This window comes from Solea senegalensis, linkage group LG17, assembly GCF_019176455.1.
Source record: "Solea senegalensis isolate Sse05_10M linkage group LG17, IFAPA_SoseM_1, whole genome shotgun sequence".
Taxonomy (NCBI): domain Eukaryota; kingdom Metazoa; phylum Chordata; class Actinopteri; order Pleuronectiformes; family Soleidae; genus Solea; species Solea senegalensis.
The window spans coordinates 13,733,616-13,863,972 of NC_058037.1; the positions used below are offsets into that span (position 1 = coordinate 13,733,616).

The 130,357-nt window shown below is 42.0% G+C and overlaps 2 protein-coding genes across 3 annotated transcripts; one reads left to right on the forward strand and one right to left on the reverse strand.

Annotated features, from left to right (window-relative positions):
* Positions 1-11,999: 11,999 nt before the first annotated feature.
* Positions 12,000-58,121, forward strand: tmem121ab (transmembrane protein 121Ab). The gene is made up of 2 exons (XM_044048597.1): positions 12,000-12,288; positions 55,854-58,121. Exon 2 carries the CDS (start codon positions 56,730-56,732, stop codon positions 57,672-57,674), a length of 945 nt encoding a protein of 314 aa, XP_043904532.1. The 5' UTR covers positions 12,000-12,288; positions 55,854-56,729; the 3' UTR covers positions 57,675-58,121.
* Positions 58,122-71,881: 13,760 nt separating this feature from the next.
* slc24a4b (solute carrier family 24 member 4b) lies at positions 71,882-114,080 on the reverse strand. Of its 2 annotated transcripts, none has more exons than XM_044049356.1 (17): positions 113,267-114,080; positions 103,922-104,029; positions 91,077-91,153; positions 87,875-87,949; positions 87,694-87,778; positions 87,471-87,574; positions 86,740-86,814; positions 86,626-86,651; positions 86,278-86,331; positions 82,891-82,982; positions 80,062-80,231; positions 79,758-79,893; positions 78,952-79,118; positions 78,022-78,136; positions 76,730-76,842; positions 76,565-76,630; positions 71,882-75,377 (listed from the first exon to the last, which is right to left on the reverse strand). In XM_044049356.1, exons 1-17 carry the CDS (start codon positions 113,427-113,429, stop codon positions 75,222-75,224), a joined length of 1,782 nt encoding a protein of 593 aa, XP_043905291.1. In that variant the 5' UTR covers positions 113,430-114,080; the 3' UTR covers positions 71,882-75,221. The 2 variants fall into 2 exon arrangements, with proteins under 2 accessions (XP_043905291.1, XP_043905290.1); XM_044049355.1 differs by having other exon boundaries at positions 79,758-79,899.
* Positions 114,081-130,357: the final 16,277 nt, after the last annotated feature.

The following is a 130,357-nucleotide window of genomic DNA, read 5'->3' on the forward strand; positions in this document are numbered from 1 at the left end:
GTGGATCCCAAAGTAAAATATTTACCTTTCTCCTCTATATTTTACTGTAGCTGACCGGCGATAACAAGATAGAACCATCGATTGTTAGAAGCCACCTGCTGCATCTCGTGTTGTTTCTGACACTGTGCTTCAGTGCCAGTGGGTCACTCATCACCAGATAGCTTTTCCAATTTTTTCATGATAGCACAACAACTTCCTGACTTGGTGTACTCATGTCAAAACTAAACAAACAGGTGGAAGAAGACTGAATTATGACCTCTTTTGTTCGTGCCCTCTTGGCGAGCCTTCAATGTCATCTTCTGATTGGATGGAGCTAAACAGCTGATCGCACTAATCAGAGTCAGCCATAAAAAAAGCCATCAGCAGGGCTCGAGTCGATGCATTCAAGGGGCCAACAATGCCACAGACACTGACCCAACGAATGCAGGCGATGCAGACGCGCTCAGGCTCTGACAGGAGTGACATTCACCCTGTTCTGAGTTGACGTACCAGCAAAATAGTCTTGGAGCCATAATTTGAATGCTGAAATCCTGCATTGTGTCATTTTTAAATGCCCAGCGGAACCACAGCAGCGACAACAATGGCCCATCTGACGAAGGGGGTCTCCATGATGAAGATGTACCAAGCCTAAAAGATCATAAAGAAGGCAGCCGAAAAGAAGCCCCAGTCAGGCGACACCTGCGGAATATGTAAAAAGACTCTCGTGTGAGAATTGGGATTTTTCAGCCACACAAATCAACCCTCAGGCCTGGTTTGAACTTCATGTATACTATATCTACGAGAGAAGAGTGCCAAGCATGTGAAACAGAAGCCACAAAAAAACCTTGTCAGTTGCATTGTATAACAACAAGTAGTACTTTGCTTCTAAATACTGTGTGGGGCAATTTTGGTGGCTCTTTAGTTGCTGGTTTGAGGATGAAAAGTTCATAAAAAGTGCTGAAAAGACACTGATATGGAACTTGACTGGAATTTCTAACAACAAAGTTAAAAAAAAGAAAGAGACTAATTACAAATTAAACACCCTTCAAGATTGAATCCCACTCAAACACAAAATGTCATCTTTGCACCGCCCTGTTGAGCCTTTGTGTCGTCGTGTTGTTGTGCATCTTTAAAAGGTTTAAGGGGTTCGGCTCCGCACTCGGGTGCCCCCACAGCGTTCGCGGCAAAGATCACATTAATTACATCCAGACCAAATTCATTAATCAGCCTTTACCTTCAGGCAAACACGCAATTTCAGACTGTCAATCTGGAGAAAACGGCATCAATCCGAGAGAGTTTGGAGAGCCTGGTAGAAAAGCTAATTAGTATTAGCCGTGGTGAGGAAAGGAAAGTGTTTGAATCCTGTTTCACATCATTTCATCACTGCACAGATAGATTATGGTCTGTGCAGACAGCGACAATCATATCAGACCTCTGCGGACCTTCTGCTTAGCGTAGCCTGAACTGGATGCACCATCACACCGATGGAGACTGTTTGATTGGGGTTCTGGGGCTTTGTGCGGAGTTCCAGTCAATATCGTGAGGGCTATCAAACAAAACCTCCTGCAGCATTGTTGTATAAAATAGGATTCTTGATGCACCATTATTCCCTTTCAAGCCTTTATTACAGCAGCCCGACTGTTGTTATAAATAATGGGAAATATGTGTCCTTGAGATGTTCTCATCGCTTGTCCGTAGAAATCGAAGCCACACAGAAGGAAAGCAGCACTATCACCGGCGGATTTTGAGGTGTAAAAGAATCTAATAAAGAGACTTCTCTCCTGACAATACTGTGTCCGTGTATGCGTCTCTGTAAGGTGCTTTCAGCTTCTCTATAAAAACAAAAATTATATTAACCAAAAACTGGGATCTGTGCAGCCAAATTAGTTGAACATTCGGTAGTTTGCAGCATTCAGAGAGCAAATATCAAGTGTGATACAGTTGCTTACTTATTTCTAGAGATAAATGTGTTATTCGATCATCGGATGGTGGATCTGAGACACATGTCTCATTCCCCTAAACAGAGGACGTTAGGATGGACAAAAAAATAATAAAACTGACAAAAAAATTCAACGCCAAAGTCACTTTCATCAAAGAAAATAAAAGCTCTACACCTACTTACTGTGTTTCGGTCAAGTTTTATGAGTAAAAGACTTTGGGAGGAAAAACAACAAATAAACTGGTCAAATTTAATCCAACTCTGTAAAAGTGTATGAATAAACCTCAGATAATGAACCTCAGTGAAGAAGATATTATTCCTACATATTCTGGATATTTTACTCTGAAGAATGAATGTATTCAAATATCAAATATGTATAAGAAAGACCCAGAACTAGCCTGGGATTTTCAAAAATGATATTTGAATGTTTTTACTTTTTTAATAACAGCATCAGACGAGAGTAGCAGCATGGTGGACACCTTTGTTTTGACCCGGTTTATTCAGGCATCCTTTCGTTTTGAAAAGCTCCTGCAACCTCTCATTTATGACTACACTTTATACACCAAACCTCCGTCTTTTGTGATGGCGTGGCCACAAAAAAGATTAGAGTCCGGCCCCCTCTCCTTTCATCTACCCTCCTCCCAGTCAGACTCATCTCTCCTTTACACCTTTTCAATCAAGCGTCGTCATCCATCAGCATCCCTTCAATCAGCTCCTGCCCTCTCACCTCAGCAACTTGTTAGCCAACATGCTGATCCGAGGTAGAGTAATGAGGCACAAACGGACAATCGGTCACTATAGTGATCGAGCTGTGGGAGGTTTCTAACAGCATGTCCTCCCGACTGACCCGTGACCAGCGTGTTATAATCTCTGAAAGCTTTCGGCTCACCTGGCAGAGCAATACTGTTTCTCTTTCTCTCACCCTGTTACTAATCCTTCCTCCGCTTTCCCCGTGTACCTCCACTGGCTCTAATCTCACGTCCCACCCTGCCTCTCGCTCGCTCTCGTCCTTCATGTCCATGCGGTTCATCCCTCGCAATTCAATTTCATTTGCCGTATTAGCGCGGGAGGAGAAAACGCTCATCTTGTCAAAAGGAAAACGTATGGTTCGACACAAATGGGAAAAAGCACAAAGCGCAAACCATAAATACAAATAAGGATTAAAGTTGGTAAGCCGTCAAAGTTTGGAGACAAATTATTCATATTCATGGAGCCATATGTGGCGCTGGAGTGGCATATTTGTCCCTTAGCTGTGAAAACAATGCTATTGTTTTCAACTTAATCAGATTCTCAATCAATATGCAAATGATTGCAACAGAGGAAATTCTGCCAAAAAACTCAACATGCTGATCTAAGTCTAGTTTAATCTTGTAACAGCCCCCACAGAGTGCCAGAAAGGTTTTTTGTTTTTTTTTAAATGTATGTCACCTTCTCACTGTGCACACACTCACACCCAGACGACTGCACACAATAGGCTTCAAAGCCCTGAAGCTGGCGTCCAAATGCCAAAGTCCTGCCTAATAAATACAAACACAAATGCATTAACAAGCAGATAATGACATGCAGCCCACACGTTCTGAGACAAGCGCGCCACACCGTGCCTGCTCACATCGGCGTTTCACTTTGACTGTGCGTGCACTTTTCTCTCTGGCTATTTATCATCCTCTGCACGCTCTTTAATCGCGGCCGCATCACCGCCACCTGTGCACACCCGGGTCGCTGCTGCCGCCGCCGCCGTACGTGCTGCACGCGAGGACGCCCTTGTCCCTCCCAGCGCCACCTGGGTCAAAAATGCCTGTCGCGGGGGTGGGGCGAGGAAAAAGGGGAGAGACTTTACGGGTAGGAGCTTTGAAATGGTAAGAAGCTCGGTTTACAGTGCAGTCCAGATGGAAGTGAAGGCAGACGGAGATGTGCAAGGCCGCGGCGTGGAGGGCAGGTGTGGGTGGTGTTTTTTTTTGGCAAGCTGCACCTCTTCACCTTACCTACAGCACCGACACTTTCACCTGGAATGGATTTATTCCCTTTCTGTTTGTCTTCTTCCTCTAATCTCACCTTCTCTACTCGTTTTCCTTTGATAGTGGATGAAAAATATGAAACAATTTTCACGTGGAAAGCAAAACACAATGCCTACATCATCATGTATGAAAGTGTACTTATGCGCATTATATACCGTATATATATGTATCTGTGAAAAACCAAGACGGAGCTCTGTGTATAGACTCCCTCTCTTGTATTGTACTTCTTCAATTTGTTACACTGCTCAATCTCCCCATGGGGATCATTAAAGTTTCAGCTTACTGTACCTTATTATGTTTCTTGAGTCACAGGGGTGTCTGCAGAAAATTCACTTCATAGTGTTTGGTGTACATTGATTTTTATTAAGATTAAAGCTAACGCAGACTTCAAAAGGCTTAAAAGAGGATTAGAGGTTTTTTTGTATTGATTTCCTTCTGTTTTGTTGTTGCTACTTTGTTCGTCTGCACCGATGTTGTAAACTAAATGACCTCATCATTGAAGTTGTGCATGTGTCATGAAAATGTGGAAAAAAAGAAAAAAAAAGAAACTGGGCTTACCTGGTCCAGACAGCTGGGTTGAGGCCGGCATCACTGACGTGGAAACTAAGGGGAAAATAAGAAACTTTAATATCAGCTCAAATCTAAAAAGTGAGAGAAAGCAAAATATGTGTGCCCAGAAAACATGAATAATGGATCGCAGAAGTAGAAATAATGCAGATAAGAACAATTAGCAGGTTCCCACTGAGCGCTGCATGAAAAGTGACAGACTTACACACACACACACACACACACACACACACACACACACACACACACACACACACACACACACTGCTGCTGAGGAGGATTTGTTTTTATGTGGACAGTACGGAGACGCAATAATAATGCGTGCTAAACACAGGCTCCGTCTTCTGATGTGTCTGACAGTAATGAGGGAGAGGCAGAGTGTTGGATTTGGATTTGAGAAGCCGAGCCTGCGAGCGGCAGACAGGCAAGCCGAGCATGTCAAATCACCCATATGTGGGACAGAATCATTATGTCACAACAGACTAATCTGGCAGCCACAGACCTCAATTGGTCTTTTGGCAAAACAAGGGGTCAGTGGCAGATGGGTTGAGGCTGCAACTGTGGAAGTGGAGTCTGGAGCTGCTGGCACCGCAGTGGCTGAAAATGCTAACCTTCATTTACACCCGTTTCTGTTTTGGCACCCCTTAGGGGGCACGGCCCAAGTTCTGAGCCCAAGTAAATTTAGGCCAAGCCAGAGGAGAGCGTGGCTCCAACGCCTACGAGTCACCGGAGGATCGCTCACAGCTGTTGCACGGTGCAAAGCGAGCGTTACAAATGCACATTTTGCTTGTGTGCAGTTGTTGGGCGCAAAGACAGAAAAGGCTGTTCTTTGTCCGTTAACAGTCAAAGCTGGCGTAATGTTCTCTGTATTTTGCCAATAAACTTAACGAGTCTTCAAGCACTTTGACAACTCTGGTGACAGAAAACAACAACATTTGCAGTCAATATGGTGTTTTTTTTGTCATTTGAAAACAAACATTATCTGTAAAAAAGTGAAAACTGTGATGAGGTTTTTGGGCCTACAATGACTTTAGCTCAAACGTAAAGTGCACATTTACAGCCTGAGAGACTCATTACTTCAAAAAAGAGCACAGTAAACATTCCATTTATTTCTGTTCCCTCTCATTTAGTTAGAGCTAAAATGCCTTTGTGTGCTAGTTTGACTCAATAAAGGAGCACTTTGGCTGTGAAATGAATGGATAACTGATATCAATATGTGTTATAATTTGGTTCTGCGTGACGGGGTTCAATTTTCTATCTTCGAGACGCGAAGAAAGGCGAAAAAAAGTGGAATCATGGTAGACAATCGATCTTAAAGTTCGAGAACTTTAAGGAAGAAGTTTGAGTTTAAAAATTTAAAACATTTAGGACTTTGGAAAAGCCCGATAACAGCAAGTTCATCCATCGATTAGTCCATGAAGAATTAAACAATGCAGCGCTGCTTTCGACAAAATCAGCTATAGTGATACTTGGAGACAGAATGGGTTCTTTTTGTGTTGCTTCCCTGAGGAAACACACATAGAAATGTCACTGACGGAATGTAAATCTCAGACTTTATTCATTTGTGAACACTGAACGGGCAACGGAAACAAGTCCTGAAAACATTATGCATCTGACAAAGAAGTGTTTCTAGTCACCTGACCGTCAACGTCCCCTCTCTTTTTGCTCTGTTTTTGGTCTCTACCGCACCCTGTGGGGGAAGAGTCGGCTCTTTAGTTGCTAAATGCTCCCGCTCTGTTCACAAGCTTGTCGCTAAACTGCAGTTTGATGCTGAGCAGGCAGAGGACAGCAGGCTTTTAGGGCTTTTTCCTGCGAAAACAGCTGCCTGCTGTGGCAGGAAATGACACTATATGAGAGCGGCGAGAGTGACACAAAGACAGTAAAGTTTCAGGCTGGACAGACGAGCACTGAACTGAGAGTCGTCACAAAGTCAGGGGAAGCTGCAGATCAAACCCTTCTCACGGTGCCACACTGCAATTTTGCACATGGTGATAAAAAAACGCTGATGGCGCTGTAGCTGCTTTAAGAGAAACATTTTGAATCAAGACTTTATCTTGAAGTGGAGCTTTGGAAGTGTTTGCACACATCTGCTGCTTCGTCTCACTTCTCTGGTGATGTAGATCTAATAACTGCCAACAAACACACTGACGAGGAGGAGGCACGGTGTTTGTCAACAGATCTGTCACAATAATCTGCTTTAACACTATTTGAATAAAAGAGTCGAGTATTAGGATCACAGAGAGCTCCAGATTATTGCCACCTCATCCTCTTTCCTGTTGAATTACACCAAGATTAGGCGACAAAAATGTGGAGAAGCCTGTTACCTACTTCAGGCAGTCGACTCGACCTGTGACATGCCTCACTCATCATATTACATATGAACCAACCCTTTCATTTGGCAGTCTATTTAAACTGCAACACTTTCCATCTCTCTCTCTCTCTCTCAGTCTGTCATTCCATCAGTAATGCGGCCAGTTTTTCAGCCCCACTGCTATCCCCGGGAATCAGCCTGAGGCTCACATAAAGCTCGAGAAGTCACGCGACTCAGTTTGTTTACACCGCCAGTGCAGGTTTCAAGCTGTGAATTTACAGAGGATCAATGAGGAAAGGGAAGGCTCTTTATTGTCATAATTCAACCGAAATTGCACAACAAAATTACGAGGCCGACTGAGACACAATGGACCAAGCTGACCCAACGTTCATGTTTTGATGGTGTAAGGAAGGAAACCCACACAGAAAGGTCTCAGAGAGGGAATTGAACCCATCACACAGTGCTAACCACTACAAGTACTAACCACTAAGCCACCGTGCCGCCTCATCAAGCAATATATTAGAGAACTTGAGACTAAATGCATCTGACCCTTGTCGAAATGACCATGCATTGCTCTTCCTTATGGAAACAACCAGGGGGCCACTGTTGGTTTAGTGGTTAGCACTCTTTGCCTTTGTTTTCTCCCACAGTCCAAAAACATGCAATATGGGGATTAGGTCAATTGGACACTCTAAATTGACCGTGAGTGTTGAGAGAGTGGATGGTTGTTTGTCTCTATGTGTCCCTGTCCATGGTGTGTCCCCGCCTATGTCAGCTGAGACCCTCATGTGGAGGGAATACGGATGGATGGATGGAAACAACCAACCATGGCATACATTATTCCACATATGAACAACTTTCCTTTTAAACTTCCCCCCCATTCCTCTCCAGAAAATACAAATCACGATAAAATCATGTAAAATAAACAGGATTTTAAAGCTTGTAAGTGTTGGACTGTGTACCTGATATGAAGCGATCACTACACAAGCAGGATCCGTTGCATCTTCCATGTTTGCTTCGAGCCTGGTAAATATCCAACATATGGATTCGAACAGCGCCACCGTTGCGTGACGTGAGATCCAGGAGCTCAAAGGGATGTTGGAGATATTTGCTCACCACTCCTCATATCTCGAGTAATATAATCTGCAGGGAGTGATGCGATCATGTCTTCTCGTGCTGCAAGAAACATTTTTAAATTGTGGCGATGAACAGTTAGGCTTTATGGGCGATATTATCATAAAACCCTTTGCTTAAAGATTTACTTTAACGTTACGGAACGCCATTGGGTGTAATGTGGATATGAGCATAATAACTCAGGCTGACTAATTGAGAGTAATGAAGGATCCGGAGTTATGTTCTCCAAATAGGACGTTTCACCGGGAAATGTTTTGCACACGCGGGAAAGTAAATATGAAGACGGATGTTTAAAGTTTAGGAATTTAGCACTGAAAGTCACTGCTTTGTTTTATTTCATTGAACGCTCGGTATAAAGAAAAGTAATCAGTCGCTTCAAATGGTTCTGTTTTTATCTGGCGTTGTAAATTTGGCTGCGGTCACACAGTAATTGTTGCACCTTGGCCCTTTATGATGAAAGCATGCATCACACAGGCAACTTCTCCTGGAGGACAATCATTCCCCACAACACAAGAGGAAAAAAACATATTGCGGAAGCTGGAGCTTTACTGGTCCAGAGGGAGGGGGGGGTGGGTTTCTCAATATTTAACACCTCTCATCCTACATTCACTTTGACTCAGACTGAGGAATAACCCCTCTGATCTCACCCCATCAAAGCTCACTCTCACAGTCACCTCATATCTCCTTCTATCCCTGAATTTAATCGCTACTGATTGGCTTATGAAAACCCTAATCATTGAAAATGACTATTAATGCGATGCTGGCTATGTGTGTGGGATCTGAATAAGTATAAAAAAAAGTGCAGGAGAGTTTTTTTTTTTCCTGTGCCTACTCCATCTGAAGTAGCTGTGTGGAGTCACCCCATATGGATGTGGTTTTGAAAGCTAATGAGACAGAGCAGGCTCCTCTCAGCCAAACTAAAAAAAAATACAAACTCACAACATTCCAGATATAAGCCTGCAGAGACACACACTACATCTGTCACAATTCAACAAAAATAGGACCCAAACGCAGGCCTGAGTCTTTAATGAAATTACCACAAGAAGAAGAAAAACACACACAGGGGGCAAAACACTCAAAAAGCAGATGAGAAAGCAGGTGAGGATAAAACAAACAGGAAGAATCCAAAAAATACCCGAGGAACAAGAGGAGCGGGAGCACGGCGAGCATGGAACAAAGCAGTGGAAAAGAACAAAAACAGGCAGACCGGGCAAGAGACTTGGGGGCACAGATTAAATACAGATTATTGGACGCAGGTGAAAGCCATCGAGGGCGGGGCCGACAATCACAGTGTGTGGGAAAACAGGACAGATACAGGCAGTGAACTAGGATTTAGGGCAACCGAATATCGGAAAATACACACAAAAATTTAAATAACAGTAAACCAAATTCACCAAAAACCCAAAGTCAAATCTCCATATCAACAGAAAGAGTCCAGGGCTTTGGAGGATAAGAACATTATCTTGCGTACAGACGTTGCCTGCTTCTTCGGCTGTGACTCTGCACTTTATTTCATCCTCCGACATACCATGCATAATATTCTGACTTAAAAATCTTAGACCTTTTTAAAGAAACTGAGGTTTTCACTCCTCCAGTCTTCACACACTTCACAAGTTCTCAAAAACACACGGGAAAACACAACGCTTTAGAGCCGCCAAAAGCATGTCGCGTAACCGTATTCACCGCATGTCCCTGCCAGACGGTCCCTGGTGTGTGTTTTTGCCCGTGTTTGCCTGCTGATCTTTGACCTGGTTTGTATTTTCGGGCTTTTTTGCCTTTGTTTGATTTGTTTGGACGGCTTTGCTGTGCCTGACTCTGCCTGCCCACTGGATTAAAGTCTGTTTCACACTGTGAACGGAGATCATAGGTATCTTAACCCCGGCAGGAGTTTTGTAGAAAATGTGCATTTCCAGAGACCGAGAACCACAAAGACCAACAAAAATCCAAAGGAAAAAGGTAATTTAAAAAATAAAATAAAAAAACACCTACGTACATGTGGACCGTAAAATGGCCTCAGTGGCCTTTTTGTCCTGGTTATATTACACTGCAGTGAGAACAAAGTATTTCTCTCATCCCATAGTCCAAACATACAGATTTTGTGCCAGTTTGGTGAGTTTGGTGGTTTCTCCGCAAACACCACCACATCTCAACAGCGAGGCTACAGGACATGGTTTCACATACATATTCATGGTCTCCTGAAGGTGATTCTCAAAACCACAGAGAGAGCCCTTGAATTTTTTATGGAGCACCACCATGAGGCCGACTTTTGTGGTTTTTAAAAGTCAAAGTGTGTAAAAACTTCGGCAAGATTTGAGATAAAATAGTTATACTTAACTAATAACTATATATATATATATATATATATATATATATATATATATATATATACACACATATACATATATATATATATATATATACATATATATATATATATACATATATATATCTATATATAGATATATATATCTATATATATGTATGGGGGGTTTTTTTATATCACCTTATTTTAGGAATTGATGTTTTCCATTACCACACATTTTTTTATATTCATATCAGAGTCCATGTTAGAAAAACTTAAGTTTTGATGCCAACTGAAGGCCAACACACATGGAAGTGATGGGTGAGGTGAAAGATATTCTACTGCAAAATGCAACTTAACTTCACCAGATTTTTTTTACCTTGAAGTAGAAGAATTTGGATTTTTTGTCCCAGTTTGAATCGCAATGACTTTGACGATGATTGGACTTCACGTCTTGTAAGTTTTCACTACAGTATCTCAACAACTACTAATGACTTTTCCACATGACCTTTGTGGGTTTTAAGTGGAATTCCCCCAATGTCTGAGTGATTTATCGCGACATTTTCATACAGACATTATTACACCCCTCTGCATAGCTCATATTACTTTAGTTTATCCTCTGACTTTGTCGTCATGTCAAAATTATTTGGTCAGGACCTTTGGTTATGAGTTTTTGACGTATATTGACATTAGCGTTTAAGTTATAACTAAAATAGTCATTTATTTTTCTTATACTTTCCCTGCATTTAACCCATCCTCTACTAGGCACCTTCTTAGAATTAGGAGCAGTACCCAGTAGCGGTATACTAGTCCTTTGACCTGGTTACAAGCCAAGTTCCCTATAAGCTTATCTTGCAATGGTGTTCAAATTATAGTATGTAATCTAATAACTTGTTGCTTTCTGCTTTTACTTGGGTGATATATTGCGTATATCTACTTATATTCTATAGCTTCTTTAACAATGGTATTTGAGCCCCTTCGACATCACTATTAAATTCTTATATTGCTTCCAAAAATGTGTTTTTTGGCGTTAGCTCTTTCCTTTAGAGACTAATCCCTCCATCAGTTCTGCTAATTGTTGTTTACCAGGCAATATTCTGCACAGGAAGCTGGAAAAAACAAAAAAACAAAAGACACTAAATACACTAAACGGTGGGGGGCAGGATGTGCCATGAAGCAGATGGCTGTTCCCGCTACATAAGTAAATTGGCCATAAATTCAATTCATTTTCCCAGTTGGTTTGGGTGTGTATGTGTGTGTGGGGAAGGGGGTTAGGAGAAGAGGAGATAGATAAATGTAACACTGTTTTTCATGTTACAGCTCGTTTATGCAGCAGGGACATCATTTTTTGGGGCAGATTCTCAATCAAATCTAATTAAATGTCTCTTTATCACATCACTGCCAATAAAGCTAATGCTGAATGACTTCTGTTAAACTACTGGCAGTCGAGTCCAATGCGGCCTATGTATGTGTGCAATGTATAGGAGGCGACTGGTTTCCCTCTTGTCACTCCACCCGTGTTTGAATTGAATAGTGATTGATGGAGCAAGGAGAATAAAAAGGGAGGGAGAGAGAGACAGAGAGAGGCAGAGCCAGAGAGGGGGGTGGTTAAGCCTACCCACGGGAAGAAGCAACTAGCGAAAAAGCCTAAGCAGTTACACTTGCCAAAACTGCTTCATTCAGCCAGCAGTCTGCACTACTCACGTTCCCTGTTACATTTGAATATTGGATTTGTTTTGGGGGGGATTTTTTTGTTCCCCAGATAAAGTCTCTCCATATCTCGTGCTGTGCTCGTGTGTGTTGTGTCGGACACGCGGCTAGGGATGGGAACGTAACTTCACGACGGCAGCAGCAGCAGCGGCATCAGCAGCGGCAGCAGCAGCAGCAGCGTACGGAGTCGAACCGGCGCTTTCTTTGCCTCCTCCTCGCAGCGGATTTTACAAAAAGAGTCCCCGGAGCCTGCGCTGGCATTCAGCACCCTGGACAGCGACTTCAGAACCCTGGACAGAGACTTCCGCAGCCTGGACAGCGACTGTATCGGGTAAGGCAGCGGAGTTCAACAGCAGCTCCCTGTGTCTTCATGTGTTAGCGGTAAAACAGCAGCGTCCACGATTAAAAAAGAATAAGAAATGTACTCTTCCACAGTGTGTTGAGCTCCTGCTCGGGTAGATGCACACGCCAGACATCACATACCGAAATTGAGTCTGGGTTCGTGTTGAAAATCCCGCAGCCCAGTTTCCAAGTTTTAATATTACACGATGGGGAATTATTCATCAATTCCGCCACTTTCTCGATGTCTAGTTTGCAACTCTTGTATGTAGAAGAAACAGTGATCTACTGTGGTGTGTGTCAGGCATAATGAGGCGGAAGGAATCCCGAAAATGGTTTTTATTATTATTACACTTGAGATTATCGTCATGACCGCTGCTGTGCATCGCTGTGGAGCGAGCGTCAGTTCACTCTTGTCAGTTTTATTTAAGGGAGCTGCTTATTCTGAAGAGTCAGCGCGCGTGCCCATGGCAGCAGCAGTGGCTCGTGCCTCAGGTCTGCGCAGAAATTCAGCCCAGCCATGTTCTCTCTCTCTCTCTCTCACACACACACACACACACACACACGAATACACACACACACACACACACACACACGTCTCTCTACAGTTGTGAGGACATTCATAGGCACAATGTTCCTAGCCCAGTAGCCTAACCTTAACCATGTCAACTACATGACTAACTCTAACCCAAACCTAATTGTAACCCTAAACACTAAAACTAAACCTTAATCCTCTAAAAAGCCCTTTGAAGCTGTGGTTTTCAGCCAAAATTTGTCAGACATGTATACATACAGACACACACACACCACACACACACACACACACACACACGCACACACACACACACACACACACACACACACACAGGCTCATGCAGCCATCCTTTTAAGGACTCTTATTGGCCTATATGTATATAGAAAAGCATTATCCCTAAACCTTAACCATAGCCAGTTACATAATACATAACCCCAACCACAACCCTAACCACAATTTAAAACTTGCAACCAGTTCCTCAGAAATTATGTTCTATCTCATTAGGACCAGGTTTTGGTCTCATGAAGACTACTGTGAGGATTCTCTATATAGTCCCTTCTTCCCCAACCTTATCCATTTAAATAACTAACTATTTTTTGTTGCCAGAACGTTACCTTTTGGTTGCAGGACCGTTTCCTGAAGGTTCCTCCCTAGGTTCTCCTGTGGTTAACACGTTAAGGGAACATTAGGCTCCTACCTAACCCTGAGGGAACATTCTCTCAAGGTTTTTGGTTTGGATGTAACTAACCTCAGGAGAATTTTAGGAACATGTTGTGTGTTAGTAGGCCTGGCTTAAACCTGCTTGTAACTCTAAACCTAAAGCCAAATCTTAACCCCTGCAAAGCCTGTTGAAGGACTGGTTAAAATGTTCCCACAATTCCAACATGTCCTCCCAGTGATGCCTCTAAACCACTAATTATCCTCACATCCACAGAGAGAAACAGAGGCAGGCAGAATATGCAGCCAGCAGTCAAGAATAATGGGCACAATACAGGCACTTCCCCCTTACATTAACTCCATTTATCATCATTGGCCTCATGGCCTAATGGGCTTGCCCTGGATGTGGCAACGCCCACGTCTTTGATCAAGTGAGACCAAAAGTTGATGTAATGGGTTTAACGACAATAAAACTCAAACTGCTTTAGAAGTGTCGAGTGAGATATGTCGAGCCCTCGTGCCATGACAGGATAATTAATACGATTTTATCAGCGGTGATTGATTGATTGATAGAGTGACAGAAAATGAAAGCAAAGTAGATTATTACCTTTTCAGTGTTAAGACACTTAAAATCTTGACTTGTATGACATTGTAAGCACACATTTACGTCTTTTTTGTTTTAATGCTTTATAGTAGGGGGTGGCTTGATGCCACTTTTTTGTTACTCAATATCAATAACAAGACGACAACTGTGAGTATCTTTGTCCAAACTTATATCTACCACTATCTATATAATCTAGTGGTAAAAAAACGTGCAATCTCCCCACCACCCGAGCGTAATCATGCCGTCTCATACACCTGTGGCTATATAGATTCACCTGTTGAACATATACGGCCAGTGACCTACATAACCTACAGCGCCCCCTAGTGTAGACCACCACCACTACTACTCACAAACAAAACAAAATGGCTCCCACAATCTTATTATAGTGATGTCACTCCGATACAGTTGTTTTTTATCTTTAAACTACCATACTGTATGTAAGATGATGCATCATCAGGCCATAACCAGTCCTTTCACAACAATAGATAGAATGTTCCCATTGTATAACAAATAGTGTGTTTAGTGAAGCATTTATGTAAAAAAAAAAAAAGGATCCAAAAAAACAAAATCTAAGAAAGTCATCATTAGCTATCTCCATACCGCATATTATTGATTTATTTATGTGTTTCCTCCACCCTTCTAATCCCAGCTGCACATTTTACCGATGCTGGGATTAAAGACGTGACCTTTCGGTTACTGCAGGAGTGTTTGAAATTGATGTGACCACCCAGCCTCCGTTTTCATCCCCCGTTCCATACTTCTACTGCAGCTCTTTTGTAAAAGAATGTAAAAGAAAAATAAGAGGTGACCCCCATGTTTTTCTCTTTTTTTTTTGCCTGCAGCACTCTAACAAGCTTCCATAGCCCTGAACAAACACTCACACTTAGACTTAGACATACACCCTGTTTGTGTGCAGACACAGTGGTGAACGTGTGAACGCCTTTCCCAGCCTTGATTTTAATGATCTTCATTAGGAATCTGATTACTCTGAATGTGTGATAACTGGGACCGGCGCTAAGTGTGCGACGCGTCGACTCAGACTGTGAGTGACGAGAATTTAGTAGGAGGAAGCGAGACGGGTGAATCACACACACACACGGCAGAGTCGCTGCCATAGGGGGCTCGCTCCGGTGTCCTTGAAAAGAAAGACAACACATATTGATGTGCCAGTTTTGCCTCTGGGTTATTAAACTGTGGGCACTTCTGTATAGAAACTGCTTCTCTCTATCATGGGGATGATGAACTAAATGCAAATTAATCTTTCATGCTCAATTTATTATCCAATAAACAGACCGTGAATTTGAATTTGAATAGCTGCTCTACAGAGGGCGGGCCACACAATTGTCTATAACCTCTTTAAATTGCCTTTGTCTCGTCTACAAATTAAACAGACAGGGTTGAAGGGCAGCCAAGACTCCGGACTCGGAGCGGACCAGTCCAACAGTCATTTGCCACCATTGACCATGAGCTTCAAGTCAGTTTTTGAAACCGGAAATTCACAGGCATTAGTTTAAACGAGGCTGCTATTTGGTCAATACTAGCAGTCAATCACTGGGGTGTCCACTGATGTGTGCTGTGCTTTTATTGTCTATTTCCTCTGAATGGGAACATCCATCCATCTTCTACTGCTTTATCTTATACACGAGGGTCGCGGGACAGATCGCCAGTCCATCACAGGGACACATAGAGACAAACCAACCATCCACTCTCACACCTGCGGTGAGTGTCCACTTTACCTGATCCCCGGAGAACCCGGAGAAAACCCACGCACACACGGGGAGAACATGCAAACCTGGGTCTTCTTGCTGCAAAAGGCAAGAGTGCTTACCACTACACCGTCCATGTGACCCCGAATGGGAACATCATTCACGAAATTGGCATCATGCACTATTAAAGAAGAGTTGAGAGTAGCGGTCGACACCATGACCTCCTCACAAAATGTTTATTGATGTGATAAATCTAGTAACGAGTAGGCTATTTTTCCATGTTTACATACAGTCTATATTTGCCACCTAGGCAAGGACCTGTACGTCAGTTCCTGCGTTTCGCTGAAAATGGAACAGTACACAACACAACCTCGGGGGTCAGCGGTTTAAAAAGCCCTGCCTGGCATCCCGGACACCGCAGGTTAATGACCTTTGATGTCTGCACTGCACTGATTGCAGAATGAGCCACCTTTGCTGCACTATTACATGCTCACTGCAGACAGGATCATGTCCCTGTAAGCCTAGAATTCCATTTATGGGACTCTTAAAAATTCAGCCCCCTGCTAGAAAAGCAATTAAATTCAATATTGCTATAAATAAATGACAGGCCGGTCTGAGAGCCAGGGAGCAGGCTGAGGCAGTGAACACCCACTCACCCTCATCACTCCACACAACCCCCACCTTTCCCAATCATCCTGGGCCTGCGTAAACCCCCTCCCCTCCCCCCACTCACCTCACCCCGCTGCATAGTGAATAGTGGTCAATTTGAATGATCAACTGAAGACAATCTGGGAGGCCGTGGCTGTCACAGAGAATATCAGGCAACAATGAGTTGCACCAATAAAAGAAGTGGGTCTGGAATACTCAATGCGATCATTCACTCGCCCGTGTTTCCATAATATGCTCCCTTTGGCACGGATAGCAACAGTAGAAATGAGAGTGCTCCATCTTCGCTGTGCTAGGGGAAGGTTGTGCCATGTTACGCTAAGCCGCCGCCGCCGCCGCGCTTCTCTTCTCTGCTACAGCGCGCCGTGCTTCAACTCTTTTGTCATTAGCTGAAACAAAAGCTGATGCTGCATCCGATGCAGTCAGCACTCGGCTCAGCTCATCGGTTCTCCACTCCAGGATCATTGTGCTTTGGAGGGCTATAATCTCACTGACATAATGGTGTCCAGTCCAATCAATAGCCAAATGGCGTGGTGAATCGATAGCTACCATACTGTACAATAACGCGGCCCGGGAGGAAGGGAGGGGGGAGGGACGGGGGCAGCCGCCATGTTTAACCTTTATACCTTTTTGAAAATATTCATTTCAATTATGGATCAAAAACGACAACCTTGTTAACGAGCCGTGTATTATGGATTGCTGTATGATCTATGCTAATGTAAGCACGGCCTCTTTTTTCCCTCTCTCACTAATCACCACATGCATGTACGCACACGTGCTCCATGAAGCTTTAAAGCCAAAACTAAGATAAACAGTCGTGATTAGTCACACAGCTTAATTTTTTCTGCCTTACAACTGCAATTTATTTTCTGTTTTGAGTGAGATTTTATTTCTCTCTCTCTCTCTCTCTTGCGCTCACATTATTTTGTGAAAATACCCCTTCTTGACTTCTTCACGTTTTCAAAAAAAAAACAGGCAAGAGTGTAGTGTTCACAGTGTCAGCCCCATTCAAATTAACGGTTTGTTGGTTTTCCCCCTCGAGGAGCCTGAAAATTCATGGTCTTCTTTTAAAAATGTCTTAATGAAGCTTTTATCTGTGTCTGGCTAAATGGACGTGTGGTCATTTCACTTGCAACAAGGCAACAGTAAAAAAAAAAAAGAAAAAAATATCTCTCCAATGTTTCATCCTCTTTAATAAAAGTCTTGAAATTATTCGGCTGTTTTAAACATTTCGTCTGCAGTCTTCAAGATAAAAGACATAATGGTTTTTGGCACGAGGACAAATTGGAACGGTAACTACAGCGTAAGGGTCAAAGCTAGAACTCAGCAGCTCCTGAATATCCTGAAATAGAAGCAAACTCCTCCTGAATGGAGGATTAAAAAAAGTTCTTGTTGTCTGTACGACACTTTAACACAGTAAAAAAGCTGCAGGTGATTAGATCCACCTGTAAAATGATATGGCACTTCCTCCGTTAAAGGGCAATTTAGTAATCTGCTCAGAATCTCATAAAAGCAGAGCTGCAATAACTGGTTTGGACATTTATGAGATAAAAAAGACCCCCCCCCAAAAAAAATTTCTGAGATTGCTGCTTCAGGAAGAAAACAAAATGCGCCGATGTGGATTTTGACCAAACGCTGCTATGACTGGAGAAGATGGGTTTGTGATACAGTATCATAAAACTCCCCGCATCATCTACACGCCGCTGATAGATTTTTCCCTCGCCTCCGTTGTGACCGAGGGTATTTTTTTTTCCCCCCACCGAAGCTAATTTGATTGCCGACAAGAAAAACAAGGCCTGTAACAGGGAGTCTGTGCAAGGTAAACACGCAGAGATATTTGGCATGTCATTAACACAAAATGTCAGCTGACTGCTACCACTGTCCGACACACACACACACACACAGCAGACCTATATTCCTATGTACACCAACATAGCAGAAGTCATCCACACCCTCCAACTCCACACATAAAGCTGTGCTCTAAACAGAGCGTGGCTGAGAGGGTACATAGCAGTGAAATATTGGAGCCATTGCAGCCCTCCAGGCATGCAGTTATCAGGGATACAGAACTGATGGGAAATCAATCAGCTCAAGTGGAGTGGCCAAGTGGAGAGGAGACGGAGTCTTGTCTTTTCCAGATGCAAGTCCTGATGTCTGCAGTTCCCTGTTCTAACTCAACCAAAACATACAAACATTTACTCCATCTCTCCATCCATCTATCTCTCCATCTATCTCTGCTCTTTGCACAGAGCAGACAGCGTGGTTATGGTCAGGAAGAGGAAATGATTTTTTTATGGTTCCTCCTCTGTCAGAAGCAAAGGTGAAAGAATAATGCAGTCTACCACCACGAAACCTCCCCGTGAAAAGGTCAGAGTGGATTTCGGGGCATACCAAGTGTTTGACTCTAAGAGCAGAAACGCTTTGTCAAATCATGTGTTCCAGTTACAAGTTAGCATTTTGCGCAAGACCCCAATCTTTGGCTAATTTAAAGCATTTTAATTTTTGTATTTTTTATGGCTACAGAGTTTTAGACGAGAACAATGGACCAGCATAGTTTCCATGCTGGTCTATGCTGGTTGGGTGCTGGTTTGGTGCTGGGATGATGCTAGCGGACCAGCATAGACCAACATAGACCAGCATGGACAAGCATTATGATGCTAGTGGACAAGCATAGACCAACATAGACCAGCATGGACAAGCATTATGATGCTGGTGGACCAGCATAGACCAGCACCAAAACCAAAACACAAACAAAATGCTGATATAATCAGGCCAGGATGATGTCACCACCAAGGCACAAGAAACAATGTCTGTAAATGAATTACATTTTTTTTTTTTAGTGGTATATTTAATCTGCAAAATGTTCATATTTAGTATCATCACATTTTATTTTTACAACATCAAGATGAGAGTTTTGTTTTTTTTCACACTGCCTTAGATAGAAAGGAAAGTTAGATAAGCAGCGAGTCTCGACAGTTAAAGCTGTAAAATATCCACAAAGTGTTGTGGGTATTTCCCCCCCCCCGCCAAGCTCAGTGAAGCACTAAGGGGAATGTGTTGTGTTTAATGAAACTTTCTTCATTACATTTTCATGCATTGAATGTGTTGGTTTTATGCCACTGTTCTTAAAAAGAAAAAAAAGAAATCCAGAGAGTAACCTCAGCGTCCTCGCTGGGAGCAACTGTCACCACGGTTATAATCTCCCTCTAGTGGCTGCAGCCGTCGAGGTCACACATCCAAAAACATGACATGCAGGATTACTTTTTCATTACCGCCATGAAGAAAGTCTTGTGTCAAGGTTGTTGAATGCTAATGAGTCCTCTATTGTTTTTACTATTGACATGAGCGGCAAACATTTATGTCAGGATTTGTGAGGTTGCTCCGACTTTTTAATGTTGGAAATCTGACCTGAGGGGGCGTTCCAGTTGAAACCTCCGACTAGGATCTCGGAAATCATATCGGCAGTCTTTTTCTCTTAACAGCATTGTGATTGGCCAATTTCTCCATGGAAACAGGTAGAGGAGGGCAGTTAGTTGGGAATAAGGAGTCAGCATTTCCAACTGTAGTGTCCCTGTTTTGGTCTTTAAGCTTCACCAACTTTTTTTTAGCTGATGTCAACAATTCATTTATTCATTTTTGTAAGATTTATATGAGATATTTGACTTTTTCCTTCAGTGTTTTTCTCATAGTAAATACATAAATAAACAGGGCAGGTACAAACTGATTTAAGCCACTTAGCAAAAGGCACAAGGCTAATAAAAATAAATAAATACTCAATTTATGATATCTTAAGTGTATTTTGGTGGCTTCATCTTGTCATCAAACAGCCTTAACCGTTCTGGAAACTGAAGTTTCTTTGACTTCGTAAACTCCCACACCAAATTCCACAGACAACAATTTTACACCCCAGTACACAGCAGCTGTTGATCCACTGCTGTCTCTAAGTTCAAATATATTACACTGTGACTTCAGTGTTTAAAATCAGTCATTCTGTGTGACACAAAAACTTAACGCAAAAGGCCGCAGTAGGCCAGCAGCTCCTGTGTCCCTGTGAGCTAAAAACGCTGATTTTCTCTATGGACTTTGTTGCAGAGATAAGCGGTGTACGATATTCCAAGTTTCCTGTTTAGAAAGTCCAAATTAAAGCGAGATAATGTGGTTGATATATTATGAAGACACTATAGACTTAAGCAGGAAGAGATCTTATTAGGTGATTCTTTTGTGAAGATGAAAAAAACATGTTATTTTATGTCTTGTACCCAAGCGAGCATCCATGTTTCTAGTGTTGGGGCTTACGCTGCTTTAAGGGAAGCAGACTAATCAGCTTTTACCATATGGAGACTTGTTGATTTACCTGAATGTCCTTTACATCTTCAGTCCAGTGTGAAGCGGGTGGTGCAGTGTGAAGGCAAACAGCACACTGCTCACTTACACCTCTGTGTCAACCTCATATCTAATTCATGCACTCTGTCGTTGCTCTGCAGAGCTGCACACATGTGTGCTATAAGTTGCTCCTACTGCAGGTTTGTCCAAAAAGGAAACCAAATAACACACACGCACACACGCACACACATGCACAAAAATAAGCAAAACCACAAGGTAATGTGCTGTAGCTGGAGGCTCTGCAGGACTTTAACTATCCATAAACATTAATATGCCATATTATCCCGACTGTGGCCGTTTCTTTTATAATGATTTAAGCAGCGACGTAAAGCTCTTGTCGTGCGGCGCTCTCAATGGCTCCATCTTGACGGGTATGCTTTTGTGTGTGTGTGTGTGTGTGTGTGGATGTGCACGCTCCATTTCGTCCGTGCTGAGGAAACGGCTTAGAACAAGTGTAACCTTGCTGGCTTAAATGCCGAGACTGTCAGCATAACAAGCCTCCACATGAATCTATCAGCGTTTGGCCGTGAATGCATATGTGCATATATACATTATACACACACACACACACACACACACACACACACAGTGGGGGCTCCTGTTTCTGGACTCTAATTGTATTAGACAGAAGATGAGCCACGGTGCGTGTTTTTGCTGCTGTTTACATGTGGCGGCTTCTCATTTCATCATTACCACTTGATTACAGTAAGCGTGTGTCTACACACCTGCCGATATACATTATGCTTGAATTAGTTACATGCCCTATAACATGAGCTTTTCTACCCCCGTTTTCCTGCCTGTGAATCTGTGACGAGCACGTGTTTGTGCGACATGTGCGTGTTTGGACACATGTCGAGGTTTCTGAGCCTGTGTGTGTGTGTGTGTGTGACAGCTATTCACAGCGAGCTGTCACGGGCTTGAGTGGCTCCTACCCTCCTCACAAAATGAGCGAAAGACACAAACAAACTAGGCATTAAACTGTTTGCGCAGCAAACAGCTTTTTATATTAACATTTCTGAGAGTGATGGAAATCAACTTCAGAGGGGGAAATGTTTCACGATAAGTCCCCAGTCATTTTTTCTGCCTCTGGAGCGACAAATGAAAGGGAAAAAGAATGTGCCTCAGTGAGAGAACAAACAAAACACATCACAGACGCTTCCACGAGGGGTTAATGAGGGGGGTCAATGGATTTCTCGATTAATGAGTATAAACAATTAATAGAAATAACTGTATTATACTCAAACCATTCCCAGTTCAATAAGGAAATCAGGGTTTTGTGAGAAACATAATCCACTGGGTTTTTAATTTCGATCAGGGACGTCAAACTCAATTACAGAGGGGGAAAGAGCCGAAAATGTAAATCTGTGTTCAAGTCGAGGGCCAGATGAGGTCAAATAACAAAAGCCTCCGAACAAATGATTTTTCCAATGTCCATTTCCTTGTGTCTCATCTGATTTCCTCCGCTGTATTTCAGTAGAATGGCACAAACAGTCCTGCAAGTCACATGTATCTTAGCCAATAATTTTATACTCAATTACTTTTACTAGGGTTAGTATATAAAGCTTAAAGGGCTGAGCCCCCCCCCCGGTTCCGTTTCTGTGTTTTCAAAGTCCACATTTAATTCACTGGCGAGGTAACTTGATAAGTGTGGTCAGTTAATCATGCGGGCCTTGTCTTTAACACCTGTGATTCAGATTAAGGAGAATGACTTAACCCATAAAGGAGAACCCGTTTAATCTAATAAATAGAAAAAATAAAACACCAGAATCATACCCACACATGGACCGCTAATATTAAATAACTGCTGCCACACACACACACACACACACACACACACACACACAGACACACGTGTTGTTCTGCTTTCTCTTGTCAGCACAAAACTAATGCACCCTTTCAATCGTGGCAGTGTACTTAAACTGTCGGTGCTCTGCTCACTTGTTTCTGCTACATTACTCACCTGAGTGCTATGCTGTCACTCGCTGCTGCTGCTGCCGCCGCCACTGCAGCATTTCAGAGGCCCCACCTGTCCGTAAAGGTGCATCCACCTGTGAGGCAGCGGCGGTCGCTGGTCTGTGGGGAAAAAAAAAAAGGCAGAGTTATTTGTACATAAATCACTGTGGAGCAACAAGTCAGAACCAAACACGTGAAATACTTTCCACTGGACTAGATTACAGATACACTGTATTTTGAATGGTGCTCATTAACCGGTCGAATTGTGGGAGGTCATACATGAATGCTAGGGTCAGATAACTGCACGTTGAGTATTGCTCAACCAGTAGAATATCTGAAAATGATCAACCGATGACAAACCACACACAGTGCGCACACACACACACAACACAGAGCGTTCAAGCAGAATTCAATAGTGGAGCCAGTAAAGAGGAGGGCGGTCAGGCAAGACAAAGGTTTCAAGTCAAAAAATACAACAAACAAGTGCAAACACTGGGGAGAACATGGGTAGAAAGTGCAGGAAAGCTAGCAGAACAAGATGATCTGGCAGGAATGGAATGAGAATGGTGGGATGTAGGCACAGAGCAATTTACTTTACTTTAAATCAGGTTGTTTAAATCTGCTCTTTTTTTAAAAAAACTTAGGGCTCTTTCCACTGCACTTTGCAGTTTTAGTCTCATTTGCATTCTAAATGTAATCATTTATGCTCATTGTTATGCTAATGTATTTGTGTTTTGGTTTGGATAGAGGGAGAGAACCATTGTATCATGAGAAGCAGGTGTAACTGGTGGGAGTGAAACCAGAAGAGGAAATGAAGCAGACAGACTTGCTTGCTTTATATATATGTACCGTATATAACTTTTTTATAATCAACCACGGCTGCTTTGCTAGGAGAGTCATTGTTTTTACACGTGGCAAAAAGGGAAAGAGGACAATCTAGTTAGTGTCACAAGATGAAACTGGGATAATCATCATAATGGTTTTAGCGAGTGGTAACAACAACAACACTGCCATTTTTTATTTCCTAAAAAAATGAAGACTCTCCATTTAATGTTGCACAGGTCATAAAAACAGTGAACTGTGATTGGCCTGTCCCTCAGCTACTAAAACAATACACACCAAAAAATATCTTGCAGTGTGACCTCAGCACAGCATCAGAATTTCAAATGTTCGGATCTGTTACATCACATAATGTCACAGTGACATTTGCTCTTCTTTTGTTTGTTAGCATATTAGTGATAGCTTTACAGGGTCATCTGTAAGCCGAGATGCTTTTAAAGACGATTATCTGCAGAACCAAACTGAAGTGAGATAAGTTATGTGTATCTGGGCGTGTGTGTGCGCAATCATGTGTCAACATTATAGGCCAAAAATATCGTCCTACAGTTAGAAAAAGTTGTATTTGTGGAACTGGTAATTGACAAACATCACCTGCAACCAAACACACTGGTGTCCACTCATATTTGCCAGACTTGATCATGTTTTCCCTCTAAATGGTAAAATAACTAACACATTTCTGCTATTGAAGAAAGCCACACACTAGAGACTAAGACCATAAACTCCCCAGGGAAATGTCGACTGACCTTATAAAGTAAGCAACAAGTAGAAGCTGATTCCATTCAAACGATGTCATATTTAAAACCAGCAATTGTCCCCCGGTCCATTTTTACACGCGCTCTATGGTCACCATCTGCATATACAGCTGTACGATGCTCAAACTGATTATGGCGCGGTCCAGAAAAATCTTACATACACATATTTGACAAATTTCCCCCAGCTGGAGGACATAAAGTCTATGATCATAAATGGCACAGACATATTGTGGTGAGAGTCTCCTGCTGGACCGCCACTTTTATTTACAGTATTTCTGAATGGACACAAAAAACGGCCAACGTGAAGGTTGTCCTTTTTAAAGTGCTGTCTGGGCTGAATACATTCAGTGGGTAATTATGGAGAGTCACCCGGGTTGCCCTCTAAGTATGCTTATTAGAGCACGTCACAACACTTCCTGTAGGAGAAACTGTTTGGACTACCTTGTTTTTCCAGAGCCGGTGACGCCGTGCAGATGTAGCCGAGTGTAATTACAGTGTGTGTGTGTGTGTGTTTTCTGGTAATTAAGTCGGGGGGGGCCCATGGAGTCAGCACCCGAGCTCGTCAAGGCTCCATGTGCAGTTCTTCAAAACAGAGGCTCTCATAATTGAATTACAACACACACACACACACACGGAGAGAGGAGAGTGAGCCAACAGACCGCCTTACACTCCCTCGCACAGCTCTCTGTATTCCCCTCTCGTTTGTCACTGGCCGTCCTTTGCCAGCCCTCCACAAATTCACCGGCTCGATGAGACGAGGGAGGCTGGCGACAGAGGCGGGGGAATTAACCCCCAGCCGTAAGGGGCCACCTGACCCCCCGGTCTTTAAGGCGTTTTTATTATCATATATCCGTGTGTTGTGTGTTTCAGCCCAGCGAGCACGGTAACTATTGTGTATATCAGCATCGATACAGATCAAGACTGATGGGGGGGGGTGGAATTCACACTCCGGACCTGGTGGACCGCTTAGTCCACGGAGGCTGCTGGTTGTTGCTGGGGGTATAAACATTGCTTCGTATGACAGTGACACTGGCTCTGAAAGCAGAAGCAGCTGCTGCTGTGTCACTGCCCCCTGGCAGGGGACTCTGGTGATACTCCACCTCCTCCTCCTCCTTCTTCTTCTCCCATCTCTCCTACGTCTGCAATTACTCCCATCCTCCGTCTGTCCTCACCTCACCTTCCTCTCTCTCTTCCTTCTTCCTTTATTTCTTTATATCCGTCTCAGTCGCACTTAGACACCAGCACCAACAGATAATGTAAGGACACACAAACAGTCTCACGTGTACTGTGTGTGTGTGGGCTTGAATACAAAAAGGCAGTTCCTCTTTATCTTTGCCTGCCATCTTTATGTGTGCGTGTGTGTGTATGAGTGGAGTCACAAGTATGAGTGAAAAGCCTCAGAAGAAAGTCGAGAATTTATCTTTGTTCAAGTGTGCGTTAGAGCTGGTGAACGTTGTTGTTGTTGTTGCTGCTGTTGTTGTTGTTGTTTTTGTCGTTGGCCCGTCGCTCAGCTCAGCTCAGCACTAACAGGCAATCTGCAAGCCCACTGCAATTAAAGCAGTAGTGCAGAACTTTTAAATGTAAACAAACGTCTGCCACATTCAAGTTGTCGCCAAACACACTTTCTGCGTTTCTCAGTGTTCGTGTCACATTGTGTGTGTCGTAGCCGGCGGAGACGAGGCCGAAAGACGCGCGCGGCCCCAGTGCAGCGCCAACGGTAATTGAAAATATGGCAAGTGCCCATGAAAATTCTCAGAAGTGGACTGCTACTGCTAAAAATAAACCTGAATATTCTGCAGGTTTTATATTTTAATCATGATCTTGAGTTTGGCTCCTCACCAACGTGATGTCCGTTATTGAAAAACGCAAGCTCTGCTTACACAACACAGAGCAAATGAAGCGCTCCTCCAAACAACTCGCCTGCGTTTGCCAAACTCAACACAGCTGCTGCTGCTGTTCACTGCATCACGCAGCTCCAATTTACCCGGATGAAGTCTGCACGAGTACTGCTACGTTAAAAGATAAATATACAACAATTAACTTTAAAAAAAAAAAAAAAAATCAATTTCAGGCAGGAAGGTAAGATCTGTCTCTGCATGTGTGTGAATGTGTGAGTGAGTTGGGGCGGGCGGGTGCCAGAGAAAGAAGTAGCAGAGTTGTGGTAATAGACGTTACACTCTGGAGCTTTTACCGGAAACCACGGGAAAGACATTGTTAAACAAAGATGAAGCAATTCAAGCCTTGCTTGTCGTTCAGTCCCTAATTGCTACGATCATCCCCACAGAGCATTTTCGACAGGTGTAAACAGCCTCTGCTGAAAAGACACTACTATGCCCCTGAGATGCGAGTGCCTGTTTGTTCCGACACTTATTAGAAGCCCGTATAGGCCATTTATGTGTGTTGTAACTGGATCTGGAGCTAAGGCAGTTGGCGGCTGCTTCATCCTTGTCCACACAGCACTCTGGCAGCGAGGACGCCGAGCTGCTGCTGCTGCCCACAGTTTTATGTCTGAGCCAGAGACGGTGGGGGTGGGGGACCGCAGCCATCACCACTACATCATCCAGCAAACACGCTCAGTGGCTGCAAAAAAACAAGGCTCAAGAAATTTAAATTCTCTTTTTCTTTTCCATCATCTCACATTCCCTAGATTTCTATCATTTCAGGCTATTTCATTCTTGAATATGTTTATACTGAATGAAACCCGACCAGCCTCCTCCCCGAAGCCCGAAGCCTTTGATCATTATTCTTGGCCTCAGCAGATCAATATCAACTATGCTCCCTGTCTATCTTTGCAGTAGTAAATACTGTTTTTTGTTTTTTTTCGACTTCAGAAAATTCTCAAGAGTTGTCTGATGATACCAGAAGCATGTGGGTTCCTCCAGTGAGCTTTTCATCTGAATGCTGTCATGCCAAATAAAGTCTCTTGTAGCTCCTTACATAGCTCCTAATCTGCCGCCAATTATTGAGCGGCGATGCTAATGAAATGCTCATATTCCCCAGTCGTGGCAGTCACTCACCGTGATGCAAGCTGATGGAAATCCAAAAGTACGGGGGCCGGAATTGGACGAGAGGGCCAAGTTTGCATCATGGCGGCGGGCGGACAGGCAGCATATTGTATTGGTCAAACGAGTGCTCGGCTGCCTGGCTGGCGCTCTGTTTACATCAGAGCCAGTCAGCAGGAGTCAGAGGGGTGAATCGGAGGTTGACTGGTGCCTTGCCTCACTGGCCTCAGTGAGCTGTACAAGGACTCTGTCAATAGCCGTGACAAGTTACAAGCGACGCTCACGCTGCCTCGACTTCACCCGGCAGTCAGTGGGCTGTGTTTACTGACACTCAGTGCACTAACAATTCCCACTGAGCCTGCATTGGTGTTTACAGTGTGTATCTGCAGAGTGATACACAGAAGGGGAAAAAAGACAGAAAAGTTTGATACATCCTAAAATGAGCAAACTAGAACGAAGGTAAAAACATGCTAAAAATGATAAAAGCATGCACCAAACGGGATTTTACTCAGTCGACCGAAGCCGAAAAAACAGACATGTCTGAGTTCCCCAGTTTTTGCTTCTCGGGTATTAAGTTTTTTTTGCTTTTCCCGTTTTTCAATTGTTGAATATTTTCCATTGATCAAAATAGGGCATATCTGAAGATACCACTTAAAACACAAAAGGGAGGGGAAAAAAAAGAAATAAATCTTTCCCATTCTGCATTTCAAAGACTCAAATCATGAGAAAATAATCATCCCATTACCAGGACACAGCTGATTTGTCTGTGAAAATGTGCTGTGCAATTAAACTGTCAAATTCCCCTCGGAACAATTTCACATTTTCCAACTATAATTTTCACTTAGTTAAAATTGAACACTAAAGTAAAGAAGTAATATCTGGGTTTTTTTTTGCTTTGTTCTCATGTGAGAGACACACATTTGTGTTTGGACAAAGCCCTGAACATGACAGCGGTTAGGGAAGCTGTTTACTTAGTGTCGATGTCCAAGTACCGTCAGCGCTCAGTTGGTGTGCTCGCTGACAATAACATGAGATACTACGTATGAGTTTCATGTAAGAAAACATGCAAAGCATCTTTGTGCAATCCCTGCTCCTTCTCAGTCACACTGGGTGTTCTATTGTGATATTTGGTCTCATGTTTCATTGTGGTTAAAACCATAGAGGTGTTAATTAAATGTTTCCACTATTGTTTGGCCGGTGGGCTGTGATACAAGTGATATAAACACCATTTTGACAATGTCAATGTGGAGAGATTGCTATTATCTTTTTCAAACTAGATTAGATTTTTACTTGTGTTTCCTGCATGTTTGCTTAAAAAAACAGACAAAATGAAGACATTTTCTTTCATTTTCTCTTCCTGTGGCCTTTGAGATTCCCCCCGTCTGCATTAAATCTACTTAACACACATACAACAGCTATGCTTTCCCTCGTTTTTGCGAGCAGCCTTGCGTGATTCATGACCACTGTCCGACAACAGCCCCGCACTTTGTCGCACTCGCAGCCCACGCCTCCGCAGATGTGGTTTCTGCCTGATCAATGTGTGTTCTTAGCAACTCCATCTCTCTCTAATTAAGACATTTCGCTGCGTTCACCTCTGGTGTTTCCACATAAAAGGTCGAGCCGACTGTTCTCCCACTTTGGTCTCAAAGTGTACACAAAGGCCCTTGTTCGTCACAGCGACAACGGTCCCGCCACAGTATTTCCACAGGAAGGGGAATGTCAGCGGCTGATGTCATTGCGGGGGGGGTGGGGTTTGTGGTGGCGTGCATTGTCGACCCCTGCCGATTCCAGCAGAGTCACTTACAAGCGTTATCACCTCATGTTTCATCTGCTCCTTCTGATGGGACAAATGATCACTATAAAATACAAGGAAACAAATTAACCACCGGTGTCAACGCTTTAATGCTTCCAATTAGTCACAACTTTTGGGGATGCACAGTATTGAGAGCGATAGCGCGTCACTTAAATATGTGTACATTTTTTGCCGCAGCCAAAACAAACATGTCCAAACTATTTCTTTATACTTCGCCGACAGGGGAACAGCAACATAGTATTGTAAAGAATGACAGCTTAACCCTTCTGTGACCATCCTGTGACCTATGTCAGCGGAGATTGGCACAGCACCCCGCGTGACCCTCATGTGGAAGATAGAGTGGTTCAAGACGGATGGACGCATGGACGGATGGATACCGTAAAGCAGGGAAATAGAGCTTTTGCGCCCGTATACTTGTCACTTGTCATTACGGTAGCTCTCAGGACTTCCACGGAACGACCATCCAATCACAGACAAGATTCACCAGTGTGTCACACGTGTGTGACATCAGCTTATTCCTTAACGGTTGAATAACTGCCAGATATCAGTTAACATCAGATCAGATAACAGTGAAAGTCGTCTTGAAAAAAAAGGAGCAGAAACACTCACTCATCGAACAATACTAGAGTCATAAAATCCATTTAAATTCAGGCATCCTCATGATCTTGATGGTAATAAGATAAATTGCAGTGGGAACGCCTCATATGGACATCCGGGGGGGAGGGGGGGCGGTTGAAGTTATGATTCATTTTATATCTCACTTTTTGGTAGTGATATAAAGCAGCAATAACTGTGCAGAAGTCACAATATAGACGTTTTTATTTTATTATTGTTCATAAAAACCAGCCAAGCGAACTTTGAACTGTGAAATTCAATCCAATTTTAAACATTTTGAGTACTTTTTTGCTCGGGTGCGTTCATAGTATAGAAAAAACATCATCAGATTGTGGTGCTGAATGCAAGAATATAAGACACTCTATAAGCCTCTGTATATACGCTTTAATTTAGTAATGGAAAAAAAGCAGCCCAAATGCTCTGTGTTCTAAAACCAGATATTAAAAATCAGGAATCACTACATTTACTCTGTCTGGCACAAATATCCCCAAGGAAAAGCTTATAAATATTTGTATTGTTTGAAAGGACAAGATAACAGTGACCACATAAAACATGTTATCTGGCAATAAGCATTCATTCATTCAGTCATCCCAATACAGCAGCAGATTAAAATGTGTGCCTTCCTGCTGAGGACATTAAAAACCAAGTGGAACTCTCTAATAACGTGATGATAAAGTACGTGGGATTCATCTTCTGGAGATAATGAATGTTGGTACACACTTTCATACGCAATCCATTTGAGTTATTACAATGAAACACACACAAAGAAAAGTCAACCTCACACTGGAAATGGACAATTTTTTTAAAAAAGCCGGGGGCTCATCAAACTCAGGGGAACTCGTCCCCTGAGACGCAGACAATAACAGTACATTTAGTCTTTGTAGAGATATTTCAAACTGGATCAGAGTGGTGATCTGAACAAACAATCTCACAAATCTCACAAACACGGTGAGGAACACACCGTTTTCTCCAGAGCCCAGAGCTTCTTGCAGGACTCGGGAAATTAGAGCGTCACATTCCATTTAAGTCCAAGAGAAAACGAGCCAAAATAAACATTTAAATAGATAAGTTTGCACCGGTGAGTTTAAAGAAAATAATCACACAAACCACTGTGACCTTGCAAACAAGACAGCAGGAAATAACCCTAAAGGCAAAACAGAATAAGCAGCCAAAATTAAATAACAACCACACTCGCAACAAGGGACATAAATAATAGAATATGCATACCAATAAGTAGCAGCAAGGCAAATGGAATAACTTTGCTAACTCTGCGGAACTAAATCTATTAAAAAATATCTTTCAGGTCCCTGACTGCATGTCATTGCATGAGTGGGTAATTTAAATGTTGTGCACTCTTAGTAGAATCACCACCTTTAGGTTGGAGCCTCAGCAAACCAGTTAACCCTTCATGGATCTCTGCCTCAGGTGCACCCATGGTAAACTGTCGTGGGAATAATACACAGCTCCTTATATGGACATCCTGGGGGGTGTGTTTATAGGTCACATATTCAGTCTTTTGATGTGTCAAAGTTATGACGGATTTTTTATCGCATTTTTAGTCGTGATATAAAAGTAGCAATAATTGCTCAGACGTCACAAAATAGACGTGTTCTTGTTCATAAAAACGTGAGTGTGACGTGTTTCTAGAGCTGAAACAATGACTTGATGAATCGATCACTAAAGCAAGATCGATTCATTGGTTTGAAGCTTTTTTCATGATTAAAACAAGATTCCTGATTGTTTCAACTTTTTCATTCATTCATTTCTTTGCTCCACATAACAGAAAAAAGATTCAAAACTGAATCCTTTTGGTTTGTGGACAAAACGAGACATTCAAGAACATCATTTCCAGGTTTGACAAACATTTTATGGACAATTTACTTACTAATCATGAAAATAATAGACCGATTAATCAATAATGAAAATAATCGTTGGTTGCAGCTCTAGATTAAACAGTAATGTAAAAAAGCCGCCCTAATGCTCTGAGTTCTAAGGGTTAAACTGCAGGAAATACGGTATGGTATAAATACTGGTACGCCTGACACAATGGAATTGACCTTTGATTTATAAAATGTTATCATTATAGTTTATTGAATTTTTTTTTTTGCCACAAAACTTCACATTCACTCTTGAGTTACGGCCAAAGCGTGTTTTTTTGTGAGTTCAGCGACCTTGACTTTTGATCAACAAATCAGCTTTTTAACACGTTTGGATCACCAAGTCTGTTCCCGCCCACGTTTGAAATATGTTCACGCTGTGTCCTCCTGTCTTTGAAAGCAGTTGGTGAATAATGATCTGAGGTTGTTTTTTTTTTCATGTAACGATGTACAAGCGAAGTTGACCTTTCACGTTTTGGATGTAAAATCCCACAACTCACTGTCGTGTGAATTATTGAGGCGCTGCCAAAAACGGATGTGCGTGTGTCAAAGCTATCTTGACCTTTAAGCGGCCACATTAGTCTAATGACTAACATCCCTGTGAAATGTTTGTGTAAGTGTTCCGCATTTGAGGAGAATCCCACACAGAATTACCGCGCTGTCAGAAGAGTGTAATAATGTCATCAGTTCATCTTTCAACCCTTGTGATGAAAATCCCTCGCGGCAGTTTTGAATATACATGTATTCCATTTATAAGGGGAAGGACAAACTAAAAACTAAACTCTCTTTGCTGGGATAAAAATTGGCACACATACTTCAGATATACTGGGCCTTTGTTAACGGATAACATGAGAAATAACAGCCGTCTTAAGGCTGCCTCACACGAGAGGATTTTTTAAATCTGACTTGATTTTAAAAAAGATGGAATCAACTTGGTTTGTACAAGTTATGGTTCTGACCATGGTTTCCCGGTCAACTCACTCTCATTGGTTATTGCTGGGTTCTGCTCACGCCCCCAATCTGTTCAGTGGTAAATATCAAACATGTTTAAAAAGGCTCTGATGATGTTGAAAAAGCATCTGTTAATCCCTCACACTACAAGATAATTTGGCCAGATAATCTGTTCAAATCAGCCTAAAATCAGAGGGCACCCCCGATTGTCACAAAGGTCAGATCGGGGCCGAAATCTGGGGCAGGGTTTGCTCACGTTACACATGCTAAAATTCAACTTTTCACATGTGGCAGTGCAAACATTAGCCAATCAAATCACATTAATGCATTTAGCACAAACGCTACACTGGCTAAGCAGAGCTGTCAAATAAGGTTGTTCTCCCTAGCGCTAGTGATGTTTTTTTTGACGGACAAAGTGCACCCAACAACGTCAACAAGACACAGCAAACGGCACATCAGCATCACTGTAGCAACATTAGCAACTGTTAGCCATGACAGACATCGCTCCCGACAGCTACCCAAGTGCCAGACACACCCACTGTCGGGCGTTAAAGTAACACATACGCGTAAGTGCAGCGCTAAAAGCCACCGTTTCCAATCCAACAAATACTTAGCCTGCCTTGCACTGCAGACACAACTTGTTGTGTCATATAAGGGTCACAGGGGGCGAAGTGCTGCGCTTAACAACTCACCTCCAGCCTCTCCTGCACCACCAGGAAACACAGGCCACGATATGGCAGTCTGTGTGTGTATATTTCCGACGCATGCATCATCCGAGACCATAATTGAGAACTTGTTTTCGCGTCTTAGCTCAGTGCTGCTGTCTCGTGTGAGCAGGCGACGCGGTCCGTCCGCAGCGAGGAAGAGACTTGGAAGCAAAGTGCAGCCGCCACGGAGGACGTGCGGATGTGTGTGAATGTTAAAAATCACACGTATCGCTCATCGCTTTTCTGCTCACGGCAGTGGTTAATTATTCACGGGAGGGGTTGTGCTGCAGAGATGAACTGAGGGGCTCCGGGATGAAGGCACTAGAGGAGGAAGATGAAATTATAAAATCCTAATGATGGAGCTCTGGCTGAATTGTAATTTTTTTAAATTGATTCTGAAAAGGTGCCTAGACAGAATTGACATGGAGAGGCACTGTGATGGGTAGAGGATTCTGTCCCCCTCTCTCTCTCTGGACATGTTCCAGCCCTTTTCACCTCTGGCCTAATCTTCCTTTTTATCTCACACTTAAGCTTCATTGGCACACAGCTGTCCTTTTTGTTTCGACCTGCTTAACCTCAAGTTTTCGCCACCTCTCCACCTGCGTTTCCTCTTCACAGATCTTCATAATTATCTCATTTCACTCCTCACTCGTACGCCGACGTGATTTGAAACTCCATGTTCGGACTGACAATGAACCGTTTTACGGAAAGCGAGCATTGAGAGATTTAATTTGAAAAGAAATGAAGTGTGATGGCCAGTGGGTTAAAACCCAATGACAACCCAGTTATGATGCTTACGTTAAGTGGTAGAAATTGTATGAATACAACAATGGAGCAACACCAATTATGTACATAAAGCAGTTCACCTTCCCTAAAACAAGTTGGCCTTTTAGGAGTTTGTTTAACCCTTTAACTGGTGTTTATGTACAACTACAATGTTTATATGTTAATACACTTTTTTAACATGCAGTAAATTATAAATAACTGCCAGATATTGAAAGATATTCTGGAAAAATGGGCAAAAGCATTTACTCACTGGACATTTTCTGGCCCTGTTATGGTTAAATTAAGCACAAACAAAAAAGTCCAGGCGGACATTTTTGAGGCTTAGGTGTTAAAGGGTTAATAAATCTTTACTCAAGTTTCCTTTAAGTTCACACATTTGGAAAAAAAAAACAAAAAAACCTCAGAATGGATATTAACACTTATCTGAGTGGAGTTAGATGTGATAGTTATGGGTATTAACATCATTTGCATTTGGATCCAGTGTTTGAAATCCTGTGTGACATCGATTTTTGCCCCAGTTTATTATCTGGTAAAAAAACAAATCACACACTTCATGTGTTACATTTTTGAGCATGGTAACAGCATCCGTGTTCCAGTGAAGCCAGAAAATGCATATGCATGATATGAAGAATGGTATGTATTTATTTCACCCTTCACTTCCTTCTGTAGCGGCTCAACACTCGCTGAGTTACATTTGCACTTAACCTTCATCTGCTCCAGTGGAGTAGCACACTGGATCCGTATCGACGGATGATAAGTTGCCTTGAATTAAAAACACATTTTTACGTCCTCCCTTCTTTTAGTCCACCCTTACATCGTGACACTTTGTTCACGCTTCAGCAGAGAAGAACCCCACGCGTCCCTTTGATCCTCTCCTTCTGTCTGCTCCCTTTGGCGTTCCTGCCTCTCCTCCCCGTCTATCCTCTTTTCCCGTGACCGGCATGTCGTCCCGGTCAGGCCTGTTACCCTGTTATCCACGCAACAGGCTGCAGAGGAGAGCAAAAAGCCACAGTGATTGACAGAGATAAGACCTCTAATTAGAGGCAGTGATTGGAGGCTCTGGAGGGGCTTTGCTTCCTGGCAGGCACAGACAGAGGAGACAGAGACGTATCCTGGGCGCCCAACCCCTCTGCAATTAGACACACATCTGCTATCAGTGATCAGTGTCCCTCGAATGGGGAGAGAGGCTCTGCAGCATGTTGCCTGTCAATGTCATTCATTGTCCCCCCTTTTCCTTCCCTTGTAGAACCCACCTCCGCCCCATCTGATGGTTTAAGGAGATAGTGGAAGTGCCAGACAGGCACAAATTCACACAGGGCAGACAGCGATGAATATGCATACACAGGACAACAGAGGCAGGCGGCAACACACAAAAACACAGCCAGGCATATGCTTCTTTATTGTGCACACCGGGACGCAGCGATGAATCAGTTTCACTACTAACCACGGTTAAAAATGTCAGTTACTTAACCGTAAAAGCTCAGCTACACCAAAGTGTCTCTGCTTACACTCTCAAAACGGAGATTTTAGCACAGTATTTTGCTATGAACGACAGTGGAGCAGTGACGAAAATGACTGCAAGTTACTGCAGACATGACTGACAGACCGCAGGCTGAACACAAGTCTAGTGCACGAGCTTAAAGTGCTGTGTGGCAACAAGATCAGTTACATGGAATAAGGAACTATGGACCACTCTCCACTGCGGCACTACACCATCAACGCTTGTTGCCACCCATCATTTAATGGCAGCTGCATGGCGGTGGTGATTGTTCTTGGACAGCAGGGGAAGCGGAGCTTCCTCTAAAATGTCAAATATGTGCCCAGCCATGGAATAACCAGGAACAAGACTCCTGAGGGGCATTCTGAGTTATTTAAGTGTAGTTTGTAAGCTTTCCAACAATGTCTAAACACATGGAAATCTGAAAACTATTTGAAGATGTGGCCATCTGAATATAGGCACCCCTCAAACTAGTTTACTACTTATTCAGCCTACTTTATATGCAGGAGCGGCTGCTTAAGTAGCCATGTGGTTCTTCTTTGACGTGTTGTATTAACATTTCAATATACTAAATCCCTGGTTCGGTCAGAATCAGCCGTTTATCACGCATGACGGATCGTCTTCCGCATCGAAACCACTTCAAGCTCAGTTGTTCTCTATGAGACAAAGCAGAATAGGTTCGTTTCACTACTTCCACGGAAGCTCAGCTTATCTGGGAGTCAACGGAGCATGGGGCAGGTGCGGAGTGGGGCTTCTGCATGATGATTGGAGGAACTGTCTGAAAGGCGGAGCCAGTTTTTTTGACTGACAAGTGTTGCAGAAACATGCACGACAGAGGAGCCTTTTCTGCCTCAGTCCTGTGAGGGAAGTCTGGAGACAAATAGCTAGTCATTGTGTGTTATTTGTTTATAAAAACAATACTATAGCATTTCAGTTTTACCTAATTATCGCGTTTCCTTGTTCTTGTTGCTCGATTTGACATAAATAGCTGGGCCTGAGATGAGCTTCCCCTGTTTCAAAGACCAGCAACAGCCACTGGTTTGAGTGAATGCCGTAACAAACAAGACTTGACAGGCTCGTACATCTAATGTATATTCACACAGTTAACATACCATTAGCATACACGGGCCTGACTCAGTGCTTTCACTGCCAGCTCCGTAATGTGTAAAATGTGTGCAAGTACGAATAGCCTGCGGTGATTTTACAGCCCGGGTGAAAAGCCACATTATTCTCACCGGCAAGTTTTACGACTCTAATCTGGACGGCTGACACCAAACGCAGCACCCACAAGCATGTTCAAAATGGAATAATAGTACATTATGACACACAGGAGCATATATCACGGGGCGTTCTCTGCAGCTGGAGTGCGCTGTCGGATCGAGCCAATTTATGAGCCGATACGTCTCCATGGCTAATTCCACTATTTGAATAATCTACACCAGGCGAACAGAAGGCTAAGGGATATTTAACATGATGAATAAAAGAGAACTGTATAAGTTGTGCCATCTGGCGAAGTCTTAAATCTACATTCATAGACAGGGCGGAGGGATGAGACTGATGATGGAGTGAGTCCACGTCGCTCTGAGACTAGAAGAAGGAGAGAGAGGCTGGTTATGAGATCCCTCAACAGAGACATCAAATAGAAAGGTAAATTAGTCTGAGAACAGGCATATTCCATGTCTGTGAAACTAGCCACGAGTGTCGTCTCTCTAGGGAGTCAGGTCCTCATTGTAGTCTCGCTCTGTAGTCTGGACTTTAAATATTATAAGAGACTGGTCGCTTCAGGAACACATAAATTTGGATTTGACATGCTCTGCTGAACATGCCATGCCGGCTGGCTCTTTTGGCATCCCGTTAAGTGATTATACAAAAATGTCAATGTTGCGTAGGTTGACGAGCACTTGTTCATCTTCTTGTTCTGCGCCGTGTAAACATTGAACAGCTCGGAGCTCGGTGTTGAATACGTGACCTTGAGCGAGGCGCGAGGTAGAGAGAGGATCGTAGAGGGCAGGGAAGGGATCCCCGAAGCGGAGGTCAAACAGGTCCTGTGAAATAAGAACGAAATCAGCACGGCAAGCGTGGGGAGACACGAGCACAGTGGGACAGCAGGGAGAGATCCATGAGCTCGCTCAAGGAGAGAAATGAGAGAATTGGAGCATTTCCCCCTCGTGGATACTCAACATTTATGACCAGACTAAGAAACTAAAAACTGAGAGGGGTTTGAAGGCTGGGTATGTGCATTCTTTATGCCCGTGCTTGTTTCTGTCACTCACACACGATTTTATTTCACCCACTGCAGCTTTAGAGTCGGGCACATTTTGAGGCAAAAATCCCTCCTCTAGCCGTTTCCACTCTTGGCAAAAAAACGTCTTTGGCGAGGCCAAGCGGAACTCAGGCACAGTAAATAATAACGTCAAAACAGATCCCGACGGACCACCGGGAACATTGAGCTAAACTGAGATTAGTACTATGCCAGCTTGACTTCGCGGGGAGATAAAATCACAAGGTGAGACATCTCACTGGGGTTGAATGTGTCCACAATATAAGTGTTTTTGTTACCTTTTCCTAGACGGGAATGTCAATACTGAATGATTCTGCAAAACCCCCCCCGGATTATATTCAATTACAACACTTTTTTCTAGTGTTTATTTAATGCTAACTTGGTAACCATGGCATGTTGACATTAGAAGTTAAAAGAAAATGGTTCAAATGCTGAGATAATCACCTGGTTTGGGTTTGTGAAAGTTGTAATTATTAATATCTTGTAGGACAGCGTGCAAATTTAATCTGCATGAAGCGCCCGTTGTGCTACACCTTGAACTCTGCTCCCGCCCTCGCTGCATGAAGGACACATCAGTTCCTGGCACTCGCACTGAAGGACGACATTGTCCGTATAATCCTGAGGGACAGGACGGTCCAATATGGACGTAACTTTCAAGGGCATACGAGCTGGTTTATCTCCTATATTGTACCAGCGGATAAAAGCTGAGCAGCTTTTCATTTGATGACATCAATGTTTGTTTTGTTAGCAACAAAAATGACAAGGTTATTCACCACAGAAATGGTTTTAAAGCCTCGCAGGGTAAATATTTACAAACACTTGTAGCGGGTGTCTTATCATATACATGTCTGATTCATACTTTTCTGCATAGTCTATATTTATCCGGCACCTTTGCAGAGAATTCTATAAGATTTTCTAACAAATACAACATGCATTCGATTTTTTAATTTATTCTGTGATGACTTAATTAAAGCCATGAATCCGAATCCGTTTTGGTTTCTTGGTGCATAACAAACAATGTTTGGAGGAGATAAGATAATCAGGATCTGTATCAGATTAACGTAAGAACAATGATTATTGTCAAACAATGACAGAAAAAAAAGAGACAATGCAACACAAAAATGTAAAGTTTCAATATAGAAAAATAAGACGAGTCAAAGAGTGTGACACGTACAGTTTTACTTGAACGTGATGTGAGTCTTTCTGCATTCAAACTGAAAATAGCAGCTCTGGAAATGTCTCATTATATGCAGAGAGATTTAGGATTTTCCGCCGCTCGCAGCCAACCTCAAGCTCCGACTCCTCTCCTCTTGTCAGGACGCGTTTTATGTTTCCATCTTTTAGCGTTGTGATAATTTAAAGCGCCGCTTGTGATATGCCGAGGCGGTGGAGTCTCTGCTACAGTGAGGCAGAGTGAAGGCTGAGTATATTTATGAATGGCCTTTAACAGCAGGCTACAGATGAACTGCTGGGGTTTACTTATTTATTTTTTCCCCCCCGCTCGTGTGCCTCTGCTGTGCTGTGCTGTACGTACAGCTCTCTCCTCCTCTCTCTCCGCCCCCTCAGCTCCCACTCCTGTATGTGACATTCAGCCACAGTGTGAAAATCAGCAGATGGGTAATTTTGTTTGTATGGTTAGCAGGATGTGTATGTGTGTGTGTGTGTGTGTGTTTCTGTCAAGTGCATGAAGAACGAGAGCGGGCTGACGGAGAGCTAAGGAGCATGGGAATAATTTATGACCACTGCATGCTATAATTAGCAAAAACTAAATTGTGTGTCAATGTAGGAGGCGGTTAAATAGGACTCCGCTTCTGTCAAAGGACATTACAAACTTCAACAAGAACTATAGCAGCCGGAAACCAGTCCCTCTCTCTCTCTCTCTCTCTCTAGGCTGGGGGGAAAAAAATGGGTTTGCTAAAATAGAAGCCCATGGCCTGAATGACTCCAGACCCAGTTTAGTGAGACCAAACCAATAACTTTTTGATTAATTACTAATTCTCAATTACTCTTTGACTTGTAATCTGTTAATAACGGAGGAGCGGCACAGCCCAAAGGCAAGAAGCACATTTTGGAGACAGAGAACAGATGAATGTTTTTTTTAGTATTATTATTATTATTATTCCTCCTCTGTACACTCTGCTGCTGTCTATTAAAGGTGCAAGCTTGCCCTAGGTGTGTGTGTGTGTGTGTGTGTGTGTCGTTGCCACAGATGAGGGGGTTGTTCACATGTTTAAAAAGGCTGACAGCAGTTGGCTGATTGATCAGGTTGACTTATTAGCGCACAACAACCCCCCACCAAGCTGCTCCTCAGCGCTCAGACTGAGGATGAGACCATTTATTTATTTATTTCTCCCCTCACTGTTCAGATTAATGCACAAAACAGTGTTCTCTGCACGACTCAAACACAAAGAAGTAATTAAACTTTGACAAGAAGGTATAATTTTGCACTGTGTTATTTCTCGCCTCAGCTTTTATCCTCTTAAAAGGGTAGACGTAATTATTAAGAAAATAACCTGACTACTTTGCTTCATTTAACGTAAAAAAAACCACAACATATTCACCAAATGTCTTGTTCGGGAAACATTTTTACATGTCGCCTACTTTTAAACCAAATACACAATTCACTTTTACTGGATCCTCATGGGAATCATAAAGTCGCTGGAGTGAAACTTTACCTTTCTCTCCATGCAGACTGTGTCATTCTGAGTTATAAAGTAAGAATCTGACCTTGTAACAACCCACTGAATACAAATTTGATCCACAGGTGTAATGTTTTTAGTTTAAAAGTTTCCACACATGAATAATTGACTCGCTTTTGTAACCCGGGAAGAATCTTAACCTCTTGCTACTCAAGTCACCAAAGCGCGCAGAATAAGCCAAGGTGCACGAACCTCGAAAATGACAAGGCTACATCAACTTTGACCCTGCCGAAGAGTCTGTCTGCCGGGACACCGAGGGTTACATACTGTGCATACCAACCCTTTATTCTAACACGCCGTCAGGTTTTTAGGTCAGTTTATAACAGACGAGTGGAAGACTGGGAGTCTGAATATCATCGCAACTGCAGTTTAAAGCTGTAGTGTGTGACATTTAAATATAAACCATGCATTCAAACCATTGTCTCACTATTGTCTAAACTATACAGTTCAGCTATACATTAGAGCAGTTTGATGCATATTCTCACCACAATATATCATGACACATTTTGGGTTAAGAGAATATTCACAGATCTCTTGGCACCGTCCTCTAATCTAAAGTTCAAAAATGATTAGGCCTTGGCAGGGTGAACGATTGTTTCCTTCCTGATGAACAGATGCTGGTAAATACTCGGCTATACGTCCCCATAAATTGACATCTAATATTAATTTTACAAACAGGATGGAAAGTGTCACGTTCCCGTTAGCGTTTCACCGTTTGATTGTTCGAAATCACATCATTAAAACCTCTTTAATTACGGGGACTTTAACTGCTTTAATTGCTCCTCCGCGCTGTTGATTGTTTGTAAATTACAGTGTTGCTTTGAATGGTGTGTCATAGCAGAAGTTTATTAGTGCACCCGATCTGCTCGAGGACCCCCGTAGGGTTGATTACGCTCGGAGAAACCTGATGTCACTCTTTGATGCGAGGCTGCAGATTGTCTTAATTGATGCCTGCGTTAAGAACAACAGCACGAGCAACTGTCTTTAAGTGGATGTCAACAATCCCGCGCTTGACGGAGCACCTTGTGCGTGAAAAGGTCAACAGTGGCACATTACGACAAAGACACATTTGAATTCATTATTTTCCCATTAACATTAATTAGCGGTTCAAGTGCATCATTAACACGGCACCTCCCCCTGATATGAATCCCTTTTATAAAATGACTCGATTGCCCCCATATTGGTCTTTTAAACGCGCGTGATAGCGTTGCGGTATCTTGACAAATCATCTCTAAAGACAGCCATTATTTACAACTATCTTGAAACACTCGCCTCGCCCCCTCCCCCCCACACAGCTTACATCGTGTACACTATCTTGCCACAGTGCTGCCAGGAGACCTGCTGTGACAGATAACACGTTTGCCAAAGATATGGAGTCACCTTATTGCCTTTTGGTGTTTGAGTGAGTGTGTTGTTGGATTAATACGTTTCCTTGCCTGTGGGTTCAAAGTCGATGGAAGTTGTATCTTAACTGGTTGAGGGAGGCAGTTGATCCCCATTCATCAAGTAAAATATGAGTTTATCTTCCAGTGACTCCGGTTTGTATACATAAATATATGCGATAGTGTCCACCTGGTTAAAAAAACTCCATTTATCCAAGCTTTAACCAGGTTTTTTGACACATGAGAATGTGTTCTATTAGCATCTACTTCCGAGCCAAATGACTCTGCAGAGCAATTTTTTTTTTTTGGTTCTTTAATATACATACATATATCTATATATATATGTACATATATACATATATATATATATATATATACACATACATATATCTATCTATATATATATATATACATACATATATACATATATATATACATACATATATATATATATATATACATATACGCATATATATATGAATAATCAACTTCAGCTCTGATCAGCATTGGTGGGAATGCGAGACACAGCATTCTTTGGCAGCGACGCACATTTCCCGTATCATGGCTGTCAAAGAAAATGACCCGTGGAAATCTGCATATTCACCGGGGACGGGACTGAATTATCCCATCATCATCAATTACACATCAAAAAACTGCGCGTTCGTGAGCAGATCCACACCGACTTGCCAAATGCTGGACCTGGCCAAGAACCTTAGCAGAGTACACTCATTAAAAGGCTTGAGGGAAATGACTGTAATGACAACCGGTTGAAAAAAAAAAAAAATCACACATGCACAACCATTTTGTTTTTTTCCCTCAGACTTTCAGATTTTGCGAAAACAACAACTAAAAAAAACTCCCATTTTGAATCCTCATGATTTATAATTTTACCAGTGTTGAAACCGGATGGATGATACCAGCTGTCAATCACACTTCTATGCACCGTACTTTATTATCCATTTTTTTCTTTTTTACAAACCTTACAAAAGCTAATGAAGAAGACCTGAAACTAGTGATTTTTGATTAGCTCCTCGGGAAAATGTTTACTGATGTAATTCAATTGAGACATAGGCAGTTTTTTTAAACTTCTTTTTGCTACCATCTAAATCCCCCCTAAAAAGCTAAATGCTTTACTGTTCCTTCTATCCTAGATTATATATATATATACACATTATATGCCTAAATTAACAGATAATTATTAAAATATACCAGTTTGTGGACGCTCTTGTTGCCGAAATATTTTCATTGCTAAAATACAATTATTTTTCTTATCCATGATTTTCAAATGTACTGTTTCACAAAATACATATACATTTATACATATATATATATATATATATATATATACATATATATATATATATATATATATATATATATATATATATACATATACATACATATATATACATATACATATATATATATATATATATATATATATACACATACATATACATTTATACACATATATATATCTATATATATATATATATATACACATATACACATATATACAGTAATTTACTTGCACTCCTGAACAGAAAAGAATGTTTTATTTAGAGGATGAATGTTATCCTTGATTTATTTCTGACGCCCAGTGAGCCAGCTCAAATTTGGGTAGAAAAAGGTGAATGAATTTTCTTATTTGCCAAATAAATGACATCTACACACAATTGGAGGATGTACGGCTTTACTGCAGCTGAAAGCTGAGGAAGAGTTCTGGACTTTACAGCATGTTGTGGCATCTTATCTAACTATGCAGCCACTGTAAAGTGATATTGAAGAATGGAGGGCATGTGAAAATCTGCATCGTCGCTGGGGATACGAGTAAACTATCCCATTAATATCTGTTGCTCATCAACAGTCCTGTCACAGTGACCTGGCCAACAGCGATAGCAAATTATACTCATAAAGGCCTGAAGGAAATAAATGCAACAGCAACCAGCTGAGCAAAGCTCACAGATGTACAACCATTCTGGTTTTGATAAAGTTCCAGTGAGTAACTATAAACTCCTCGGAATCCTTGGAGATGCGCCGCATTTCACAAAACTTCCCCGAGGTCCAACCGAACCACCTGAGCAGCAGCAGAAGCAGCTGCCAAGAAATGCAACACTCCTCCGCGAGTTGTGCGGCAAACATCTGCCTAATCCTGCGGTGAGATATTTCATTATCATAAAAAGCAGGTGTCACGTTGCCCGTGAGACACATTCAAAGTCATACAAGTGTTTTGCCAAATATCCAAGTTCACTTCACAGTTGTGGTCGAGAGCAACATGAAGAGAGCCTCACAAAGATCCCTGTTCGCTGCCAAACATCCCTACTTAAGGAAAATGATCTTGAAGGTGTTCACTTTTAAATGAGCAATCATCCTTAAAATTGCGAACATTTCTCGTGCCATCAATAGATAGTCTTCACTCGGAAAAGAAATTTTTAAGGCTGAATGAGAGATGAAATGACATGTTGAAAGGGGATTTTTTTTTCTTTCGCTCTTCCAGTTTTTTTGTTTTTTTTACTCTCTCATCATAAATCCCTGGCTGGTAATACAGTATTTAATCTGTTTCGTCTGCAAAGCTATCCATTTTTACTCCCAGCTCATTAGTCCAACTTCAAATCCTCCCAGTATCACATCTCTTTTGCCTTTTATTCAATCACATGGAAAGGCAACCCTTGCTCTTTTGCATCAGTCCCTCTCTTCCCTTTCTTCTCCCCATCTCATTTCTTTGCTCTATTTCTCTCCTCTTCTCTAAAGGATGCTGCATGAAGGTGAGTGGTCTTGCCCTTTTACCTGGCGCTGCACATATGCATTATGCAAACAAACAGGGAAAGAAGGACGACTGGGGTCTTTCAGTCGGACAGAAAACAGAGTGAGCTCCTGTGATTAATCACGGCAGAGCTGGGAGGATTCCACAGTAGATTTTCACACAGTATTTGCTACATTTATACCAAAGGACCTGTGAGGGTTTCCATGTCTTTTGAAAGTAACTCTGCCCTCAAGTGGGATGGAGAGCAAACAGGAGGCCGGCGTGACTGGAATGAGGCTGGGCCGCCAACTCCCCCAGGGTTGCCAGATTAGAAATGGCGACAGTGAACACAGGAGGAGGAATTGCAAAGCATGGCAAAATAGCAAGCTTAAGAGGAAAGGAGAGGGGCCGAGGGAGGGCGCGTTATTGACACAAAGATTAAAAGAGTCTCGCTGTAAAACCACTGGATGAAAATCACTTCTGTCCCCGGGAGATCACACACCCAAATTATCGTTGGAGGATGAATATGAGAGGTTGTATCACGCGGGGCAAATCAATATGCTTGTTAAACACTTGCACCACTGCATGGCAGAATTAAAAGCTAGGGAAGTGTGTAATAGCATGTTACCGCGGTGCAGCGTCAGTGTCACGCCAGCTTTGTGAGTGTGTGTGTGTGTGCGCGAGTATTTGTTACCACTTTTCTGGCATAAACACAGGCGTCGTCAGGACCAGTGATGGCACGCTGCTCCCTAGAACCTGCGATGATGCCAGTTCTCCTCGGATCTTAACTCATCACTGACTCCAGAGGTTCCATCATTGGTCATCTCACCTAATAGTCAAAAGATTTGAAGGTTAGGGTTGGACATTAACTGCTTATAGTTAAGGTTGGGGATAATGTTTTCGTAAGGCTGCCAAAATGAATGGAAGTGAAAATCAGACTAGATGTAACCTGTGTGAATGTATGTGTACCTGGTATGTTGTGGGGACCTAAGTCTGTTTACACAGTCACATTACGGGAACTATTTCCTATTTAAAGTCCTCATAAAAGTAAATTAATACATTTAAAGGTGAAGACATGTATTAAAGTTAGGTTAAGGTCAGCGTTAGGATTAGGTCAGTAGTAATCATGGTTCAGGTTAGATTAAGTCTCCAGAAAATGAATGTAAGTCAATGCAATGTACTCGGAAGTCATGGAAACCAGTGTGTGTGTGTGTGTGTGTGTGTGTGTGTGTGTGTGTGTGTGTGTGTGTGTGTGTGTATGTGTATAGTAATCACTGCAGCACTTGGGGCTCTTTTGTGATCCTCACTTTAAAAAATTATAGGGGTGTCCAACATATTAAAGGGGCAATCCAATTATAAGTGTTACAGCACTATTTGTGCTTGAAGGTGCGTTTTTTTTCCATAGGGATCAAAAAAAAAATAGCAAGACATAATTATTCATGAATTCTTAATTGTTATTACACAGTTTTAGATTTTTTTTTATTATTATTTTTAAATGACTGCCAGAGACAAAGCAGCTGGGATTTATGTGTAATCACGCTTCACTGAGGGCAATAAACGCAATTTGGTCAAATGAGAGAAAATGATTGGTGTATTTTTGGTGGGTTACCTGCAATGTCTAAAGGGCGGACGTAGCCTCCAGTAATTCTTAAAAATAGAGGAGATTATATTTAGGGATCTATTTTTCATTGCCATCCCCAAACACTGTATATCTTATTTACTCCTGCAACAGTTTCTTGCAAAAAAATCTCATTACAATAAACAGCAGACAGACACAGCTGATGACTGGAGTGCAGCCTCTTTTTTCTCAGTCGTTGGCGAAGACCAAAATTGGGCAGAGAAGAGAGTCTGTATTGGTAATGTCTTAGCAGGAGGCCAAACAACTGCACGCCAACGCATGCTCAATCTCATTACAGTATGAAAGAAAACTGTGAGCAAAAATAGCTATATTTTGTGTAAATGTCTTGGCTGTTTATGTTAAGAGGTGTAGTAGGGATTGTTGCATGTGTTGTAAAAGACACCAGAGGTATAATAACGTTATTTGAAGGGCCACTGTGTAAGGGTTAACCCTTCTGTCATACTTCTGATTACCGTAATTCCTAGACCGTTTGTGATATCTAGAAAATTCAAAAACTATGGACTCTGTATCCTAGGTCAGCTGAGATTGACACAGCACCCTCCCACGACCCTAGCGTTGAGGATAAAGCAGTAGAAGATGGATGGATGGATATCGGAAAGCAGAGAAATAAGAGCTTTGCACCCGTATATTTGTCCTTGCGGTAGCCCCTCTGGACTTCAGCGGCACATCCGTCCAATCACAGACAAAATTCAACAGTGCGTCACATGTTTATGACGTCGTCAATTCTACAGCCATAAAATCAAAATAAATCTGGGCGGCCTGATTATCATGATGGTCATAAGAGGGTAAAGCAAAACTATTTCCATTTGGCAGAAACTGAGCATAAAATAATACTGTTTTTTGTTGTTTTGTTTGTATGAATTGTTGTTTTCATTACCACAAAATTAGTCCATTTTGTCATTCGACAACCATGTTTTTAATGGACAAACTAAACACCTTCAGAGGTTAAATGATGACTGAGGGCTACCATAGGTTCTCCTTCATGCTTGGAAGATAATGGTGAGAGATATTCAGCTGCAACATGCAACTTCACACAAATTTTGCCAAATCCGACACGCCGTCACTTTAATATAACACTGACATTGAATGCACAAGAGTTTTCCTTCTGTTTAGGGAAGAGATAGATGCAAACACATCATTTCGCATCCCTTTTACACAATTTTCACACCACCTCCCACATGCTGAAGACCACTGAGACCTGTTTTGGCAGACTCGGTTCCGTTGACTGACAGGTTATAAGAGTAGGATGGCGACAAAATGGAGAGCAGACTGAAGTTTACACAAATTGTTGTTCGAAGCTTGACAAAAGAAAAATAGGACTCAGAATGTAATAGCGAGCGGTGTAGCAGGTACTGGCTGATAGAACATGAATGTTCAACCCCAGGACTCACTTATTCAGAGAGGCAGATGAAAGAAACCCTTGATGAGGCAACGGCACCGACTCAGAGACGCTAATGGGACAGTTTGAGGCGCTCTCAGGACAAGACTCTCTGTGCAAACTCAGCAAAGTGTCTCAATACTGCACGTTATTAGGACAGAGGCATTACAAGGTGCTTAAACTAAAGGTTAAACTTTACAGTGTTATTCATTCAGAGTAAAGTGGCATTAAGCAGCAGCTGTTTCTGGACAGTAGTTCAAAGACGTCTCCTGCCCTGTTTATACACTCGGTTGTCATCTTCGCCCCCCTGTGTCAGTGACTAACTGCTGGGTGGGATGTCAGAGGGCTCCTCTTCGCCGTGATGATGACTGATCGTGTCATGGCGCCTTTGATCATCTCCCCCAGCTGTGTGAATAAAGAATACATCTCTGATTGACACTGTGCACATTATGGCCGTTTTGAGAGTTGGCAGAGGAGAAAAAGACACGTCTGTCACGTTGAAAAGCCCCGCTGCTGAAGGCCAAGTTGGAGGAAAGCACTTTTTTAGCTGTATATACAATGATTATTATGAGTCATACCCTGCACAGCAACTATCCATCTATTGTCATGTGCAGCATGTTTGATTTTAGCTGTGTTTGATCAACGCCCACGGCTTTTTAAAAGCACAGAATGCCTGAATACAGATTGGGTTAGTTCCAGTGGTTGCAGTTTTGTGCTGAGATGAACATTCAATGGTATCACATGGCAAAGCCATTATGAATGATGGGGAAGAGCTTAGCCACAGCTTGAAAATGCAACCCCCTTCTTATTTTCATATCCTCCACAGTATTCTGACCCAGTGTAGCCTCATATGCAATTACAAGCGTATTATGCAGGGATAACAAGAAAACAAGAAAATGGGAATCTAAGAGCGGCAAATAACCTACAAACCCCGCGTATTGTGTTTTGAATAATTGAGTTGTGTGGCTATGAATTGCACAAACTAGTTAGAAAGCACTATTCCTGCCAAAAAAATAATGATAACACAGTGTACAACAGATGTGTTCGGAATTTCAATTCACCAGGATGGTGAGACATTAAAGATATAGTAGATATAGACTGGAATAATGCATCACAAAGCTCTGCCCCATGAGGGCAACTGGGGTGCTTTTAAATCAGGAAACAAATGTTCTAAGCACCTCAGAGATGTCGCACACATTCGTCAGAGCGACTGAGGGAATCAATTTCACTGCTGCCAGGTTGGGTTATTGGTCCCAGCAGGGAACATGACGCTGTAACGTGTATCCAGGGATATGGTTCTTTAGTAACTTATAATCAGTAGAGGACGTAGGCGATCAGTGTGTGGTTAGAGAATGAAAGATGACCCACACACGGCAATCCAAAGTGTATGTGGTGTGTGAGGAAGCACAGGAGACTTTACCAATAAATAATGCCACTTTTATTCCAAACTGTAATGCTTAACTTTTTAAAACTGTTTTTAAAAACGTTTTGCTTATTTTAACCATAAAAGGGACAGAAAAATGTCCCGTGAGTAAGTGTTTTGCCCATTCTTCCAGAATAACTTCCAATATCTGGCAATTATTTACAATTTACTAGAATTTTGAACAGTATAACACATACAATACCATTTTTTTCCTTTTGCCCCAAATACAAACTATGATGACACTGATTCTGCGGCTTCCTGCAACAGAGCGAGTGAAATTATCGCTACAACTACATTTTGACTTTAAACTTCCCAGCTTTCAGAAACAGTTGGAATTTTCCCGATAACACAATCATGTAAGTACTGCAAATGTGTTGCCGGTGATACACCCGCTGTCAAAGACACGACCCACTGTGATTCTCAGTGTCTAGTCGATCTCGTGTCGCCCGGCATCATTCCCGCACTGCACACAGGAAGTTACTCTTTTCATTTCAAGTTGCGTTAGTAAAGCCAGACAACTATCGCTGAAATGTTTCACTGCACCGAAAACCCAGTGGTTCAGAATTTTGACAGGATAAATAATCTTTGTCCCCACCCGCCCCTGCTTTACTGGTATACACACACAAACACTCCCTCAGTCAGGTCTGATAGTATTGCTCGACAGAGCCCATTTTCAAGCAAATAATATTAACATTGTTTCGGTTCATGAAGACCAAACAGCGACCGAGAAATAACATCAACAGCAAGAAAAATCCAACACACATCATGCACTTCAGCGGTCAACTCACACAACTAATAAATAATGCCTGAAAAAAAACAACACAAACCCCCACCAACCAATACACTCTTTCAGCAAGGGATTAAATTACCAATTCCAGTGCACACTCAACTGTATGGATTATCAGACAACATGCAGCCAAGAAGCTGCAAAATGGCCCACCGGCATGTCCCTTTTATCTTTCTTCAACTTTTATGCCTATAGCTGAATAAGCTCTGGCGTGCTCATTAGCTTCTGCAAACAATGAGAGGGCAGCGCTTGGACAGGAGCAGAGCAGACGCGGGCGACAAGGACAAAAAAACAACAACCAGGCAATTAATAGCCATAACGGCACGCACATAACGTGAGAACACGTGTGCATTCTTGCGCACTACAAATGTGTGTGTCAAGTTTTCGGGGGGTGTGTGCCGAGTCTTTATTCAGCTGAGCTGTGCTGAACTGTACTCTGTGCAGTGGGCAAATTCAAAGCAATCTGCCACCTCTCCTAAAACTAGCCAAGCGCTCACTGTAACACAAAGGACTGTGCAGAACACCTGCTGAGATGATGGAGGTGGCTGGCAGCCAAGACGACATATGGGTCTCATTCTAGCCCTAATGAAGACAACCTGACATAGATATCGGACAAAATGGTCCACTCTGGAGACCCTCGCTGTTCCGCTGTAGCGCTGCTGACACTGATGTAAACATTTGATCATCGCTGGAGTGGCAGCAAAGAGAGCAGGAGGATAGATAGAAAGTAAGCATGGACGGAGAAGTGAATACGTTAAACATGTAACAATGCAGCCTCTATGCCAAAAACACCTGTGCTTTTTGATGCCCCCCAGGAAACAATGCACACCATTCACAGTGTGCAGCATGAAATGATTCTTCTTCTCTTTGCTGCAAACAAGTGCGAGCCGAGTTCTCACTCGAGTGTCAGAACAACTCAAAAGCGTTGAAAGAAAAAGAGTCTCGGAGCTTGAAAGAGTTTGCCTTCCTTAAGCTGTGAGTGCGTGTCAGAGGAGACAAACATCAATCTTGAGAGAACAAAAGGTGATAGAATTTAGTGGAATTCTTAAAAAGGGAAACACTTTTCCTGCACATTCAACGGCAACTGCTTTACCATTTACCATTTACCAACACTACAGCTGGGAGTGAAAGGATTTTGTGCTAATTTTTCTGGCCCAAACAGATCCCTTTCTACTGTGTTCTCTCTTTGTTTATTTTCACTGTATCCATTTTATTTTTACACACACAAAAATACAAGAAAAATAACATGAAAATAAGTGGAAAAAGTATGTTGTGCAGGAGGAAAGCAGTAGGCGTTATGAAAACCGCACCCTGCGGAATATTCAGTGTAGTTAAAATAAAAGATGCTCAAAAACCAAGACTCACTCTCATCTTCTACTGCTTTATCCTCCACATGTTTGAGTACAACTCATTCACCCAGTCAATTAAGAGTGTCCAATTTGCCTAATCTCCCAAATCGGCATGTTTTTGGACTGTGGGAGGAAACCGTAGAACCTGGAGAAAACCCACGCACACACGGGGAGAAGATGCAAACCCCGGTCTTCTTGCAGCATTAGTGCTAACCACTACACCAACTATGTTTCCCCCCCAAAATCAAGACATTTTAAAAGAAATTCCACAATGGATAACTGGGGGATTATCTAAAAGGCAAGAATATGTGCTGTGATTAAAATATTTGCCATTGTTTCCTGAGAAAATTGTCAATATTTTACAATATTTAACATTCTGCTATTTCTTAGTTTCTTTTCATGCACAGGTAATGACACCAAAGAATCTATTAAATACAAGGCTTTGATTTCACAAGAGCACTCCAAGTTATTAAAGTGGAGTGATAGAATACTGACTTTCGAGATAATGGAAGATGAAGATTAATGGCTTGTCGAGTTGAATCCTTATGGACATGAGAAATTTTGCTTGTAAAAACCTCACACACACAAAATAAAGCAGCATCGATGCTACTTTCTTTGTCCATGTTTTGACCCACATGGAAGCCTGCAGCCAGTCGGGGAGGAGAAGTGTTAATACAAACTGTCTGACAAGGAAACTGTGGCTATTCAGCAAGATAATGGCCTGGACTGCAGACACAGTAATAGCCTCCCTCTGTGAAGAAATGTAGTACTGCCAGTTTACAGCCCGCCATGTTGCCTATTTATAGTGCACCGTAATTAATACACTGTAATTGAAGCACATCCGCACGGCTGAAAATGTACGGGGTGCAGCACACAGCAGCCCTGTGCTCCTGCAGGAGAACAGTCAATAGACGGGGAGGCGGAATGATCGTCGTCACAGCTGTCAAATCACATACCAACAGGCATTTCTTTACATCTTTTTTTTTTTTCCCGCCTCCAATTCCGCAGCAACACCATGTCGTAATCTCTTGCCTCGAGCCATACATCGTAAATGCCGAATATGCACGGAATATGCAAAACAGAGCCCGTGAGCTTTTGTCGTCTTTTCACGCAGACAATATACGACAGAAAGGATTAATAACCATCTATTGCTGTCAACTCTCATCAGCCTCCTGTTCCACGCGGGACCCAATGTGCCATCGAATCATGCCAACGAGACCCTGGGATCCACGTTCTACTGCAGAAGTCGTAACTCCCCGAGGTCCTGCTTAACACTCATGTCATCACGCTGCCTCTAATCTGTTTATTGCTGAAACAATCTCCAAGTCTTTCTGATAATTCATTTAAATTATCACGTAATGTCACCCTTACAGCATGTTAATGATGCACGGCATTTGGCTAATCAGTCAATTAATCACCTTCTTATGAATTAAATATCGTACTTAAGTCCTGATGTACATAATAGATTTTAAACATTCAAATCCATGCTTGGATTACAGATGAGACTCACTGTGGTGCTGTTGTGCTCCTCTTAAATTCGACTTCCACCCGTCGCCTTTGATTTGAGACGTTATTTGATGTAACATTTGATCTTTCTTTTTTTTCCCCCTCTTTCATTCTTCAACAAAAGGATATTTATTCCCGAAGATGGAGTACGACGCATCCACTGCAATTCTTTAGAGGAGCTATAAAACTCCGTATATCGCTTATGCGTGCACATACACTTCATGTTCTTCAAGGCTGTGGAGTGTTCCGATGAAAAATAACCTCTCCGCAATCTATGGATCTCGTTCGAGAAGCTCAAAGGCCCATTTTGCTTTGGTGATTTCACACAGCGCGGCAGAAAACAAGCTCATGTTTATTTATTACATACTTAAATTTGTCATATCTACAGCTCAGTTCGTCAAAATGGGAGGGGAAATGAGTTACGACTTTGAGACAAAAAGAGTGAGCATCGGGGTGGAATGCTTTGTAATGTGTATCTGGGCTGGCTTTTTTTTTTAAATGAGGTCAATCAATATCTGTGAAAGGTTTGCAATTGGTTTCAACAACATGGAAAAGATTTGTTGGAAAGTGAGAGATCATGAATTTAGAGAGTGTCCTCCAACGGAACGCAACTATGGGTAATATGCTTTGGATCACTTTGGAACACACTACCCATAGATATCAGGGAAGCCAGCTCAATAAAAAGACTTAAAATGTATTTTACTCGAGCCTTGACTAGCTCCTTTCCATTCCACCATGTGCTATGTTTGATTTGCATTTTTAATTTTGGTTTTGGTTTCCTCCCACAGGCAATCACAAAACATGCAATGTCGAGATTAGGTAAATTGGACACTCTAGATTGACCGTAGGTGTGAGTATGAGGTGGGTGGTTGTTTGTCTATTAATGTGGCCCAGTGATGGACTGGCGTGGACTGGCCACGGATTGTGGAGGATAAAGCAGTAGAACATGGATGGATGTCTCACTGCATTGTCCCTGACAAATAAAGATTCATTGAATTGAATACAGAAAATATCAGAATAATGGGCTTTTTTGGCGATCACGATATTACCGGTTAAAACAGACCAACACAAGCATTCGTAAAACATCGCTCCGAGTTTCCTGCTATTTGTTGAGAGTTTGTTTGGGCAGTCCACCACTTGACGGACGAAAACAAAAACCCAGGTGTCCTGTTAGATGTTAATACCGTCTGTAATATTGGCATCTAGCAGGACTTTTGGGATGTTGTTCTTTTTTTTTACCCACCTCACAAAAGAGAAGCTGTCAAATTAGCTGAAGCAGCTCTTCCTTCCTTTCCAGCAAAAAAATATATTTTTTGATGGATGGACTATGACATGTTGTGCAGACATTTTTATTCCCTGAAAAGAAAAAAATCCTAATGGTTTGACGTGTGTTGTTTCGAGTAAAATCTTTTACTTATTGGATTTCCATGACATGGAGCGAACACCACACACACACATTCATGTTCCCTGCTCAGAATTAATCGCACTCAGTCATTAACTGTACTCTCATTTAGAGATTGTTCCACTCGTACTGTCTTCAGGCCAAATTTCTAACCCCACCAACACTTGGAGAGCATATTTGAAAAGGGAAAATTGCATTTGGTGCACATTAGTAAGCTAAAAACAGATTTAAGAGGAAGAAGAGTGTAAAATATTCCAGTTTGTTGTAGTAGTTCTGGCATCGATATTGAAAGTTAGGTGTGAGCTCTTCTTACTCTTACTCGTATATGTATTATTCCAAGATCGGCGTGTTGCGAAATACTGGAATAAGGTGTGGAAACTCTGAATGTTTCTATCTGAGTTGGGACATTAAATCCCCTACAAAACACTGGTGTTGTGGTCATTTTCTAGTGATTTTGTACTATAAGTCTTGATTTAAACTGTATCTCAGCTGACAGAAACAGTAATGCTCCTTATTTGTGCCTTTAGGATCCAGTGGCAGAAATCATTTTTAAAAAAGACAGATAGATAAAATCTAGTTGGTGTTTAAGAACCCAAACTTAAATCGAGGCAGACGTTTCTGCTGTTAACACATTTCACTTTCTCTTGCTCTGCCTTGTTTTCCCTTCCCCGCTGATAGATAGACATGCTGTGTTATTTATGGATGCAGCCAATGCACAAGAACTCTCCTGCAGGCGAGTTAAGCATTCCGCATATGTACCATTTTGTTTTGGTTCGGTTTGTTTTTTAAAAGAAAATGATACGAACATCCAACCGGACTGTTGATGAGATCCCCGTCGTCCAACTAAAACCCGACCTGTCCGTCACATGCCTCGATGCACACGTCAGGTGGAATACTAAAAAGAGAGGTCAAAAAAGACTGCGTTAATGGAGACTGAGCGGAAGTGAAATATGATTATTAACTGCAGTTTGACACATTTGTGGAGGCAGACAAAAGCTTTTAAAAATATAAAAATAACAAAAAAATTCTGCATCCACAGCATTTTGAAGTCGTCTGTTTGGAAACAATACCAAACTGACTCAAAATATCTGCAGCAAATTAACTCCTTGCCAACCCCCCCCATTTGCACGGGCCCGAGAAGCAAATGTCATGCCAAGTTAATGCAGAAAAAAAAGTGATGCCAAGCACTTGGCTTCTTGATGACACTTTGAAATTGGGTTCTACACTTTCTTAAAAATAAGGCCTCTATTAAATTAGCACCTAAAATGAAATCTGCTGGGTATTACCGCAAATATGCTGCACATAATAACAATTACAATATGGTCCTCACACTAATAATCCGGGGCATATTAAGCAACGTATGCAGATATCACATAGAGAGAAGAGTAATGACATACTTGGGCAGTCTCACTGTAACATGTACAATATGTTCTGTCCTATCTACAGTGAAATAGGCCATGGTTGAGACAAGCTGACACATTACTTGGCTCCTCATATGTGGAAGGCTGTTGGCAATGAAAAGCGTGTTATATGGCCCAGTAGTGCTGACAGGTTTCTCTCTCCTTCTCCCTCTACTCCTCCCCCCCTCCCCACTCTTCCCTCCTTTATTTCTCCTCCCTCTAGGCTGTAGGAGAGGCTGGCACGTGGTAATACGAGGAAGAAAGGATGGATCTTCAGCCCACTGTAAGAGCCTCCCCCCGGGGAAGCCATCGTTGGACACAAGTCCTCGTGGGCTGTTGACCTGCTGTCTCTGTGATTTATGGCGGCTGGAGGCCTCTGGCCACTGCAGCCTCCTCTCCTCTCGTTCCTCCATTTCCCTTCGCACACACCGCAGGATTGCAAGGAGCCACACACACCGCGCCACCTTCTAGAGGAATATCCAAAGAGAAACTCCTCGTGCATGCCAAGCATCAGCACGGGCACGCACACAAATACACCTGCAAGCTACTCGGTTGCTTTCTACACCGTCTCATACAAAAAGAAACACCATAAACATTTCCCGACTGCGGTACTGTGTCCCGCAATCCCATCACATGTATATTAAACCAGACGCTCTCTGAGAACGTTCTCCCCTTTGACTGTGTGTGGATTACCATCAGTCATGGTATGTCAGCTGTAAAGCCCTGGGTGTAGCTGCTGGTCAGTGCAGGGTTGGATCAATGGAAGTGCGCTGAGTAATGAGGTGATGTTCCTGTTTTCTCATGGTCTGAGAGCGATCAGCAGCCAGCATCTCTCCTCTGACGACACACAGATCCGCTTCTAACCATCCGTCTTTGACTATTAGTTGAAGTGACTTATGTTATCATTTTAACGTTAGACGCCCCGTTGCTAGGAGTTTTCTCCTGTGCACACCGGAGCTGTCAGATCCCCTTAAGTACCCTTCTCTCTGCAGCTATAAAGGATTGGAGGGGACTCGGTGTCACGTTGACCCTCTGGACTTATCCGTTTCTCCTTTTGAAAGCTGTGCACGGGGAGCGAGAGCCAGACAGTGACCTCGCCATGGTGTTGCCGCCCCCAGACAAACGCCACGTGTGCCTGACCACCATCGTCATCATGACCAGCATGGCCTTCATGGATGCCTACCTGGTGGAGCAGAACCAAGGTCCCAGAAAAATCGGTGTGTGCATTATAGTACTGGTCGGGGACGTGTGTTTCCTCATAGTTTTACGATATGTGGCGGTGTGGGTCGGTGCAGAGGTGCGCACCGCCCGGCGAGGATACGCCATGATCCTGTGGTTTCTGTACATCTTTGTCCTGGAGATCAAACTCTACTTTGTCTTCCAGAATTGCAAAGCCGACAGGAAGAGTCTAGAGACAGTAGCACGAAAAGCTTTGACTTTATTATTATCCGTGTGCGTGCCGGGTTTATACCTGATTTTAGTGGCTCTGGATAGTATGGAATATGTAAGAACTTTCAGAAAGAAGGAGGACATGAGGAGCCGCCTGTTCTGGGTGGCTCTGGACCTGCTGGACCTGCTCGACATCCAGGCAAACCTGTGGGAGCCGCAGCGTACGGGCCTGCCAATCTGGGCCGAGGGCCTGATGTTCTTCTACTGCTACATCCTGCTGCTCATCCTGCCCTGCGTGTCGCTCAGCGAGATCAGCATGCAGGGGGAACACATGACGCCCCAGAAGATGATGCTGTACCCGGTCCTGAGCCTGGTCACCATAAACGTGGTCACCATCCTTATACGTGGCGTGAACATGGTGTTGTTTCAGGACAGCCGCGTATCCACCATCTTCGTCGGCAAGAATGTAGTGGCCATCGCCACCAAGGCGTCCACCTTCCTGGAATACCGCAAGCAGGTGAAGGAGTTCCCCCACCCGCAGAACGCCATGGCACTGGAGCTGCAGCAGAACTCTGTCAGCCACACGCAGCCGCTGCCCAACACCACCAGTTTGCCCCATGAACCTTCGCCAGCGCAGGACGTCATTGACACATGACTGCCAGCTCTGGACTCCATACCGACGGAACCTGACTGCTTTTTGTGAAAAACTCCAGCAGTGGAGGTAGATAGAGAATTCAGCTGCATGACAGGACGATATCCTGTTCTTGTCGAGCTCACACAAACTGCTGTGAAACCATTAAAGAGATTTTCAGCATCACCTGCCTGTCAGAACGTACTGTAAAACTTGACACTTAACTCACTTGAGTGCAGACTTTGAAAATCAAGATAAAGGGGTTTTTATTGTGGTGTTGTGTTTTTAATTGTTTAAAATGTTTTCCGACCTAATTGAGAGACAATCTCCGCAGCGTGCAGCCCGGTGACATCATTTTGTGTAAAATGAACAGTTGGTTTCGCCCTTGGTGAGAATCTGTAGTGTTTTATGTTTTGTTTTTTTTTTTAAAGGTAATTTTTTTCCCCGACGTGCATCTGTGGCATTTCCTTTTGAATTCCAGCACCAAAGGACATACCACTCAGCACTGATGGAGAGGAGGAGCAGAGAGGGACGAGGGTCAGTCAAGTGAGGCCATCAGAGCAGTGCTACAGCAAGGTTAGTGACAGGTGGATGCTTTTCCTTCTCTTCGGGTTTCTGCTGAGAGGGAGAGGAAGCTCTGCATTGACGCTCGACGGCCAAAAGGTCTCTAGTTAAAAGCACCACTACAGCGTCCGCCACAGGCATTCGAGTGTGCGTTTTACTATGTTTGTGAGTGTGTGCATATGTGTATGCACACTTCAGAATGTTTTTGGAAGATTATGTGAGTGGTTTCATGTGTGTGATGAGTTTGCAAATGAGACAAAATATGTAGTGATGATGTCAGAAAAAGAGAAAAAAAAACAAAAACAAGATTAAGGCTTGGAAATTTAAATTTTGATTCCTGTACTATACATTCCTCTGAAACTAGCTCAAGCCTTGAAGTCGTGGGAATGCAGAGATCCAGATTAAGAATTGACAAATAAAAAAAAGAAGAAAAAAAAAGATGAAATACAACTGAAACAAACAAGAAATACTATTTTTTCCTGATGTTATTCAGTTTACTCTTATTATTATCATTATTATTATTATTACCATTAATATAATTATGTACATTCTTTCTCTGTTGGAGGTCAATGATGTTTTAATAAAATTTAATAAAAGAATAGTGACAAAAGCACGGTTTCCATTTTCACATTGTTGGTGATGATTTAAGGCATTATTCTGTTAGCATTTATTGCGGCGACTTAATGATGACAGCATTGCAGCAAAGCTATTTCTCTTGTGTTCTGCATGGAGGCGTCCACACGGCACATAAATATTTAGGCTGAGTATTCTCCTCCTGGATTGCAGCATTAATTTTCCACCCCTCAGGCTACCACAATTGTGGGAAGCAAGCTAAAGATTTATCTTTAAAAGGGTGATAACAATGTGTGCACTTTTTCCTCAAACTGTTCAAATCTTTTTCTCCCTCCCAGTTCTCATTATCACCTCCCCAATTCCTTTCTTTCTTTCGTTCATTCATTCTTTCTTTCTTTTGTAATCTTCTCCGCACTGACCCAGTATCAGTTATTAAAAATAACTCTCGAGGCTCATAAATCGCCTTCATGTCTCCTCAGAGAATTTTATTAACTGACCCGAGTGTTGTGGCGTGAGGTGAGGAGGTCGGCCGACGGCAGATCTCATCTGTCAGAGACACACACACTCACAAAACAACACAGCACAAAAGTGTTGTCCGTAGAGTTAAAATTAAAAGAGATATTTTCTTTGCACTTGAAATTAACATAACGTAAGACACTTTATTTTCAGTTTGCTATCAAGGGGATATAAGAGATAAAACTTTAATAAATATTTGATAAAGCATTATTGCAATCTTAAATCAAGACAATGGACAACGTGGTAACATGGTTGTAGTCCCTATGGGCTTGACTCGTATGTACTGTTTCAGTTCCTCAATCACCAGGGCAAGGAAGAGTCATGTACATCCAGGTCACATTTCCTACCACATATATCCAAGCCTCTCTGGGATCAACAACAAATACAAATATTCCCTTGTTCCAGGTTGCGAATGACAATTTACAGAGTCAAAAAACCTTTTTACACGAAACCTAGCACAGCTTCTAATAGACACGTCCACCAACCCAAAATGCTAGATATCTGCAGTACCTATCCCTCTATCTATCATAGCTGTCAAAGTGTCCATGGTGTACCCTTTTTCTAATAAACTGAAGTTTTTAATAACACTAAAAAGGTCCACAGAGCCACATTCCTTTGCAAGAATATTGACTCAAAGGCTTGAGGCCTACACTGCAACAAGTAATCCTGCATTAATCATTTAAACTAACCCTAAACTAAATCAACTCAATACTGGCTCCTACAATGGTAAAGAAAAATGAAACACGAGAACAAGGACCTGTTCCTGCACCAACACATAACAGCGTTACATAACTGTCCCACACTCTTGTTTGTGTGGTCACTACTGGTGTGTGTAATAAGAAGGATGGGTTAAATACAGTGACAGTGAAAGGTGCGTGTGCAAATGTGAGAAATCCTATTTCAAATTATTTTAATTAATGACTTACCGCAGGGCTGTTACTATTTAAGTTACTGGAGCTATACTTAGATCAAACCTGACTGGCTGCAAAGACATCTGGATTCAAATATATAGATAAATGTGACATTACTAAAAATAAATTTATTTTTATTTTTTTTCAAATGTACTTACATTATCCAAAAAATGTTTCCGACACTTTAAATCCATAAAAATGTGCATTTATTAAAGGTAATGGACCACTTCATCCATCCATCCATCCATTGTGTATTAATGCAGTCATCTTCTTTGCATAGCTGCTGCAATATTTAACATACTGTAGAGTTTGGCTGTGGGAAAATCGGTATAAATCATAATGTTTGAAATGCTCTTATTTACTCGATAAAAAGATCCAGTTGTCCTGCATATTATATTCCATAATAAATGGGGAACAGAAATTGCTGTGCTTTTACTTTAAAACAGATGCAGGACGTGTTGTGTTTGTGACCCATGTGACACATAAAGCCATTGACAAACTGTTCTTAGCCGGTGGTGCAGCAGGGGTCAGAGATAAAGTGAAGCATACAGAGTGAAAAAGAGAGAGAGATGGGTGGATGTTACACTTAAAAAAAAACAAAAACAAAACAGCTGACGTGGTTGTGTGGCGTATGCAAGTTTAAAAAAAATGCTGGGATACAAAGTGACTTTGGGAAAATAATTGAAAGGATCTATCACTAAATCAGAAAGTGATTTGAAGCTCATGATCCCACGCTGCCCCACAATGTCATCAGACACAATGTCTTTCGTCAGAGACAGAGAATAATTCATAAAAGATAATTAAAGTAATTGTTTACATATGCGAACCAAACGTAAGATGTAAGATCAGTTTGCCTCCTTCACTGCCAAATGCCAGCAAATGAAAGACATAGCATTCAGATTAAGTCGCTTGACAGTTAACGCTTCAGTTTATGGACTTGCTTTTGTAACTGAGAGACTTTAAATATACAGTCCTGATTTAATTCCCCATACTGTTGCTTCAGTCTCATCCAGCAGCTCTCTGCGCTTCACCGAGTGAAGCAGCACGAGTTTGGGACTTACAGTATCTGAGCTAACTGACAGTCTCTTCTCTTGGATTTTTCCCTCTGTAGAAACATATTGATTGTTTTTTTTTGTTTGTTTTTTCACTGGTGGAGTATTATAAATATTTCTCAGGATTATGTCTCAGGGGAGCATCCAGTTCATTCTGTTGTCTACTGTTGTTTTGAGCTAGGCTCCCGTGACAATAACTTTCCAACGTGATGCCAAACAACAACTAACACCTAAGTGAAATTTACAAAAAGAAAAATAAGTGTGAGTAGTTTCCCAAATATCTTTAGGGAACTTGATGACAAGTCAATCAAGCAGTAATTTATTCATATATTGTCAGTTATCACATAAAAGGTTAAGATGAACAACACATAGCCAGAGAGAGAACTGCTATAAATAAAATATTGAATATTGGTTTGTTTTGGTTCTGAACTAGCTGTTACACTGGTATACACATAAGTGTAATGTGTTAAATCACCATAAAAATTTAAATATACAGTACGTAAATGTGACATACAATCGACTTGTCTGGATCCGATGAAAATGTCAGCAATGTCTCTGAGGGATTACGAGGCAACGGTTGGCATGAATGCAGAACACAGACATTGATTGTAAATTATTCATCAGCTTATCATCGTTATTGTAGGATGCAGTGGGATCCACACACAAACACACACACAGGCCTGTTTTCCCATCTTCATAATAAAAGGTCATCGAAAATTGAATTTTGATGACACATTTGCTCACCTTCACAGCACATCAAGTGCAATCCCGGCACTGACAGGAGGATTAAAACAGCACCGCATTGCCTGTAAAGAACAAAGTTGAAATCAATGATGTGCATCTTACTTATTTTGCATCTTACTTATCAATACTTATTTTAACTTTACTCTGTGCAACTTAAGAACAATATGAAAGTGTTTGGGGGAGACCCACATTAGGGAAATTGCTGTTGTAAAGTGTGTTTGGTGATAAAAAAAAAACTGCAGGAAACATCGTCTCAAATTGTCCTTGTTCAAATTTAAAGCTGTAGTCTGCAACCTTTTGGTGTTTTTGTTGTTGTTATTATTCTGCCTCTGTTTGGTCTTCATGAGCAAAGCTCTGTCATGCAAAATTATCAGACCTGACAGAGTAAAGTGAGTTGGCTTGCACACTAAGCCACTAAGAGTGCTTCATACTAAAAGATCAAAACAATTATATTTGTATAAAAAGGATAAAAAGCTACATAAGAATACAGGATGAAAAAACATCAAAGCAAGATAAAAGTAGTTTCAGACGGACAAGCACTGGGGTTTGTTGATCACTCTGATGGCTGCAGGAACAACGATGTCCTTGTATTGCTTGGTTTTGCAGGCTGGAGCCTGCGGTCTGACGGGAGAGGCTGAAATTCACCATGTAGTTGGTTTCAAAATGTAACCAGCCATCCTCTATAATTGTCTGGCTTATAAGGATTCTGGGTTAAGCTGTGGCTCTCCAATTAGCCTACTAGCCCACTTCACAATTTGGTTCACAAAAATGTTTTTTATTTTTTTATTTTAGAGAAAGGTTGCTGAACCAAGACACTAAGACTAAACTATAAAAAAAATACATTCAATGAAAGATCGATAAAACAGTGGTCTATGGTTGTGAGGTGATGACAGTTTTATCAGACAGTATAGACGATGATTCCCCTTTTTAAACATAGCAGTATACTCAAAAGTTAGCTTACTAACAATGATTGTTCCAAGATATTTGTGTAACAATAAAAACAATAATAGCACGAAACAACGATTCTGTGATTAGCAATATATTGCAAGGAGAGTGCAGGATTTCTCGTTTGTTCAGAAATCTCTTAAAGTAGCATTATCCTGATGTAAACACCAGGTACTTCCACCCAAGTGTCAAGTGTCCCCAAGTCATTTGAACAGCGCCACCGTGAGGAGACATTAAGTAGAGACAGCCGGCGAGTGAAAGTGGCTTAAAATATCAGTTTTCGGCCTGGTGTGTCGATTACTGTATTGCACGAGGAAATATATCGACGACGATATATCACCTGTTTAACCGTCTTGCTGTACTAGCAAAATGTTGCTGTTGCCTCCAAACACACTTCCTATGTGCAGCACGGGAATATTGCCAGGCGACACATCAAAACACTGCTACACTGAGAAACACAAAGAGTCGTGTGGAGCTGATTGGTTTAGTCAGCACTGTATGAACTCATTTGGCAACTGTCAAGAACAATTTTTATTCATATTTGATGTATATTTAACTTTAGGTCTTACCACAGTTGTCTACAGAGTTTACAAGTGCAAAGAGGGATCAATCTATTACCTACTGTAACTTGTGGTTATGTGGTTTGGGATCAGTTGGCCCATGGGCTGGCTTACAATGAGCACTCAACAGCTCTGTTTGTCTGCTCTGTATCCAGTTTGCACAGCAGACATTTTGACAGGTCATTGTGAGAAAATCACAGGTGTAAATAATCCAATTAATGATGGCTGTGTTCCATTTAGCTCTCATCAGTGTCAGGGCTGTTGACAGCCAAACTTCCCTAACTGACATGTACTGAGCCCAAATAAAGGGAACTGTAACACCTGTGCATTACCTCCTAAAAATGGCCGCAGTGCAAAGAACCCAAACTGAAGACTCTAACAAATCCAGATTATTCTTTAAACGTGTCTTCAAGGGCATTGCTGTAGCATTATTACATAACATGCTCTCGGTCTCTGTTTTTTGTTCTATTAATGCAAAAACTGCGTGGCATTGTTTGCTGTAAATCATCCGCCTCCCATACAAAGACTTTTAACTCTCCTCCAATAAATTATCCCTCAAAATATCGCATATTTTATTGTCACAGGTCTGTATATTTAGGGCATTCTTTTTTTTAGAGGAGACAGCAGTTAATCATCGTTTAACACAGTACTTCATAATAAAGGGTAGATTAAAAACTATTTAATTACACGCCTCGTGCTCGGAAAAGTGATTTGTTAGTATGTAAATAAGCAATAAGTGTGATCGTTGAAATGGCACCGATTTCATCTCCCGACTTAAATGAAGATGAAGCTACGTGAGGTGACAAAATGTCAGAGAATTTGGCGTCTCGGCAGATGACAGGCTGGTATTAAATCTAAACATTATTAAGTCGCTCTCATTCAGGCAAAACAGTAGACTCAGCAAAGAAAGAAAAAGGACAGAAACAAAGAAAGAAAGCAGGAGTCGCAACCAGGTCCAACATTAAATTTAAAAATCCCTCATGTATGAATAAGTCACTTATACCAAATCATTGCTGTGGTCTGGATTACCGCTCATTGTTGGGACTCGCAGCATAATCTCACAGCTGTTTGAATAATTCCTGTTAGCTGAAAGTGGATGAAGTGGAAAAAAGTAAATGACAAACTTGCGAGTGGAATACATTACGCGCGACTGCCTCTGCACCATGTCACCTCTGTGAGACCTTCTGAGTAAAAAAAATGAAAAATAAAACATCAATAAATCACCAGGCGTGCACAGCAGGAAGGTAACTCTGCTCTCTCCATGTATAATATGATGCTAAAAGCACATTTCTCTCCTTCTCGCTCTCTGCCTGCGCTTTGCCATTTATCCCCAGAGTACCCAGGCTCGGCAAAATCACATCAGAAAACAAACACTTCGGCTAAGTTGCTGTTTTTTGTCCTCCACCATAACAGACACTCTTTTGACCACTTTTGTTTTCGCTGACTTGGAAGAGTTTGTCCACTCGGTTGCATCAGTAGTTGCTTCCTACTTGATGGTAAATGCCTCTCGTAGTCGGCACAGTAATCACTCTGCTGACTCCACAACCCTTCATCTGTACAACACAGTAATCTAAATGGAAATGGCCCTGCGTCTGTGCTAGTCTCATAAACCTGCTGTGTATTTACTGTCCACTGACGGAGCAGGCAACAAAAATCACCTTCAATCCTGCACAGGGACACTAAACGTTACTGTAAGTACGATGAAATTATGATAAGTACATCCGGCAAAAAGCACAGCCTTAAGTAGGCCTACATTTCTTTTCCGACTGGGAGACAAGGGGACAACTTGTGGACACTTACTCCAGACTAATTGCCAGTCTTGTTGACCGTCTTCAGACGGACCAGAATGCAGCAGCAAAGCTTTTAACTGGGACAAAGCGAAGGCAGCACATTTCCCCTGTTTTTAGCTTGCCCTTCAGTGGCTGCCAATCAATTTTGGAATCCAATTTAATCTCCTAGTACCCTACTCCCCAGGAAGTTCCCTAAGGTAATCAGATCAAAGAATCTTGATGACCTCCCCGTACCCGTTTTGAGATCCGGAGAGACCGTTCTTTCCAGACAGCAGACCCCCAGTTATAGAACACACTTCCCTTGCCCCCTCCGCTGTATGGACTCTTTTAAGGAGTTGAAAACGTATCTTTTTAGACAGGCTTTTACTTGGGGGTTGATTTTAATTGGTTTATTGTTTAGTAGGCGCTCTTATTTTCCTTGCTGTCATATTTTATGTGTGACTGTACAGCATGTGATTCTTATCTGTGAAACATGTTAAATAAATAAACTTTATTTACTTGCTCACTAACATTAACATGATATCCTGCTCCAAAGTTATTGTCGCCGTGGTGTTACAAGTACCTAGCTCTAACTTGACCTCTGCTCATTTTAGCCAATAAAATCAAAGACATCTCAGTAAATGATGAGACTAATGTTATTCAGTTCTGTGCAAAAGGCTTCGGGCACGACCAGCTTTGCTGTTTTTATGTCTCATTGACATTTAGATTGAAATGATGTCAGTGAGTTTAACTCATATAACATGTATATATTATGTTTTATCACAGTCTTTGTGTTTTAACACAAACCTGGAGTTAACAGACCATTTTCACAGTACTGTAAGGACAAAAGTAGGACTAACACAGCTTTAACCAATAACATTAATTATGGTTCCACTCCTGGTTTAACAGAGCCAGACTCAAGAGTAAGAGTATGTCACACTAAATGTGTTTTTTAGTGTCCCATGTGTTTCAAAAAAGTAAATGATTAATAATTATACTGCATGGTCATTGCTAAAACAGCAAATCTTATGGTGGCCTCAGACTTTTGCATTGTGCTGTATATTCTTTTATTATTTAAATAGTGCTACTTACATTAGCCAAAATGTTTGCGCCACTCTTTCCAAATCAATATAAATCCATGTTTATATTGAAAAGTAACAGCCCATTTTATTCACATTGGTTGCCTTTCAATGACGCCATTCACCTCTGTGGAGCTGCTGCTAAGTTTGCCTTAAATAATATTCACTTATAAACGTTTTTAACCGTTTAAAACTACTCCTTTGTGCTCGAACGCCAGGAAAACTTTAGTGTCAAGTCGCACTTTTGCTAGACCTACAAATTATTTCACAATAAAAGCCTTGTTGGAAAAATGAATGGAAACCGGATACGAAAAAATGTTACGATGCTTTTACTTTTAAACGGAAAAGGACAGGATGTGTTTGTGACACGTATGACAGATGAAGCTATTGACGAACATTCAGCTAAACTGAGATTCACCAGGTGTAGTGAGTTTTGTAATCGGTGACAGGAAGTGTTGGTCGAAAACACTGACCTAAAATCAATATTAGTGTTTTTTAAACACATACAACCCGTTTAATCCCATGTTTTATGTGAACACCAGGGCCCTTTCTACCTTTGTGGAGGGGTGGGAGCGATATGTGCATAAAATTATGTCGCAATAACAATGTATGTGACAAGAGTTCACAGAATTTCAAAATAAAAGTGTTGTGTCCTTTAATATGTAACAATATATAGTTCACAATAAAAGTGTACTTATGATGCAAAATTAAACTATTAATAAAAAAAAAACATGAAATCGATTTTTGAGGACCATATGGGGCCCATGGGCAGCTAGTTTGAAACCTCTGAAATAAGGGATTTAATAAACACGGGAGACAGCTACAGATAAAGACAGGTCATTTTAATTCTCCTCAGAAGAGGCTGCACATGCATCTTTGTTGCCCCCTGTTGGCCTGGAGGTGTACAGCTGTAGAAACAACGACAGTGAACACTCTTTGTCTTCACAGTTCTCCTCAGAACAGTTTTCCGCAGTACCTGTCAGTCACATTGAGCGTACTGAGGACTTCCCACAGTTCTCCTGTGAAGTTAGCATCTCTTCCCAGACTGACTCTTGTCTCGTCTCTGAAGTTACTTCTTTGTAGAGCTTGTTGTTTGTTTGGGTTCTTGACAGGCAGCAGAGGGAAACTTGTACCGATCACACACTCCTCTGTAGGCTACTGTGCAGTGGATGGATAAAAATCCAAAAAGTGCCAAAAACATTTTTTTTTTTTTGCACAGTGCTGTATGCATCTCCCCCTGTGCTGAGATGAATTACATCCCCAAAGGAGATATTGCAATTAAATTATGGATAAAACACTGAGTTATGACCGCAGTTTCTACTGGAAACAAACAACCTGTGTCAGCAACACTGTTTTAATTTAAAAATAAGATTCGATTCTGGTGTAAAGTTATATTTCGGTGCTACAATTAATACAAACATGGGACTCTCTCCAACTCTAATGTGCACTTGTTGTGATGAATGTGTTCAATAGTCTGGAGAGGACCTCGGGATCAAGACTTCCTTACAACAACGTTGATTAAAGGCCTCGCAGCATTAGCTCGTTTTCTTTTAATGGCGTTATCGGAACGATCTGTGCCCATTTCACGCCGCCACCTTCGTCCAGGACAGACTACAGAATATTCACACGTACGTAGATAAGAAGGTATTGTGTTGCCCTCGTGAACTGTACAGCGTGTGCAGGATGGATTAATCACATAAGCCACAATGCACCAGGGAAGAGGCAGTGGAAAGCTGTCATAAACAGATAAGCACAAATGAAAGCGGCGCGGCCGCGTGCCTTAAAGTCCCCGCTGTTAGTTGTGAAAACAGCTGACTGTCCTCCGAGTGTGCGCCTTCATTTCCACACTATCTTTAAAGTGTCTTCATTATCGTCTAGGTCGATTAAAAAGAAAATAGCCAGTGACTGCAGCAGCTTCCAGCTCTGATAATGTCACTGTCCTCATTATTATGCAGTTTATTTTCATTTTTGCCCGAGTGCAAAGTTTGCGAGACAGTTTTAAATACCAGAGAAAGGTCACGTGAAGGTGAGGGAGAATAAAAGCAATGTACCGCTTTAGGACGGTGGACTGTAACTTGAATGGAGTGAAGCCAGTGGATTATTATTACTGTTGGGGCGAGTGGGGTAATGTGGGAGAGGAAAACAACAAGAGGTTGAGAGTATAATTCATAAAATGGCCCTGAGAATACTAAATACACTGTTAGTTTAAAGGTGTTGTTTGTAAAGCATTAAACCATTAAAAATGAGTTATGTGCTGATTAATATCCACATGAGTCTCTGTGTTGTAATAAAGCACAAATACTTTGACTCACGTATCTCTACTTTGTTTGTTGAGCCGACCAGAGTCAAAATATTCGGACATGTCTGACTGAGGTCAGGTCAGGTCTTTTACCCTCACGCACAAACAGATTTCTGCGCCAACCAGCCGCGCCGACTGTTGCTGACTCTGCTGCTCAAAATAAACCTGGTTCGCAATCACAGTTTTATCACAAGCGTGATTTTAGCCACTCATAAATGAGGTTGTGCAAAACTGAAAATGTCTACTCTGCCAACAGCAGCGCTGCCTCATAATTGTGCCTCCATATACCAAAATCTGCAACTCACAGCAAGTGTGTGTGTGTGTGTGTGTGTGTGTCAAATCAGGACCACAGCGTTGTGAGGTCCACAGGAGGCGATAGAGGTTCCTGCACTGGAGCTTTAAAGTAAAAGCAATTGTGATAACCGTACAGTTCACCCCAGAAAAGGGGTGAAGCAGAATTAAATAATCTAAGTGAAGCTGTAGCTTATGGATTCCTGTTCTGAATGACTCTATTACATTAATTAAATCAGATATGACGTTCAAATGACTTCGACAATTCAGCCCTGGACCATTGTTCTGCCTCCTTAAAAAGCCTCCGGTGGTTTTACTTCTTGCACTGCTGCAGTGATACAGAGGTGAATTACCCCGGCACCATGTGACTTCACTGGAGGATGTGGTTAATCCTGCAAGAGGGAATAGTTTCCCAAACAGAGGCTTCAGCTGTCAGTAATAGCTGGGTTTTCCCCAACAGCCCATGAAACGAGGATATAGAATAGAATAGAATAGAAGTATCTATAAGACATTTTCCTCGCCTTGTGTGTCACCGCTCTTGTGTACTATTACTAATTATCAGTATTGTCACTGCAAAAACACACGCGTATCTACACACGACAGCTTTACAAGTTTCCAGCGATGCTCACAGGACATGGAAGAGTCAGAAAGAATAACTTCCCAGTGTTGTGACGATGACCCTAATTAAGCTGAGAGTCTCCAAATACTGTCGCTCGACGTGACACAGTTACGGCTGTTTACTTTCTGCCGGCAAGCCAACAAAGTCTAATGTGGCTGTCAACAGAAAGAAGGCTTCCTCCAGTGGAAACGGTTCACAGTGAGGTTTGTGAATTATCCAGAGAAACTAAGACTTTAAATATATCTCTTTTTTTTAACTGAATCAGGCCACAGGCAGGAATTTAATGAGCTGATGTTTTTGAAGAGTGAAATTGTTCTCGTACCATTAGAGGAAAAATGAGAAGAGAACCAACCTCAACAGCTGATTTGCTACAGAGGGAAGCCAAAACCCAAACCCATAGATAAAGACACGCGGGGCATCCCATAACACTTTGTGTGCAGCAGCGTGGGATACAGTGATGAGGGACTGCAGCAAACAGCAGCAACACAGAATGTTCGCCATCCATCACTGCGGCACAACAACTCAACCCAACACAGCGGTGGGGAGTCAGAAACACTGGAAGAGCACAAACGAGGAAAGGCAACGTCCCCAATCTCAAAGTGTGGGGGGCGAACGCGTGAGCAGACAAACAACTTTTCAAAGAAGAGATTGTGCTGCTGAGTGTGTGGACGCCTGGATGTGTGTGTCTCTGACAATGTGACACAAATGGTGTAGGAGAGTTAAGTTAGGAGACACGCGTTCGCAAGCCCAAGCGGCCTTGTTAGGGGGCAGGGAGGGAACTCATCAGTGCACGAGATCAGGACTGACAGAGGAGCTTGTTAACCGCAGCACAGTAGCCAAGAGACTGGCTCATTAGGGACAAGCACCAGTCGCCTGCTCGAGCCCTGCTGATCTCACCAGATGTCTCCATGTGTGCCCGCCGATGACGGACATCCCATTATTTTTTAACTAATTACGTAGTGTCCTTTTTCTTTAAAGAAAACTATTCGTTTCAATCACGGCTTTGACTTTGCCCAGAATTTGATGCTTGAAACTTCATATGCCAAAGTCTTATTCACTGAGATTTAAAAAAAAAAAAGAAAAAAAAAGTCTGAAGCAATGTCTGACAAAGAATCCTGTTGCAACATTGCCCCCTGCTGGTGGCTACTCATGGTTTCTTCTTCTCCTCCAGCCCAGCAAGAACCATTCAAAGGCAATACCAGAAGCACAAGTGTGACTTGGATGATGTATTTGCTATCGGATCGCACACAAAATTAAGAGTATTGTTGCATGGTATTACTTCTGCAGCACTGGCTGGGTGTAAATTCATTGGCGGCTGATGAGATTGGAGCTTTAATTGAAAGTCATTGAATTTTTTTTTTTGCACAGCCAGAATTTTTTATTTATTTTTTTCCTGTGTGTGTGTGTGTGTGTGTGTGTGCTGTAATCACAGCTGCAGAGTCACTGAAAGGAAATCAAATCTCCTTTACCTTGAGGGGAAAAATGTACACTACATTTGTCTTTTGGCTCAATTATTAAAACTCAGTCGTCAGCAGCAAAAAAAAAGGAGTAATTAATGTGAACAAGATACATTCACATCACTTCAGAATTTAATAAATAGGTTGCTCTTTATACCAATATTTAACCATGTATGCACAGCAAGAGCAAAGGTAAGAATAAATACTGATAAAATAATACTAATACTAATATAAAAACTTCAGTGACATTTTCAGCTGCTTTCAAGAGATGATGAAACTGCACCATGGGAAATGTTGTATCCCCGCTTCCTGAAGCCGATTTATCCGGGACTACAAATCAGGATATCACAGTTTCTGTGTCCTCAGATTTAGACCATCAATATTTCATCCTGTGCCTCTTCAGCTTCATAAAAAATGCAACACTAAGTCACTGATCACCTTCAAGTATCAGGAGGCAAAAAAGACGTTTTCAATGGGGAGGAAAAAAGAAAGAGCCTCTTATGACTGATGTGGTTTTATAGCATTTTTAATATTGATGCAGTCTGTCAGTGGTTTACTGCTGCAGATGGTTGAGATTAAGCCAGATTTTTTATTACATTAGATATTTCACTCCAGCGGTTCCCAAACCCCCCCGCCTTTAAAAAGTCACAGTGACTCAGAAGGGCTGTAAGAAAGTAAGATTAGTCCCTACTTTTAGGGATCTTTTGTGATTAATTCCCAATTTAATCTGGATTTACACCAAATAAGTAAGCGCTAATGTGTTTTTCTGTTCCTGTCACAGATTTTAATCCAAAATAAGACAAGTAAAAAAAACATGCTGCAAATGAACCAAAAACAGCCCAAGCAAACGGATACATGTACAAATGCCTTCATTTAATGTATGCACTTACACAAACAATAACTTATGAGACAGATGTACAGGAATTATTTCTGCCATTTTATTCTTTTTTCTTCACATTATTGCTTTACAGTAAAATGCATTGGTTGGATATGTCCAGTATAGCAAGACAATACATTCATATAAGTTATACAGATGTCCTCAGTAATGTTTTTTTATAGTAACTAACTTTACATTAAATATATATATATATCATTTTTTTTTTTAATCATTTATTATTCTGGACAAACAACTCCCACATCACATTGAGCTCACAGTGCATCAGGTCGCATTCAGTCAAGAAATACACACCAATCCTCTTTCTCTCTCGCGTTGGTTTGAAACTGCTAAACGTGTGTGCGTGTGTCTAAAGTGTGCGCTCACTTTGCTATACCACTTCCATACAATCTAGGTTTTTATGCAGAGCTACGACGAAGTATGGCATCGGAAATTACATTATTTTTTTAATTTTTTTAATGCCTCCCCTCTCCAAACGCAGACTTCTTGTTACAAAGATTCAGACGACCAGTGAGAACAGATGCCGCGTGTCAAAATGAGGACAAGAAAGAAAAACAGAACAAAAAAAAAGCAGTGGGTTTTCTTTCCCCTGCTGAGGTGTTCCCGCTCTAACCTGACAAATGGGACATGACCACACAGAGCAGCAACAGAAGAAGAACTAAAAACCTTAACACTGCACATTCTGAATCAACTAAATTTTACAGTACAAACATGCCTTTTCCCCACAAAAAGCATCAAAAAACAGGTCCTGTATGTACACAAGACCCACTGGAGAAGGTTCGGAGGGTGAGGAAAGTGTACGAGGATGTGAGGGGTTAGTCCGTGGGCCCTGTGTGGTCACCTCTGTCCAGCAAACGCTGCAATCGGAACCCTGGAATAAAAGCAGTTTTAAGGGGGGTCCAATTCTCTTTAAAAATTCCTTAAAGTCTGCTCTCACCCAGGTCCACGGAGCAGTGACAGTCCCAGGAGTGGAGGAGAGACATCCATCCATCCATCCATGTGTTCCCTGCTGCTCCTTCAACTTGAGTTGCAGGGGAAAATTTAATGCCCTTGTGCAAGAGAAGGGGGCGGAAAAGGAGTGTGTGTGCAGTGTGCAGGAGGTGAAATCAGACTTCCCACTTATAACAGAAAAGGTCCAGAACTATTGGCTCAACTGAGAAACACACACACACACACACACACACACACACACTGTGAGCTCACACATCAAGTACCACAAGACAAACTGACGTCACATCTTCACGGGACCTCCCCCGTCCTTTATATGGCAACGTTGCAGGTGGGGCCTTTCCGTCACACAGAGATTTCTTTACATTGAGATTGCATATACAAGTGCCTGCTGCCAGCAGAGTGACAGAGGGATATATTAAATCACCACCACTTCAGTTTTTTAAAGTCTCTGCGCCTCACTTGTGGACTTCGCACACACACACAAAAAAAACACGTCTGGATTGCAGTGTAGCACGTAGCTGCCGAGTTTTGTAAAATGGGTCGGGCAGGTTTCCATGGAGACGAAGCCCGGAAAGCCCTCAGCCTTTTTGCTGTGCTGTGCTGTGCTGTGGAGGAGCCTGCGTTTTTAATGTCCCAGCATGCAACTGCAGACAGAGGCGCGCGTGTGTGTGTGTACTCGTGGTGTTCACAGGGCTCCAGTCTGTTTGAGAGCCTGGTGTGAGAAACCTACGGAGCGCAAACACACACACACACATAAAATTCTCTCTCTCACGCACACACTCAGACATATACACTGAAAATACACACACACACACACACACACACACACAGAAGGAAGCACTAGTTGATTCAGAATGAGAGGATGGCTGTTAAAGTGCAATATATACATGTAACTCAAAAATCAATAGACCATCACCATCGCCGCCTCTTGGAGTTGTCCATTTCCAAGTTTCCCTGATAACCGACACCTGTAGTTTGTACCCTTGGCCTGGGTAGAGGGGCTGCAGTACCCCCTACTGTCCAAAGGCTGTTACAGCAGACAGTGTTGACAAGTGACTGCCTGGTTTCTTTGCATTTTTCTTTAAAACAACTCTCTCCACGCAGCCGCTGCTCTCAAGATGAGAAGCCATCAGATGATGACAAAAAATAAGATGCATCCCATTTATCCGGAGACAGTCGTTTTGCTTCTTCTCTGAAGTTGTGCAGAGGGAAAAGAGAAACAAGCCAGCACTGGCGTGGATTCCCCTCCCAGCAGCCTGCATCACTACCCCTCCGAGTGGTCAAATCTCCTTACAGCACAAAAGCAAGAGAACCCATTTTCCCATGTGCGCCTTGCAACAAAGCCCGCCTCCACATTTCATACGAGACAAAAATAAATAAATAAAAAAAAAAAACAACTGTGTTTACAAGTTTACATTGTGCAGTGCTGCATATGCATAACACCTTCACAGTCGACTGACACGGACTGTGGCTTATTCCGACAACAGAGTGTCCTGACAGTGTCTTTTTTTTCCTCTTTCCTTCTTTGTTTTTTTTTTTTTGTTAAGAAAAAGAAGAAGTAGATTCGATCAAGCAGATGAGGGCGGAGAGGAGTTGCGCAAGGGGCGAGTGAAGTGAACCGCTAACACGATCTGCTCCCTGATGCCAAAGGCCATGCCGGGAGAGTCAGGTCCAGGACTGGAGGAGGGGGAGCTGCCGACGACAAGAACCTCCTCCAGAGGTCAAGAGGGAAAAGGAAGGAAGTGTTTCTTTTTTTTTGTTTGTTTCTTTGGGGTGCTGGGGGAAACATCTTGGTCAATTGCTCTACGTATGAGATTTTGGTTGCTCTTTTTCCCTTCACAGAACTCTAGTTTGGTTTGTTGAAAGGCTTTGAAAAAACGGGTGTGTGGAAATCTACAATGTGAACAATGAAAACGCACACCAACAATCAACGGAGGGCTGGGGGGGGCGGGGGGCACTTATGATTCTGGACGTCCCCAACATCTAAAAAGGCATGCTAAATGGGCAGAGAGTTAACAGGTGCACACAGGAACTAAAGACTTTACTGCAGTAACAGGCAACACCTGTAATAAATTTAAAAAAAAAAAGAAAAAAGGAAGAAACCGTGTGATCGGGAGACAGAGACCTATCCACCATCACAGTGTTCTCCCTCTGGAGGAAATTCATATTTAATTTATCACATGTGGGACTAAAGAATCACGAGGATGAGAAGGGGACGGGGTCTTGCAGATAGGTCCAGTATTATTGGAAGAAGAAAAAAGAAAAAAGAAAGTCTGGGTGTGCCATGGGAGCTTTGAGGTTTTGGTATTCCGAGACATGCTGCTGTGCAACTAACTACTACTACTCCTACTGGTCCACCTCTATGCACATGGGCAGGTTGACAAACGTGAAGACGTTGAACTCGATCAGGATGGAGAAGCAGAGGAAAATGGCGTACAGGACCAGGACGTAGATGCCCAGCTTCACGGTCAGCCTCCACTTATTCAGGTGGATCCCCAGAACCTGCACATGTACACAGGCATCATCTTTGACAATAATCTTTAAAAAGGATGACGCAAAACTGAAATGTGGCACATTCAAACCCTCATCTCGGTAATCGATAAAATGCAATTTCTTTTCACATTTTGGGATTGCGCCTCTCCGTCCTAATCTGTTCTAATCTGTTAATCTAAGCTAACTAGCAGCTATCTATGCTAACTAGCATATATCTATCTATGCTAACTAGCATATATCTATCTATCTATCTATCTATCTATGCTAACTAGCATCTATCTATCTATGCTATCGAGCATCTATCTATCAATCCATCTATCCGTTTATAAAAATGGACATAGATGGATGATGGAGAGATGCTAGTTAGCTTAGATGCTAGATCTAAGCTAACCAGCATCTATCCATCATCCATCTATGTCCATTTTTATAAACAGTCTATGGTTGTGAGGCTTCTGAACAGAGGTGCAGACGTGTCGTCGTCACATATCTATTGATTTACATTATGCTAAAGGGAATTATTAGGGTTTTATTCATTAATAATGATATTTATCATTAATAATGATATTTGTGCAGATCTGTGTGGAAACAAAGATGTTCTCTTCAGTCTGTAGAATAAGACGTGCATAGATGAAGACAATGATATTTTGACTCTAACAAACATTGTTATTGATTAAGCCCTAAAGTGAGGTGATATCATTTGATTATCCCTGACTGTATGAGATCCCCCATTCTTTTTAACGTCATATGTCTAAAGAGTTTTCTTAGAATTTTGCACTATTTTGCACAAACGCAGTAGAAACTACCAGAAAGTTGACCTGAAAGTTGTTCCATTTAACTGGAAAAAACCCCGCTACAAGAAACCCAGAGCCACAGTACAATACAACAGGGAATTTTTTACATTTTTATGAAGCGGTTACATAACCTGCTTCAGTCACCCCTGCAATGCAGTGCATCAGTTAGTGATAACAGCAGGCAAACACCAATGTTATGGAATTATATAAAAATACGGTACATGTTTTTGCCTTTAAAACATTACAGTAGTAAAAACATAACGCAGGAAAGTCATATTTGAAGTTATCTATTACTTTGTCTTACGTTTCTACTTATTTAGCTTCTGTAAAGCACTCAAATGAACTCCTAATAAGCTATAGAAATAAGCATGAGCTGACTAGTAACCGATGTGAACTCTTGCTCACCGTGAGGGCCACAGAGCCGAGCAGGAGCACCACCGAATACACCAGGCCCCGACTGTTGATCATCACCTGCAACACACGGGACCAAGATCAGCAACCAAGCAGCCGTTGCTCATTCTGATGACTACAGTGATGGACGGACTGTTACAAGGCAAAACAACTCTTTACCTCTGATCCATAGTCTATACATATGGTCTGCAAAGCCCAGGGAACCCCGAGACCGACCAAGATATCAAACACGTTGCTGCCGATGGTGTTGGACACGGCCATGTCTCCCAGACCTGCAACACAACAGAGAGAGTGTGTATGCGTGTGTGTGTGTGTGATGTTGGAGACGCAGCTGTGCGGAGGACATGTTCTCTCATTAGAGAGTTTTTAGACCGTGTTTCCACCGCTTTAAACACAGTCGGGCTGTAAAACAATAGCACCGGTGAAAACACTGATGGAGACGCACCGTCCCCATTCTCCAGTGGCAGTTGCCATGGCAACCAAGGACAAAGATATCATGGGCCTAGACTTCAGTCTAGGCAGGGACTATAGGCAGCAGTGCCCTACAGCTCAGGGACAGAGTGTTTGTCTCTTTACACGACACAGTGCCTTATATACATTCACATGTGTGAACAGGTATTAAAAAGGAGGACAACCTTCAGAAGTGCGCTGCTCATCCTTCTCCTTGATGCCCCAAAGCGTCAATAAATTCCCCCTGCTTGTGCCATCTCACTTACGAGGCACATCTTGAATTTCAGGTCAAATTCACCACTTTCTTCTTCCCAACTTTAGATTTTACACTTTTTTTTGCTGTTCTGTACATTGTGATATTCTCCAGGGCCACAACCTTATTCAACTGGGATGCAAATGACGCAGAGCCACACTATTAATGTCTATAAACAGCTCTGCACCATTTCCTCTCGTGTCTGTGCTTTGTACTCTTCCAACTTGAAAAATGTATTACCCTGCATCGCAGGTGAAAAAAAAAATAGTTTCTGTGTGTACATTATAATGCAGTAGATATTTGTACAAAATGAACTCTGAAATAGTGTTAAATTGAACCCTTTCACTGTTACTGTAAGAATGAAAAAAGTCAGCTTTAACACTATTTCATAGGGTATTTATTCCAAACTCTTCTAGTGTTACCTTAACACTGCAGATTTTAGTGTTGTGATACTTTTATCTTGTTCCCTTTACTGCATCTACTTGAATAAAGAAAGCCACTGACCCCAATCTATCCGCAAAACACACTAGCTATATTTGTAATGTTTGTTTCCTTTAATGATTCGACATCAGGGATCATAAACGTGCAAGATTATTTTTAAAAAACGGCAGCGTCCTGGCAAATTGGTGCCGTTAAATTCATGATTCGTAACCGCAATGGTCGCATTTTGGCTCTCGGCTGCATAATAAACCATAATAAAACAGTAGTACTGAACAGTAGTTCAGGGGTATAAAAAGAGGACACACACCTTGCCGAGCGACGATGAGACTGGCTATGCAGTCTGGGACGCTGGTGCCTGCTGCCAGAAAAGTGATGCCCATGATGACATCAGGGATTCCCAGAGTGTAGCCAATTATAGTCACCTGAGAGGAACACACAGCGTCAGGGATGAAACGTAGCATCACACGCTTGGATGAAGAAAACTATCTCATATTCAGACACTAACAGTGTTTAATGTTGCCTAGAGGATAACGTCCAAGTATTTACTGTACTTTACATACTTAAAACTGTTGTTGGCTCTGTGTATATATATCGTTTTTAGGAATTACTGATTTGTATTTCATAGGCAAATCTACTTTTACAGTCTCCTGTCAAACACAAGGTCCTTCAGGGTTACTTTAAACAATCATTCCCATGGATTAAGTTTTCATTTCTTTTTTTGGGAAAAAGACAAACCCAAGCCCCAAATTCTCACAAATGACAATAAATGTAATTGCAACAATGTGTTTCAAGCCAGACTTCTATTTTAATTTATTGTAGACAACACTCAGGTGTAATGTTTTTGTAACTACTGTATGTAGGTTAGCCTGCTATTTATATCCACCGTTTTGAATTGTGATAATAACAATACATACTATGCCATTTGTCTTAATTGTTCTGTGTTGACCTGTGTATTAGTTTGTCTAATTTATTCTTACATATATTAGCCATTAGCCAACTATGGAACAATTAGCTATTAGCCAACTATGGAACAATCGGCTATTAGCTAACTACAGAACAATTAGCTATAAGCCAACTGTGGAACGATTAGCTATTAGCTAACAATTAGCTATTAGCCAACTATGGAACAATTAGCTATTAGCCAACTATGGAACGATTAGCTATTAGCTAACTATGGATGCTTGAAGACATTTTATTACAGACCCAAGTAAAGATAACCTTGGAAGACTCCACTCACCATCCAGACCATCAGGTATGAGAAGACTGCGATCCAAACCGTGGACAGAATGAAGGAGACCATGAAGAATTTCTCCCAGCGAGGCTTGGCACAGTTCGGCACGGTGAAGAACAGCAAGAGGAGCAGAGGCCAGGAGATCAGCCACTTCACTCTGCTGCCACAGCCCCCTGCAGCACAGTTACACAAGAGCACAACAGATTAGCTCATGTTTGTTTGTTTTTTGCCTTTGTTCCCACTTTTGCTCGTCTCTGGAGTTTTTGCTTCCATTTGTTTTTTTTAAATTTCTTCCACTGGCTTCGGCGTCGACTCTGGCACCTCATGCGCCAAAGAAACGCGTTCCTCCTCCCTTCCACTTCTTTTGTCCCAATATAATGCAACACACACTTGCACCCGCCGAGATGAATTGGCCTATTTCATGCTAAATCAGATTAATCAGATTCTTTTCACATCGATGGCAAGTGACGGATAAAAGAGCAGCCCCCACTCGGAGCCGTCAAAGAGCATCATTATCAGTCAGTATGTGTGTGTGTGTGTGTGTGTGTGTATATATGTATATACATAGCCACCGACTTCATTTGAGCAGGGACATCAATAACTATTGAAGCGTAAAGGATTTCTGCAGCAGATTGAGCAGAGCTGTCCGATGACAAATTCTACTGAATAATGTCTTACAACAGGCAAAACAAGATCGTGTAAAATGAATATATACAGTAGATAAACATCACCGAAACATCAAAGATGTGAGGATTATTCATAATTATATACATAACACACATTCATCACGTAAAAAGACATGAATCCCGTACTTGGAATACCAAACGGAGAGATGGTTTCGTTCTCCTCCGCCTCTGGGGGTTTGTCCTCTGGCACGTTCCCGTTCTCGATATCGACCTTGCCGTCAACCACTTGTGTCTCCACGCCGTTGGATGCTTGAACCAACTTCTGACGCTTTCAGAAAGAAACAAACTAAGTCAAAGGGCACATGAGCGGACGCCGCGACCGCTCCTGTAAAATTGCTTTGTTAGTTGTTAATTAAAAACACACAAAAGCTAAATTGGAGTTTATAAGTCACTAAGTCAAAGGTGTTGGAGCGCGAACGAGCAGCTGTACCTCTGTAATGATGAGGCGACTGGCCATGCGCAGGCGGGTCTTGGGTCCAAAATGGCTGGTGACCATGACACGAAGGCCAGCCTCCGGGAACCTGAACTTGGACGGGCTGGCGTTCATGATCTCGTCCACCATCACCACTGAGCCACGGCTGTAAGCTTTGCTGGGCTTCACTAAAAGAAGGTGGATGGATGTGATAATAATATATGTAATAAAAGAAAAGAAAAAAGGGAGGAATTTAATAAGGAATTAACTGCATCGATCGAGGAGGTTATCACACAATTCACGTACACGTCAACACCGTTTCATCGTGTAATGTGAAGTGCTTTTTCATGCGGGTTTTTAAAAGTGATTCGTCATGAATCCATTACAGCCCATTAGGAAAAGTGCAGAGTAAAACTTTACAATAATGAACGGAGCTAATTTTTAATGGGCCGTAGCTATCGAGCGACACATACTTCACCATAAACATTTGTTTCTATCTTTTTTTCTTCTTCTTCTTTTCTTTTTTTTTTTAACTGTTGTGCGACAGTTTCTTGGGCCAAGTTATTATGGAATATTAAATGGGTGCTGAACCGGAGCCATTCTGACACTATATCACGGTCTAAAGCTGCAATAAGCAAGGTTTTCTCAATGTCAAAATACATTTCCCAAATAAATATCCACATAAATCAAAAGTTAAGGTGTAAAAACATCCTTTAAACACATGCACGACTGTCCACGCTAAGATAAATTGAAACTTATACGTCTTGCAATCCTCTCACTCATCTTGTCCTCCCTGTAACTAAGCAGCTTATGTCGGTGCCTTCCTGTTGCTTGTTGCCTCAACGGAGACTAGAGGGTGCGGAAACAAACTGTATATGATGATGTATATGCATAGGACATTTTTCACATTATGCAAAGAGTTTTAAAATAGTTTGACTTCTTTTGTTTGTGTGTCCTGTTAAATATATATTCAATTTTTAATTTTAGGCCGTCCAGCACTTTGGTCAAACATGGTTTTTACTGTATAAATGGGCTACATAAAAACTGACTTGACTATTCTGATTAAGAAAGAATTCTTATTTAATCTTTCCATAACTCTAAAACACACAGAATTGTCTAAATTTAGAAACACATGTTTTCACTGGACAATGACGAGCATGTTAAAACTACATTACATCTATACATGTATGTAGAATGGAGTCCCAGGGAATAAATAAGGTCAAAGGTGTCGTCCAGATCTAACATACAACCTTGGCCTCTTTATGGTTTGAGTCAATGCAGGCCATCTAGGCAGTCGCCTAGGGCGCCACCTACTGGAGCGACACCAGACAACCTCAAAATAAGAAAAATATAATAAATAAATATACAGTATATATATATATATATATATATATATATATATATATATATATATACACGATTAAAAATCTGCCTGTGGGCACCTTAATTTGCTTAACAAATGAACATACCTAATAATATAATAGAAAAAGCAAGTGTATGGAACTTTTACATTACATTACATGTCATTTAGCAGACGCTTTTATCCAAAGCGACTTACAATGGAATCAAGTACAATTAGCCAGGGGTGGAATCGAACTTGCGACCATGATGTCTTTGGTACACAAGGTAGGGTCTTAACCACTGAGCCACTCCACTCCACCCCCAAACTTCAGACTTCTAATTTCAATGATCCGTTACAAAACAGTGTTTTGTTTTCATTATAATTTACTATTATTTATTAATATGTAGAGTACTTATTTCTGTTTTTGTAGTGTCCATACTTCTATTGTAAACTTCTGTGTTGACTACCATACTAGAGTGTTTTATGACTGGTTTATTAATGGGTTTGTCTCGTTGTCGTCAGCAGGACTGTCTGACATTCGTATACTGTACACGTTTCATTTTTCCACGAGAAACAACTTTGTTTGTCTGAGGAGTTACTTGGCACCAAAATGTATAGAACTAGCCCTGATGATGGGAGCACTTAGTCAAAAAAACAAACCAGAAACTGATTAGTCTGGCAGATTTGGAGTCAGCACTCGCCAGCAGTGAACAAGTTCACATGACCTCTCGGTGCTGGGACTTTACTGCCTAAAAATGTCCCTGGTTCAGTTTTGGAGTTGTAAATAGTTATGCGCCGAGTGAGATTGACTTCTGCGACACTTCTTTGGCCCAGAAAATATGAGACTCTGTAAAGACACACACCTATAACGCCTCATTTTCTCTTTGTTCTAAACGTGAGATGCACTGTGTATGGAGGAAAAGTTCTATTGGACACCGTTATTTTAACTTTGCCTTCATTTGACTCATTATACATGCACATAAATTAAGAGTGTAAACAGAGCTGGTATAAATATTTCCTCTCGTGAAATTCATTACCACTTCAGGAGCCCCCGGGAGAGCGGCGGAAAGAAAAGTAGCACGCGAGCAGAAAGAATTGGCACACACAGCGGCACAACACTGTTGACGGCAGGCAAGGAGAAGTTTAGTAAGGCTAAACAGACAGGCATGTGAACACTAATGCAGCCAAAGTGTCACTGAGTCGTAGCTTTGGAATAGTTAGAGGAAAAAGGAGGAAGTAGAGAACGATGTTAGCCAATCTTCAACTAAATGTAGGAAACAAAGCTGAAGAAGTGAGTTCAGCAAAAAGGAGCCAGGACTGAAAGCGACAGACTAGAAGAAGAAGACAATCAAGTCAGAGCTCAGGATATTTCAACATAATCTGATTCATTTCCCATCAGAGAACACTTTGGGGGGGGGGGACCCGGCCTGTCTGGTTAACCTTACCTGCCGAGAGTAACGGCAATGACGAGTCGTCATCCAAAACATAGTCATAACTAGTATTACCGTCCTCCATCTCACTGCTGGCCGCGGCGTTACCGTTGGCCACGTTCTTTTTCGACTTCCCCATGAAAAGCCTCTGCATGCTGGAGTTAAATCTAGTAAAAAAAACAACAACAAAAAAAACAGATGGAACATAATCCTGACATTAGACACACTGAAGTAGTTCAGCGAGGAAAAACAAGCAAGATGAGGAAATCTGTGCAGAGATTCATGTTTGCAAACAGAGGAGGGGGTCGGAGATGAAAGGCTCCACAACTCTTTTGAAATATAGAATGTTTTTAATTAGCCAAAATAAAGTGTTCACAGTGCAAAATTGTATAGGATGAATTTACAGTTGGATGGCCTAGTTTCTTTAAAAAAAAAACAAAAAAAACAAGCATCAGCATTACACTAAAGAAAAATTGGCTGAAGTGTGATGTTTTTGCATTACAAACAGGAATCCTCACTGATGTTTATCACAAGGCCACAGTGAGTTTTCATCCGAGTGCACTTAAAAACACACGGAATACTGAAGCGCGCAGAGAGCTGATGATGCTGCTGCTGCTGCTGCTGATGATGCCGCCTTTGAACGTTATGTGCAACAGAGGCAACATCAGCAGCAGCAGCAGAAAGAGTCAACGCTGGAAATGTTTAGATAAGATTTACACATTCTCCTCTGTCCTTATTCTGCAGGGGTCTGACACCACCACCACCCTCCACCACTACTACCATGTGTTGATCTATGTATAAATGTCACTATTCTCTCTCCCCCGGTTCTCTCCTCTCACTCCAACTGGTCGGGGCAGATGGTCAAACACCTCGAGCAGCAGTCAGCTCAGGTTTCATGCTGCCGAGAGTCAGTCTTATTTCTCTCCACATCAATCATTTCCTAATTGAACAGTCGGGTTTCTTTATAACAGGGGGTGTCCAAAGGGCCAGGGTTGATAACGCAAAGATTTCCAGGGGGCCAATGATTACCTCAGACCTTTACATTTATTCAATTTTAAAATGGAAATATATCCAAAAAAAGTGGAAAAAAGCAAAGATAAAGCAATAAAGCGCCTTTCTTTCACATCTGGAGTCAAATAACATAATATGAGATGAGTGCATATGTCTGTCTGTCACAGGTGGGTTTCACACCCGGGACTCTGGTTTCAAAGCAAACTCCTGACCAGCTGAGCTACTGGGGTGACACGTGACTGAGCACGATTTTCTGTCCCTTGCCATAAATAATACATTATAAAACCAAAGCTGCGGCCGTACAAAATCTCACCGGACTTTGGACGTGCCTGCTTTAGAACACTGTAAAGGTTTCAACCTCATTGAAATGATGTATGTGACGTCATTTAGAGCTAAAACACAAAAATGCATAATAAACTTGCTGTTTGTATGGAGGACAACCACTATAAGATTATGGGATTAGTAAATAATGTAGCAGATATTAATAAAAACAATACCGTTGAATGACGAGATTTGTTACCTACCTTTACCTGGTTATTAATAACAAGTGCACTTTACATCACTGTAATTACGCGAGGGTTTGTGTCATCGGAAACATTTCCAACAGTTTCTGAAAGCTGAGAAGTTGCACGTCAAAGCCAACATGTGGTTATTCTGGTAATTTCACTCATGTTGTTGCAGGAAGCTGGAGAATCAGCGTCTTTGTCACCAGAGTGGAGAGAGTTGGGGAAAACGCCTGTACATACAGTTTCCATTTTTGTTTTTGGACATTGAGACAAAAACTCAAACAAATGTTAGTGTGAATGTGTTATATGCAAAATCTGCTATTTGTGTACAACTGCTGGGTTTTCTTTCTGAATAGAACTTCATTTTCATTTACAGTTTCATTTTAAATTGTTCATACACTATTTTAACATGCAGTAAATTGTGAATAACAATACCACATATTGAAAATGATTCTGGAAAAATGGACAAAATCACTTACAGCCCATTTTCTGGTCCTTTTATGGCTAAAAGGTCCAGATGGACATTTTGAGGCTTAGGTGTTAAGGGTTAAATATGAGAAAGGAGACAGCTCGGCAGAATCATGTATGCCGTTGTATGCTAAATTTGCTCTGAAACTCAAAAATGCCATTTATCCTGCAACAGTTTCCCCTTTAATGTTAGTCATTCTAAAAACGTGAAAGCATTTTGCATGGAAATGAGAAACAAAGACACAGCTCAGCCGCGGCGAGGAGGTCACTGCAGAGTGGTGACTGTGATATATTGAACAACCCCCCATGATGCTTCAGTTTGAGTGGATCCCAAAAATGGTTTGTGGATATTTTTGGGGAGAGGTGGCGAGACATGACACCGTGTCCTTCAGCAAGAATCCGTTTTGGGTTATTTTTTTTCCTCCAAACGAGGGAGGGAGGGGGGAGAGAGAGAGAGAGAGAGAGAGAGAGGAGTGATCTAGTTAAGCCTGTGCTCTTAGCCACTGCAGAGAGAGAGGAAGATTAAACTCTTATGGCAGCGAGTGAGCAGACTGCTGCTGAGTGTAACACAGATTAGCAGCTGGACACAGACAGCGGGACAGGACATTATGCAGTCTGGAGTGTAAAGACACAGATATGATGTAAGAGTGGAGGCCGTATTGGATCTATTTGGAAAAAGGGAGACAGGAGATTGAGTTTTTGTGAGGGCAGATTGTGGGCCAAAAATAATGATACAGTTCTGTGAAGTGAACTGACATTTCAAACATTTAAAAAAAAATGGTCCTGTCCGGTCATTAGCGCAGAATGAGCCCTTGATATTTACATGAGAAATGCTGGACCGTTGTGTTTTTAAAGAAACAAACATCACACTTTAAAGTTTTCCTGATAACTGAAGGCTACATCGTGTTCTGACGTGTTTGGAATCGAAGAATGAGGCTGCACCAATAAATGTTGCCAAATCCCACACACTGTACCTTTAAATAAATAATAATTTAAAAAAAAATGTTAACACATAATATACACGACAAAATGAATTCACATTTTATGGGGGAGTATACATAAATATATATAGATATATAAAAAATGGAATACTCAACACTAAATATTGTTAACTAGCATTTTAGACAAACATCTCTTTGGCATAAATATCATTTATCGTGGAGACAAAAGGTTAAAATAAACTGTAAAGTGGAAGAAAATGCACCATAAACTCTATATTCTGCAGTGGCTGAGGAGCAGCAGCAGAAGAGCTTCTGTGGGGAATGTGCTGCTCACATCTCTGCAGTGACTGAGACACTCCCCTGCAGCTGGAAACACACTCCCCACTGGTGCAGCAACCGAGTGAAGGGAAACACTCTCATGTGCATGGCTCTCAATTTATTATATTATATTTTTTTTTTTTTTAAAAAAAGGTCATGTGTTGTCACCTGGATAAAGAGGAGAAACGGTGAAGGATATAAAAGTGCAGAAAACTCACTTCATGATGATGATGTAACCGGCGTACATGAGTACCAGCACCAAACTCTCCCACCTGATGAAAACAGAAAGCACAAAGTGATGAGGGACATTCAGAAACCTGCACACTTAATAGAAGATCTTTTAGCTCATTCAAATAGTTGTAAATTCTACCTAAAACAATCATTTGCAAGACAAAATCAGTTGAAAAGAACACACAAAATTCTAATTTTTAATAAATATAAGCATGAAGAACAGCAGTTGAATCCAGGACGGTGATGGAAATGTGTTCTTGTGTTGTACTGAGAACATTAAGAACTACTGTAAATATTTGGTGATGGGAGTTGTATGTAGTTATAGGTCGACTTACCAAACAATCTTCTCGTCATAGATGAACTGGAAGAAAGACGGTAAAATATTCATTGAGATTAGACGACGTCTTGGCTCGTTCATACTGTATATCGATTGTGGTGAAAGAACTCACCGCGATCAAAGCCACAATAGACAGGATGTAGTAGAAGGAATCCCTGAAAACGGCCCACCAGGTCAGCATCACCACCTGAGATCCCACGCGGAAAAAAAGTGCTTAGACAGTGTGTGTGTGTGTGTGTAAGTTAAAGTTTTATGGAGGGGTATTTTTGAGTAATGCTCATAAAGAAAGAAAAGCACAGCAATTAAAAATGCACACTGCTGCTCGGGGTCTTTCCATCAAAACAATAACAACATGACCTAGTTTGAGGATGTCGGGAAGCAGAGTGCGCATTTGCTCTTTACAGGAAGAACACAATAAAATGATAAAACGAGGACTAAGTAGTAGTGTCCTTCACCTTGATGGTTTGACCTTGACGTGGAGCGGGGATGACGTCGTAAAAAAGGCGACAGAATTGAAGACTTTGAATTAAAACCTGGATTTTAAAGTGTGTCGGAAATGTTTTGCCTATAACGTAAGCACACTACATAATATATCATATTATCTCATCATATTGAGGTATTTTAATGGCGAGATGTTATATATTACGTCTTTAATATGTACAGTAGTTCAGGTCTTCTTCTCCACTTAAACCAGTTTGGAGAAAACCAAGTGAAAGCAGATGGTTTAGTTTCCCCTCAGCAAAAAAACAACAACACATGTGCTGCTCAGCAGTCTATAAATAAACAGAATGATGCAGCAGGAGCGGCAGTACGTCCCTGCCCAACACACACACACACACACACCTGTCCAGCGAAGATCCCGCAGACACCAATGATGCAAAGGATGTTGAAGACCGCTGAGCCAACGATGGTTCCCACCCCCACATCTCCGTGGGTGATGAAGACACCTGCACACAGGAGGGCGTCAGCCAATCAGAATCAGCGGCAACACCGACCGCCTGGGAGGAATGTATGCCACGTTTGTGAGTGTGTGTGTGTGTGTGTGTGTGTGTGTGTGTGTGTGTACCGATGACAGATGCAAAAAGCTCCGGTGCAGAACTGCCAGCTGCCATGAAAGTGGCACCGGCAACATCTTCACTGAGATCCAGTTTCTGTGGGAATTAGAAAGCACGAGTGAGGCCACAGAATTGAGGTTATTATTATTATTATTATTATTATTATTACAATAAGATATAAGTCCCACGTACCTCACATATCTTCTCCAGCGATGTCACGAAATACTCGTCACACACTATGGCCAGGGCCAGAAACATGTAGAGCGTCTGTGGAGAGAAGAAGAAGAAGCAGAGTTCAACTTTTTGACGAGTGCGTGACCAGGGCAACAGCAGTGAGGGGGTGAGTGAGTGAGTGAGTGAGTGAGTGAGTGCAGGGATGAATCCTTTATCAGGGGAAAAGATATAAGAATATATACAGAGAAAAAGAATATCTCTACTAAAGGACAAATGAAGGGGAAGAAGAGCAGCAGCGTACGTTTAAAATTGAACCTGAATTTGATTGAAAACATTAGATCACAAATGTGGGGATCTTCAATCTGTGTGTGTGTGTGTGTTGGGTGGGGGTGAGTGGGGGTGATGGGGGGGCTATTTCAGTAGCTGAGGAGAAATCTATAAATTATAGATCAGCTGTGACATCATCAAGGCCTAGCAGAATCCAGCACGCGTGCTCTGCTCTATGCTATCCACAGGGGGCAGTGTAGGACCACAGTACAGCTTCCCCTTCATCTCCTCTTCCTCCCTCATCCTCCTCTCTTCCTCCTCCTTCTCTCACTATTGAGGCCAGGACAATATTAAGTCATATTTCACTGTGGACCGTAGAGGTGGGGATAAGGCGTAGGTGAGAGTAACTGGGCCGCAGCATAAATCACACGCCACACACCAAATCAGAATCGAGACTTTAGATGTAGAACGGAGGACCACAAAAAACCCTGCAGTGAACGTAAAATGCACACTGCGGTTGTTTTATGAGCCCTTTCTCGTACTAATTTAAATCTTGACTGCTTTCACACATTTCCAAAATCAGTGTTAAAGTAACCGTCAGGTGTTAGGGACACATTAAAAGGGTCTTATTTTAATGTAAATGATGCCTTCAAGTCCTCATGTAAAAGTACAAAATCTACAGACATTGGATAAGGTTTTGAATATGTAAGTATATATATATATATATATATACATATATATATACACATATATATATTTTCTTTTACGGAACAAAGTTTTTAGTATTGCATTCCCTCTCTAGTTTGTTTCCTGTGACAAAGACAGTTTGTGGAGAGTTGTCTTTTCTACCAAAAGGACAAACTCCTTCAATCTAACAAAATAATACATTCAAAGTTTCAGAAATTCTCCAGAAACATTCCATTTATTTTCTGGTAAAACAATTCTAGACTCACTCCCAAGACTGATTCAATAAAACCTTTTAAACCAAATGAAAACGCAACATTGTGAAAGATTTATTCAAAGGTAAAATCGAAAACAAAATCAACAGAGATGGCTCTATATCACTTTTTCATGTCTGAAATGATCCATCACTACTTTACCTAATCAATACAACTCCTATTAAGTATTTCTTAAGCTCTTTGAAACAACAAATCCATGTCATTTCAGAAAATAAATAGTTTATGCTGCAAAGCTGCCGCTTCATTATATTTGAATATTTTCACAAACAACACGGCAGAATACGTTACCGTTTTGTTTTCATATGGAGTTCTGGCAGCTGTCACGATTACCGCAGCGTGGCAAACACGTGCAGCCCTCGCTCACGTTCCTCGTCACATGACGGCAGCGGAGCAGGTGATTTTACAGTATCTTGGCTGAGCTAAGTGAAGTATTTATGTGATGGTTGAGGGAGTTCTATTGATTTAATTGATTTTTACTTTGAACCCCCGATGTCTAATCCAAATATTTTGACTGATATCGAGTATCCGGTCTCACTACCAAAGCTAAAAGTTACACCTAGAATCCCCCGGGGAGCCAAACGTGACTGAACATAATGAAACACAAACCCGTTATAAAAACAAAGACATTTGTACCTGAACTGCCGCAAGTGTCTCAACACTGGTGTTACGAATCAGCCGTTTGTCCATTACAACAGTGACTAAAAATACTCCCACCATAGAGAAGCACCACCTTATTTATGAAGCTTTCAGCATTCACTTAGAGTCGGAGCTCTCCTCGAAGAAACCATCATCATTTTACAACAACGCCACTTGTGCATTTGGGACATTCAAAATCCCATCTGGCTTATCTATCATAATATGCAGTTCCACAAATGACACTTCATCCTGGTTTCTATCACATGTGAGGAGGCTTAGTCAGTCAGCCTTTTTGATGTCGTAAATTATTTATTCACTTGTCAATCTTTTCCTCTTGTAACATCTCACTAAGTGAGACCAGTGAAATGGGAGCTGGTTGTTGTTTTGAATGTGATTAGAAATATGAAAACTGGTGTTGTGCTGTGATGGACTGGCTTCCTGTCCAGGCTGTACCCCGCCTTTCGCCCCATGTCAGCTAGAGTTGTTCCGATTCCGATACCGGTATCGGAAATGCCTCCGATACTGCCGAAAATGTGGGCATCGGTATCGGCGTGTACTGGAGTCCATGCACCGATCCGATACCGCGTAATTTATTAGAACTCCGTTAGCTCTGACACGGTTCTTCTTCGCCACTCTTGAAACAGTTGCGCTGTGCACCTTTAGAGGTGTGAAGAAGAACTGATCACCTGACACCTGTAGACAAGGAGCTAACGTTAGCTCATCATGTCGGCGGTTTGGCAGTATTTACCAGTTAGCTCCGTTAGTGTTGTTAGCTGCGCTAGCTCCGTTAGCGCGCCTACAGTCAAACTGGAGCGGCCCGTTTATTAAACGAAAAGAGCAGCGCTACAACTAACCAGCGTAGCTGTGTCCTGCGTATGTATGCCTCTGTTTTTAAAGTTTAGCTTTACTTCAGAGACTCATTTTCACAATCTGGTGTCATGTAAAAACTATGTCATACGCGTCCTTTCCCAGTCGGTCGTCATGGAAACATGAAGCTCTGCCAGTGCTGCGTTGTTTGGACCAGAGTGAAAACAAACGTACAAGCTGAAAAATGAAATAACATATCACTGGTAAGAAATAAATGGTGTCCATTTGCTGTATTCATTCATGTTTTACAGAGGGTTTAACCTGAGCCAAACCTTCCCACCAATGATAATCATATCACAGTCATGCAGGCGTAGTATGATACATTTTTTTATAACACACTGGTATTGGTATCGGTACTCTGTATCGGCTGACACCCACAGCACAAGTATCGCAATCGGTATCGGGAGGGAAAAAATGGTATCGGAACATCTCTAATGTCAGCAACCCAGAAAAGACTTAAGTTACTTTCATCCAACTTCAAGTCCTCTTACCGCCACAATGTGCAGCATAACGGCCCCGGTCTTTCGTTCCTTGTTGGTGAAAAGATCTTCAGGGAACTCGTGTATTGCTGAAGAAAAAAAAACACAACAGAAACAGAAATGTCATGGTCAGCACACATCAGGTACACGACAGTGAGGTACATGTTCCCGTCCTACCCCAAGAGGACTGTGCGACTTCATTATGAATGTCCTGTTTACTCAACTCATACACTGGTGGCAGCTGTGGCAGTTATTCATTCTCCGCTATCTCTTTCCCTTTAGATTATTTAATACAGCAATACTTTCTTGTTAATCTAGAAATAGGACATGAGAGCCAAACAGCAGACTGTGATCATCATCTGAAGTGAGGCATCATCAGAAGCTTTGCTTTTTCCACAAAGAAAAGGGTTCAAAGTATTTACTCAGAATCCATATGCGGACCTGCAGTATGTCACACCACCCAACAACCGATGACTTCACAACTATTCATGGAAGAAAGAGGGGAAAAATGCAACATCATGTCTCAAAAACTGAGACGCGGTGGCTATATTAAGAGCCTGAAGTCGTACAGAATTAAAAGCAAGCACGCAGAAACCGTCCCATGCTGAGGACTCTTCATCCATCACCCAGTGCTGTAGCTGGAACACAGTGTGACTCTGGTACCAGCATATGGCTGCGATCTCCAGGAGCACAGTTATTTTACTGCACCTGGCTGGAGACTGAAGCCTGGTTTCTGTAGGAATCATAGACTGTATATAAAAACGGATGTCGAGTTCCACTTTGAAAAGTGACATCGCAGTTAGCCGCCAGGGGGGCAAAAGAATGAGTTTGAAGGAAAGTTAATAGGAAAATAAGCCATGAAACATCAGTAAACATCTTCAGGTGCAATTAGTGGTCTCAAAAAAGAGTTTCAGGTCTTTTTTTTTAAAAGTAAACACTGTTCCCATTTTGCTGAAACTAGATGCTAAAAGTGTGACCGACGGCTAATATTGTCCTGGTTACGGGCGTCACGTGTGAACTTCCTCTTTTGTTAAAGTGTCTGTGTTAAAGTGCCTCACATGTCATCTTCCTTTGTCACAAGCATGTAATTTATGTAAGCGTCAACTACATTTAAGTTACAGTTAGCCTGGGTAAGCTATTTGAGACTTTAAGCAGAGCATTGAGCTTAGTTTAGCATATTAGCACGCTAACATTTTCCAATTAGCATCAAACAGCAGAGGCTGATGCAGTTTGGCAGCCATTTGGTCCGGAACCAAAATAGCTGACAGTTCAACAAAAATTTGACCTGAAGAGTAAAATGAAAAACATTGATTTCAATAACACAGAACCATCAAGACATTTCATTTTGAACAAGAGTGAGAAACGAACACTGACATTTCATGTAGCGGCACTAGCCGTTCTGAGAATTATCAAGGTCGTTGGGGTTTTTCCTCGGAAGACCATGACAATACTAGGAGAGAACAGAAAGGACAGGATTGACTGGTGGACTGACTGAACGCTTTTTGTTCCACATTGTAGGGAAAACCCAAAGCATTGTTGTTTTCTGAAAGGACTTCATTAACCATGAGGTAAACAAAGCAATAAATGACTGACCCCATGGTGAGATGAGTCAGTTAGTCATGCATTGTATGTGTCAACCATGTCTTCTAAATCTCAGTTAAGTCAGTTGACTTCACACACTGATAACCCATTCTGAAATGGTAATTTTGCACTTTCTAGAAAGCAAAAAAAGCTTGTCTTAATTCAACAGAACGACTCTTCTGTCGCACTTTTTAACGCTCTTTTGGGGTCTCGTCACATATGGGCTCGTGAAGTGGAACAGTGCTCACCTGAGACTTTTCCGCTGCATCTGTCTGAACCCTCGGCAGCGTCTGTTTCTGTGGCATTCAGCGGTGTGTGCACACATGACTGAGTCGGCGCAGCGCTTGGAAGACTGCACAGGCCAATCAAATATTCCACAGGATGTAGTCCAAGTCCACTTTATCAAACGCAGGCCTCCTGGATTGCACTCACTTGCATCACATACAGCAACGTGGTAAACTCTGCACCTTCACGTGTCACAGAACGAAGGACACACCAATGCCATCTTCGCATTTCAGAGAGACTTCGGCAACACGGCCGAGTTAATGAGTGCACCTAATACAAACTTCAGTGTACAAACAATAATGTCATACAACATACTCAGAGACTGAAGAGCACCTGGATGACATTGAGAGCATCGACTGTGTCAAGCGGCTTTAGCTCATTTCGATTCTGACAGGTTTACGTGCTGAATTTAATGTGTCAGAAACCCGACGGCCTCAAGCAAAGGGGCAATCAATTACAGGACTTGTCAGCTGTGCCCTCAGAGGTGAGTGAAAACAAACTGATGCCAATGGGAGGAGGGCAAACTCCTACCAATATCTCATGGATAAACAACGCATCCATATTTTATCCCAGCAGCACAAGGTTGCCTGTTAAACACCGGGAAAGGAAAACCCGACAAGCTATTGAGTTGGAATTTCCTCCTTAAACTGTTTACCTTCTGCCACGGTGTTCGCTCTCCAGCCTTGCGAGGCTTTCATTAATTATTCATTTAATGCCACAGCCGCCCATGTTCTTTAGTTACTTGTTTAGCCCCCTCGTGCTACAATATACATCGGCTCTGGCTGAGTGCGTGTTAAAAATAGGCCCACAAAGGTGTTTAAAGGGCACCGGCACACGCAGGGACAGCAGAGGGATGACGGGCGGGCAGACTGGGGGTCACCTCCCGGTTTCTCTGTAAACACTCAGCCAGACACCGTCCATGTCTCCCTCGCTGTGGAGGTCAAACCGGACATGATCGCGCCTCCACAGCCATTTCCCCCACAAGGACAGGACAGCATGTACACACACACACACACGTGAATCGCGGGGCAACGGCCAGATTGCTTAAGTGATGCATCTCAAATGAGGCCCATGAATAGAATCATAAATAATACGTAGCCAAGTTGAATCAAATGTCATTTTTGTACAGAGACCGAATAAATAAAGAAAGACACGGCGTGATGAATAAGAAGTTATTCCAATATTTATGTTTCAAACTAGTTTATAATTTATCAAGCAAGTAATTACGAAACATCTGCACAGTACATCTTTGAGTAGGAGACACATTTAGGGACAGCTAAGGGTTTTTATTTTTGCCTTAATCCTCTGACTAGTGGAGCTTTTTGTACATGTTACTGACGAAATGTCGTTTCAGAGGGGTTAACTTAAACCTTTATGTCCTGCATAATTATGTCTTAAATATTTAAAAATCTTTGCCTCACACATTAGCACCGACTGGGGACAAGTTGTACATTATTGATAGTTTGAAAACAGCTGCAGCTGTAATTTAACAAACAATAAAGACTCTGCCAGTTTGACTTAATAAGGCCAGAGATTCGACTGAGCCAAGCAAACTGCTCTGAGAAGAAAAGAAATATATAATATATAAATATACACACACACAGTCTGCTGAACAAAGGTTATGTAAATGCACACATCCTAGAAAGATTCAACTAAACTTGCTGCTCCTGCGTTTGAATACGACTGCGGTCTCTTTGGAGGCAGCAAGAGTGTGAACAAAAGGACGTCTGGACTGGCAGAGAGAAAGAAATTAGAAAAAAAAAAAAAGTCCTTTTCAGAAGCTAAGCGACTAATCTATAAATACACCTCACATTCGCTGTTTGGACACCTGATTGTGCCGCTTGTGACAGAAATTACTGGCGACAATTCGCTCTCCGCGAACAGACACCTCCTCGTCCAGACAACCCCAGAAATAATTACAAGTCCACACCGAGTCCTCACGAGAAGTTTTGTGGAGAACGGTGGCGTTTTCACTTCACGTTAACCGTTTCAACTCTGTTCACGGGCAACAGCACGATGCGGTGCAAAATTACAGAAGGTAGGGATTGTGTTAACCTCAGCATTGCAGATTATTCTCAGTTCAATTGTAGGCTTGTGGTTGTAGAAACGCTTTCTAAGCAGCTCTTTAGAAAACACGAGAATAAAGTTTGGATTTGTCAATGCCACGGTTCTCAAACTATGGCACTGTGAATCAGAAATACAGTTCTACTGTATTTACCAGGGTATGTGATCAGAGTGGAGGTGAGGAATTTTGAGTGCGGCGGAAATAAAACAAATAATGATAATTTAAATAATAAGAGTCACCTTATTACTTGGTCCATCTCAATCTAATTTCACTCTACCAGTGTGTGAAGTATATGTGAGGAAGAGGAGGATGATGAGAGAGCAAATTATCCTGTTTTTTTTAAATCCTGTGAAAAGTCTGTAGCCGACTTTGCTCAAACTATTTGCACCACTGCATTTTAACGGCGGTGATAATGGTGTTACTTCGAGATCTCAATATTTTCCTCGAGTGGTACTCGGCATAAAAAGAGAAACCACTGTGTTAATGTGTTAAATAGCAAAAAAAATAAAAAAATAGGAAGCAACACATAACCCCTCACATAACCTTAAGTTATTATGCTGCATGAGGCATTTACGCAGGGCATTCTTTACATTTGTGCAATTATGATTCCATAATCTGATAATATTCCAGATATTGTGCTGTGCCGTTACATAATGGAGCTCAGTGTCTGCCTTCTGTTGTCCCCGGTTAGACGAGAGTGACGGCACAGAACTGTGGACCAGTCTTCGCCCCGGCACTCGCACAGTGTACGTCTGTCACGGGTGAAGTCATGCAAACACACTGACGTCATTTATTAAACAAATAAATGATAGTATGATGATGATGGTGGTGATGGTGATGACGATGTGAGCGGCATGTTTTGGCAGAGCGCCTGGTGCTACCTCCTGTCACAACAACGACACACAAACCAGTGACACGTCAGTACGGTAATCTGGAGACTCTTGAGGGATGAATGAGTGGTTCTTCCTGGGTCTTTAGTAGCCTGTTGGATAATTCACTATAAGCATGGAGACTCAACTGTGACCGACATCGGGCCGCTCCTGTGAACGGGGCGACATCACAAGAAAATCTTTTAGAATTAGGAGCACATGCAGGGTTTAAGTTACGTAAAAAAAAATAAAAAATCACCCTGTCGATGGCTCAACAGTTTCACATGTTCACACGTCACATGCACAACAGTGCACATGAGCACATGAGGAACATGTGATATCACCTGCGCACCAATTCTCCATATCATTTTAGCATAAGCTCACATGTGACTGCGCGCGTGTGTGTGTGCGTATGTGTAGTCAGCCCATTTTGTGGAGCTGGTTCAACACCGTAACTGGGACACCGCTGTGAAGCATATGCATTCACTTGTGTACAGGAGAAATAGGTGAGCGTCTCCCTCAGGGAGGAGAGTATCTGCAGCATCAAAGCGAAGCGAGCTGTGCTGCGACAATATGCTAAACCGTGACAATGTGCTTCCTCACCCCAGCTCTAATATCTATCTATCTATCTATCTATCTATCTATCTATACACTTCAATAGGCAACCAAAAGCAAGTTACGAGGAGGGAAACGAGGCTGCTAATCTAAAGTGGACAGAATGAATGTGAGCGTGTACAGTACAGAATAAAGAGGTCAGGCATGTTTGAACCGCACAGCTCGGGAGAGTGCTGTGTGCAGGTCCTCGCGCTCGCTCTCTCTACGCTGCATTGTTTCCACTGTTGGCATGCAAGCGAGAAGCAAAGTGAGGTCAGTTTCCATTATGCACCAGAGCATAATCCCCCCCCCCACGCTTGTGTAATTCCCTTTTAAAAAGCCTCCTTCTGGTGTTTCCCTGGAGTTGACCAACCTGCAGCCCCCGCTGCACGCTGGCAGCTTGACTCATCATGCTGCCTGCCGCCAGATTCTCTTGCCTTGGTTCCCCTCAGGAAGTAACTCCAGCATTGGCCAAAAACCCCCCCACACTTTCCCAAAATCTCGCCTCACATGTGTCCAGATCAATAGCACAGTTATCTAAAAAGCCACAGCAGCCACATATGATCAATGCACCGCACAAAAGAAGACATTCAAAAACCCTTCTGTGGCTCATGTGCACTTTTTCACTCATCTGCCACTTCTGTCAAGTCAATTACGCCTCTCACGTGGGAGTTTTCAACCTATGGTATTAGCAGCATCTTTATTGAAGGCAAATTATGCCTCCTGCAGACCATTAGCCACTATGCCATGTGCCCCTTTGCCAATTTCCTGTGCTGCACAGCTGGCGTCAGTGGGTTCCATATGAGAATAGAACACATATGCGCCGAGAGAATATAATCTAATATTCTGTGTCCCTGAGTAAACCTTTTCTCAGCAAACGCGCCGCTGATCGTCTTCCTCGCGCTGGCCTGGAAAAGCTAATAATAAAATCTACACAGCCATCACATTTTGCTCCAGAGTCACTGCGCACGTACAAACGCTGGGGTGAAGAAGTAAAAGCGCTTTATCCATTTGTCATGGGATCGCTGCAGGGGAAACGTATGACTCAAGAAGCTTTGTATGTGATGGTTAAGAATAGTCTCCAGTCGCTGAAGCAGAGCACGGAACGTTTTAATCCAATAAAAGTGGCACAGTGAATGAAATAAAACGTATAAAATAAAGTTAAAATGCACGATAATGTATAGGAATACTAGGGTTGTCAATTTGACCTCATCTTTACTGTGATTATTCACAGTTCAATAGTTAGTTGGGATTAAAACACACTTTCATCATGTGTTTTAACCTTTAAACAAAGTCCATAATAACATAACGTGTAAGGTAAAGCAACTGTACTATTATTATTATTATTATCATTATTATGATTTCTCCCCGCAGCTGCAGCTTCTTTATTTCACGTCCTGACTAAAGTGATTGATCTACAGTCTTTTTCCTCAAAGCCACATGCTATTCCGGGTTTGTTTTGTTGTCGTTACACAGGCCACAAGTCAATCATCAAAAAAAAAAAAGTGTTATCAGTTCTTCATTTGTGATTAACGCCTTAATGCTGACAGCCCTAATAAATGCATATCATGTGCGCTAAGCCCAGGTCAGACGTTTGACCTCATGAATTGTGAAAGATGTAGATAGTTACTCATGTTTGGCCAAGAACTGAACGTAGACGAGACATTTTTACCCCAATCATTTACGTTTAAAAAACGGCAGCCTAGCACACTTTACTTACACTGCAACACAATCATAAACCAAGAGAGCTGTTTAAATACTTGTTTAAATACTTGCTCTGAGATATATATATATATATCCAAAAACTAAACTTACTTTCACATTTAGTCAATGTCAACTTCTTTTTTTTTTTTTTATATAGCACATTTAAAACAACATTAGGATACATCCAGACTAAAAAACGGGAAATATCTCCGTTTCCGTGTGGACGGCCCCTTGAGTTGTTCTTAAGGGGTCAGAAGACGAGCGTGCTGCTGTAGACAAAGAGACGACTGTTTGGTCAACTACTGTAAAGGCTAACCATTAAATAAACATATGGTGGTTTCAAATCAGCTCTACACGACTCACACTAGCAGCATTTAGAGCCACATCATCGCCAACATAATCCCATCACGCTTTCTCAATATCGTACGAGCGCCCGCTGTAAGGCGATGTTGACAAATAAAAGTTCTATTCTATTAAACCCGGACCAAACATATAAATAAAAGGGTGCCAGCCAATAAAAGAGGGCACTGAAAGCAGGCACAAGTCTCAAGACGAGCAAAAGAACATTAACACCCTATGAAACCAGAGAAGACATAATGATGAGGGCGGGGCCCACAGACGGCAGCCTAATTAAACCAGAGCTTCAGACGCTGCGCACACTAATTAAAACAGCATTAAAACAAACAAATAAAACACTCTATATTATATAACTTTTCAGCAAGTTTTCTACTGGCTTCACACTATGTCGCAACGTCCATGGATCTCATCTTAACCCTGTAACACCTAACCCTTAAAAATGTCCGCCTGATTTTAACCAGAAAATGTTCCGTAACTAAGTGCTTTTTGCCCATTTTTCCAGAATAACTTCCAATATCTGGCATTTTATTTATTCAATTTATTCAGAAAAACCCTGCAGTTGTACACAATTTTGTTTCGAGTCTCTCAATGTTTCTTTGTCTCTCGAAAAAAAAAAAAAACACATGACAAAGTTGTGATTCTCCGGCTCCCTGAAACGGCGCGAGTGAAATTACGTAACAACCACATGTTATAACCACAGGCTTTGATGTGCAACTTCTCAGCTCTTTCAGAAACCGCTGACGTTTTCCCCGATAGCACAAAACGACTGCATAACTACAGTCATGCAGGGTGAACTAGGGGAGAAGTTACAGAGAAAAACGTTTTTCATTGAAGTCGAACTATTTACGAGCTCTCCAAAAGAGGCGATCGCACCCTTTTCCATTTCCAGAAGCAGATTTTGTTGGAACTGAGATTGGCGTCTGCGATGTGAACGGGGAGATGTTAGCAGGTTTCCCGTGTCAGTGTATAGAGTCCTAATATCATCAGGGACGGGTTTACTGTGCGTTACCCAAACAAAGTGAAGGAGTGTTCAGTTATTATTCTGCTCCTTCAGTCACCTGTGGAACAAACGTCCTGAAAACCTGAGGTCTCCTAATATAAAAGAAAAAAAAAATTCAGGCCTGAAATCATCCTTGACTGCAGCTTTTTCTTAAATTCTCAAATAATCCTCGTAGTTATCAATTCAATCCTGTCTTTCAAATGCACTTTTACTGGCAAATCACACTTTAATCTCTTAGGATTTTAATGTGCATTTTCATTTCAGCTTCTTAATGTATTTCCACGCCTTTTGAGTTGCCCTGTCCATGAATAGTGCTATAGATATAAACTTAGCAACCGTCTGGTAACTCTGCTCTCAGTTTCTATGCTTCACTCACCTGGAAGTCTGTACAAAACAGCCTAAAAAATATGTATTATTTTGATCGATTTTAATCCAAGATTACAAAACCCTTTTACTTTCCATCTTTTGTGCAGTCATTTCAAACAGTTACTCAACATTATTATTATTATTTTGTGCCGCACGGCCTGTCGCTAAATTGTAAACAAACCAGCGCTTTCACAAGGAACGTGTAGATGAATTAAAGAAGCTCATCGTCCTAGAAACACCGTAGTTTTCTATTTACCATTTTTAGTGACCACTAAAAGGGAGCTTGGAAAGTGCCTTAACCTCAAAAAAGAAAGTTAAGGGGGGGGTTAAGAAAATCCTAGATCAGCCCCATTTAATCACATCTAATGGATTCTTCCCGCGGTCATCACGTCCGTCCCCGCCGCAAAACATTTCACAGAAATCCGTTCCGTGGTTTTCTAGAGAAGACTTTTGGCAGACAAACAAACGGGAGTGTATAATTGATTCCGACAGCAAGCATTTCGCTTTCACTCATTTTAAACATTCATGCTGGAAAGTTGATCAATAAGAGTATTGTTCGCGAGCGGCAACGCGGCGACTTACGGGCGAGGCGGGTCACATTTCACAACACAACTTGTCAAGAGTGGTGTTTTTAAAATTCTACATCACTCCTAAAGTCGGCAGCTCGTGCTGGATTATTCACAAGGCCGAGCCCCAGAAGAGAACAAAGAGTCACATGAGCCGGTCACACTCGCGAGGCAGAACAGCAGCGGACGGAATAAATAAAGTACAGTGTGCACGGTGCCTCCACTGCTGTAGACTTTTGAAAGAGAGGGAGTGAGGGGAAGAAAAAAGGTAATCCTGGAGGATTAGGAGGAAAAACTTCCAACACATAATCTTGTCATTTGGCATTCAGTTCAGTCGAAACCCACTGGGACTCGGTTGGGGGGGGAGAGTTCACATTCAAACGGTCACAATGCAGAATTTTTTCCCCCTTCAATTTCAGTGAGACGGTGTTTGTGGCTCGTTTATTTATAAAAACTGCAGATTCACTAATCCGCGGGATTCTGCCGCCGCTCGCTGTGAACAGTAATGGAGTGAAAATCAGCAGTTCTCGCTACCTCGTCGGCTCGCGGCGATACAAAAAGAAAACTTCTTTTCCAAAATGTCTCTCAAATGCCAGATGAGCAATTACTAACCTGCTCTCACACAAAACCATATTGATTCCGGGGTGTGAAGTGTGACGGCTTTTGTACAAAGAGAGAAAGCAGGTGATGGTTCAGATCTGGACAAATGAGACTAAACATTCAGGCAGGATCACAGAGACGGAACCATGAAAAACACTTCTCAGTTTGGTCGAAACCTAAATAGGAGGCTTCAACACCTCAGTCCAAAACCAAGGACCATACAATGGAATGATTAAAAGAGCTGGTCCATGTCCAAAATTGTTGCTTTGCAGTGTGAAAGCACTTTTTTGGAGGTCAAGTGAAGGCAGCCTCTGAATTTGAAAAATAATCTAAAAGTGGTACCGGATGAAGGAGATTACATTGATTTGTAAATTTCAAATTTGACAAAAATCAAACTCCATAAAAATAGTATTAGTAGTAGAAATATAGTGGCACTTGCTTTGTTTTTCATGTGCAAGTTTCCTTCAATCTGATCAAAATCATTCGGATTAGAAATTACAACTTCCCCGTTTACTATAGTGTGAATAATAAGTGAGCGTAAACCATCTTGACATGCATCGAACTGTCCAGAAACGGTAATAATTTGCTCCCTCATCATCCTCCTCTTCCTCACATATACTTCAGACACTGATATAGCAAAATTGGAGAGTTATTTTGTAATGTAATGTTTAAATTTCTACGTCCGCAGGTAGGTCAAAATTCCCTCTGCTCCACTCCAACAGTATTTCTGATTTTCCTCCAAGTACCACCAGAGGAAACTTGCGTACCAATGGTGGTCCACGTACCACAGTTTGAGAAAACCTTTCTTTCAATCATATGTTGATGCTGTGTTTCCATCAATTTCTAGCAATATCAGGTGGAAATGTCACTTTTACACAGGGCAGACGCATGATAACTCAATGCAGGAAGTCAGACTATTTCACTCAACTATTTACCTAATCAATTATTGAAGGGAATCAAATGTCCTTCCATAGTGGCTGTATGACACCAGAGTATTCAGAATGCCTCGTTTAAGTTAAGCTATTTTACTCCAAACATCCGTGTCCATGGTAACAAAAGCAGCTTCCAAACAGATACTGTGTGTGTATACATACATACATACATACATACATACATACATACATACATACATACATACATACATACATACATACATACATACATACATACATACATACATACATACATACATACATACATACATACATACATACATACATACATACATACATATACATACATACATACATACATACATACATACATACATATATACATACATACATACACATACATACATACATACATACATACATACATACATACATACATACATACATGAGTGGCTCAGTGGTTAAGACCCTACCTTGTGTACCAAAGACATCATGGTCACAAGTTCGATTCCACCCCTGGCTAATTGTACTTGATTCCATTGTAAGTCGCTTTGGATAAAAGCGTCTGCTAAATGACATGTAATGTAATGTAATGTAATATACATATACACACACACACACACACACACATATATATATATATAAAGCTGATTCTGATATGTGTTGTTTTTTTTCATAATCCACATCAAGCCGATGTCAGCGGAGCCGTCAGACGGTCCGGTATCTGTTGGCCTTTAATTGTTCTAAAGTGAAAATGATCAATAATTGTCTCCTTTCGAAACAGCCGTTTCAGAGCTTATTACATCACCAGTGATTTAAACCGAGTCGGAAAAAAATCCAGCGGTTATTAATCAATGCGCAGAGTAAACATGAACGTAGGAACACACTGAGCTTCTGCAATGTGTTCCTACTCCCCTGGAACTCAGGGGACACACTCAGAATGACCAAACACTGTGTCTCTTGCTGCCAAAATTTGGTTTAGGACTTGGAACCGTGTCTTTGGTCTACGTGTTTAATAGATCACGAGGACGAAATGCCACAAATCATTGTAGCTTTGGGTAATAATTCTGTTGTTTCACCACGATGTAATACATCTTTCTCCCTGCCCTCCAAAATGTCTCTCAAATGCCAGCTGAGCAATTACTAACCTGCTCTCGCAAAACTATCGATTCCAGGGATAAAACAAATTCTCCTGCTCATCAATATTTGCACCGTAGGTGTGAAGGTTTTTGTAAAAGAGAGAAAACAGGCGATGGTGCAGATCTTTACAAGTAGTTAATATTATAACACCATGAGTCAGAATATTGATGATTAAACGGTCAAATGAGACTAAACCTTCAGTCCAACAGGATCAAAGACACTGATGTCTTCACAAAGAAACACTCTTCAGTTTGGTCGAAACCAAAAAAGTCTAAGGACTATAAAACTGTTGATTTACAGTGTGAAAACAGTTTACAGGAAGTTAAGGAAGCTTCTGAATTTGAAAAAAATAATCTGAATATGGTAACGGATGAAGGACATGAAAGATTTGTACATTTGTCCAACGACAAAAAATAGTATTTTTCTTAGTAATAGCAATGTAGTGGCACTCGTTTTGTTTTCGTGTGCAGGTTTTCTTCAATCTGATTAAACCCATTCAGATTAGAAATTACAGGGATTACTAGGAATGGGAATCTGTGTCGGTCCAATACAGGTGAAAATTGTACAGATGTAGAATCCGATACGAACCAAATATTCTATATTCCATGCTTCACTATTCACATACTGTAACCATTTATGTAAAACTATTTTAGCCGAGTCATGTTTGGGCTGTTTTTTTATTAATAATATTTGTTAGACTGGATAATTATGTCTTTGAAATGAGACTTGTTAACAGTATCCTACGTTCATAAATGGTCTAAAATGATATTGGTATAAGTGGTATTTTCCCCATCCCTAATTTGTACCATCGGCTGATCTCGGGACAGCGTTACGTACCTGGCTCCGAACAGTTCTTCGGCTCCGTGTCGTTATCGGACACCGAGGCCATCAGCCGTCTCCCCCAGTGTTCCAGGTTGGGCTGTCCCTCCACCACCATCCCATGACCTGCAACAGAAACAAGCTTTTAATCATCACATAAACCTGTAGCACACAGTTGGGATTAATGCTTCAAATTGACATACAAGCATTCACACGGACGCTGTTACTCGGAATGTTTTCATGACACGCCCCCCCAAAAAAAAATACACGACGTGGGTCATTTATCCGGACGAGCTCACGTTCCCCCGTAATCCCTCAAAGTTGCCATTCATGAAGTGATGTGTGTGACATTCTCACGTGGCTACGGCGACAACATAAAAACACAGATGCCGGGGCCATTAGGTTTTGGAAAGCCGGGAGTGGGAGGAGGTCTCATTTCTCATGTAACCGCTCTTAAGCCTTGATAATGCGAAAGCTAAAAAAAAAAAACATTAGTCAGTCCAAAAATAAATGATGTAAAAAAGAAAATGTGTTTTTTTTTTGTCGTTTGTTTCTTTATTTGAAATCTTCACAAAGCGCTAACTTCCTACAGGATGATGAAACGGTGCTGTTGTGTGTGTGTGTGTGTATACAGTTATGAGCAGCTCATAAGGGAATACAGCGCAGAGTGATGGCTTGTGTTTCCCTCTAATACACTCGAGTTATTTATCAAAGCCCCTGCGCTCCTTGTCTGACTGTAATTGCAGGTTTCAGAGTGGCTGTAAAAGACTTTCTAAAGCTCACATGATTTCGGTGTTTGTAAACATCTCGCTGACCATGTGAATGTCTCCTTCTAAATCACACACACACACAGTCTCTGCACGCCAATTTCTTCACTGGCTTTTCAGTAAATGTGCCTTAGAAAACACATTGTCCTGACATCCAGGAAATGTTTGCCGATCAACACAGCTTTCACTGAATGAACGGTCATAAAACAGAGATGTACCAATCAATTAAACATAGAATGAAGTATTGTTACACCTCTGTTTAAACTGCTGAGAAACCTGATTTTTGGACTACTAAATCCACTACTGGAAGACTAGAAGACTAAAAAAAACCATGCACATAAACCACATATGGAGGTGGATTAAACTCAGATTACGATCAGATGTTTACAGATCTGTTTTAATATGAACGTCTCGGTGGCTCATATAAGATTTCAAAGTAATGACGTAGATCCAAAGAGAAGGAAGTTAAGTTGATCGACACAGTGGAAGAGCTTACAGACATACTGGAATAAATCCATATTCTTTATTTTGCTTAGACTACTTGTATAAATCCACGTGGAAGACCAGACTAGACAATATCAATATGGACACACGCAAATCAGATCTGTTGGTCAGGAAGATCTGATTCTGATCAGATCTGCTTGCAAACATGATTTGAGCTGCTGTTCAAACAAAAGGCCCGAGTCTCACCTAATCTCAGCGTGACCTTCAAGTAAAATAAAAGGTCAGGGAACCAGCAAATGTGTTTTGAATATGAACTGTATGTGTGTGTGATTACAAGACAAAGTCTGATGTTATCTAATAGGCAAAATGTGTCATGGCAGGAAAAATGATAGAGATGTGCGATATTGGACTTGCCGACATCCGATAAAACATTTGATAGCCAAGATCTGCCGATACCGAGCCGATAATATTGTTTATCCGTGTAAAAAAAGCTTGTTACATGAATTAATGAACAAATGTTTTTTTTTCCAAAAGGTTGCAGCAAAACACTGCCAAAACAACACTGTAAAAATGTCAATTTAATAAAGTCCAGGATTGTGTCAGATAATTACTTTTTCTTGTCCAAACAGCCAAAGATATTCAGTCTGATCACAGAAGATAAAAGACAACAAAAAAACAAACAATCCCATGTGGGGAGATTAAACTGGTGAATTAGTCAAATCTGTCTCAAATGACTCGCATGATTAATAGATCTAAATAAGTGATTATTTATTAATCAACCGGCCAATTATTCAAATAGTTTCAGGCTTCATTTGAAGTGAATTAGACCCCATTAAAAAAGGCTCTATTTACACACCCGACACACACACACACACACACGTGATCTACCCTTTTAGCATCAAACCAGGTTAATACGCGACCGTTCAGCCACTAAAAGCTTCACCGTCTTCACCGGCTCATTATTAAACTGTGTCAGTTTGTCATTGGGTGATAAACAGGTCAGTGTACAGTTTGCCTGTCTGAGCTTGTTCACTCATAAAACAGCTGTAGGTTAGAAAACCAAAACAAAAGAGGGTTGAAGAGGGTGACATTCTGAGGGAAACACGGCAGAGATGCACAACCGTTGTCCTTAAAATGGCAACAGACAAACTTCTGTGCCCCTCGCTGTTCCTGTCACAAAGATGCAACAGCAACACCGATACGTTTAAGATTTCTTACAGTCGGTTGCATCATAATATTGCATGAGAAACACAAGAGATATTTGGAGGGATGCTATTCTCTTATTCACTTTAGATGCGAAAATAATATTTCCCCCCCAGAGTTGAAAGCGTGGAGGAGGACCCAGGTCGTTTTTAGTTCAAGTTGTCCATTTTAAAAAAATAAATCGATTAATCAAATTATTTTACTAACAGATGTTTTGAACTCAAGAATCAATAATTCAGAGTGCATGAACAGTTTAGTTCACAGGCTTTACTTTTCACACAAACGATTTAATGCAAGGACTTAAAAAATTAACCACTTTCAAATTGAAATCAACGCAATGAAACCCATTTTTGATCGCTACGCCAATTTAAAATGCAATGCAGAAATGTTTAAAAACAGATCATATGATTCAAATCATCTCTGCATTATAGTATCGTGTTTGATATTTTCATATCTGCTGCGTTTGACTTTCATTTTTCGACGTTGACCTGGCGATGTTTCAGCGAGACACTGAAAATGTCCTCGGTAAAAACCTGCTTTCAGTCTTACATGCTTTAAACAGCCTGAAGATCAGCAGGCACTGGACGGGCAGATTGTGCACAGGGCGACTGCAGCTGCTTCCCCACAGTTCTCCAATCCAAGAGACTGAACCCCTCCAGTCATCGTGCCAACCTGTTCCTCTCCTCGCTAACTGGCTTCGATTCACTCGTCTGTGGCCTCTGGTCAACCCCTCCCCCCTCTGCCAAGACTACAGTCTCGCACCTTCTCAAATCTTGAGAGGAATCTGAGTTTTTAGTCAAAGACTAGACTTTGAAAATACAGCCCAGTTTGTGGTGCATCTATTACTTCAAGGTAGCAGAAGTGATTAAATTTACCAGGAACCTTGAATGCATCTTGACAGCTGCTCCTCTTAGCTCAACAAGCCGGAGTTGGTTGTCAAATTGATTTTCTTGGGGTGGAGAATGTCTCTCTTACAAATTATGTCCGACATGTATATACACGTATATACACACACACACATACATATACACATATATATATATATATATATATGTATACACACATATATATATATATATATATACATATATATATATACATATATACATCTATACATATATATACATATATATATAAGTATATATATATATATATATATATATATATATATATATATATATATATATATATATATAGTGAGAAAAGAAAAAAGAAAATCATGATTATTAAATGACATAATTCCTTCACACAATCGGAAGCATGTGAAGGTTGCATCTTTAAAACTAAACCTTCACAAAAAGAAGAAATTTGGAGACGTTATTTCAGTCAACTATTTCTTCCCTTTATTAACACCAAATGGTGTTTTATTATATATCGTATGGAAAGCCTTGTAAAGGATTGTGCGTCTGTGGAATGAGCAACACAGCTGAACGTGTTTCAACTGATAACAAGAGTGGATACCAACAGGAGAATATTGCAGGGGATTTTGGCACATTTTCGGGGGGCATTTAGCTGTGTCGCTAATTCCATGAATGCACAATTTCTACAAGCTGTACAGGTGACTAATCAGCCATGCCAACATTATAACACCAATTGACAAAGATAAAGTAGAGCGTGTGTAATAGGTTTGGCTGAAGCCGCTACTGTTATTTGCGCACAACAAATACAATTCTAACAGGATTTTGGCCCATCCCTGGTGTGTGTGCACAATTTCACACCTTAGCTTAGATTTCATCTATTGCATATTGATTATGTGAAGTCATTATTTGCATTAGTCAAAGCTAACAAGACTCCGATTACCGCCAAACAATTGTGATTTTGAGTCCGGCTTTGCGAAAAATGTCTGCAACTATTATATCTCCTGAAACTCAGTTGGGATTCGGACACGGGAAAGTGGCTGGTGTCATATTTGTTTTTGCCTTAGGGAATAAAAGAGTCATGTGTCACATTGTATAATCTTTCTAAGTCTTATTTACTGCCAGCCTGTTAAAACTGAGCATTTAAAAAGGTGAAGATGTCCGAGGAGAACGCATCACAGCGAGCCAAGACTAAGGCACAAAATTCCACTTGAAAAGCAAAACACGCAACATTGATAAGACAAACTTTGGTGACACCCAGCTTGGTGTCATAAGTGGATTAGATTAGTGTAATGCCTTTGATAACTGTTCTCAACAGTGTCTAAATGTAATTACACGAGGCGGTCATGTGTAGAATCACTTGACCGCAGCAATGAAATTCTGTGTTTATACAACCACAACAGTCTATTAGCTTTCGTCTGTCCGTGTCGAGACAAAGCAGGAAAAACGCTGCATACGTGTGTGTGTGTGTGTGTGTGTGTTCAGGCAGCATTGGGGTTATTCTGCTCTTGCTGCCAAGCACCTGAAAAGGGGAAAAAACAAAAAAAAACAAAGGGGACATGGTTCTGTCAGTGCTTCTGGCTGGACATGAAATGAGGGCCGCAGTCTGTTGTGGGCAAGGCATTGTTGGCTCACGCTTCAGCCACTTTCTTCTGCCAGTTGACTCACTTTAATTAATCGTCTTATTACTCATGTTCAGTGACCAGTGTTGTGGTGCGCGCAAAGAACCCGACTGTTGTGTAAACCTGATTAAATCTTGTTTGACAGCAGGAAATCTCAAAGATTTACAGGGAAGCAGGAATCTACTGGGATATTCATGCGGTGAATTAGTGTGAAAAGTGAGTGGCTGTTCTCTGGGTGGAAAAGGCCTCATTGTTGTCAGAGAAAGGCCTGACTAGTTTGAGATGATAGAAAGGCAACAGTGACACTCCTCTGCAGCAGAAGACCACACTGGCCTATTTATCAGGCAAACATTAGACCTGAAGAAGAAGCAAATTAATATTTATTGCTTGTGTGAGGACAAGTTTAGACGCGTTTCTCAACCGTCTCATCTTTCCAGGGTCTTGGAAAAGCTTGTTTTTTTAAATGCAGCTACAAAATAAAACACTAATCTGGGTTCAGATCACGACATAGCACTGAATCTGCACTCTTAAGGAGCACAAGTACCTTTGTGTAGATGCTAAAACTCTCAGTGGGTCTCACAAAATTAACTTATCCAAAACTAAGGTTAAACATATACTTTTTCCATCTCAGACATGGTCCCTCAATCTACTGCTACTCGGCTATTGTAATGCACATTATGTTGGTCTTAACCCGTCTTCTCCGTCATGCCCCCAGCTTGTTCAAAACGCGGCTGCTTGCTTTTTAACAAACACCCCTAAGCGTGAACATGTCACCACTTCAGTTCTTCATGCTCTTCACTGGCTGGAGATTACTTTTAGAACTGATTTTAAAATTTTACTGTTTCTATTGACCTTTCTCCACCTTACTTGACAGAGATTTTAACCTTTAGAGAAAATAACAGGGCGATAACCTGGTCTAACCCTCAAGTCAGCGTCTACTAGAGGTCCCAAGGTCAAGATACTTTATTTCTTTCATTGAGTCTTATTTTATTATGCGTTTAATTTTATTGTTTCATAATTCTGTGTAAAGCACTTTGGGAACCCTATGGGTGTTGTTAAGGGCTTTACAATAAACATTGATTGAATTGCTCCTCTGATCCCAACATGCTATAAGTCCTGCAGAATTGATGACATTTACCAGGGTCTTTGAATGCATCGTGTTGGCTCTCATCAGCTTGTGCACTGGACTTTACAATATCCAAATACTCTCCGAATTTATTCTGTCAAATAATCGAATAGCATTTCTGCTCGACACAGAGTGGACAGCACAGCACAGGTGTTAATGTCCTCGCTGCAGCTCTGCTCAATCAGCACAGGAAGGGGATGGACCAAGGACAGCCATCCATCAATCTTCCTGGCCTACGAAGACACTCTCCTAAGAGTATTCACCCCCCTGTCGTCAAAAATCATCTCGAGCGCAATCTCCCACCGTCACCACTTCTAGACCCACTCCCCACCCAGCCATCACCGTCCTGCCTGCTGCAGCTACCTGTCAGAGCGCGGCCCTCTTTCCTGCTTCACAGAGACACCTGTTCTGTCGTCTCCCATGTGAAGCTCCATCACACACACACGCAGCAGCACGATCAGCATGCATGACAACATGTGCTGTGCCCCACCCCGCTTTATGGAGATGTAACCCTGGAGAAGTACATAAAATCCCATCCATCTGGACCATACAACACACACACACACACACACGACCCATCAGTCAAATAACGCATGGCAGGTTTGTTACTGTGACGTGACAAATACTCGCTCCTGTTGTGACGGCTGGAAGACGAACAAGGAGAAGAAGGACGCCGCTCTTTAGTGAGACAAAACTGCTCATGGTGAGATGGATTTCTGTTTCTTCTAATGCATGTCACAACTTGAATCTTCACAAGAAATACTTTGTCAAATTCACCCACACGTGACAATCACTGTGTGGGTCAGGTGAACTTGATTAAAAAGAAAGAAAAAAAAAAAAGTAAAAGAAAAGCAAACCATTAGTGACTGAGGGGAGAAGGCTTACTTTGGAATCCACAGCCTGCCTTTGAAGATAAGAGATTTGCACTGGCCTGTATGATATCATGCCATAATAATCTTTTAAGCCTCTTGTTGGGTTTTTTTTTTTTAATGTTATTAATAAAACTCCCAATACGTCCGTTAGAGATCTACAGTGAGGCAGTAGCTGAATTTGCAGCCGCTTCCAGCCCTGAGGGCCTAAGTGGTGCGTGGATGGATGGATGGATGGATGAGGGTCTGCTGCATTGGCTGAGGCTTAGAGGCAAAGACTGAGCTTTTCACAGTTTCACGCAAAAATCCTTGCAGTAATTCTGAGCACTGAGGCACAATGAGTAAATATATGATCACAATTCATGCACTGACTGAATGGTCTTAGGCTTCCCCACCTGAAGTTTTGCAGTTTATATATTCACTCCCTTTAATTGTATAATAATCACGTGGCCCATGACATACGTTCAAGTAAAATTGCATTACAATGCCTCCTCCCAAAGAATGCCATGCAAGTTGATTTAGACAGTAATTTTGTATCATCTAATGGTGAAGCTGCTGTAAGAACATGGGGGCACAAGATGGTGGCCGCCGTAAAGCAAGGCCCTTTCTTAAAGTTTGTAAAAGGTTAAAACTGAAATGCTACTAAAACGAAAAATTGGCAATTTTCTTGCCATTGTGGTCACTTACTGTTAATAAACCTTCCTGAATGTTACACACTGGACTTCACAACATCTCATGAGTGTCTGGTTATTGAAAAAATAAATCTAAGTACAAGATTTGGCCTGTTTTTAAACACACATTTTCAATTTGAGGTGGTGTGCCTATTGAATAATAGATACCAACTTCAGCAACCATGTGAGTGAAATGCCCCTCCCACTCCTACATTTGGCTGCACTGGAAAAAACACTCCATATTACATAATGGGTCATATTTGTTATCCTTCTGGAGGTGACGTACTCTTTTGCGCCATCTACTGCTCCTTTTGGTGAACTAACTCCCGATATTCGTAAATACACATTTTGCTCTCACGTAATCTTTGAAAACGCAACTACTTATAATGTAAACCTAAAGTGACCTTAACATTATATAAAATTAATAATTATAAGTGGATGTCCATTTATTACTTGAGCCGAGCACACACACACACACACACACACACACACACAGTTAACCTCTGATCCCAGTGGTGTGTCATGTATCATTCTCCACCAGCAAAGTATCAAGGTTGGTCGTTGGATTACGTAAGTGTGTGGGACGCTCTGCGTGTCAGTGGGAGGTTGTATTTTATCCGTGCGTGCGTGGAAGGACATGGACCATGTAGTAGTATTATGGAGACCAAACCAACCTCGTTTCTGGAGGAAGTGGTCAAGTTTGAGGCCAAGGTTACAACTGTGGTTAAGGCTTATCAGGTTATTGTTCGTGTTTAGGATGTAAATGCAGTGTCCTGAATAGCTGTGCAAACCTGTGTGTGCGTGCGCGCGCGCACGGGATCATCGCGCGCATTATTTCTAATCGTTTACCCAACACACACCTCGGTCATGAATATTACGACATAAGACGAAAAGCATCCCCGCTGTTTACTCATCCTCTTAGAAATGCGTAAAAAATCGGCATCCCCCGATCACCATGAGGAAGCAGCAGCAGCAGCAGCGTGACAGTACTCGAGTGTGAAAACCCAGTGTGTGTGCGTGTGTGTGTGTGTGTGTGTGATGCCCCGGGCCAGAAGACAACGATGAGAAGATAGCGTTAACCACGATCCTGCGCGCGCCTGTGTGTGTGTGTGTGTGTGTGACACCGATGCTGCGCCTGGCGCCAGAATAAAAAAAAAAGACATTTTGGAAGAAGCGCAAACGCGTAAACATGTCAGAAGCTGCCTGACTGACTGGGTTCGTTCTGGGGTCGTTTTACTCGATCCGTGTGCGCATGTGGGAACATGAGGAGGTGTGTGCTCGCGCGCGTGCATGCGCCGTGATTATTATATGAGCCTGCCTCCCTAATTAAAAAACGTGCCGCTGCCGCCACGACGCGCACACTGCGGCATATACAGACAAACAGACGCAACTGAGATTGAAGAGCGAGAGAGAGAGAGAGAAAATCGCGGGTCTGGACATGAACATGTGCAGATGACAGATGAGTGTGATGATGATGATGATGATGATGGCTGCGCCGTTACATTTAATTTAAATGCACTTATCTTATAGGCTGTAGCTAAAGGGGGGAAGAAAGCCAACAGGAGGCGTCACATGCGTATCATGGACAAGAAAATGGAACTCGTCCTGTGTGCAGATGCAAACACTGTTTTGATCACATTATAGCCCTGACATTAAAGCCTGATGGGATGGATTGATGAACATGTGCGTGATTATTACACTGCAGATTTCTCAACAGTCCTCCTCAGCTCTCCCCCTCTCTCCATCTCCTCTCTCGCTCTCTGCCCCACCGTGCATCCCAGCAGTCTCCCATGCATGCACTCACCTGTCTTGGTCAACAGCACGGACATGCCCCACGCCACGGAGAGGACACAGCAGATGAAACACACCTGAACGAAAAGCATCTCCCTCCTCTTACGAACTTTAAATATCTTGGAAATTATTGTCTTTTTAGACGGGCCCATCGTGTCCGTGTCGTCCCGCTCCATGCTTCTCTGCTCGGCCGGTGGCCACTTTTTTCTCCCCCACTCTCTCCTCTCTTTCCCCCCCCCTCTCTCTTTTTATCTTCCGTGCGTCCTTGAAACTGCCTCCTCTTTACGCGGAGCAGAGCCGGGACGCGGTCCTCATTTCACTGCGTGCAGCGCGCAGACGGAGAGAGTAGTGAAGCGGACACTTTCTCTCGTCTTCCCGTCTCCGGAGCCGAGGAGATGCCTCTCTGCTGCTGCTGGGACTGTGAACCGGCCAATGACACTGCGGTCAAATTCCGATGTAGGGCATGAAAATCAGTTTAGCGACGCTCCTGGAGACGGATTCTGCAAGAAGACGAGCAGCGGACAACAGGCTCCCGGTGCTCTCTGCATCCTGTCCCGTGAAGAAAACAAACACTGTAATAATGTCGGCTACAAAGGTTCTCTACATCCGTGGAGTTTCTGTGTTTGGCACGAAATGCGTCAACGTCCGCTCATTAACGTGGAGCCGCTCAGCTGCGCCGTACCGCGGACCTCGCGCACCTGCGCCTGTTGAGTGAAACCAATCCGTGCTCATCAAGGTTAATTGTTAAATTCGGGCCAACAGTCGTGCCGCGCTGGCTCTTCTCTCACTCACAGGGCGCCTCCTCCTCCTCCTCCACATGCGTTCCTCCCCAGTGCAGAAAAGAGAGAGAGAGAGACAGCGCGAGAGAGAGATAGAGACAGCGCGAGAGAGAGAGACCTCGGTTCCCTCCAATGAGACCGGGCTCCTTTAACTTTCCCGAGGACTGCATGTGCAGCCTTTAAAGAAACAACACTTCCCTCTCACACCTCTCTATGTCCATGGGAGCCAGTTTCCGTGTCAGTGAGAGGACAAAAAGATGAAAAGTGTGTCTTGGTAATAAAAAAAAACACACATTACTGCTAATATTAACAGCCATAATTATAAGAAAACAAAGTATTGACATGAAAAGAATGAAATATGAAGTTGAACTGGTGAGATGAAGTCATAAATTAAAGGGATGACATAAAAGGTCAACATTATGAGATAAAAACTTGCAGATTGAGATTGAGATTTAAAAAGTCATCGGAGATCCAGAGAGTCACAACACTGACGTAAACATCAACTGTGAGAGGAAAGGTCATACTGAAATAAAAGGTCATTATTATTAGTAAGTTACAATTGTGAGATATAAAGTCATAATAATGACAAGAGAAGTCATAGAAAGTCATAGTAGACTAGTAGAGATAAAAAGTCATAGTCATAATTAAAAACATACCATAAAAGGTCAAAATGATGAGATCAAATGTTACAAATGTGAGACAGGAAGTCATAATTATGAGATTAAAAAGTCAGTTTTGAGATTAAAAAGTTCAACTGTGAGCAAAAAGTTTCAATACTGACGTAAATGTCAAGTGTGAGAGGAAAAGTTGACTTACAAGTCAATTATTTGTAAGCCACAATTATGAGACATAAAAAGTCACAATACTGACAATTATCAAAGTCAATTATTAAAGGCATGTTGTTAGATAAAAAAATTCTGTTAAATTCACATTAAAAAGTCAAATTTAAGAGATAGGCGAGTAAATCATGTGTCATATTTTGATTATTTTTTTCATACAGTGCTATACCACCTCTCAAATTTTTGAATTTGAACAAAACGGTCTTCCATATGTATCTTCTCTGTCCTCTCTGACCTCAAAAACAGTTGTCCATCAATGCACATTCTAGACCTTGGACTATACATTAACTGTGTGTTGCACATATAGGACGGCTTTGCGCAAAGAGCCCAACACAAAGCACCCTTAGCCCAGCCCTTACTGCTGTGTTATGAAACCAAATCTAATATATGTCTGGGTCCCGAGACCTGACCCACAAGTAACCCGTTTTCCTCATTTTTGATTTCATGCTGAATAATTGAGGTTAGAGATCTTCCAGCTCACGGGCATCAACGCCTGTGTCCCCCTAAAAAAAAAAAAATCTACAACCATGAAATAATTTCTCATTGCCTAAAGGTTTGTGGTGCCATGATTATGACGGCTTATGCCTTTGCTCTTCAGAAAATTGCTTCACACAAACAGCTGTTAGAGCTGTACATACGAGGAGAGAATAATGTAATGGGCACCTTTGTGTTAGTGTGGCAGTTGTAAATTAAATATGGCTAAAAACGTGGCCTGCAGTCACTGATCATTCACAATTCAAACAATTACCATTATGAATCAAAATCAGTTGTATATTCAGGAGTATGACAGTGTGCTAAATTGGACAGAAAATGATAACAAATGTCCTATTAATGGGATCTACAACTCTGGGTTTTCACAAATGCCTGCCTAGGCTTCCATAATTTTGACTTGCACGGTGCATTTAACTGCTGATGGAAAACCAAATGGTCAATTTATTTTATTTACTTGTCTTTATCTATTTCAATTGGTATATTGTATATATACATTATTTACGCTGTTTAAATTCAGAGAGAATTTCGTGTCACTTCCAGTTTAGACATAGAAAGAACACATTCTTTAAAAACAGACAGCCTTGAAAATGAGATTATATGGTGGTTATGTTTTTGGTTTCTTTAAGTTGTAAAGTGCTTATGAGGTATGGTGGTAGTGGTGGTATCTTTTCATTTCTCAATGAAAAGATACGTTTCCCCAACATTACAAATGCTGTTAGCTTTGGCCACAGCCAGTATATCCTTTTGTTTCTTAAATTGTGCTACGCTAAAAGCAAATAATACCAGCTAACGGTACCTGCTAAACAGGTAGCTAATGCAACAAGCTAAATGTAGTCAATGGCAACAGGTAAAGCTAGCAGATGGTACCAGCTAAGTGAATGCTACCAGCTAAAGTGAGTGAAAGGTACCAGCTAAAGGTAGCAAATTGTACCAATTAAAGGTAGCTAACTCTACCAGCTAAAGTTAGTCCTGGAGACCCACTGCCCTGCATGTTTTAGATGTTTACCTGCTCCAACAAACAGCTCATCAGCCCAGCACTGCAGAACCATGATAATGACACAGAAACCCTGAGTTAGTGAATGGTACCGTCTAAAGGTAGCTAATGCTATCAGCTAAAGTTAGTGAATGGTACCAGCTAAAATTAGTGAATGATACCAGCTAAAGGTAGCTAATGAAACAAGCTAAAATTACCTAACGCTACCAGCTGTAATTTTAAACTTACACCTTGCAAAACGTGGAGCGCAGTATCTGTCATCTCATCTAAATCTATAAGAAGGCAACTGTATTTCCCCAAATGTCTAACCAAACATAGTGATATTAACAGCACACACACGTATTACCTACTATAGTGTGGAGTACTACTCAATTTTGTCTAAAGACACGTGAATATTTAATCCGTGCTACTCCATTTTGAGGATTTTAGTATAAACAGGCAGAAACAAAGAAGAAAAATTAGAAGGATGTATTTTCCCTCTTTCCCTTGTTCAAAATATATGTCTACATTCATTTACAGGAGCAGGTTGACAAGGCTGAAACAGCACGTCATCTTTTCACCACCACCACTTCTGCCCACATAAGCAAAAAAAAAAAATCTGAGCAGCATGTGAGGGTCAAAGGCCAACACAGTTTCCTTCAGAGACCAAAGTTATGTAAGATCAGGGCAGTCCATGTGCATGTAGTATGAGGCAGACCTAAGAAAATCTAACCATCCAACAAGAAGCATCGGAGAGGCTGTGTGAAGGCTGCTGGTGGAGTATGGAAAGTGTCGCAGGTTATTAGTCAGTGCTTTTTGAATCTGTTGCCAGGTCTTGTGTTTATCCTGCAGCTCCTTCTGCATGTGGACACAGACGAACATAAACATGTAAGACCCATGTCCACGCCAGGGGATTAGTACCCTCCAGGCCCATGCCCGCACAGCAGGCAGGCAGTAGGGGAAGCAGTGCCAGTGACTGCTTACGGAGATTTAGCTATTGCTTTACACTCAGCTGGCTCAGTCAAACATACACATACACATGTTCTTCTTCTGCCTTCAGTCAGTTCTTGCACGGCTCGGCTCGACTGTGTGTTTGTGTCGCGTATAAAACAAATTCACGCAGCCGTGCTATTACAACACCGCCCATGTTGAGCAGGTACTACGTAAGTAATGGAAAACGACGAGCCAGATCCCAAACCAGCGAGAAATCAGCAAGAAATCAAAAAGAAAAGTGTGACTACCTCTGCTATGCTAGGTAGCCATGTCCCCTTTTAGCTGCTAGCTTCACGTCCAGCTAGCAGCTAGTCATTAGCATGTATGCAACTTAAAAATATTTAATCATTTAAGTTAACAGAGCATTAATTCAGTCTTTTTGTCAGTCCATAAGCACATTCCTCTGGTTTTTTTCACTGTTTTTCTTCTACCAGCGAGTTCATTAGGGGATGATAACGCACGGTGCATCCAGCTTGATTTTCACTGAATGAATGAAGTATAATTCAACTCCCAGTTGCAATATCTGGGTGTGTCAGGCTGAGAAATTTGATTTAGTACAATTTCAGTTGTATAAAAACATGTTTATACATATTTTAAAAGTCCAGTTTTAGTCGGATTATCACAAACATTTTCTCCCTAACGTGTAAACATACTGCTAATCTGCAGCAGAGATAACACACAGATAATGTGTGTGAAGTAGTGGTTTTTTTGCTGTAGGGGAGACAGCGAGAGGTTGGCTTTGTAGGAGTGCTTTAATGTGGGCAGATCTCAAAAGGAGCAGCCTGTGTCATGCAAATGTGTTGTTTGATATAAATGCCAAGTGTGTGTCACGTACTTGCGCCGCAGATCACTAATTAGTGAATATAAGTGTTACACAACAATCGGCATTTGACACAGCACTGCTCATTTCGGCTTCCAACTCCTTTATTGCTGCGGTGATTCATGCGGTGTGTTCAGTGCTTCAGTGCAGTGATTAAGATCTGGCTTATGGCTTACATAATGTTTCTGTAATTGTGTTCATATTTTCTCAGTGTGAAATTTATGATGTAGACTTTTGAACTGGACACGGTCGGTATGTGTCAAACGGTGTAAAAACTACATCAGATTACTATTAGAGCTATTTCTTTTTCATCCATTTAAAGGCTCTCTGTCACTTAACACGAGGTGATGCATGATGTGGAAAAGTAATGCAGCAGAGCTTCAATGTACTTGTCAGTGTAGTAGGTAGAATGTAGGAAATGTACTGAGCTATGAGGCACAGTGACAAACCTAATGAAGCACAAAGGCAGAAATGAGATTGGTGACAAAAGTGTCATTTTCAAACTTAGTAGTCTTTAGCCCTGAGTGACATTATTTGAAGTAGGGTGTCAGATTACAGTCAGCTTTCTCTGGAACTAAAAATGGCTGCGTAGATTACTTTTTTTCACCACATCAATATAGTTGGGTGCTCAAAAACCTGTGCACAAACTCAAATTGGTGCAGAATTTAAATAGTTTTCCCCTCATTTTGGAACTAATTTGTGTTGTCTCGATGTGTGCCGAGCAGTATAAGCTTCAGTCTTGTTTTAAGTACTCAAAAACAGAAAGTGGAGCATACCAGAGGGTGAATTCGAGGGTGACTGCATGAGCAAGTCGTGTCATTCAGAACAAAAACGACATTATAAATCAGTTTAAAAGCTGCACTGCACAACTTTTAAAGAGAAACAAACGCCGATCAGCTCCACCTGACTCTTGCTCTCTCTGTGTTTCTCAGTAAAGCAAGGTTTTGGATCTCCTGTTGCCTGGCGTCATTCCAAAGCCACAAACAGGACGTGATTCATTTTATGTCAAGACAGACGGAGGCAACGGCAACATTGCCCTCATAAAGAGAGACAACTGTAAACAGTATGACTGAAAACATAAAGAAGAGCCCAAGAAAATAGCTTCAGACATGAATTCTACTGCTCAGAAAACCTCATTCTCTGCAATTTGTTGGGATTAATGTCCCCATCCCTGCCTGTGCTGCTAGTGTATACACACAAACTCCCCAAGTCAGGTCTGATAGTATTGCCTGCCACAGTCTGTTTCCAGATGGAAGATGCAGCATACAAATAATCTGTCTTGTATAAAGTACCTCACTTTATAGTCACTTTTTGTAATATTACTTAAGTAAAAGTCTTAAAGTATATGGAATTTAATGTTAAGCATCAGAAGGATTTTCTGATATAAAATGTATTTAAGTTTTAGAAGTAAAATTATTTAAAAAAGAGTTGTCTTTGAACTTGTGGTTCAATTCCCGGCTCTGCGAGAGCAAGACACTTAACCCCATGTTGTGTGTGTGTGTGGGTAAGAAAGATCTGTAGTGTAAAGCAGCTCATCAAGACCATTACCAACTCGTCTTCTTCTTCTGATTTTATTATTTGGTAGTAACGAGTAACAAAGATAGTTAGAGGAAATGTAGTTGAGGAAAAGGAAAAATTGCTAGAAATATAAATAACAAAGTAAAGTAGAGATACTTCTGTTCATGAAGACCAAACACAGGCCAAATAACCTAAGAAAAATGAATCATTTTCCTTTACCTTCTCTCTAACAGTGTGTATATTTTATTGCACAATATACTAAACATGGGAATGATTCTGCTGAAAAAGTGTGTGGTGTGGAGAGATGAGCAGGTGAGCCAAAGACAGAGACACCTTCCATTAATGCACCTCTGGCATTGTTTGAATATTCCACTAATTATCAGAGGAAAGTAAACAGATGGAGAGATTCCATTCCTCCATCTCCAAACCTTTTTTTTTGCCAGTTATTGTCGGATCCGCTTTATTAGATGATTGGCTGTCACTAAAAGCACCGCACAAGCTCGGTATGTGCGAGTGATTTCATGCCTTGCAAGAGCTCCTCCTCGGTATGTTTGTTACAGGCAAAATAAAATATTCATCCTAAGTGTTGAGCATTCTGTGGCAGCTCCGCCGGTTTATTTGTATGTCTACTCAGGTGTTCAGAGCAAACAGGGCATAGCGGAGCAACAGAGAGTCTAATCTGTGTGTTCTGCACGCAGCTATCATCATCCCCTGCATTCCTGCACTCTTCATCTCCCCTGACACGAAAACTCACCCATACAGCTGCCGACGACATCAGGAAACTCAGTCATCCTCAGAGTCAACATCAGGGCAAACTGCAAAAACATTATGAATCAAAGATTCATCACAGATTTGCATGCTACGGGAAACAGCTAATTGATCAATTATGCTGGGCTTCCTGTTTGTTTATCTCCTGGGGAAAAAAACAACAATATTATGGAACACAGAAGTTTTTGTTATCAGAACAACTGCCGTAACAATTTTCATTACTAACTAATCTGCAAGTTCATTCATTATTTATGGACAATATCAGAACATAGCAAATAGAAAGCAATAATCTTTCAGCTGTAGCCAACATCCAAACATTTATTTGTTTGCTAAAGAAGAGACAAACAACATTGTAATTCTTGGAATTAGCAAATCCAATATTGCTAGAGATATAACTAATTATGAATTGAGCATATCATCTTGTCCTCTGCCTTTGCGTCCTCCTCCTCTGTTACACCAACTGTCCTCATGTCCTCCTTCACAACATCTGTCTTCTCCTGCCCGGCAGCTCCATCGTCAACATCCCTTTTTGTCCAATACAGTCTCTGTCCCTCCTCTGCACGTGACCAAACCATCTCAACCTCGCCTCTCAATGCATTACCTCCAAACCGCTCAACCTGAGCTACAGTATCCCTGGAATATGCTAATTTATAATCCTGTGCATCCTTGTCACACCCAATGAAAATCTCAGCATCTTCAGATCCGGCGCCTCCAGTTCCGCCTCCCGTCTTTTGCGTCAGTGCCACTGTCTCCAGGCCATACATCATAGGCAGGTCTCACTATCGTCTTGTAGCCCTTTGCCTTTCGCTTTTGCTGCTATCCTTCTGTCACTCATCTCCACACCACTTGTACACTTTCCATTGCCTTGGATGCATCCTTTTCCCCTTCCTCTACTCCTTGCATCATCGCCACATCAACTGTCTCCATGTCATTCACACACAGGTAGTCCGTCGTCCTCCTACTAACCTTGACTCCTCTTCTCTCCAGGGCAGACCTCCACCTCTCCAGGCCCTCTTCCACCTGTCCCCTTCTCTCATTACAGATTACAATATCATCTGCAAACAGCGCAGTCCACGGAGACTCCTGCCTGTCCTCATCTGGCAACCTGTCCATCACCACTGCAAACAGGGAAGGGGCTCAGAACTGATGTAATCCCCAAAATGTCCACTGCTTTCACTGCCGAGACATCTGCATACCTGCACAGGTGTGTCATCTGGACCAATGGCCTTCACACTTCCTGAGGCACCGTCTCCTCTCCTTTTCCTCACTCCTCAAAATACTCCAACTTCCATCTTCTCAACACACTCTGTTCACGGTCCTTAATCGCTCTAACCTGCCGCACATCATCTCCAGCGCTGTCTCTCCATCTGCACAAGGTGTACTACTGAAAATGCCTGGTAAAAAAAAAAAAAATAGTAGTTTTGCTTTGAGTTAAAGATATGATTTGTAAGAATCAGAAAAGTGTGAAGTGTCTTGTTTCGTTTGTGGTTCATGGATACAAAGCAGTTTTCTTCAGTAGTTAGCTGTAGGCAAGTGGATCTGCTTGAGTTCAGTAAGTCCAGTCCAGTTGCAAAAACTGTTTGATTAGAAAGTAATCCATAAACAACATAAAAATGAACTAAACTTTATGTATACTATAGCCCTTCATTCTTCATAATAGGTTTAATGTATGAATCGGGCTGAAAACGTCCCGGACCCCCATTTGAGAACCACTGTATAACAGGATGTTCATGTTTTTGTGCCAAACCCTTAATCACATGACCACGTCTACTTCAGGCGCAGTCACAAAAGAAATACTTGTGTTATTTATTCCCCAGGCTGTTGCCCCAATTTCATTATCCCACCTCCCTCATAGGAACTGCAGTTTATATATCAGAGTATCACCCTCCTCCCTTAGGATCACCAGACATAAATCCAACTTTTTGGAGAGGTTTTTATTCATCCGTGCACGAGCATCGGGACTGCGTGAAATTGGATGAAGGTGTTTCACAGTTCGTGGATGCTCTCCTGCCAAACAACAGACAGTGGCAAAAGAGGGGGTTTACAGGGAACCCAGCAGGCTTTATCTGACAGAGAGCCTTAGCCCTTTAGTAATGAGCTGCACATAAATAACTTCATTATTCCTTTGAATAATGAAAATGATAAGAAAAGAAAGAGCAACCTTTTCCCTCTTTGCATTGAACAGGAGAGAGTCCCATTCAGACTGACCACAGAGGTGATGCCAGCAGAAATATGAAGCCAATTCATTCTGGGAAGATAGCATCAGAGTTGCAGAGACAGCCAGCAGTGTGCTCGCTCTGAAACAGAGGACGAGTGAGGGCGAATTCTTCATTCACATGGAGGTGGAGGTGTGTGTGTGTGTGTGTGTGTTGCAAGAGATTCAATGATTTCCCTGCTGAGTGATTTCATCACCCTGCACTCCTCCTTACTGGACACAAAAGTTATGGGTGCTACTGTGTAGTGGGAGGATGAGTAGGAGTTGTTAATGTCTTCGACTTATTATTCATAACCAAGCATTTCAAACTGCAGCATGATTTCCTTTTCTTTTTCTTTTTTTTTGTCTTAGAATTTAGCTTTTAAGAGGAGTCCACTGAATGAGTCAAGAGGGAAGCTTATTAAGGCCCTGTACGACACGGAATTTGTCATGTGCAAAAGAAAAAGCATAAATAATCAATAAGGGGAAAAAAAAAAACTGACTACGGAGAGCCATTCTGCACAATCAGAAGCAAAATCTGTGTAAAATACCAAAAGCAGAATATAGAAAATAGAGAAAACCGTGCAAAAAAATAACCGTATCAGAGGATTGTAAATCAGAGGACTGGCCCTGGCCTGATTGAGGAGGCCGGCTCAGCACAGCTGAGGGGAAGAAACTGTTCTTGTGGCGAGAGGTTTGAGAGTCGTGATGAATCTCAGTCTCCTGCCAAAGGGGGAGCGGATCAAACGGTCCGTGTCCAGGGGTGGGGAGGGGTTGGCCGCAACCTTAACTGCCCTCTTCAGAGTCCTGGAAGTGTACAGTTCCTGGAGGGACAGCCGATTGCAGCCAATCACGTTGCAAGATTCTTGGCAAGACGCTCAACATGAACCAAAACTTTTGCCCCTCACGGTGAGCGTAGAGCACAGTCACTCAAACGTGGAGTTTGTTAATTAAACGCTGGCGTGTGGGATCCGTCGCTTCTTCTTTTTCCTCTGCACACACACACACACACACACACAGACGGATCGCCAGGCCATGGTTGATTTTCTTCTACACGTGCTAATGATGTTGCCAACTTGTGTCGCAGCCGATGACTTGACGGGTCGCCGTCTTTGATTCGGAAGGCGTCGGCGCCGAAAGTCTCTTTGTTCATCAGATCCCCCGTCGTGTGCGGTGTGATTTATCACGATTGCCCAATGCTCACAGGCTGTATGAGGCCTTGAAGTCTGAGAGCAACTAACACAGAAAACGTCAATCATACTATTTCGTGTGGGGATTAACAGACAGACTGAGAAATGAGGGATGGAGTCGGGATAGGTTTGAGCAACTGAAGATGTGTGGGATTGTCGGATTGTAGGACAGTTGAAATATTATGCCACGGAGCGGAGCATTCTTATCTATATCTGTTACATGAGATCATTTAATGAAAGTGAAATGCTATATCAACCCTCCTCCCTGGATGACTGGAGTCAGTTGAGAAATCACGAGGTCACAAGTCTCTGTAGGCTATGTGCATTTTTCAAATTCTCCCGAACAATTAGAAAGGTACAGCATACCAAGCATGTTCCTTCCTTCCAGTGCTGCTGTTTCGCCACATGTGACACGGTAATCACAAGTGAAAGGTCAAAGCCTTCATCACATGAACACCTCGTGGTCCTAATTAGTGAATGGAGATGGGTGAGGTAGGTAGCCGGATTACAAACCAGGCCAAGTGTTCAATTGTACCCCCCTCCCCGGGTTTCAACATCCCAGGGGGTTCTGGAAAATCCAGGATGTGCTGGTTTCGGTCACGTAATGAACTGCGAAATGTGTTTGGTGGTATGTGTGCAACAGCTTCACGGTGCTCCACACAAACTGTAATAATGACAGCTTGAGGGTTACATAATCCTGTGGCTCTGTTTTGTCGTAACTTTGATAAAGTTACTGTAAAAGAATGACAAACTAATAAATCTGCAATGCATGGGCTGACACAATGAGATGATACTTGGGGCCCGCAGCTCATTTTTTTGCCTGTGCTTCTGGCAGATAGAGACCAGAGAAAATGACTGCTTGTGTGTATAAATAAAAGTATAAAATGATTTATGACTGCATAACGATGCCTTATAATGACAATACAAGGGTGATTTCACTGGACCAGACTATCCCTGTGGTATTAGTACTCAAATCCTAGTAAAAGGATGTAAAAATGCACCATGACAAATAAAATTCCTGCATTCAAAGTAAATAAAATGTAGAGATTAATGACAGGGAAATACACTGCAAGTATCAAAATAAAAGTGCTTTGTGTGATGTACTCAGTCAGGCTTGAAGCTCAACTGTGCAGCTGGACTATAAAACAAACATTACGTCGTGCTGCGAATGAACTCAAACAGAATAATTTGGCCGTTACGTTTGACCAAGGTCTGCAGGCCCGTTCAGGGCTGGCATTTAAACGGAGCCACGCAAAGATAAATGGTTGTAGTGATGAGTCACCGAGTCCTCGCTCTGGCCTCTACTCATTTCCACGTCAACATCATTCACTGGCCGGTGACTCAGCCTCGTCACACGACCTGAGATCCTGAGTTAAGGAGATACATCTGAGGGGCTAAACACAGGGTAGCTAATAATGAATGGTCGGGCAGGGTCTCCTCACTCACAGCTCACAGGGTGGTGTCAGCCGTGTCTCATCAGATAAGGCCCGCTTCCCTCTGATGTGCTGAGCAGAAAGAGCAGGCCAGCCAGGTTGCATTCTGCTGACTGGCTGGAAGCACATGTCAGCCTGAGTGCAGTCCCGCTCGGGGCTCGGGGCTAATGCTGCCCTTCTCCGCGTTTCCCGATCGTGTTGCGTGCACCGCTTCAAGTTACGGACAAACCAACCGGTCAGGTTTGTTTTGGTCCGGGGCGGCAAAGAATGCACCGTTTGTACTCAGGCCAAAGCAAAACAATCTCATGTGATCCGTCCCCAAATAAGCAGTCACATACGCATGATCGACTAAGTCATCCGCATACTTCTGCCAGGGAGCTGACGGGCGGGGATCAGTGCCAGCCACGAATGCAGGCAACAAAAACGCATTGTTTCGTCACAAAAAGGCAACATGGCAGCCGCGGCATTGTGGACTGCGGATAATCTGGCAGCAAGTGCTCTCGTGTATTCATGCTCGCGAACGTTCCCGCTTTGTGGACGCGGTGTGAGGAGAAGGATCACTGAATGAAAATGGTGTACTTCAGTGTTCCCACTCAACAGGACTCCCTAAAGAGTGGGTGGGCCTAAGTGGTTCCTGTACTGGAGGACCAACTCCACAGGAAGATGCTAGCACACTAGGATTATCCATACAGGGAGGAATTAGCGTGACAGGGCCTCAGAGGAGAATTAATAAGTGTAGGGTGAAAAATAACCCACTACTTTTCTATTGTTACTCACAACTGGGTTTTTATGAAAACCATTTGACATTTGGAGAAATTTTCAGTTGCTGGCCGAGAGCTGGTTCCTCCCAGAATCCAAAAACATGCAGATTAGGGGATGAGGCAAATTGGACGGATGGTTGTTTGTCTCTATGTGGCCCCGTGATGGACTGGTGACCTGTTCAGGTTGGCACCAGTGCTCCCCGTGACCCTCATGTGGAGGATAAAGCGGTAGAAGATGAATGAATGAACCCTAGATGACACAAACTTCTACACTAGCCCTGTGTGCACAATGCAAACACTATTATTGCGACTGTAATCACATCATAAGTAGTCCAGATTGATCGCCGCTGTGGGTTTTTCAGCAATTTAACAACTGAAACCGAATGCAAACACGGTTTCCTTAAAAATCAGCTTAATTAAAATGTATCAGCGTCTGATTTATTTAGCCGTAGCAGCTTTCTCGACTAATGGCTTGTTGTGAAGTTTTCTACATCAGTTGGAGAAATGTGACAGCTGGCTACAGTTGCCAGCTGTCATAAGTAAATATGTGAGATCTTAGACTTGCAAATAAGAGCCAGGAACATGATGGCGAAAATGAATTCCAAAAACATCAAACTAGTCCTTTATGCTTTTTTAATTCGTTTCCTGAATCACAGTTCTTGTCATTTCCTTGTGGACATGTTGCAAAATCAGAATTATTTTACATTTTCATCGAAGATAAGATCATTTAAAGGTAAAAATATGGAGGCATGACTACTACAGTAGATCTAGCAGTTGTTTTTATGCCACAGGAACATTACACTTGTAAAACAAGACATTTCAGCGTGATGTCCATTTGGGCACGGTGACAAAATCAAGTTCCATTTTTAGATCTGAATATAATGGGATTGTTTTGTGCCTTGTGCCGTTTGAATGCTGCGAGGTTTCATAGAAATCTCGTCCTCTTTTCACATTATTACACTGATGTCATTGACATTAAGTGGTCTGCTTAGTGAGGGGACCGGGAATTCAAAAGGGATTAACTTCATTCATCCTCCAATCCCCACAAATGAATGAATGAATGAATGAATGAACGAACAAGTGTACGCGACCAAGGCGCTCTCTTCGCGCTGCTGTACAGAGGTACAGCGTGAAAGTGCCGATCACAGTGAAACCAGGTTATGGATTCGTGATTTGATGTGGTCTGACAGAGGGCACTTGTTGAGCGCAGAGCAGATCTCTCGTTGGCCTCCAGGGGGCAGAGTGGCCTTTGTGCCCCAGGGCGACTCTGCCCCGCGCTCTCAGCTTATCTCCTTGTTACATTAAAACAGGGGCTTCTGTGACAGAGTCAGCATTATAAAAGCTAAGAGGATTAGCTGATGGACATTTGTGGCGTTGCCGGTCAATTTTTAAAATGAAAAGCAGTGACTGACTGGGCAGGGCTGCCATGCTCTCTGTGGCACCTCCTCTCCCCCCCTCTCTCTCTCTCTCTCTCCCTCTCTTCCCCTTTCGCACTTCATCTCCACTCAAGTTCTCTGTCACTCACTCAGCTTCAGTCTGTCAACACTGGTGTGTTTCTGAACATTAAGGCTGCGTCTCTGTGTGTGTGTGTGTGTGTGTGTGTGAGAGAGAGAGAGAGCCATGGATTAAAAGAAAGGAGCATTTAAATTTTAATGTTTCTAAAGTGCAAGACTGTATGTTATGCAACTGTATAAAAACAGGGCCAGCCACACACACACACACACGTATTGCTGTCTTAAGCCGCGCTTAACGGTACGGTACGGTACGGTACATATTTTTTGTGTCTCCATTAGGAATAGAACTAAAATAACCGGCCCCACCGGCTCCATTTTTGGCACACTTCGTTATTGGTATGCGTAAACTGGTACGTGCCGTCTGGCTCCAACCATGACAGTTAGCTGAATGGGCGGCAAAAAAGTTAGATTTTTTGAAAGAGATATGTAGTTGAGACAATATCGCCATATTATATATTATTTTTACGTTGCCTTGCGAATGCTGTTCAACAAAGCCGACCGCTTCTCTCTGAGCCTACAAGCCCAGTTCAGCTGCTTAGTCACGCCCCCTTACATGTACGCACTACGTAGTATTCGCCCACCCGCGCTACGCATCACAACAGACATTTGAACGAAAACGTGGCGGACGCATGGAGTGTGAGCAGTTGGTGAATAAGAAAAAGAATAATGGCGCTGTTTCTTTTCTTTTCTTAACCACCTTCGTTACTCGTTAATATAAAATAAAGTTTGCCTGTTTGTTGTCGCTAGTTTTTTAGCATCGCTAGTTTTTTAGCATCGCTAGTTTTTAGCGCACCAGCTGTTAACCGCTCAGCTTTAGCATTAGCCGCAGATTTCGGCTCAAAGTGGACTTAAAACACATCGGCGGCTCGTTGTGTACCGTGTCAGACACAGAGGCTCTGGTCTCCTGTCTCCGGGTCTCTGTTGTGCACTCCGGACGCCGGGTTTCAACTCTCAGCTGTCAGCTGAGCGGCCAACCGGTGAGCTAGCGAGCTAACTCGTTTTGTTCAAAATATCGTTATAATATCGCATATCGCCATTTGAACAAAAAAATATCACGATATCAGTTTTGGTCCATATCGCCCAGCCCTACAGTACCAGGATGGAAACACGTGGGAAGAATAAAGACACTCACATAATCTGATCCTGACCTTAAAGCTGCAGTGTGGAAGCTTTATTGCCCCCCTGTGGACTTCTAAGGAATTACCAAAACAGTGAAGTCTCTTTAACCTACTGTTCCATCTCTGGCCCCCACCCACTCGCACCAAAACTGATACTGAGAAAGAGAGAGAGAGGATGGTGTCCTCAAATATTGTACTTCGATAAGTTATGCGTCTTATATCCGTCTTTTAACGTAGCGTTACTTGTCCAGACTGCATCCAGGAAACTGTTGAAACTGGGGAGTGTTTGATTGCTTTTGGCAGAACTCACATTTTCAAGAGGCCAAAATCGTGATCCTGATTAAAATACCACTGTTAAGTCCGACTGAATGTCCACATTGATCTTTGCAGTCTAATCCACCTCTTTGCTTAAATTCAAAAGTTACACACGACATCTTCAAATATCACAGCTGCGTTATCCCAACCCGGAGGTAAACCGAACCCTAAGCCCATTAATGTTGTGAGGACCAGTGAAAATCTCCTCACAAGATGAAAATGTCTTCATAAAGATAGGTTTGAATCAAAAATGGTCCTCACAGGCGACCACAGACATGAACACACATACACACACAAGCAAGTAGGACAGTGAAAATGAGCACTGTTAAAGAGATTGCGTGTGTGTGTGTGTGTGTGTGGCAGACTCCATCACCGAGCGTGTCGTTGCCTGCGGGCGTCACACCGTGGGCACGTGTGAGGTTGGAGGACTGAGTGGGGAGGGGGAGCGAAGGCGGTTTGTTTTGGTTCATTCCACAGCTGCCCGTGTTAAGGATCTACCACAGGGATTCACACAACACTGGAAACGTAATCAACCGCGTCAGTGTTCCCGCCGAGCCTGCTGCGGTCACATCACTCGCACGGTGACACTCCCCGTCTCCCCCTTCCATCCTCAACACCTGCAACACTGACCCTTTACCTCCCCCCCACTGACCCTTTACCTCGAGGAGACATTGGTCTGTATCCATGTGTGCGTGAAAAAGATAATAAACTACTGAACCGTTTATATTTTCTTTTACTATGCCATAAAATGCCAGGGAGGTTTTTACACTTTTATTCTGTGAGAAACAGTTCCCTAAAAAACATAAAGGCACGGTGGTAATCCCAGCTCACTACAGCAGCCTGAACTACACTCAAATCCCAGTGATGACTCCAGGGACGGAGTCATCTTGCCCCTGTATTACAGATGGTGCTGCTGCATGAGCAGATTTGATATGGTTTATTCTGCTGCTGCTGCTTAGATGGAGCAGAGAAATGTCTCCATCTGCTGTTGGCTCAGTTATTAGTTGACCTGGTTAGTGTGTTTAATAAAGAAAACATGCTAAACATAACAGACTAAGACTTAAATTGTTTCAATATCAAGGTTGAATTTGTTGGAATGCATTTAAATAAGATTCCCCCAATTTTTTACACGTAATAAACCGGAGTCATGACTGCTCTCCTGACAGTAAGAAGCTTTTTTGTGTAGTGGAATAATTTAGTTTCCCTTTCTTTTTAGTTTTCCAATATGTTTTATGTCAATCCCATTTTGTGTTGTTTGTTATTGAGTTTGCTACGGGATCCCCTTGAAACCCAGAGGACAAATCTGAAGGTTGTATTTTATTTTTTATAATTCATTTTAATGTATGTGAACAGATGTCCCCTGGGCTCCGGACAAGCTTTGTCAATTTAAAAGAAAA

What these genes read in the sequence shown, in the direction of transcription:
- tmem121ab (XM_044048597.1), top strand. Translation starts at nt 56,730, where the DNA reads ATGGTGTTGCCGCCCCCAGACAAACGCCACGTGTGCCTGACCACCATC.
- slc24a4b (XM_044049355.1), bottom strand. Translation starts at nt 113,429, where the DNA reads ATGGAGCGGGACGACACGGACACGATGGGCCCGTCTAAAAAGACAATA. An exon ending in TTATGCTGCACATTGTGGCG is followed by an intron (nt 87,950 to 91,076) that starts GTAAGAGGACTT and finishes TTCTCTCCACAG; the next exon opens with ACGCTCTACATGTTTCTGGC. An exon ending in GCTTTTTGCATCTGTCATCG is followed by an intron (nt 87,575 to 87,693) that starts GTACACACACAC and finishes TCCTGTGTGCAG; the next exon opens with GTGTCTTCATCACCCACGGA.